This window comes from Schistocerca gregaria, chromosome 3 (genome assembly GCF_023897955.1).
Source record: "Schistocerca gregaria isolate iqSchGreg1 chromosome 3, iqSchGreg1.2, whole genome shotgun sequence".
NCBI classification, from domain to species: Eukaryota; Metazoa; Arthropoda; class Insecta; order Orthoptera; family Acrididae; genus Schistocerca; species Schistocerca gregaria.
In genome coordinates this window covers 599566911-599711089 of record NC_064922.1, presented here as the reverse complement: position 1 = coordinate 599711089, position 144179 = coordinate 599566911, and the positions used below count along the sequence as shown (strand labels likewise).

Genomic DNA, 144179 nt, shown 5'->3' with positions numbered 1-144179 from the left:
ACACAAGCTAACCACCCATCCATGATTAATCGCTGCAGCGCGCTGGATGATACATAAATTGCTGCCGTGTTAGTTTACTTCATAGCTAAATAAAGGCAGTTACTTTACTGCTTGGACTTAACTGACATATTTTATCCTTTTACAGGTACAGTCTGAACGAAACAGACACTGCCTTCCAACACTGGGACCAGTTTCGGTTCGTATGTCGTTAGCATAATTTTGCATTGCATTTCTTCAAAGCTGATACACGTTCGCCCTCAAATATATACTATCTGTTGGTGACGTAAGCATTATTCCATTGTGTACCTGCCTTTCCATCCTCTCATGCTTCTTTAACTTGTGTGTAAATACCTTTAAATGTCATTGTTTATCATATTTTATTCTCCATGTGTAAATTAAATAGATTTCATCAGCTAACATTTGCACAATTCAAGATGTTATTACTTTTAATCTAGTTTTCTGAACATTATTTCCACTTTCCCACTTTACCAGGAAACGGGATATCAAGGTCGCTTCTTTGGCAGTTCGTCCTGCACGTCAGTCTGTCGTAGTCGTATTGTGGCAGGATGCGCTCACGACAGATTTCTGTACGTAGACGGACGTTGGGGCTGAAGGTGTAGTGACAAACTTCCGCCCCAGCAGTTGTAGCGATTGGTTACACGGTTGTTCACTTGGGTGCGCTGCACTGCGTTTACATGTTGTGTAGCCGACGCGGTGGTCTCGCGGTTCTAGGCGCGCAGTCCGGAACCGTGCGACTGCTACGGTCGCAGGTTCGAATCCTGCCTCAGGCATGGATGTGTGTGATGTCCTTAGGTTAGTTAGGTTTAAGTAGTTCTAGGTTCTAGGGGACTGATGACCACAGCAGTTGAGTCCCATAGTGCTCAGAGCCATTTGAACCATTTTTCATGTTGTGTGTTACTCCTGGCGTCTCGCTTAGCGTCTGCTACAGGTCTGTGTTACGCGAAAAGTGCTAGTATTTATACTTTTTTAAGTAAGTGAAAGAGTACCAGCTACAGTTACAACTTAGCCCCGGAAGGATACTGTTAAACTTGAAGTCTCCAACAACGACAGATCAACAGATTTCTAAATTCGGCTGCTATGTACTCGAAATTAGCACACAGACTGTGTGCAATTTTATGTTGACAAGTTAGCTTACTATTTCTAACGTAGTGTTCGAGCGAACAATACGTGAATGTACTGGAAACACTGAGATAACATTATGAATAGGCTCTGTCTCGAAGTTGTGCATTAGTCACCTCCAGGGCAGAATGACAAATGCTCATGTTCCGGGCCTGAAATTCTATACATATACCGCCTGACAGAAAAAGTTAACCAACCAGTAGTGAAGGAGGAAACGAAACGAGACTTCACGGCTTGAGAGTGTATGTGATGTTATTTGAGTGATTAATAAAAATAGATTCAGATGTACAAAGAACTTAGCATTATGCATCCAATAATCAGTACATTATTATTGTTTATTTCCATTCTGATTTTTTAATCTGTTACCTATGTACAAGAACAAAATATTTTATCATGATTTCAAATGTATTAGTGTAACTAAGCATTGTGGTGTTCGGGAAAAAAACTACATAGAATATATACATCAAAATAACAATAATAATAATTAAATTGAGTATTCAAAAATAAATCTCTACATATTGCCATTTGGAAGCCTAGCGCAGAAATATATGATCTTCTAGAATCCAGGGCGGCACACGCTACTTGTCTACTAAACCTTGTAGCATTAGTAGATCACAAGTTTTGTAATTTATAATTCTGGTCTACACCATTATACAACAGCGCACCATACAGCGCTACACACTATACAATACTATCCAAGTGTATTTGATATCAGAACCAAGCTGAAATTGTAATTTGTTTAGTTCGTTGGCTGCTGGGGCACTGAGGAGCATCTCGCGCTTCATAGGAGCTCAGCTGCTGTGCCTCCCAAGATGTAGAGATTTGAAGGTGCTGTCAGGATCTCAGAAAATCCTTCCTTGTCCTCTCCGAGGCTCGTCTCCTCACTGCTTCCTGAATGTTGTTGTAGGCGGATGAATGTCATGGTGCGTCTCGTTGTCAACATGGCCTCTTCTTCGTTGTCTCTCAACCACGTAGGCTTGCAGTTGATGAGCTGATATTTTAGCTGTTGGCGAGTTCACTTTATGTCACAGTACCTGATTCCTTATCATGTTGTTAGCTGGGATATGGACAATGTCCCGACTCGCAGGGTATAGCTACCTCGGTCGGAAGGAAGTATGACATTTTTGTTCTTTCTTTTGTTTTAGGAGGGAACTTGTAGGTTCTCATCCCTGATTCTGCCCTGATATCTTGCCATTATCTATCAATGCATGCCTTTATTTCCTTATTTGGTACAACTCTTGCACCCAGTATCGCCTTTACTTTACCATATTCGCCATTTTTCAGCCAATATTGTGCACCTTTATTACTGCTAGGTCTAGAGGTAGCAAGCATAGTATCACCAGAAGTGGCTCAGTCGCTGTTGATCTATATGCGCCTGACTGGCAAGAGTACACTTTTATGTGCTCGCTGAAGAACCTGTGCTATCCTTACATTTCTTGCTCCATCAGCCGAGGCGCCCCACCTGTAGCCCTCAGTAGCGAGTGAGACTGCGTTGTGGTACGTTCTGAGTGTACTTACTAGCGACTGAAAACTTCTTTGGGCAGTTTTTGCCATTTTGCTTAGAATTTTAATGCCTCTCTAGTAGACGATTTCTGCATGTGCCTGGAATCTTTTCGGTATAACGTTGCACCCTCTCATGTCTGAATGTATCCACTGACTCTATTGGAAGGGTGTCATGAAGCCGCTGAATCCTCTCCTGAGGCTAGTTGACTCACAACTGTAGCTGGTCATCAATATCCTAATATTGGTACGAAGTTGGAGTTGACATCTGAGCTCGTCTTTATTGGGAGGAGGATGGATCTTAGTGTTTAACGTCCCGTCGACAACGAGGTCATTAGAGACGGAGCGCAACTCGGTTGAGGGAAAGATGGGGAAGGAAATCGGCCGTGCTCTTTCAAAGGGACAACCCCGCATTTGCCTGAAGCGATTTAGGGAAATCACGGAAAACCTAAATCAGGATGGCCGGAGACGGGATTGAACCGTCGTCCTCCCGAATGGTCTTTATTGGGGACGGATCTGGGAATCCTTCTGGCCACAGGAGTACCTCAACATAATACAGACAGTCATAGAGACATGTGCCATGTGTGCAAGACCATTGTACTGTTCCACTGACTCTTATGCATGAGAAGTAACACATGAGATCGGAGGACGTCCATGTTATACCGTCTGATGGACCTGAAACAGTACCAGCCATGGCTTAAGTCATGTGTGATGGCGCACCACCCCATGACGCCAACAGTAACTACGCTGCGGCTCTCCAAATTACTAGAAGAATGAGGCTCTCACCAGTAACCGATGTACTCGCTAACGGTTCATCCAGGGCAGTGCAGAACCACGATTTGGCGCTGAACACAGTGCAGCGCCATTCATCAGCTCTGCTTGCTGTTGGTCTCCAAGCCATGGTGTGGGATGAAATATTCTCGGATGACTGGCGCAGGGCGTTACAGTGTGAGTGGTGTACAATATGGCGATCCTCCCTTGTGGGTCAGACGCGTCGAGCGGAATCTTGATGACGAGTATGCCTTCTTTCACGTTGCAATGCAATCCAAGACAGGGGAACTGTCACATCTGAAAGCCAGAAAAATCTGTACCATTTACGTGCATAAAGAGTAAATAACTTACAGAATTGTTTGATAGCGCAGTGAATGTGTATTTCAGTTTCATTCACACCTAACACCGTTAGTTCCCGACATACCCGTCAGGTGGCCTGTGCAATTTGAGTTATTCCAACAGTCATCAAGGCATCCTATAACGGTGCAGAGTGTGCGCAGCGTTGCTTATGGTTTCATGAAACCAGATCATTTTGTACATTTCGGAGACATTTCAGGCCTAAATATCGCAAGCCACCACCACAAAAACTAACTGTAATTAAATGGTACAATCGTTTCACCGAAACTGGCTGCCCCATTATACAATACCTTCATTGGAATAATTCTTTCACGCATGCCACCTATCGGAAACGTTGGGAATTAACAGTGTTAGGCGGGAATAGATATACTAGTTTCAGTGCTATATCAAACATTTTTTTAAGTTATTCACCTTTTTCACGATTAAAGTTTACTTCTGTATAACTAATTCATAAACAGTATATTTCATGATTTGCATAAGTAGGGCGTTCATGTGAGGAATGAATAACTGATATTAGAAGCAATTTTAAACATTCCTGACAGCAGCAACCGTAAATAAATTTTCAGTGATTAAAGTGTACAGTCAACGGGTAGCGTAAGTTTATCGAAAAGAACCTTGATCACGTTACAATATCACTAAGGGTAACTTCTCCAGAAAGGAAGTCATATATATTAAATGATTTTAAAATTGTAAACGTACATGATCAGCTGAGAAGCTTAAGTCAGAAAGCAGAAAATAACGAATACAGTCCTTCATTTTTACTGTTTCAGTGGAGAACTTCATTCCATATTTACTGCTGGTTGACTTGAGGTTCTTATCTCTTCATGTATGTTTATAATTTTAATGTCGTGTAATTTATGTGACTTTCCTTCTGTAGAAGACACCCTTAGAGATATTGAAATTTGGTAAAAGTTTTACAATAAACCTACTGGTTGTGTATTTTACTTACTGAAAAAAGTGGTATTTGAAGTTTTCACGTTTTCTGTTTTATTATTTTCCGCAGGTTCATTGGTAACGGGTGTTCCGGAATAATGAAGCCTGTTTGAATGATACCTAAGAAAGAGAAGTCCGATTTGCACTCGTTCATCTTTTAGTTTTTAGTCAGCAATACGCTAATCGTTTTTAATTAGTTGTTATTTATAATACTAGTTCTAGGTTTGAGGCTGGTGATTAGTATATCATAAAGATAGCTAATTTGACATTCATTCGACAAATTCCTTCATATTTGTGAATCCACGATGAATTCCTTATCAACTGCTGCTCGCACTCGTTTCCTTTGCTTAGCGTGGCAGCTCTTGACACTTCCTCTGCGGACTAATAGGTACAATATATCCATTGGTTTATCGCGGCTATAAATCACTTGTCCTCGAGTTCTTGTTCCATGTCCATTCCTTGATAACTTATTCAAAACGAATTAGTCTCTGGGAGCAGGACGGACATCCCAAGGACAACAGGCTCCTCTCAGCGATCATCTGCAACCACGACCCCTGTTTCTCTTCAGAATTTATCAATACATTAGCATCCCCAATACACAGCTCTGTTCTCTCCCTCTCTAAACCTGTTGTGATTGTCCACACCGTGAATTACTCAGGAAAGAACTGAAGTTACTGTCGAAATAGTTCCAAAAGCTAAAGTGCTTCGTATCTGTCTCTGAAAAGGAATATTTCGTGACACTGGTACACTGTTCCTTCTAAATTTAGCATCAACCACCTATCAATTGTGAATAATGTATATTACCATACTTTATTTCTTATTTGTTGCATTGTTTTCGATGTGATGCTGAAAATTTTCTACGAAAATTAGTGTCAATTGCTGTGTTTATGATGGGAAACGTAATTCAGTTTACGTGACTGGAATGTGAGGGACATCATCATAAAACACTTTGTGTCCATTGTTTTTTTGTGTGTGACTTTGAGATAAATGTGAAATTGAAATGCATGAATAATGGCGAAAGTGTGTATTCATACATGCGAATATTGCAGACATGAATTTACGTACGCTGAGACGACAAAATTCACGGAATAGCGACATGCACTGGTACAGATTCCGGTAGTACCATGTACACAAAGTATAAAATGTCATTGCATTGGCGGAGCTGTCATTTATACTCAGATGACCGTGTGAAAAGGTGTTCGACGTGATTATGGCATCACGATGGAAATCAACATATTTTGAAGGCGGAATAACAGTTGGGACTAGAGACATGGGACATTACGTTCTGGGAATCCTTAGGGAACTGGATATTCTGAGATCTACAGTGTCAAGTGCTTGCTGAGATACGGAATTTCAGGCGTTACTTCTCACCACCGACAACACAGTGGCCGGCGCTTTTCACTTGACCGAGAGAAGCGGCGTTTGAATAGAGCCGTCAGTGCTAACAGACAAGCAACACTGCGTGAAATAACCGCAGAAACTAATGTAGGAGGTACGACGAACGCATCCGTTAGGACAGTGTGACAGTGTGGTGAAATCTTACGCAAATGGCCTGTGGCAGCAGACTGAAACCTCCCCTTAGAAAAATTAATGAATTACGTTATTTGATTTTCAAACAGCTAAGCAAAACTGAACGTACTCAGACATTTCTCTCTTTACTTATTCTGTTCATCACTAAACTGACACACAATATTTTTAGCGTAACGCAAGGTGACTTTCAATAATCCCTACAAAAGAATGGCACTGACTAACAATAACCTATACCTTCTGCAAGCTAAACAAAAGATTCTAACTACTGAAGGCACTAATTACTGATAGGCATAGTTAGCAGATGAAAGATTTTGATAGAGAACAAACAATGTATTTACCTTAATAATATTCGAAAGCCATCATATACATATCAGTTCATGACATCCAGTCTTACAAATTTACTCTTTCTGATGGACACACCTCCAGATCATCCGCTCTCAAAATTCTGCCATCTCTCTCCCCACATCCGCCACTGCCGGCGGCTCATCTACAACTGCGCAACGCTACGCGCTGTTCACATCTAGCCGGTCGCTGTGGTCTCGCGGTTCTAGGCGCGCAGTCCGGAACTGTGCGACCGCTACGGTCGCAGGTTCGAATCCTGCCTCGGGCATGGATGTGTGTGATGTCCTTAGGTTAGATCAGACAGATCTAAATAACGTTTGGTTTCAACAGAATGGAGCCACTACCCACACTTCAAGACCACCCATGGCTTTCCTAATCGAGCCTCACTTCTTAGCATGGGGATTTGGAGTGGCTTCCTCGGTCTCCAGATCTGTCTCTGTGCGGTTGTTGCTTGTTAGGCTACCTGAAATCCCGGGTTTACATTGAAAAACCAAGAACTCTTGAAGCTCTTTCAGAAGTCATTACTGGAGAAATTGGTCTTGTTATGTTTGAAAAGGTGTATGGAAATATTTCTACTCGCGTGCAACAAAGCGTGGACAAGAATGCTCGCCAGTTGGATGATGCTATTTTTCGAATTAGATGTATTCAGTTTTGTGCTTCATGTTTATTCAATGGCATTACATTTGTAATTTTTGAGTAGTATCAAAGCTGAAATTTATTGAAAAGATAAATGTGTTAGAATGTTTGGAATGTGTTTCTGTGGAAACACCCCACATGAAATCAACAGGCAGGATTAACAGAAACCTCCGGCTACAAGAATCGCTTTATGGTCAGGAGACCATGCCTCTATAGCCTTATGAAGAGTGAAAAGCTTAGAAGATGTTACAGTTTGTGAACAACATAGAAATTTGATTATAGAAAGAGAAAAACATCTGCGCAGATCACACATTGTACCCGAAGGAAGCTGCAGGCTCTAAGCTAGACCTTTAATAAATCGAGTTTTTGCTCTATCTCTAATCGTAACAACCGCGGCGCTGGGCTGACATTAAAACTATAAATTCTCAATTTTGTTTTCCTTTACCGTGTGTAACCAACCAGCGGTGACTAAAAGCAAGGAGAATCATCGACTACGAACAAGGGCAGAATGATGCAGCGGTGTTACTTAGACAAGGCTGTCACTTCTTACTGACATAAATGTCAGGACAGCGAGGACGGAGAAACCATACTCCAGTGTTCTAACGTTTTTAAACATTTTCTTTTAGCAATAATGAACGTAATAATGATACGATTACTTCGCTTTTCTGCCTCTGAAGTCTACTTAGCGATTTTGTTTGGAACCGATATCATCGTCAGTGAAAGTTCACATCCTGTGACTGTACGTAGAGGGAACTTCGCATACCTTCAACACTGTCGAATGACAGAGCAACTTCTCCTTTATTGTCATCCAACCATTCAGTGGCACACCGGTATGAGTGCTGAAATTGTTCACAGGATGCTCCTCGGAAACTGCAGACGCTAAGCTCTATCGAATGTGGCATGCGTGGATCTACGGGCTCAACCAGAACGCCACCTACAATCTTTCAGAGGTGGAAGTATGGGCCGAAACAAGAAGTAATATTTAGTAAACAAGTGGGCTAAAGTGCATACCTAAAGAGCTATTAGCGCTTCTTCATTTTCGCTTCTATGAAACACATTTCTTCTATTGCTCTTTGATTTCCATATTTTGCCCCGGCCGCTGTCGCCGAGCGGTTCTAGGGGCTACGCTCGCGGATTCGAACCCTGCGTCGGGCATGGATGTGTGTGATATCTTTATGTTAGTTAGGTGTAAGTAGTTTCACGTTCTAGGTGACTGATGACCTCAGATGTTAAGTCCCATACTGCTCAGAGCCATTTTGCTACGAGGTACTGTGAATCAAGACAAGAAAAACATGTCTAGCAAACATGAGCTCTATGAACACCTCAAGAGCTATGAGTAGTTGTTCAGTAGATAAGATACGATTCGCAGTAGCTAAGATGAACAAGTAATCTTAGCTCTTAAGCATTGCACAAATATATCCCATGTTTACTGCACGTTTTTTTCGTGTTTGGATCCGTACCACCACCTCTGAAAGTTTGTCGGTGGAGTTTTAGTTCACTCTGTATGTTCAGGACGGTTAAAACGGCCGCACGACCCGACTGCAAGTTGCTTACCTAACGGCTTCCATGGGCAGCAAAAACTTCATTTTCAGTATTTTATACAGTCATTGGCCGAATTTAAAACTTCAAAATGCTATTCACATGGTTCAAATGGCTTAACATCTGAGGTCATCCGTCCCCTACAGTTAGAACTACTTAAACCTAATCTAAGGACATTACACACATCCATGCCCGAGGCAGGATTCGAATCTGCGACCGTAGCAGCTGCGCAGTTCCGGGTTGAAGCTCCTAGAACCGCTCGACCACAGCGGCCGGCGAAAATACTATCAGAGTCCTCTCATGAATAGGTATAAACTTACGTGAAAGATTTAACACGACAGTATGAACTAATATAAAGTTAGAAACATAGTCCTGCTTTTAATAGATTTTAACTCAGAAATGGGACTATGCAACAGTACATAAATGATTGTCAAATCTATGAAAGGTAACACGTTTGAGGCATAAATTATTACTGGCTCTAATACGGGAGAAATTATTTTATTTCAGAGAATGGATTTAACAATTTCCGGCAGTGAATTACGCTTCATTCTTAAGCGTCGGCAATTTCCCGTTAAGGCTGCTTTTGCCATGACCGTCAACTAGTTACGAGGTCAAACAATGGACATAGTGTGAATATTGCTGCCAGAATTGTTTTCGATAATGGTCAACTTTATTTCCAGAATGAGATTTTCACTCTGCAGCGGAGTGTGCGCTGATATGAAACTTCCTGGCAGATTAAAACTGTGTACCCTACCGAGACTCGAACTCGGGACCTTTGCCTTTCGCGGACAAGTGCTCTACCATCTTTTTTTTATTTTTTCTTTGCCTTTCGCGGGCAAGTGCTCTACCGCCGCCACGCCCAAGCAACGCGTTCGAGTTCGTGCATCGAAGGATCAGGAAAAGGATGTAGTGGGTTTGTCGATGTTTTACTTATTTATTTCTTTAATTTTTATAGTCTGCTGGGAGGGGTTCCCCCTATTCTGTCCGTAGAGGATCAATATGCTCGAGGATTCTTCTACATTTTCAGCGTCTCATACCCGGAACGCCCCAGTGAGCAGTAGGATCCGCAAATAATGAACCTAAATAATTTGCGAAACGAGTTCTGTACTCCGGGTGGCGGCTGAAAGCTGCATGTGTTGTCATCAATAGGGAGCAAAAGTCGAGTGTGCCTTTGGGAGCATCGCAAAATATGTAGTAAACGGCCATGCCTTTTAGCCAGTTAACGGCGTTCGTTCTGGTTGATGGAAAGTACACGTCGTCGGGGCGCAATATGTCATCAGGGCAGACTGACTCCGGCAATCGCCGCAAGAGTAACGCCAGCATGCGCTGCGTCAGTAGCCAGCACTCGCTGGTCGCGGCACACGTCAGACGGTGTGCATCCGAGTCAGCGACTGAGCATGTCGGACACAAGGGGTCGTCCGTCAGATGTATGGAATGTAGCCTCTGACGAGTAGCGAACTTCCCATTCACAACCACATACCACAATGCACGCACCGTCGTAGGTAGAAAAGGCGTGTGTACCGTTCGCCACACAGTGTTCCAGGCAACTTCAGGATGTCTGTGGGAGACCGTATTTACAGGTTGCCGCTGTTGATAGAGGCGATAATAGCCTTTTGTGCTGGGCTTCCATGTCGTCGGAAGTTATGACCGTAAGTAGCTGAAGTCAGTCAAGAACTCTCTGATGTGGGTGAGTGCGGCGGACATTGCTATAGAATTGCACTCCTGAACACTTGAGTACGGGCACCTTGTCAAAGGGCACCTCCGTTGTGTGGGAAAGCCCCCCTCCGACATCCATGTATTTTGTCTTCTTCACGTTGATGACGCTCCCAGCGACCGCCCCGTACTGGCGTAGCCACTGTAGCGCCACATGCATTTCATCCATCTGAGCCACCGAAGCACGACTCACGCCCGGTCCTCACAGCTTTACTTCAGCCAGGATCTCGTCTCCTACCTTCATAACCTTACAGAAGCTCTCCTGCGAACCGTGCAGAACTAGCACTCCTGAAAGAAAGGATATTGCGGAGACATGGCTTAGCCACAGCCTGTGGGATGTTTCCAGAATGAGATTTTCACTCTGCAGCGGAGTGTGCGCTGATATGAAACTTCCTGGCAGATTAAAACTGTGAGACTCGAACTCGGGACCTTTGCCTTTCGCGGGCAAGTGCTCTGCCATCTTAGCTACCGAAAAAGTTTGGAAGGTAGGAGACGAGATACTGGCAGAAGTAAAGCTGTGAGGACCGGACGTGAGTCGTGCTTCGGTAGCTCAGATGGTAAAGCACCTGCCCGCCAAAGGCAAAGGTCCCGAGTTCGTGTCTCGGTCGGGCACACAGTTTTAATCTGCCAGGAAGTTTCGGTCAACTTTATGTTGCAATCACAAGGGTTCCAAGTTTATGTGACGTAGAAATCAGGGAAGAGGATTCAATGTATTCACTATGGATTTTTCATTAGTTTATGGGTGCATAATGGTAAACTAAGAGTACCACCGTGATTACTGTTTTGCTTCTTCAAGCATAAATGTTTTGCATGCTTAGCGTGAAATACTGTATTTATCACATTAACTCATATGTAGAGTAATGAGATTTTTGAAGTTGTTCTGCACACTGGAGCTCGAACGAATCTTAAAGATATTGGAAGTGGGATTTGGAGGGGGTGTTAATGGTTATTACAAAATAAGACCTCACAGCATACGATGAAAGTGTTATGCATTTTCCAATGTTAGACGAAGATTTTATTTACCCGATAATAAAATTAATCGAGAGCGTAGGAACTCAGATGGCTGCAGATGCCTTGACATTAATTTATTTCATAGTCTCAATTTTAATATTCTTCGTCTATATGCATACTTCAGCGATTTCACTTTCAAATGTCTCATTTTTCCTCCTTCGTATGCGAAGTACACTGTGTGAGCGTAGGAACTCAGATGGCTGCAGATGCCTTGACATTAATTTATTTCATAGTCTCAATTTTAATATTCTTCGTCTATATGCATACTTCAGCGATTTCACTTTCAAATGTCTCATTTTTCCTCCTTCGTATGCGAAGTACACTGTGTGATGTGCGTTTGCTACAACAATGATATTTTCATGTATACCAGCATAAAACTGTTACAAACTTTATGTTGCTGCTAGTATCTACAATTTGTGTCGTTATCTGGTAGACTTCAGAATTGAAAATGTCCTTTATTTTAAGTTACATTCTTTAAAACAATAAACAAGCAATATAAATCATTTTAAATTCTAAAGCCTGTCAGAAGAAGAAATATCAAACTAGGAACAACATAATTTGTGGCGGAAGGCAAGTCTCTCTTTTTTTTTAATATACTGAATATACACTGACACTTACGCTGGAGCGGCACGCGGAACAATACCCGTCTTTCGAGGCTGATGCACTAGCGTGCGTGCTCTTCGAGCGGACCGATCTACAAATTACTGTTGCCACTTGACAACTACAAACCACTCTCTCCCACGACCCTGCCATATAAGTACCCCACCAATAACACCCCTCGACGTTCTTCTAAGCGTTTGTTTGAAATGGATGACTCGTTATATTGTCAGTTATATGCGCCAATACGTATCTTTTGTAGATGTTTATGACGCCCTCTCTTGTTTAAATGCTTCCCGGATGGACAGAACAACGTCGTAAAATGTTCGACTCACCTTTGAATTTGAAATAGCTCGCTATAAATTAACCAGGCATCTGTGGGAAGAGAGGGGAGGGTCGCTCGAAGTGTCTGCACTGGCAGGTAATGTTTGTAAACTGCCTCTCCATTACAGTAACATGTGATGAATTCGGTGTGTTGTCGATCCTTCAGTATTGTAACATGTGTGACTAAAGAAGAGATTCCTTAACCCGTCGAGTGGACTGATGCATGGCCCATGGCCCGTATGCTATGTGCCTACACAAAATGAAAAGACAGTTGAACGGTAGTTGCGTAGTTGCCGCTGTGGCAGCGTGGGCATTCCAGAACACACTCTGTGGGACTGTCCCCTTTGTAAAGACGCCGAAGGTAATGTTCGTCAGGCATTAAGGATGTTGGACCTCAAAGTAGTACTGACCAGCCAGCAGTCCTTAAGCATCTTCGACGTTACTGCAGCCTCCAAGGAAGAATAGATGAGGCGTTCAGCCACAGGTCAGAATGTTTCCATCGCGGCTAGACAAAATACTCTACAGATGGAGGGAAAAAACTGAGTTCGGTTACCACTGAATGAAATGGTTTCTCACGAATGTACACTGAGTTGGTGCAAGTGATCACGGAACTGTGGATTCTGAGACGTAACAATGAGTAATGGAATCGCTTGTTGTAGTGGAAATTCTGCTGACACGCTGCCTTATGCCCAAGGAATGTAGCAGGTAAGCGCTGGTGACCGGGTTTTTATGAGGAAGGATTCAGTAACGGTGACAGCCGCCTACAGTTAAGTGCACCAAAATAAATAAATAAAAACAGAGCAGATTCAGCAGTGTTAGTTTTTGGGTAATTTGTTAAAATATTATAACCAAAGGAAAGTCCAGCATTATTAGTATGAATTTGGACTTTTTTTTAATTATTACATATAAATTTCAATCACAGAGTAATCTTCTTCAGTGCTGGACTAAGTCATGTGCACTCATATAATCATGCAGGAAATATAGCCTCTAACAAAAGGTATTTGTCGTGAATAACATTCCTGCTAGCAGGAAAAGTCCATGTTGGAATGAAGAGGTGTACACCAATACCGCCGGCCGTTGTAGCCGAGCGGTTCTAGGCCCTTCAGTCTGGATCCGCGCCACCTCTACGGTCGCAGGTTCGAATCCCGCCTTGGGCATGGAAGTGTGTGATGTCCTTAGGTTGGTTAGGTTTAAGTAGTTCTTAGTTCTAGGAGACTGATGACCTCAAATGTTAAGTCCCATAGTGTTCAGAGCCATTTGAACCATTTTTGAGCATCAATACCAAGCTTTCAGAACATAAACGGCATTGCAATTTAGGGCAGGTGGAGAAATCGACCGTGGCGAAGTACCACCGTGTGAGACCGATCGGTCACGTAGTAAATTTCGCCAACACATGGATTCCCACGTTGCAGAATAAATACGACGATCGTTTGTTCAGGGAAGCCATCGAAGTTCTCAAATCAGGACAGTAGTTTCATCAAAAAAAAAAAAAAAAAAAAAAACAGGCAAGTCTAATACATCGCATAGATTCCTCCATTGGAGAGAACGACCGTTCTAGGTAACAGGAGTATAACTGCAGAGTTAATGGTTAGAGAAAAGACCTGACAAGTTTATGTTGCAAGATCATATGACCGCCGTTCGCGGATTCGAATCCAGTCCTCCGGCAGGAATTGAGGATGAACGCGCCGTGTGCGCTTGGCAAAACGCTAGAAAAACCACAATCGAAGATCCAGAGAAGAGGAAGAGAAGGAGACCACGAAAACTTCAACAATTCTATAATTTCAGTTTATCTGAGTTTTTGAAATATTCTTCAATGGATAGCAACGCAGCTTTCTCTTTCCTGTATAGCATTAGAAATATATCGTAAATATTATGTATTTTTACTTTTCCTTCTCTTGTTTCTAGTCTTCAGTGTTTCATAAAACATAACTTGTAATGGGACAATGTTCTTAAGGCTAAATTAGCATGCTTTGATAAGATTTTTTTGATTACCCCAACGCATTCTAATTTTTGCACGATTGCAGCACGCAATATATATTTTTATCCTTAGAGTTGAGGGTTTCTTGGTATTAACGAATGAGAAAAAATGACGTAAGACAATTGCATCATATTTGTTTGTTGCAAAAATCAGCAGTCGTACTCGGAGCGTGACAATGAAATTAAAGTGAATGAGAGGAATCACACAACGTGATATTCACTTGAAGTTTTTGTCTATAGTACATACAGAAAATAGGATGTCGTGTTTTATTGCTTTCTTTTAGTATCGTAAGATGTGATTTCGGACACCGGTTTAGAGTCAAACTTAGTGGAGAAGTTCCTGTATGAAGCCTGTAGCTACGTGCCTTATCGCAAACAATATTACGACATTTATTATTTTGGAATTCACTGCATTTGCAGTCGGAACTACAGTATATTCATTCTGCGTTGACATTATATGCTCCACATTCATCTATTGGAATCTGCATGGATATAACCTAACGAAACCGTCTGTCAACGATTTTAGTGCATCATGCCTCCGCCTCCTCCATTCCATTTATCTTGGCATCTGTGACAATACCAAGCTTCTTTTCGGATACACTAATTTTGATGACATGTATCTGTTACCCCAAACTTTACAAAAATATTAGTAATATGAATATAGAAACAACATAAAATAAAATTCAGAGATCGTAATTGCGCTTACATAATTTAATTGTGTGTTTGTCTTGATGAAAAAGTTTTTATTGTCTTGCACATGGTTTATTCTGTAGGTGAAATTGCAAGTATGACATAGTTGCCAACATTTTATTTTTCACACATATTTCGGGCATCAGACTGATAAAAAACTCACCTTTTCGCTTAATATTTCTATTTACAACTGACGAGACATTTGATTTCAATCTGTTTCAAGTCATTTAGGAGTTGGCCTTGGCTCAAGTCAAGAAATTAAAATATTTTTCCCTTCGAGAAAAAAATTTAATAGTGTAAACATATACGGGGAAAAACGAAAATTCTCCTCGTCCAAAATTGCATTACATTTCTAAGTATGACGCACTATTAAATTTTTGGTATATTATTGTTGTTGAGTAAGATATTCAGTGATGTGAAATGTTGTGATGTGGCCTTCTGAAAACCGTATCCTCCGCTACGCTGACGTTGACGCAGGAGAGATTGTCCTGTCACATGCCCGTTCTCTGCGTTAATCCAGCGGTTATAATGCGTACCATCTCATTGGTAGGGATGAGCGTTCCAGAGTTGTTTATGCTTTCTCCATCACATTTTGCTTGATATGAAGTAGCTTGAACATCAGTTTCTACGTAACTGCATCTGTTACACATAGAGTGAAATCATTCTATCGTGTGCCCACGGGGTGCTCAATGCTGTAACATCAGTTCTCGGAAAATACTTCTATTTATGATGTGTAAAAGTACTACAGGTTTCAGTATTTACAGTAGCTGGGGAAAAATCTTTATCCTTGTCTAGAAGTAATAGCGCATTTAGGTATTCGATTTGTCAACGAGACGTCCAGAATTTCAATCATTGAGATGACAGTTTTTCTCTTTAGCAGTGTGTGCGCTGAGACAAAATTTGTGCAAAGTTAATTATGTGTATCCCTACTGAACCGAGACGATTAAATAAACCTACAATCATAACTTGCTTCACCTTCCACCTTCAAAAGTGTGGAGAAGACCTAATGGTTAGATGGTGTATATACCTGTGAAGCTTTCCCGAATGGCACAGTTCAGCAGTCACAGAAAGACATGGATTCAAGGTAGAGTTCCGGAGAAAATCGTAGTTTTGTCGCAAGTCGCCATCAAATGACTAACGACATGAAACTGAATCCCAACTGAGTAACAGTTAGAGTCTCTCGTCGATGCTGAAGGAGTAAATTTGATTATCACTTTGGAGCTACTATGATTTATCAGCTAGTCTAAATAGCGGAATATCGTGTTTAATACTGTATTTCACAGATACTGTGCGCAGTCTGTGGCTAGTTTGCATTGTTCAAAAATGGTTCAAATGGCTCTGAGCACTATGGGACTTAACTACTGTGGTCATCAGTCCCCTAGAACTTAGAACTACTTAAACCTAACTAACCTAAGGACATCACACACATCCATGCCCGAAGCAGGATTCGAACCTGCGACCGTAGCAGTCGCGCGGTTCGGGACTGCGCGCCTAGAACCGCGAGACCACCGCTGTCGGCTTTGCATTGTTGTCTGCCATTGTAGTGTCGGGCAGTGGCAGCTGGATGCTAACAGCGTGTAGCGTTGCGCAGTTGGAGGTGAGCCGCCAGCAGTGGTGGACGTGGGGAGAGAGATGGCGGAGTTTTGAAATTTGTAAGAATTGGTGTCACAAACTGATATATATATTATGACTATTAAGGTAAATACATTGTTTGTTCTGTATTAAAATCTTTCATTTGCTAACTATGCCTATCAGTAGTTAGTGCCTTCAGTAGTTTGAATCTTTTATTTAGCTGGCAGTAATGGCGCTCGCTGCATTGCAATAGCTTGAGTAACGAAGATTTTTGTGAGGTAAGTGATTTGTGAAACGTATAGGTTAATGTTAGTCAGGGCCATTCTTTCGTAGGGATTTTTGGAAGTCAGATTGCGTTGCGCTAAAAATATTGTGTTTCAGTTTAAGCACAGTCTTGTATAATTTTTCTAAGGGGACGTTTCATATGTCGACCCTTAGCCAAGGATACCTCACTGGAATCTTCTGATTTTTTCGTGTAGTTTGTGTAGTTAGTGTATCCTTTGTTTATTGCTAGCGCGTAATCATAGAGAGAATTTCCTTTGTAGTTGCAGTCTTTCATTGTTGTACAGTAAAACAGTTGTGGCATCCATGTAGATTTGCAACAAGTATTTCGCAGCTTCGCTTGCAATTAAATAGATATTATTTTCAGTGCTATGTTAATGTGTTCTCTTATTTTTTGCTCTTCAAATTGTGCTTTTATGTGTTATCGTGTGAAATATTGTGACAATAATGGCGTGTGAAAAACGTAACACTAGGCTCCAAAGTAAACTGAGAAATAATAGTGACGACGAGCGTCGCTTATCAGCACCACTGTGTAGTGAATTAACAGACATTCGAAGTAGTAATTTGGTAATTGTGCATAGGGAAATGGAGCGGGCGGTAAATAATGGTGTAGACAGTGAAACAAGTAGTGAACAGGGAACAATTATCGATCGATCAGTCAGCAACAGCTCGCCTCAGGAATCCGAAATGACAGAACACAATATTGCAAATACTGTAGACTTAGGTTATGGGTCCTCACAGTTTTATCAAATGAGTCAAGACACATTTTCTGCCTGTCAAAATGTAAATGTTGCCGGTGAAAATGCACTGCCAAAAAGCATAGAAAAACAGATTCAAGACACTAATACGTTATTATTGCAATTAATGCAACAAATGGAACAAAATCAGAAACAAATGGGGCAAAATCTTTAAAAGCTAGACACAATGGAACAAAATCTTCAAAAGTTGGACACAATGGAACAACACCAGAGACAAACACAGCAACAGTTAGACACAATGTAACAACACCAGAGACAAACACAGCAACAGTTAGACACAATGGAACAAAATCAGAGACAAACACAGCAAAAGTTTCAAAAACGTGAAGATTTAACTACTGAGTTACATAACATTGAATCGAAATGCCAAAAAATCTGTAATGAGGTAAAAACACAAATTTGTGAGCATTTTCAACCTATTTTTTCCCGGCATGAAAATGCATTTCAGAATCATGAAGCAGCCATAAAAGAACTGCAAACTATTGTTCGTGAAAATCACGACACCTTGCAAGCTAAAATGGACTCAGTTGCATCCACCGATTCGGTTACGCAACTTGCAAAAACTCAGGAAAAAGACACAATGGAACAACACCAGAGACAAACACAGCAACAGTTAGACACAATGGAACAAAATCAGAGACAAACACAGCAAAAGCTTCAAAAACGTGAAGATTTAACTACTGAGCTACATAACATTGAATCGAAATGCCAAAAAATCTGTAATGAGGTAAAAACACAAATTTGTGAGCATTTTCAACCTATTTTTTCCCGGCATGAAAATGCATTTCAGAATCATGAAGCAGCCATAAAAGAACTGCAAACTATTGTTCGTGAAAATCACGACACCTTGCAAGCTAAAATGGACTCAGTTGCATCCACCGATTCGGTTACGCAACTTGCAAAAACTCAGGAAAACTTAAAGGACACAGTAGATTCGATTTCAACACAAATGGACACTCTGAAACTTGGTTCAGAAAAACACACTGAGGAAATGTGTTCACCATCGGAGAAAGTAGCCGAACTTTCAGATAAGTTCATTAACTTTTTTGCAAAGGTAGATGATGATCTGAATGATACAGAAGAGTGCGAACAAATTAAGAAATTCAAACAAAATCAGAATCAAATTAATACACAACACCAAAGAGAAATCCGGGAATTGCAAGATCAGCTGACACAGGTAATGCAAGAATTACGTATTTCAGAGGACACTCGCGCTCCAACACGGGAAGAGGGACTTAGAAATACGGAAAAGCCACAAAATAATAACACAGGGCATTTCGGAAATCATGAAAGAAATTGGCAAGTTGCACCGAATTTTGAGATGGAACCGCCGACACGACGTAACAATGACCGATATGCTACTCGCCGACACGATGATTTTGACTATAAGCTGTTCATTACTGCACGTAAATTCAAAACATTTAAGAATTTTGGCAATGACATTCATCCACAAGCGTGGCTCCATCAATTCTCTCATTGTTTTCCTCCCAACTGGTCATTAGAGCACAGATTAGAATTTATGTGTGGCTACTTGGAGAATGAACCAGCTGTAAGAATGCGATCGGTCATTCACGATTGTCACAGTGAAGGAGAATTTTATCATGCCTTCCTCTCAGCATATTGGTCTCAAGCTACACAAGACCGAGTAAAAGATAGCATCATAATGATGAAACATTTCGAACAATCTAAATTTTCCAGTCTTGTCAAATATGTTGAAGGCATGTTACATAAGAATCAGTATCTTTCAAACCCATACAGCCCCTCAGAACTCATTCGCATTTGCTTAATCAAATTACCTGAACATTTACGGCAGATTATTTTAGCAGGACGATGCAAAGACGACACTGAAGCTTTTCAGCGACTGTTACAAGAACTGGAAATTGACACTGACAATCGCGGAACGCGAAAACAGGAGCACAACAATTACAGGTCACACCTGTCACAATTCCGCAATGACAGAAATAATACACCACAAGGCTATTCGTACAACGTAAATCGTGACCAAAACAGACACCACCCGTATGACATCCGTTGGCAGAGTACTAATTATTACAGGGAAAGATCACCTCTCCGCGGTAGTGACTATCACAGAGTCAATCAGAGAAACAGACAATATGGAAACCAAAATAATTATTATCAGGGGAGGCAGAATAACGTCAGACGCAATGGTCCAGCGCGCAGTTACGATTCAGGGAGAAATTCTCCACCACTTAACCGACAAGAAAGAAACTACAGGAACAACCGACATGACGACAGACGATATAATTATAACGACAGACCGGAATTTCATCAGAACTGGCGGGATTCAAAAAGAGCTGGGCCCTCTCGGCAAGGTGAATTTGTAGAAGTTAGGTCTCCTAATCCCAATAACGGCGCGCGCCAACAAAGAGACTGACAATGACTCGCACCGCAGGCAGCCGCGTGCGCCGGCTGGCTCACAGAAAAATAACATAAGCTAACCTTGAGCAAAATTCCAGTGTTCCTTACCGACGTAACCACATGATAATTGCTTTTCAGTTGACAGTCTGCGTACTAGGAAGAGTAAAGGTTTACACCACATTTTACATGTAAAACAGTTTATTGAAAGATAATCTGCTTTTGAACTTTGTCTTTGCCATATAACTTTTCACTTTACATTACTAGCATGCTTTGTCAGACTTAAGAAATTGTTAACATGCAACAATGTTTTTAGTTAAATATCCAGTCAAGAACCAAGAGAACTTATTTAAACAGAAATTACGAATGAATTGTTATTGTGAACAGACGACAGTGTTATTGTGTGTGTACATTCTTGCTTGTTAGTTGCACGATTACGTAACGACTATAAGGCTGACATACTTAGAACACGTACCGGTACTGATAATGAGATTTTAATGCAACATTTTGGTTTACTTGAAAATACATTCTTTATTTGAAGTACATTTGGTGAGATTAAAGATGACTTAGCATTTGGTTTCTCTGATAACTACACGATTATATCACGACGCTACTAATATGTGACGATTTACATTGTTGCTTTTGCGGTGTATCTGTTTTATATCTGCACAGTTTTTCTGTATTATTCTGGAAAGTAAAACATGTTTTAGTAGTAACTTTTGTGGTATAACTACAATGAGACAGCCTTTATCGTAGCACAACAACACGTTACATTATAGTACTTTCTTGATCACGGTAAGGTACGTAATAACTACGATATCTATACGCAAAGCATTTCACTTTTGTTTATCATGAGGTAAGTACATTGACTTCAGCAGAACTTCGCTTACAGAGGACGATAACTACGACACTTCCACATAATTATCTTACAACAAAACGCACATTTAGCATTACAGGGCAAGCATTTGAGTGATTCATTTGGTACTTAAACCATTTATTTATCAAGATTGTTGAATTAAAAAGAAAGTTTTTTGTGATACATTTCACTCCAGTGCTGTAATCTGTAACACCTGAGGGTATAATTACATTAATCCTCAGGGGGGTACACGCCTACTTTGTGTACCATGCGTGTGGCAAACACAAGGAGCCCTAGCTAATATGGTATTTGCTTATACAACTTTACACATCGGTACCATATTTCTCTAACACATAAATTACATAGCTATCTGATCATTTAACTGAGAGAAACAAACATTTATTATATTACATCAGTGACAGATGTTTACATAATTACACAGTTGGATAACTTCACACTTACGAAATTGTATTTTGTCTGTACTTTGTGAACTGTTCATACTTTTTCGGAACCATTGTGATACTGTGAGAGCTTTGAATGACATAATTGGGTATGAGATCATGATTTTTAAAGTACGTTTGAGGTAGATGACACTTTTGACATGAGCAGAGAATTTTTTTAGGTTTTGAAATTATTGGAAGAAGCTACGACGATTTTGAGATTTGGCTGAGGTTTTATAATGTTATGATGACGATGTGTATTACGCTGTTGCGGTATGTTTATGATCAATAAGCTGATGCTATATGAGTTATTTGATTATGCTACGCATCTTTGTGATGAAATATTGAAGAAGTGTCGACGAATAATGTAAGGAATAATGAGTAGTGGTTAGGGACTCTGGTTTATGAAAAAGGTGGTTGGAAACCAAGAATCGTACTTTAAGAGTTATGAAATGTATGTAAATGTGTGAATGTATTGCAATGCCAACGGAACTATTTTGGACACTGTTATATCAATAGGATTTTGTTTCTACAGATTTGTAACGCAACTTCTTGACCTGTGAAATATTTTATATGAGACTGTCACTGTAGCGGAAACTGCTGTCGTAAATATTTGGGTATGAAAGGTAAGTGACCGTGACGTAATGTGTCGTGGGCACCCAGCTGTGCGATAGTCGCCTGGGAAAAAAGCCATTAGTGTGTGCCTTTCAGAGGCAGAGGTAAAAAAAGCCATTAAAATACGATACTCTCAAACTTGAAAACATGATCACACTGTAGAGTTCTTAATTTATGATATTTACTGAAATGAAATGATGAGAAACGTTTCATGTCTATTGTCTTGCTAGTTGAAAGATTGTTTACTGCACTATGAAACGCCATATGGCTAGCGAATGACGTTTCACGCCTTGCTTCGCCTATTTGGTTTAATATCTAGTTTCTATCTGCACTGCAGCATTGGTTACAATAAAATTTAATGGATGTACTGATGTAGATATTTTATGCCTACAGATCCAGTAAATAATAACTTTATGATGTACTTAAAAAAACGAAGGAGCACAAAAAGACTTCCCTTCACAGGAACTGCAAACATAATTTTCTTTTCAAGTACTTGGTAATTTTTATGGTAGAATAAGTTGTGGTGCACCACATTAATTATATACACATTAAGATGTGACTCGACATCTCCCTTTTCTGCATTGTTGTCTTTACTGTAATATCTTTTCTGCTTGAGCTTTGTCATGTTTAGGTATAAGTTATAGTATTTGCTGCGGCTGTTTGCCATTCATAGTGCTACTGAATGTCACTTTGTATTACTAGGTTAAGCCAATTTTATTACTGATTTATTTTTCTTGTTTGCTGCGCATTGCCTTATATTAGTTGTAATATTGCTGCCTTTTTTTGCCAATTTCCATTTTTTTATCATTGCTGTTTGTGTAAATTGTTTTGTGCTGCTGCATTGCCTCGTCCCTTAGTTAAGCATCTGAGCTCAGTAGATTTAAGTTAGCTTAAGAGGGGGTAGCCTATATAAGAGAATGAGTTGCGATGGATTGGAAGAAATGCATTGAGAAGTTATACGAAAAAAGTACAGAAATCAGGTATGGATAGGACTTTTTGGAAATAATGAAGAACAAAGGGAGATCTCCGAGAAGTAGAGAAAGTTTTGTTTGCAAAATACTGCAGTAAAACAAACCCTGTCCTTTCCTTTCGTGTTATCCCACTATGTGTTTGTGTACCCTTGTGTAATTATTTTCTTCCTTTCTGTGTGTAATGTTTCATTGAATTTTTTCTCTTCTAATACTAAGCTACATTCACTATGATGAGGAATACTGTTATCCTCAAATATAATTTGCATTAATAACATGTTATTTACTTTGTAAAGATGTTTACCCATTATTTATTCTGTTTTGTTCTAATGCTCATGTGTGAAGTTGATGTTTCAAAAGTTATTCTGATCTTTTATGTATGTGCTTATGTCGTAATTTTTGTAACACTGATGTATTTGCTATTTCGATTCTTTTGTAAAGCCTGTACTACTACAAATGTTATCTGTATTGTTATGTTCTTTAATGATATATTTTGTACCTTTGTTATTGTATTCTTATGTTATAAACTTGTAATTGACACCAGTTCATCAAATTAAGTAACTCGTAAATTACATTTCACTGCACACGTTTCTGTTGGTCATAGTATATGCACAATATGTGAGAAGTAGGGACTGATAGTGTTTGCAAGTGTATTGATAATTCAGCAAGGGACTGGTTAACAGCATTGCTGGTTCTAAGGACAATTCCAAAAACTTTGTGAGTGGACAAGTGGTGGGTTATGGACCTGCTATGTTATCCGCAAGACTCTTCAATGGTGATTGTGCGCCTGCACAGTCAAACAGATGGCTGCTGGCCATCTCTACAAGGACTACAGTGGGTCTACGCCTTTGATGACCGACCAATACCATTATTTCTACAAGGACTGGAGTGAGTCTGCAACTCTGGTGGCCCACCAATACCGTAATCTCTACCAGGACTACAATGGGTCTACTCTGTGACGACCTACCTACCAATATTCTTCAAACCTTCGACTGACTCTGCTGTGGTTAGCTCTGTTGTGGCCCATTACCTGTCTGCATGTCAAGAGTCAGCAATGTCTTTCCGTTGGAAGGACAACACTACTTCTTTCAGACTGCATGGAAATCCACTACTTCCGTCTGCATTTTCTTTTACTACTCACACATTGAGAAAAACACTGCTATTTTACATTGATGAATGATCAGGACTGTCTTTATGGACTGTGAGAAAATTTTAGCTTTTGACCATCATTGTATCGATAAGTGTGTGCATTTCATTTCTTTGTTATTGTAATTATGAAAAAAAAATTTCAAATCTGTATTGGGCACTGCCCAAAACAATTTGTAAATTTTTTTGCGGGGAGCATGGGGGCTATGTAAATAATCTGTTTAGGTTTTCTTATTGGTAACGCCACATAGCGCTCTGTATGAAAAATCACTGGCTGTGCTGTGCGCAGTCTGTGGCTAGTTTGCATTGTTCAAAAATGGTTCAAATGGCTCTGAGCACTATGGGACTTAACTACTGTGGTCATCAGTCCCCTAGAACTTAGAACTACTTAAACCTAACTAACCTAAGGACATCACACACATCCATGCCCGAAGCAGGATTCGAACCTGCGACCGTAGCAGTCGCGTGGTTCCGGACTGCGCGCCCAGAACCGCGAGACCACCGCTGTCGGCTTTGCATTGTTGTCTGCCATTGTAGTGTCGGGCAGCGGCAGCTGCATGCTAACAGCGTGTAGCGTTGCGCAGTTGGAGGTGAGCCGCCAGCAGTGGTGGACGTGGGGAGAGAGATGGCGGAGTTTTGAAATTTGTAAGAATTGGTGTCACAAACTGATATATATATTATGACTATTAAGGTAAATACATTGTTTGTTCTGTATTAAAATCTTTCATAGCATAGTTTTGTATAATTTTTCTAAGGGGATGTTTCAATAGGTCAAGCTAATACAGTTAAATACATATACGAACAGTTAGGCCCAGAAAGTGCATAACATACAACTGAAAACCTTAATGTATTGGATGCCCCGTTATAGGAATTTCAGGGCAATTATCAGCCGGATAAAATTATATAACCAGCACACATATATTGAAGTACTGCAAAACAAACAAAAGAAAGCGTACGCTAAGTGACAGTGAGTTGACACTAATTCAAACAATTGTACTGCACAGGGGCATTGAATGTATTATTTATCGAGCTAACTTCCAACAATGAACATTAAAGCTGTTTAAACGAATTAGGTACAGTGCTAGTAGTGCAACGCAACTGGAGAGAAAAGTACAGCTATAGAGGGTCATGTGCACCGTGTGTTGGAAGGTTGTGACGGTCTTGAACAGATGGTGAGGATTAATGAAGACAACCTTGGGCAGAATCATAAACCTGAGAGCGGGCTGTTTTGGGTTCCTTATATTTAGAAACCAAAGGGGCCTCGCTGTAATTCACAGAGAAAGCCAAAGGGCACTATCAATGGAGGTGTTAAGAGGTGACAGCGTATGAAACTGATGAAACATCGATACAAGGGGTAAGGAAATTATTATACTCCCTACCTACGCACATAATCTTCAGCTGCTCAAAGAACGGAAACTATCAAAATACATTCTACGACACTCGAAGGCAATGCGTGACACATAGATTCCAAACTAATTAACTCACTTGTTTTCAACGGAAACAGGCCACCTACATGTTACATAAGAACATTGTCGTAAGACTCGAGTTCATTTGCAGATCACTGAGTTCCGCTTCTCTCGCCGCTCAGTGAATGAATGTCTCTACCATGCATGAAAACAACGTCAGAAACAGAATTACTTCATGCAGAATAATATAATAGCTGTGTTTATCGTACGCGTAAGAGCATCTAGTTGATGCAGAAAATGGCTTCGCCTAGAGCTAGATCCAGCTAGCACAGAAGTTTGTCCAAAAGCGCCGCAAAACAAAACCGGTCCTTTGAAACAGGCACGGATTTTTCACTGCTCCAAAGAACATCACTCTCATCCTGCAGTGTGTCAACCGAAACATAGTCTCATCGATTGACCCATGCACGCAACCCTGGAAATTTCGCACATAAAAACTTCCGAGAAGTACTAAAACGAGGGGAAATAACAACTACGTTTCAATGTTTAAAGCCTTTCTGGTGAAGAGCTCGAGCGAAATCCTTAAACGATTTAGATTTGTCTCTTATCCTGGACGGGATCCTTAATTTGTTTGCTGATGTTTGTAGTATTTAAAGTCACATGTCCCCTGCCATCGTGACGCAATCGTTTGAGTAACTGTGAATACAGCAAACCATCAAGAAACATCATGTACAGCTGAGATAGCTAGAGGTCTCCGTTGTTTCTAACTGCTCAGATGCTGGACTTACCAACAAGAAATGTCATCTTCTGAAGTTATGACCCACAAGGTAAACTTACCATCCGAAGCATATGGGTGAATACATTTGACTTAGGACCTGTGGTGGAGAAAAGTGATGTAGTGGCTGGTCTGATTAAAACCCCTAACAACATGGGTGACCATAGTGGTCGTCTCAGGAGTCTATAGAAAGCATTTACTTCTACTTTCATTTTCACCGAATCACAGTAATTTTCCTATTCATCCAAGATGACAGATAAGGTTGTTCGATAATTGTTCTTTACTCTGTGCTAAGTATGGTCGTTGAGGCAAATCACATTGTGGGTATTATACCTACACAAAAATAATATCTTTGCTGACGTTAAAAGACCTCCTAAAAATCGGGTTCACTACCTCAGAGCTATTTCTCATGTGCCTACAATTAACATCAATCTGTAGTGTTAGCGGATATTTAGTACATATTTTGTGCAAAGAAGAACCATATGGGATACAGTGGTGGTGATCGTTTCACTCGAACGCGACAGTAGGAGGAATAATGAAAGACTGTACAAGCAGACTGTCACACACAGACGTGGAGTATCTAGTAAAATTTTCTAATAAAATTTCACGAGCTGCTGTTGCATCAGAAATATAGGAAATTTCAGTAGTGGGTCTATTAAAAGACAAGGAAATGAAAGGGCTGTTTAAACAGAGACATCTTGTAGGACTGGGAAAAAACTTTACTTGTAATAAAGGTACACCACACCTCAGAATTCGCCATACTTTTTACAACACAGGGGTAAGCTGTAGATACACAGTTACGAATTGTACAGATACCGTTTGCATTATTACACAAATCAACGACGTTCCTTCAGTTGCAGTTTACGAATTCCAAGAAAAGACGAAACTTGAGGCATTGTCCTTCTAAAATTAGAAAAAAATATCTCTCTTCTAGGCCACTAAAGGGAAATTGAGTGAACAAATAACCTTCATACGACCTAGATCTTTTTCCAGAACATTTTACATCGCTCTCGCGTGACTATGTTACAATATAAATTGCAGTAAAAGTCAGAGACATTACTTAAGGTACGCGATCTAAATGTTAATTTAATGATTTCATCAATTAAGTGTTTTCCAATAAAACGTATAAAACTATGAAAATACAATGGAGTTGGCCTAAATTCCTGAATTTCTCTCTCTTCTCTCAAACAAGCACATTTTCTGAAACCATTGCCACGGGATAATGAAGTTCATTTGATGTTTCGTACTCTACAAGTTTTCGGATATTATATCTTTGTCAACAGCTGTCGTTCTTCATATATCATCATTAGTGTCGCCGTCAAGTAACAGAATTTTAAGACTCCGAAATTCCCTCTATAATATACTTTCAAATCCTGTACTCATTTTTCACAGATTTCAATTTTGAAGAGCGCAAGGCAGACGAAAAATGTTCATTATTTTCGCGAATAATGAATTTACGTGTGAGCAATATGCAGAGAAAGAATGGAACGTCAATCGTAGTGCAATTAAATTATCGTGATGACTTCGTACCACTATTTTGTTTGATTTATTAATCACTTAAAACGTCACAGCATTGTAACGTTAACGGCATTTTCATAAATTGGTTTACTGTCGAATCGTGTAATTAAGCACTGGCACATATTAGTTTAGTTTCTCTCTCTCACTGCCGAGCTGTCACGCTGCTTTTAGCAGCCGCTGTGAAATCCAGTCGTACACAAATATTACATACAAAAATCAAATACCACAGAAACTTTCAGTAACAATAAATCTAAACTCAAACTAATTCTGTAAAACAGTCCGTTTATTATATGACAGTTATTTTTTACGTACTTCGATAATCTGAAGAAGAAAATGTGACTATCAGAAAGCAATTTTGTGTGAAAACTGCAAAGAGCATTAAATACTTTTCCACAGAAAAAAACCATGCTGATTAAATCGTTACTCTATAGCAAAGCTATATCAGATTATTATCCCCTTTTGGAAATAAAACTATTGCCTGTTTATTAGATCACTTCTCGCTGCAGCTCCTTATTTAAGGTAAAATGTCGTCCGCCACCATCTTCATCTCCGAAAGAGAAGTAGAAAACATTAACTGCTGCAGCGAGATTACCCAAAATCATCTAATATTGGACGATGTAATATGGGTGTAAAATAAATGCCCGAGAACACTTTAAGATTACCAAAATCCGTGAAAACCTAATATGGCACATTATGAGCTCTGACAACATCATTCGTGTTGTTATCTGGAGTTTCAGAGATAAGGAACTAAGGCAAGAGGTTTGGAGAACGTTGGAAGGATTATGCTGCCAACAAAATAAACACCCGACCCTACTGCAGTTGTGGATATATTTACTCAAAAAATAAGACACAATAGTTGTCAGAAAGCATGTTTGGGAATACTACAAGTAAAGCTGAAGAGAAATGAAGATACAGAACGTCTGACGTCTTTCGCAGTTTATAGAATACTGAAATAAGTAAGAGACAAAATTCTTTTAGTAAAAATAATGCAAACTGAAGGCATCACAGAAGGTTCATTTGTGCAAACAGCAATACCATCACAATTATCTTCACTGTACTATCTTACTGAAGGAAAAAGCAACCTGGCAAATGCTCGTGAGTTTGCGAGCATCTACATATGAGACATAAATGACAGTATCTTATGATTCCACTGAATTTGAAGCTACCTTTTTGTACAACGCCAAGAGACCATAGCTTTTAGTATTTAACATAACTTTCAATTCGATTCCTCGTCGCGTTCGTGAGAAAAAGATGTCTTAACAAACGGGCATCAATATGATACTGTAAGGACTCCGTTTTTATTGACTGAGGTACAGAAACCTAAAAAGGGAAGTAGCGGAAGGAATGAAATAATTTAAAACGGTAAATAATAGACAAATAAAAATCAAACACAAATTATCACATAAATATATAATGATATTAGATTATTTTTTACACAGCCACAAATACACTAACTGCAACTTCCCCAGCCATTAATCAACAACTTGAAAAAAGAAAATTCAGAAGGAAACGGAAGAAGAAGACATTTACAACATACTAAAATCCATCCTACCAACAAATCACCATGTCCGGATAACATTGCAGTTGAATTCTACAAATGTTATTGGCAAATGATGAAAGAGGAGCTTATCAACATCTCCAATGAAGTGCTGCCCATACGAGACATAGCAGCGGAATTCAAAGAACACTCATTTATTTTTGTTCCTGAAACAAATGTAATCGATGATCTGAATAACAGGAAATTAATTTCACATTCGATAAGCTTTTCCTGGTAAATACTCAACCACCACATACCAAGTGGGTGGAGGAGGCGGATGAGTGTTACTTCATGTCAACCTTTTCAAAATATTGTAATATAGTCAGTTTCCTTATATTTTAAGATTTTGAGAAATCATTTATTATTTTTAATGAATTCTTCTGCCAGAATCGAGAAAAGGTTTTAAAATTGTCAGTTAAACTTCATGCAAAAGTTGAGTCTTAGTTGTCACTTTCCCATTGAACTTCATATCGAATACATTCACCTTCAGGACCTTACCTACAAACCATAATTTCTCTGAAAACTATATTGTGAGTATAGGCAACAACAATTAACTAAGTTTAGATTTGAAACATTTTTGTGGTGGTCATAGCACGGCTTATTATACAAATTATTGAAAATGCGTCTCAATTGCTGAGAGTGTGATAACCGATATTTTCAAGTTATGGGCTCTACTTACACACCAGTACCTTTTCAAAAAGTATGTTGTTAATACAAGTCAACATAATTAACAAATCTGGCTTTTTATATTATTTTAAAGTGGACATAAAGAACCCCCTCCCCATCCCCCCCCTCCCCCCCCTCCCCCCCCTCCCCCCACCACCACACACACACTGGGTAATTCGTGTTAGGAAAAGTTGGTATTGCCAGGGTTAATGCTCTCAAACAGCGCCTAGCACCGTAAGCGCTAATTTACGATGTTATTCAGTTATAGGCCACGACTGATAGTAGATTATGTCCGATGATGTGCTTCACATATTCCACTCGGCTGTTTACGTCTCCTTGCTTCCGTATAGTAATCTCGCTTTGCTTGCAGTAGTTGTATTACTCCTTTTCCAACGTAAGTTTCACAGTTTTGATCTTTGGATTTTGACTTTATTGTTCTTGTTACTGGTGAATAATTTTGGTTTACAAAGTCTAATCAATAAGAATCCGGTTTTCATAAAATTAAAACGCAATGTCTTTTCATTCTTGTTGCAGTAAATTAGGCAAAAATTAAGAATCAATGATTTAACATGTGATAATAGTGTTGAAACAGGATTTGTGGTTTACCAATCAGTCATAGACAACATCCAGGGTTTCAGTTCAATATCAAAAACAGACTTTACAATAATGTTCAAATCAGGAAACAAAAGGTACAGTCATCAATGCTCATGCATCGGCAAACGATCCCAACAGAAAGAAACCACAAGAAGTCGAAGGCTTCTAGGAAGACATGGAAGATATAAGAAATAAAATACCAGAAGGACATCTTAAAATCTGTCTTAGGAGACTTCAATGCACAACTAGGCAGGGAGAAAAAGTACTAGAAAATCACAGCACGCATCCCACACACAGCACGCAGACGCACCAACAAGATGTTAGCTTAAAAATTGGGTCAACGCAAGTTCAAAAGCCGAAACGAGAACCTACAACATCGAAAACGCCCAAACACTTATGGGGTGAATCTCAAATTGATCACGCTGTTATCACAAGCAAAAATAAAAGCGAAACTCTGAATGTAATTCTTTGAGTCCGATGATCAATTGCTACAAGTAAAAATTATGACAGTCTCAAGATACAAAAAGACAACACAGAAAAAAATATGAGGTCGGTTCCAGAATACTTGAAGATAAACAAAATTAAAATTGTTGAAAAAGTTAACCAACAAAGTTCAACAGAATATTGGGAAGACTTCGTGAAACCAGAACAGAATGCAATTAATTGGGATAAACCTCCTAGAAAATGAAAACATAGATGGTGGAACTCAACTTGTGATCAGGCCATTGTAAGTAGAATCCAGGCCTGAAAGAAATTTAGCAGCAGCATAACAAAAGAGACATGGTAGAATTTCCATAAAGTCCAGAAACAGTCATCGAAAGACATTAGAAGAGTGAAAAAGAGATACGACAAAAATAGACTAAACGAAACTGAGGAATACTTCAAAAGAAGTAATACGAGAAACTTCTACAGGATTTTCAGAGGAAACATAAAAGGTTAGCAGCCTCCAAATATATGCTTCAAAAGAACCGACGGATAACAGGAAACAAATACTAAAGAGAGGTGCAAAATTCTTAAAAATTATTTTGATAAACTCCTCAATTGCGAAAAGCTTAAAGAAAAATTACTCTTCGCGAAAACAGCATCAAACGCAGATTCAAAGTTGCCTTCAATAACAGAGGTAGAAGAGATTACAAAACAACTAAAACACAACAGAACCCCTGGAGAAGACGGCATTATCCATGCGATCTGGAAACTCAAATTCCAGACCATCACAAAGAAAATGCATGAATGTCTTACAAAATATGGAATGCAGAGAAAAAATTACAGGAATGGAAATGTGCGTTGATCCACCGTGTCCGCAAAAAGAGCGACAAGCCAGACCCTAATAACTACAGTGGTATCCCATCATTACCGGTCACCTGTAAAAGTTTCACTAGGGAATTACTCAACAGACTGGAACCACAAGCTGGTACGGAGATAGGTGAATACCAGGTAGAGATCAGAAAAGGAAAGTTCTGTATTGAACAAATTTGTAACCTGCGAACGCTCCTGAAGGTAGTTGTAGTCACATTCGTGGCCTACGACTCCACAGACAGGCACATTCTCTCTGACACACCAGGAGAATAGGGAAAAGACATAAAAAACTAGGACATTCATACAACAGACATCTACAGGACACCACACTCAAAATAAAATTTATGGGACAAATCTCTGACCCATTCGAGGTACATATAGGGATCAGACAAGGAACTTTTATTCAACATAGACTAGGACAAAATTATCAAGCAAAGGTAAGAAAAAGTAAAAGGAATTCCGTTAGTAAGAACGTGTGCAGATAAGACGATCATAAAACGTCAGGCATTTGCAGATGACTTGACAAAACTCATCAACAATGGACAACAAACGTAAGAAGCGCTGGAATACTTAAATGAAGCCTCTGCAAAAACAGGTATACAGATACTGTTTGAGAATACGCAGTACATGGAAAAAGAGAACAACAACAACCAAACCATGCACACAAAATACAGAAAGGTCAACAGAATGGAAAAATTCGAATATCTTGGGGAATATACACAAAGAGGACGATGAATTAAGGCCTCCAACATACAAAGAACAGAAAAACTTCAGAAATCATACAAACTGATATGGACGCATTACAATCAAAGTAATACTTCCAGACATGCTAACCTCAGGTATTACAGTACATTTCTACTACCAGAAGCACTCTATGCGTCAGAAACCACCACAATCGGAACATCAGGCATAACAGAGACAGAAAAGGTAGAAGATAAAATCCCCGGAAAAGTTTTCCGTGCAGTAAACAGAGAAAGACCAACGAAAGAATTATATGAACACACAGACAGACTGACAGGCATGATCAGAAAACGCAGAGCAACATTCTATGAACACATACATAGAATGAACAACAGAAGACTCAGAAAGACGATTCCTGATGTAATAAACAGTTCACTTAAAAAAAGAATTGGTTTCAAGAAATAGATGAAGACCTGAAACAAGCAGGTATCAGTATTAAAAGGATAAATGAAACAGATAAAGTCAGAAACAAAATTATAAACACGAAATATGAAGTAAAAGAAAGGAAGAAAACAGGCAAGGTATGGACGAAGCAAAGGAAAAAAGAACATAACCAAAGAATGAAGGGTTTTGGGAAGAGAAAAAGAAGAGGGAAGCGCGAAAAATGAATAACATTCAAGTTAATCACTATCCTGGAGACAGAGACGTGTAATAATAATAATGAAGTTAAGTAAATAAATAAACTGCAGCTACGAAAGGTTCACCTCCATCTTTTTGTAGTGAGCCCCTTTAATACTCGTCTGTGTGCAAAGAGACGAATAATAAAAGTTGAATACTTAGTATAATTCATAAATACCCAAATGGTGCAGTATTGCAACAATCACAGTTAAAAAAATATCATGAGAATCTTTCGAAGATAGTCCATTGTAGTTACTATTTTCGCGGTCACTCTTTATCTGCTGTTGACAAAAGGAAGCGAAACATATTTTCGGGAATCGAAGACGCAAAAGGAAAGTTATATGGTTCCTAATGAGCAAACCACACTATGTTAATTTCTTTTAAAAGAACTGTGATAACCGAAATAAATAAGAATATAATTAGTATCAAGTGTCATAAAAAAGGTAATTGGAGTATTTTCTTTGAAAAGCGTACTAAATGACTTTTGAGTAAACTTTACTGTTCCGCACATGAAAGTATGCATGACCATGCATTTCGAAATTTCTGTGTTAATGTCAGCTGGATTCTGCAGGCATTGAACTTTTTTTTTCCTTTTTCTGACGACACCGGCAATAAACAGTACATAATAAACAAATATACAGTTCATCGCACAGAACTTCTTTTATGATCTGTTCCTCATACATTTAGGAAAAGTCTTTATAAATAATAGACATTGAACTGAGATCCGATTGTAAGCCAGACATGCCTGAATTCCCCATGGACAGCCATCTTGCAAGCAATGCTTCCGTAACATGGTGTGGTCAGTGCTTCTTTTTTTTCTGCTCTGTGTTTGTAGAGAGTAGAAGAATCCACCGGCTGATCAGGGACAGTAGAAACACAACCGTCAGTTTAATCGGAAAGCAGAAACCGGACCCCACAAATCTGGTCACGCACCAACACTGGAGAAACTTTCGGGACTCATACCATCGGCTGAGAAGCGGCTTTGCCCGGACCGAGAGTAAGCGGTGGCGAGCTGAGGAGACTAGATTCTGTCGGCCCGTCGACCATGAGATCAGTAGAGACGGAACACAAAACCGGATTAGGGCAGGGTGAGGATGGGAACCGGCTATGTCGTCTTCAAATTGTGGCCTAACGCCCATATAACCAACATGAACGAAGATGCTCAGCGCTTTTTGCATTAAGGGATTTAGGGAAATGACAATAAACCTAAATCCTGTCGGTTGGAAGAGGATTTGAACCGCCGTCATCCTGGATGCATGTCCGCACGTAGCTGTGTCATATTAGTTGGTGTAATAGACATATGCAGCGACACGAGGTGTAAGAAATTCGTTACGATATGGCGAGTGAATGCCTGGTAGCCCGCAACCTCATGGTTCTTATTTTTTTAAATCTTTTTTTTTTTAATTTCCGACCGGTTTGATGCTCCCGCCTCGACTTGCTCTTCTGTGCCAGCCTCTTCATCTCGGAGTAGCACTTACACACAGCGTCCTCGATTCTTAGTTGCAGACAGGGTGAGGCAGCTAACAGTACGACAGGCCACCCTAATACATCCAGGATGAGTAAGTACATCGAGCTGCTGTTTCCGCCAACTTACAGCGGACAGTACGGCGAACTTCTTGACGCCCGAAAGTAATTTTTATCATCTTTCATCGCTGAGTTACTACACCGATTTCGTTTTTTCTAATGGAAGTATATAGTTTTTCCTGTGGCATTTGAAACAGGCTTCTAAGTGAACTTCAACGGCAAAACATGTATGGGACTTCATTAAGTGAATTCGCAATTTCGAATAGGTCAACCGTCAGTTGTGGAATGGAATGACGACGATGACAGTGTGTGCCGGACCACCGAACCCCGGATTCCCGCTTATCGCGAGAGGTCGCTTTAACATTTGGCTACTCGTGTACGGCTCACGGCCACACCCGAACTTCCATACGCCGTCACTCATGCGTCTACGATCTGTACTAGTACGTCAGTTACGTGCATTCCCTTGCTTGAAAGTCGCCTACTCGGTATCGGCAGATAAGCACGACATTGCAATGCCTTGTGTTGCTCTGATTACGATGCAAAGTTCCGTTAGACATGTATGCATTGCATCGCAATCAGAATAACACAGGCACTGCAATATCGGTTATGTGGGACTCGTTCGGATTATATCAATATAACATCGCCGTAAACCACTGTCCCGTTGTCAGGAGAAGAGGTTCTACAAACGTTTGTCCTGTTGTTCCACACTCAATGAAACAGGTAACTCCGGCAGCGTTCTTGTGTTTGCCTGCGCGCTTGAAGCCCATCAGTCCGTGTTCTGCTGTTGAAGCAATCACGTAACTCGCCCGTAAGGCTACTGAGACAGTCATAATGAATACGAAACGTTAATATAATTTATGGCGAATTTTGCGAAACTGTTGGAGCAGCGGCGCGATTGCATGCTGAAGAATATGCAGATGGTACGAGGCACTTGCGATCTGTCTAGAATGTGGAAGTGTGGATAATAAAACAACAAAGAAAAAAGAAATTGATGAAAGAAATCAAGCTAACATTTTAGCGGCAGTAAAACACAATGCAAATGCCACTAAGAGGCATTTCGGAAGGGTGACAGGGAGCGACTGAACGAGTGTTCGGCGAACATTCAATTCCATCGCATGTTATGCACTTTACATTTCGCTGCGTTTGAAGGTTCGTAGCAATGAATTGCAAAATTTGTTGCAGGTCTCCGAATGTTATCTACGAAAAGTGTAAAGTGATGCGGCATATTAGTGTAAAATTTTATTTAAAGTAGAAGCATCGTTTGCAAAGAATGGGCAGGTCAATCTTCAGAATACGCACTAATCATCAGTTGAAAATCCACGCTGGCTCAGAGAATGCTGTTGATCTATCAACGTTTGGTGCGTACTTTTCAAGAGTCGCATCATTGGTCCTTGTTTTAGTGATGGGAATCTATATATAGTCAAGTATCTCAAGTTTCCATGACATCCTGCTACCGCAGTTATCGGAAGACAGCCCACCGGACATACGATCGCAAAACAATCAATGTGCTTCCAGCACGAAGGATGTACCACTCCGAGGACACTCTTAAGAGAACATTTGGAAAGCATTGGAGCGGCCGTTCAGGAAACGGAAAATGGTGCGCATGCTTACTAAACTTAACATCAGCACAATTCTGTCTACGGCGTAAATTAAAACGAGGTGTCTATTAGAAAACACCGACGACTGCCGAAAGCATGACGAAATGCCTTATATCAAGAGCCTGTGCTGCTGTTAACTCCAGACGAATTTCAAGGTGCGGTATTGTTTCTCCAGCATCACATTATAGTACGTAGCAAATGCTCAAAGCCAACATTTTGAGCACTTGTCATGACAACCGTGATAGTAAACACACGAGACCATCGCTGAGTTTCGTGCTGCTAGAAACAGCATGTGGGTAGTTGTTAGCATCTCAGTCAGACAATGAATTGCAATTATTTACTTCCAGTATGATGGACGTAGAGCAATTATGGGCAAGGTTTAGACAGATTGTAAAAAGTGCTCTGGACATGTATATGCCTAGTAAGTAGATTGAGGACTAAAAAGACCCATCGCCGTTTTGCAACGACATTCTGAAAATGTTGAGGTAGCAAAGGCTGTCGCACCCGGGGAAAGCGAGGAGGGACAAAGCTTAATAGAGATTCGCGCATCTGTGGAAAGATAATGCGCGAAGCATACAAAACCACCACCGTCATACCTTAGCAAAAGATCTGACCGAAACCCGAGAAAATTCTGGTCCTATGTGAAACCGTTACTCAGGTTCCACCTACTCACTCATTGCCAATCTGGGATGACATCTGAATATAGCAAAACGAAAGCCTAAGTTTTAAAATCAACGTTAAGAAATCATTCACGCAGGAGACTCATACAAACATAACGTAGTTTGACCATCGCAGAGAATAGTATGGATGTCATAGTAATATGCATCCCTGGCGTAAAGAAACAACTGAAACAGTTGAAAACAAATAGGTCGCTATGTTCTGGAGGAATCCCAGTTCGCTTTTACAAAGTGCTGTACTTTGTGGCCTGGTTCCCACTTAGCTTCCATTTATCGCGAATCTGTCGCTCAGTGCAAAGCCCCAAGCGACTGGAATAAAAGCGCAAGCAGCTCCTGATTATAAGAGTGAAAGAATGGAAGCTCAATATTACAGACTAATATCATTAACACCGCTTTTGCTGCAGAATTCTGTAACGTATTCTGAGTTAGAATATAAAAAAATCCTAGACACGGAAAAACTTATGTCCACAAATGAGGATAATTTTTGGAAGCATCGCTTGTGCGAAACTCAACTTTCGCTTTTCTTACAAGATAATAGTGCGAACTATAGAAGAAGGGTCACAGGCAGATTCTGTATACCAAAATTTCCGAAAAGTATTTGACACAGTACCCCACTGCAAACTTTTAATGAAGGTACAAGCATACGGAATGGTTGACAGATATGATAGTGGCTCGCAGACTTCTTAGGTAATAAAGAACTCGACGGCGAGTGTTCATTAGAGACAATGGCGTCATCAGCAGTGCCCCAGAGAAGTGTGAAGAATTGCTTTTATTTTCCTGCATATGTAAATTATCTGAAGAACAGGATGAGCACCAATCTGCGGCTGTTTGCTGCTGAAGCTGTGGTCTATGGGAAGGTGCTAAAAATAAATGACTGTAGGAGGACATCACAAGACTAAGTAAAAACTTATAGTTGGTGTGACGAGTGGCAGCTAGCTCGAAATGTATAAATGTGCAAGTTAATGCGGATGAGTAGGAAAAACCGACAATTAACGTCCGCACTCAGCGTTAGTAGTTTCCTGCTAGGCATAGTCGTGTCGTTTAAATATCAGGTCGTAACATTGCAAAGCTAAACGAAATGGAAAGAGGTTTGTGGTAGGAAAGGTGGTTGACTTCGGTTTATTGGGAGAATTTATAGGAAAGTCTGACTCATCTATAGACGAGATCGCATGTAGGACGCTAGTGCGACCTATTTTTGAGTATTGCTCGAGTGTTTAGTCCGACGAGGTCGAATTAAAGGAAGACATCGAAGCAATTTATAGACGGACTGCTAGATTTGTTACCCGCAGGTTCAGTCATCACGCAAGTATTACAGACATGCTTCGGGAACTCAAATGGGAATCCCTGCAGGGAAGGCGACGTTTCTTTTTTTTTTTTGCCAGCAACGTTACTGAGAAAATTTAGAGAACCCGTATCTTAAGCTGACGGGAAACGATCCTGTTACCTCGGAAGTTTGGTCCCTTACGAATCCACACACATGGAGGTATATAAACTGTCATTTTCCCTATCTTTCTCTGCGAGTGAAGCAGGATAAAAACAACTAGTAGTGGTACATGGTGCCCTCCGTCAGGCACCGTACAGTTGCTTCGCAGAGTATGTATGTAAATATGTAGATGTGCATTTGTTATAATAGGGTAGACGATGTAGAAACTCTTCTAACGGGTGGGCAGTGGTTTGTGGCGCTGCTATTTTGATGTTATTTGATAAAGTGCCACACATGTTATGTCGCTGATGTTCTCTTACAAGCTTCTTTCAACTGTCACAGAAAAAAATGGATTGCTCTATTAGAAAAAAAACAGTCGATGTCGTAATTCGGTGACTAGTAACGATAAAATATACTTGCGAAAGTCAGGAATTTACCCATATTGTCCGGTATAATTTGGCGAAAACCCCATCTCGATATACAAGGTTACTATAGGTGACTTAAGCTGTTTCATAAATTCACTGTAGCTACATTAAACGACGTATTGTTACAAAACTCAACACTCACGTAGAAAAACTCAAAAAGTTTCGTTTTGTTAGAGCCGCACTTCATATTTCTGTCAGGATAGCGCGGCAGTGAGCAGTTAGGTTAGATGACGTCAGGGGCTGAGTAAGAGTAGGTTTTGCTTGAAATGCATTCACACCAGTCTTGTGTAACAGTGCTACGACACTTCAAAACGAAGTTCAACAAGGATCCACCAACTGCCAACTGTATTTGGCGTAGTACGCGCAGTTTAAAGCTTCAGGATGCCTCTGCAAGTGGAAATCAACGGGTCGGCCTGCAGTGAGTGAAGGAACGGTTGACCGAGTGAGGGCGAGTTTCGCACGTAGCCCAAGGAAGACGACTAACAAAGCTAGCTACATATCACAGCCGACCGTTTGGAAGGTCTTAAAGGAGACGACTGAAGTTGAAGCGTGACCGCTTGCCTTTGTTGCAAGCTCTGACTCCCGATGACGTAGTCACATGCTTCGAATTTTCAGCACAGCTGTAACAACCTGTTCAAGAGGATATTTTTTTCTTCTTTTTTTCGAACATCTTCACCAATGAAACAACACTTATTGTGAATGTCACAGTGAACAAGCACAATGCGCGAATCTGGGAGACAGAGGATCCCCACGCCATCGTGTAGCACAGTTGAGATTTGTTAAAAATTTGTGTGATCTGTACAGTCTCATTGTTTAATTTTATCATCCCTTTCTCTTCCGTGAAAGGACCTTTACCGGACTTGTATATCTGGACATGATGGACAATTAGCTCATGCCACAACTGGAGACTGACAGCGTGGACTTCCTCTGCTAACAGCATGACTCCCCACACCACTTCCAGTATGATGTTCGTGAATTCTGAAATAGGAAATTAGGAAACCAGTGGACTGGTCATGGTGGGACTGAGTTCTAGCAGTTCATGTCATGGCCTCCACTCTCTCCCGACCCAACCCCATGCACTTTTTTGTGTGAGATTATATGAAAGAGTATTTACACTTCCTCTATTGACAAACCTACCAGCGCTGTCTGCTCGCATCAACAGAGTTTTTGAAGAGATTGATAATGACATGGTGCACCAAAGGTGGAAAAACTCTATTATTGTCTTGATAGCTGCAGAATTAAGAGTGGGCATATATGGAGCACTCGTAAAATGTAAAAAAAAAAAAAAATTGTGTTTCTATGTGTGTCACAACTTTTCAAACAAAAAAGTGTTTCAGTAACTTGTAATAAACTTTTATTATTCGTTCTGGACATATTTAGGGTCGTCTGTCTTAGTTGTGTACCCTGTATATTCCAATCTCTGTCTTCCCCTATAGTTTTTGCCTTCTATGGCCCCCTCTACTACCATGCAGCCTATTCCCATGTGTATTTATATTTTTCCTGTTCATTTTCTCATTGAGTCTGCGAAATACCTTATTTCTTACTTTAATCAAATGAAACTGTATGGCCCCAAAGACCTTTTTAGGTACCAAACATATGTAATGTACGTATGCAGACTGAAGCGACTGATGGAAATATGTACCTAGGTCTGTATTCGAACCCGGGTCTCCCGTTCCTTAAGCAATTCTGCTAACCACTACGCCACCCAGGCACAGTGGCTTGGCGCAACTGAACAGACTACCGTATCACGTCTCCCTCTTCAGTCGTAATTCCCATTCATGCCTCAGCCCACTTGATATCATTACTTTATCGTTTAATTTAATTTTGAGCATCCTTCCGTAACACCTCAAACCTTTCGAACCTGTTCGTGCCAGCTTGTTCTAATATCAATGATTCATTCCTATAAAATTCCATGTACTAGACATACATTCCCCGAAACAACTAATCGAGGTGAAGCAGTTGTTAACATACTGGATTTGCGTTCCGTAGGATGATAGTTCAAATTCATACCCAACCATCCAGATTTACATTTTGTGTTGTTTCCCTAAAATGTCCCAGACAAAAGCTAGACGGTCCCTTTCAAACGACATGGTGCAATTCTTTTGTAACTTAAGTTTGTGTTCCGTCTCTAATTACCTCGATGCCAGTGGGACATTAAACCCTTATCTTCCTTCCTTCCCTTCCATAATTAAGGCCAATATTTGATGTTGAAGATTTTCTATTAGGAGGGATTTTCTTCTTCCGATATGGCTTACTTTACTGGGCGATGTTTAATGTAGAAGACTTCGTTTTAAGTGTTTTTATTTTTTTATGTTCAAATGAGTGTGAAATTTAATGGGACTTAACTGCTAAGGTCATCAGTCCCTAAGCTTACACACTACTTAACCGACATTATCCTAACGACAAACACACACACCCATGCCCGAGGGAGGACTCGAACCTCCACCGGGACCAGCCGCACAGTCCATGACTGTAGCGCCTAGACCGCTCGGCTAATCCGGCGCGGCAATAAAAATTATACCAGCTGATGTCCCAACATCATCCAGTTTAAATATGGATGTACGAAGGTCGTTTTAAGAAGGAGTTTCTTCGTTCGACATGGGTTACTTTGCTGACCGATGTCTAATATAGAAGACTTCGTTTAAAGAGGGATTTTCTTTGTCCGACATAGGTTAGTTTGTTTTCAAGAATTGGAATTCCTTCATTTTGTATGCTACGCAGTCCCCAGATTCGACGTCATGTTTATCACTAATCCTATTTCTGTTACTTTTCTTTTATATTTCTCAGTCCATACTCTGTACTCTTGAGACTCTTTATTTCATTCGGGAATATCGTAATCCTTCATCATATTCACTGATCATAAAAAGAAGTTATCAATTAATCTTATTCGACTGCGTAGTTGAGTAGTAACATGCTTGCCTCCCATGCAGCAGGTCCGGGTTCGATTCCCGGCTGGATTGGTGTTGGAACGCAAGTCGCCTGAAATAAGACTTGCACTCGGCGGTCGAACTTCCCCGGAGGAGGCCTCCCGGCCAACAGTGCAAAACGATCATTCATTCATCACAGATGCATCCTGAATCTTTCCACTTCAGAACCCTTCTTTAAATTCCGTAATTGGTTCTTCCCTATAAATGTCGTACAGGAGGCATTCGACATATATATACAGCATCGCTCAACTACAATACAATTTTCACGAAATAAAACAGGTCCAGAAATTACATTCGATCTTTTGCTAGTAGGTAGTGTTTACTCGAACATATAGTTTGGCTATTATGAAAAAATTATATTGCTATGCCGTAAGTAAGAAAAGTCCAGCCACCCAGTGAATACATAAAAATAATCTTGCTGAAATGATATATAATTCAATGCCGTTGTTCAATAAGTCAGGGACGCAAGTACTTTACGAAATAGCGACTCATTATCTACGAAACACGTTCACTGTCAGAGTAGGAGACAGTAAACTGCAGTGCCATGGAATGAAATGAGTTTCCTCCGCTGAAAACGAGGAAGCGAAATGAATACGCACTTTTAAAACTTCAGGAGGCACACTCGTGTTTCATCAACGGCCATGTCTCCTTCCCGTCAACTACAATGTAGCGAGCGCGTGTATGAAAAGCTCCACACACTCGGCAGAATGAAGCTTTTAATGAGACGTGAGGATCGCACATGCAGAGACAGGCACAAAATAAGTACGGTAGACTCTTCACTTTTCTCTGGAGCAAAAAGGTTCTTGCATAAAAAAGCCGTTCTCTCTGGTACGACGCTTTATGGATGTACAAAGCTCAACGTAAAAGCATCATTCGCTCTTCTACAATTTCGCAACGAAGCGGCGTATCTTAAGTCTGCCCATGTAGCCAAAGAGTCGACGTTTCTTTTGTTGCGTTCGACTATGATTATAGAAGTAAAAGCCCACTGTCCAGTTGAAAGAGAAGTGTACAAATCGACGTTAAAGTGCCTCTCTGTTGCACTACGCTCAGTTACTGTGCTACTGACAATAAATTACATTCGCTTTCGAAGAAACAAAACGAAAAGTAAAAATATATTCCACGTGTTGTGAACGACACCAGGTCGCATATGTGAAACCCAAATGTTTTCACGACCGGAAACCTCTTTCTAATGAAGGATAATATCTTATAAACAAAGAAAGAAAACATTAAATTTAGTAAAGAGGCTTCATATACAGGTCTATGAGTATATTTATGTGTGTAGCAATTTTGTGTCAGTCTATATACTTTTCGTTGAACGACGTTCCTTTATTAAAAATTATACTAATAACTGTACTAGGTCTGTATGTCATCTGGGTACATTTCTAATTCATACAATCAATGTGTTTCTTTATTTTCGTCCCACACGCAATGGATGAACACCAACATCTAGTATACTAATAAAGTGTACAACCGTCCAACTATACTCTTCCACTTTGCTACAAAAAATACGTAAGCAGAAACAGTATCAATGTAAACGGTGCATAAAACTTGTTAGAAACTGACAACGCGTCAGGCCACACAAGCGAATCTATGTGCAAAATGCAGAAACTAAAAAAGCACACAAGAATACTTATAGTTAACTTACGAGGACGTGCAGAAAAGTAACACTTCCGAATTTCTTATGCGAAAACTATCAAATCTTTTTAAATAAAACATATTATTATTAATATTCTACGTCTCCATTCTTCATGTCTTCATATTTACAGCCCTCTGCCGGTAGAGAACTCTGAATTGTAGCGTGTAACATGGCAGTGTGTAACATAACTACGTCGTTACGTGAGATACATCGGTCTGCAATCGAGTTTGGAGAATCGTCCACACATGGAGCACCTGTTCCTTGAACATGACAATGCCATATCACACACGAGCTCTGCGACATCTGCAACAATTCGATGCCTTGGGATTTACTGCCGTCGTTCATCCTCCATGCAATCCCTACTTAGCCCCAGCCGATTTTCATTGGTTTTCAAAACTTAAACGACACCTTCTAGGATTTCAATTTGATAGTGATTAAGTGGTGCAAGCAGCTCAGCCAACAAAGTCCAAATGACGGTATGAACAAACTAGTCTCTCGCTAGGACAGGTTTATTTGTTGCCAAGGCAAGTATGTTGAGCAATAAATTTATGGACATGAAGACTAAGGATGAATAATATTGACATAAAAAGTTTTAGGAATTTTCATATAAAAAATTCGGAAGCATTACTTTTCAGCATGCCCTCGCATATATATTGACGATGATTTATTAAAAAACTGGGAATCATCATTAGATTGAAAAACCCAGCAATTTATTAAAATTCTAGGTGTCAGACAATTAACAATATTATGCCAAAACTATTTAAGCAAGATGCAAAAAGAGGAAAGAAAAGACCTCTTCACTTTTCTGTGAAAGTTAATTTATTTGGAAACAGTATTACCACCGGGGTCTTTGTTAAAAGTCGTGAACGATAATCCCAGCGCCCTGCGAAAGGGACATTGAGAATAATGCTACAGAAGTAATTGTGAACGTATTTTACCAGCAATTTTTTCTGAAACTAATTTAATACAGCTTTATGCATATTTCGTGGCATACTTATCTAAAGTTTATAGGAGGAATAAGAAAGAAGCTTGGGGTTTATCGCCTCGTTGACTGCGATGTCATTGGGTGAAGTTGAAGCTTGTAATAAGGGGGGTGGAGGCGAGAGAAATAAAATACGCTATGTCCTCGTTTCGGAGAGGCCACTGTGGCATTTGCCTTAAACAGTTTAGCGAAGAAACGGAATTCCGAAACCTAGATGACCGAATAGGGATTTGCATGCGTTATCTTAACCACTGTGCCACCTAGCTCGGCATCAGAAGCTTTCAGCTGTGATAAGTTGAGAGATGAGTGTGTGGAAACAATGCATCTGAAAATTGTCAAAAGTTTCACAGAAATCATGCTCTTTTAACTTTACTTCATTGAATTATCGCAATGACGCCTTGAGCAACAGCGTATTTGTACGTCACTTTTGTGGCAATAAGGTGGTATATCGCTTGTGACGCGATAATTGGTAGTTCCGAAGTAGTAGTTGTAGCAGGCGAATTATGCAACCGTTGTAAGTGTGAAGTTGAATGCAGAGAAAGAAAGCGGGGCTAGATGCTGGTATTTACAATAGGGGTAATACATGGCCAGCAGGTGACTGAATAAGGGTTCAATATTTCTGAGATAACGATTCACTTCATCTGAAAAACGTCACAGAATGCAACTAACATTATCCGCTAAGCAATTGGATAACAGTAAGCGAGAGTCGAAGAGAAACAGAGTTATTGCAGATAAAGTATGCTATGTGATGTGCTTTATTTATGTTAATTGGTATGTCAACAATAGACCGGGATGCGGAAGCTCCGTCACTAATTTTAGGTTCTCCCTAGTGGCTGTTTTCTGAGGAAATCTGCTTGTAAACATTGATAAGTGCAAGAGACATGGCTGCCATTACTAGCAAAGCTTGCAGTATTCGTCCCAAATAAATGCCATTAAGGGTCGATTTTTACGAATCTGAAGATGATGTCGAAAACTACGACTCAGATTAAGATCCTGAACATGTTGCTAGCCTCAAATTTTGTTCAAAAGTTGTTACCAATCATATAAATTTCTTTAAGCAAGAAAACAATGTTAAATTGTGAGCTTTACCATAATTTTAAGTGAATTTACGTGGCAGGGTGATGGTAAAGATGTCAAGGCAATCGCTAACTTCCTTTATGTGCTGTAGTAAGGTGATAGCATAAATTAATTTTATATTGGGCTGAATCACAATTAATTTTTGAAATTATTATACTTTATTACTGCAGAAACTCTTAATGCAGTTCTTAGCAGCAAAAATAGAAACATATCGGGCCTTTTAAATACAAAGACGGAAAACATCACAGCACCAAAAAGGAGTTGTGCAACGTAAATGAGATTTGGTAGGCGTGTTTTTATATATGAAACATGATGTCTGTTCAAATTTCGCATCAGTCGCATATACGAGTGGCGCTAGTAGCACCGCTATGAGGATGCTAATTAGGTTTGTTTTAAATACACATTATAACGGGTTGAAATCGTTAAAGACCTATGAAGTTTGAAGAGGTGAGAATTCCTTTAGAGCGGCAAAGTCATCATTATCAACATCCAACTGAATTTGAACGAAGTCGTGTAGTATGGTTACCAGAAGCTGGCTGTTCCTTCTGCTATATTGGAGAAAGACTTGGCAGGAATAGACCCGCGCGGCTACCCCCCCCCCCCCCCCTACCCCCCTACCCCTCCCCTCGGGCATGGGTGAGAGTGTTTTAGATTAAACAGTGTATAAGCTTTGGGACCGATGACCTTAGTAGTTTGGCCCCTTAAGACCTTACCACGAATTTCCAAATTGGCAGGAATATAGCCACTCTACACGACTGCTGTCAGCGAGAATGTACAGTCACAAGAAGACTGGGCTCTGGACAGTGAAGTGGCACTACCGAGAGGGAGGATCATTGTGTTCGGCGTGTGGGCCTGGTGCTTCGTACGCCATCTGCAGCAGCAATCTGGGCAGCTATTGGCACGACAGTCATATAAGAACTGTTACAAATCGCTTACTCCAAGCACAGAGGCGAGCCAGACACTCTGTAGTGTACATTCCACTGAACACAAACTGCCATTTGTGACTTCAGTAGGGTCAAGCCATTGCTCGGTGGAGGGCAGGGTGAAGATATGTTTTGTTTTCTGATGAAAGCTGTTTCTGCTTCGATGCCAGTGATGACTGTGTATTGATTAGAAAGAGGCCAGTTGAGATCCTGCATCCAACCTGCCTGCCAGGTAGACACACTGGGCCTTCACCTGGAATTACGATCTGAAGTGCGATTTTGTATGAGGGGAGGAGCCCTTTCGTGACGGTCCTACGCACCCTTTCCATAAATCTGTACGTCGATCTGGTGATTCGACCTATAGTGCTGTCATTCATGAACAGCATTCCAGGGGATGTTTTAAGACAGGATAATGCTCGTCTACGTACAGCTGTTGTGACCCAACATGCTCTAAAATGTGTCGACATGTTGCCTTGACGTATTCGATCACTAGATCTGTCTCCAGTCAAGCAAATATGGGACATCATCGTTCGACAACCGTTCCTGTAATGACCGACAAACTACAACAGGCAACGAAATCCATCCCACACACTGACATCCGGCACCTATACAACACAATCCACGCAAGTCAGCATCCCTGCATTCAATATTCTGGCAGTTATACCAGTTACTAATGTACCAACATTTCAAATTTCCAGTAGCCTGTCTCGCACTTATATTAACCAGTGATGTTGCCACGTTAGTCACTTATATATATATTAGCTAAATAAATACAGAGTCCGCCAGAACAATGTATACGGACTTTAAGGAACGAAAAGTACTGCTTACGTGTTTATTTTACATTTAATAATTGGTCACACATGTTGTACAACCTTCAGTTTAGCACATGCTTGCTTTAAATGTTCAAAATGTTCACCATTGGTGACTTAACACTTAACAGAACGACGAGCGGTCGTTGCGACTACGTCAGTCAATGTTACAGCGGAGATCGCTTCACATGTCGCTGGAATCTCCGGGCGAAGTTCCTCCAGCGTGCGTTACTTACGTCGATAGTAAAAGTAAAAGTCCCTAGGTGTTAGATCTGGCGACCTTGGAGAGAACTCGATGGTCCCTCTTCGTCCTATCCAGTGCCTTGGAAAATTGTCAACCAGGAAAGCTCGTACGGCTATGTGGTAGTGTGGTAGCGCCCCATCCTGTTGGTAGAAGACCTCTTCAACAGCTCCATAAAGCACACGTATACCTGTCAAAATTGATGTGCGTAACGTTTCCAGGTACACTTCTCCAGTGGCAGTAGCATCAAAGAAAAAGGGTCCTACTTAGCCCCTAGATGATAGTCCACATCACACATGAACCCCTGGTAGATCGACCGCTTTATGCACATAAATATGAGGATTTTCCGGTGCGCATTACACACTGTTATGCCGATTCAAGGTTTCATTATGTTTAAATTGTGCGCCGTCACTCCACACTAATTTCGTCACAAATTGTTCGTCAGCGGTTACCATTTGCTGATACTATTCGCAAAATTACTTTCGGTGATCTGTATCGTCATTATTAATCGCTTGCAGTAATCGTGGGACGTAAACTTTTCACTTTGTAGCTTCCAGAAATCTTCGTACACTTGTGCTACTAACCCCCACTTCACGTGCACATCGTGTAGCAGACTTCTATGCAGAATTAACAAACTTTTCCAACACCAGAGCCGACGAAGCAGGACTTGTAGCTGTACGTTGTCTTCCTGATCTTCCTTTGTGAATATCACAAATCGTTCTATGCAATTCGAACTTATCAATGATGCGTTTGATTGTTAGGCGGATTGGCGGCTCTGTTTTAAACTCCCACCTCCACTGACGTTGCACTTCAACGGCATTTTTAAACTTGAAAAACCACTTCACAATACATTTTTGTTGCTCGAACAGCATGCTCCAGCCATCTTGTATTCTCACTATCGAAATGAAAGCACTAACATCTGTTGAGTCAAAGACCATACTACAACACACTCGTAACTCAAATCAAAGGACAATATCAATATCTCGATAGAATCTGACAAGGAATGTATACATTTTTCTGGCGGACTCCGTACATCCCTGAAATTTCATCACTCTACATTAATTACTTTTTGATATTGCGATTTTGTACCATCAGTGTGTGTATGTTTGAAAGCCTTCGCAGTATTGTTTCGTGTGAACTTTAACGAGTCCGACTCAGTTGTTTTGAACAGTATTGCTGCTGGCTAGATGACTCTTGTGTACACTGTTATATATATATATATATATATATATATATATGATGATGCTGGCGTTAATTTTGTGTTTGGCATTTGATAATACCACTATGGCTCCAGTGTATTAGGACACGTTTTTATAAAACAGATCTGAAGATGGTAATTATAGACCGAAACCGGCAGTCTGATTACACTAAATTTGTGACCATAGACGTAAAGCTAATGAGGTCGTTTTTGAAATGTACAGTAAGACCGCAATTATATATTTCTGTGATAACTTGGGCCTATTGTTTTCTTTCCAGCACAATAAAGAAAAATTCTTACGACAGAAGAACATGTGATCGTTATTTGTGAAGTATTGCTTGGTTTATCTTATCTGGAGATGCAACAGGAGTTCACTCTGGTATTTCACAAGCAAGTGAAAATAAGAACAAACATACAACAACTTTTCAGTAAGTTCCAAGGAAATGGAAACGTGACAGTGAATCAACTCTCTGGGAGACCTCGTGTACCGCAAGAGGCTGTTCAGCGAATCAGGGAAGTAATCGAAATATGTCCAAATGCTTCAACATCTCATTAAGCAACGAGCTAGACGTGCCTAAATGAACGATTTCGAAAATTGTACAATTACTCTAAAGAAAAAAGCGATGCAATTGCTCGACAAATTAGTACACAAAGATTATGCAGCTGACCGAACTGCGTTTTACGATTTGATGGACGGTGCACACAACAGACACCTCATCGATCATATTTTGTTACCTGACGAGGCTACAGTCCACATATGCGGAAATATTAACAAACGTAACTGCCGCCTCAATGGTAACGAAGCACATCACCCTGCTGCTGTGTGGCAAAGAGACACATCACAAGAGAATGTGTGGCTTTATTTCACAATTTATGGTCCATTTTTTCAGAGGAGACGACTGAGGGAAACGTTAACATTCACATGATGGAGCGATACCTCGAACCACAGCTTTAGCAAGAAGGCATTGCTGACACTATTGTGCTCTAACGTGATGGAATAACCCTCGTTTTATGAGGGACGATCGAAAAGTTTCCATCTGAGGGCGTTGCTGCAACGTGTATGCAACGTAGCGTGACTCCAATGTGGGTATACAGGCATCGACTCATAGGCAAGGGATTGGTGTGGTATTCAGGTCTTTCTGGTGTGTACGCAGTATGCGGAAACACGAAATGTGGCACCATTTCCACCAAACGCGTCTAAACAGGACCTACGAGCCGTTATTCGTTTCTTGGGTGCCGAACGACAAACGCCGGTAGACATCCGCCGGAGAATGAAGAATCTGTATGGGACAGTATGGCAGACGAAAACCACCGTTGTGGATTGGTAAGCGAGGGTTACTGCTGCTTCATAATAACTCACGATCCCATTCGCAAATGTCCTAACGCAGAAGGTACGGTAACTCAGCTAGGAGGCAGTCGAGCACACATCGTATAGTCTTGATCTCTCCCCATCCGATCATGACGCGTTAGGCCCCTTGAAAAAAACATTGAAGGGTCGATGATTATCGGCAGATGATGCTGATCAGAAGGCAGTTACCGACGTCTTCATGCAGCAGAACATGGTGTTTTACCAGGCGGGCAGTTTCAACCCGGTGCGTCGGTGCCTCAATGCTCACGGCGATTTGACCTTATTTTCATACCGATTGTGCACTGTACGGCCTTGGAAAAGCTGGTAAGCGAGTACCTCAGAAGAAGATTCGAGACAGATGGGTAGGCAAAGGTTCAACTAGACTGCGGCCATCGCGGTCACTTATTTGACACGCCTGTATATCTTCGCTTGGGTGTACAAAACAAAGAAAAGGGAGCTCCAGGATTTGAGCTCGAATCTGTGATGCAGCATCTGCTATTTCACAGGTAATGCTCCATAATGTATTCAGGTCTGCTGTTCAATGATGGGAGCAATGGTTGAAACTGGACGAAGACCATGTTCAAGTGCGTTGAAGAAGGGTGCATTGATCATAAACATTCGTGCATGTGATATAAATGCACATTATTTTTTCTAAACTTACACTTTATGACTATACGTGTTTTAATCGTTACATAAATTACTGGGTACTTTTTTTTCCTGTAAACTTGTGAAATATGTTTTACTCTGTAAAACACTATAACCTTATAAGCGAATTATTATAGAGTTACAGGCATTGGTATCAGTTAGTTCAAGGCATATTTCCCTAACAGTTACAACACATGTTAAAACGAAAGACCACTGAATTATCAGTCGTAATCAGATTAGACAATAACCTTCATGGAAGCCGGCCGTTGTAGCCGAGCGGTTCTAGGCGCTTCAGTATGTAACCGCGTGACCGCTACGGTTGCAGATTCGAATCTTGCCTCGGGAATGGATGTGTGTGATGTCCTTGGTTAGGTTTAAGTAGTTCAAAGCTCTAGGGGACTGATGACCTCAGATGTTAAGTCCCATAGTTCTCAGAGCCATTTGGGCCATTTTGGACCTTCATGCGATGCCTCCATCGCAAGATCGTTCCTATTCAAGTCTCTGGTCTTCATAAAGTACAGAGGCTAGGATTCCCATTTATGGTTTACAGACTAATGTACAACATATTTAAAACTTTTTAAATTTCTAATAGTTTAATTCAGTTATAATTGTAGTGGGGTTCTACATTGCATCCCCTTTTGCCTGTATATAAGAATACGTTAACATTGCTTCTTGGTTATGACTCAACACTGATATTATGCATTGGTTTCATGTATATTGAATATATGTGAACAACTTTACAAGCCATAGATAATTGTAAGTAGTCAATGTTATATTTTTCACTAGCAATTTTGCTTACTACGCTGGGTGTGTGACTACACTTGATATTGTTATACTCGTCTTACGGATCAGGAACTTCTGGGCATTTTCTATCAACTAAGTACATCTACATCTACATCTACATGACTACTCTGCAATTCACATTTAAGTGCTTGGCAGAGGGTTCATCGAACCACAATCATACTATCTCTCTACTATTCCACTCCCGAACAGCGAGCGGGAAAAACGAACACCTAAACCTTTCTGTTCGAGCTCTGATTTCTCTTATTTTATTTTGATGATCATTCCTACCTATGTAGGTTGGGCTCAACAAAATATTTTCGCATTCGGAAGAGAAAGTTGGTGACTGAAATTTCGTAAAAAGCTCTCGCCGCGACGAAAAACGTCTATGCTCTAATGACTTCCATCCCAACTCGTGTATCATATCTGCCACACTCTCTCCTCTATAACGCGATAATACAAAACGAGCTGCCCTTCTTTGCACCCTCTCGATGTCCTCCGTCAATCCCACCTGGTAAGGATCCCACACCGCGCAGCAATATTCTAACAGAGGACGAACGAGTGTAGTGTAAGCTGTCTCTTTAGTGGACTTGTTGCATCTTCTAAGTGTCCTGCCAATGAAACGCAACCTTTGGCTCGCCTTCCCGACAATATTATCTATGTGGTCCTTCCAACTGAAGTTGTTCGTAATTTTAACACCCAGGTACTTAGTTGAATTGACAGCCTTGAGAATTGTACTATTTATCGAGTAATCGAATTCCAACGGATTTCTTTTGGAATTCATGTGGATCATCTCACACTTTTCGTTATTTAGCGTCAACTGCCACCTGACACACCATACAGCAATCTTTTCTAAATCGCTTTGCAGCTGATACTGGTCTTCGGATGACCTTACTAGACGGTAAATTACAGCATCATCTGCGAACAACCTAAGAGAACTGCTCAGATTGTCACCCAGGTCATTTATATACACTCCTGGAAATGGAAAAAAGAACACATTGACACCGGTGTGTCAGACCCACCATACTTGCTCCGGACACTGCGAGAGGGCTGTACAAGCAATGATCACACGCACGGCACAGCGGACTCACCAGGAAGCGCGGTGTTGGCCGTCGAATGGCGCTAGCTGCGCAGCATTTGTGCACCGCCGCCGTCAGTGTCAGCCAGTTTGCCGTGGCATACGGAGCTCCATCGCAGTCTTTAACACTGGTAGCATGCCGCGACAGCGTGGACGTGAACCGTATGTGCAGTTGACGGACTTTGAGCGAGGGCGTATAGTGGGCATGCGGGAGGCCGGGTGGACGTACCGCTGAATTGCTCAACACGTGGGGCGTGAGGTCTCCACAGTACATCGATGTTGTCGCCAGTGGTCAGCGGAAGGTGCACGTGCCCGTCGACCTGGGACCGGACCGCAGCGACGCACGGATGCACGCCAAGACCGTAGGATCGTACGCAGTGCCGTAGGGGACCGCACCGACACTTCCCAGCAAATTAGGGACACTGTTGCTTCTGGGGTATCTGCGAGGACCATTCGCAACCGTCTCCATGAAGCTGGGCTACGGTCCCGCACACCGTTAGGCCGTCTTCCGCTCACGCTCCAACATCGTGCAGCCCGCCTCCAGTGATGTCGCGACAGGCGTGAATGGAGGGACGAATGGAGACGTGTCGTCTTCAGCGATGAGAGTCGCTTCTGCCTTGGTGCCAATGATGGTCGTATGCGTGTTTGGCGCCGTGCAGGTGAGCGCCACAATCAGGACTGCATGCGACCGAGGCACACAGGGCCAACACCCGGCATCATGGTGTGGGGAGCGATCTCCTACACTGGCCGTACACCTCTGGTGATCGTCGAGGGGACACTGAATAGTGCACGGTACATCCAAACCGTCATCGAACCCATCGTTCTACCATTCCTAGACCGGCAAGGGAACTTGCTGTTCCAACAGGACAATGCACGTCCGCATGTATCCCGTGCCACCCAACGTGCTCTAGAAGGTGTAAGTCAACTACCCTGGCCAGCAAGATCTCCGGATCTATCCCCCATTGAGAATGTTTGGGACTGGATGAAGCGTCGTCTCACGCGGTCTACATGTCCAGCGCGAACGCTGGTCCAACTGAGGCGCCAGGTGGAAATGGCATGGCGAGCCGTTCCACAGGACTACATCCAGCATCTCTACGATCCTCTCCATGGGAGAATAGCAGCCTGCATTGCTGCGAAAGGTGGATATACACTGTACTAGTGCCGACATTGTGCATGCTCTGTTGCCTGTGTCTATGTGCCTGTGGTTATGTCAGTGTGATCATGTGATGTATCTAACCCCAGGAATGTGTCAATAAAGTTTCCCCTTCCTGGGACAATGAATTCACGGTGTTCTTATTTCAATTTCCAGGAGTGTAGATCAGGAACAGTAAAGGTCCCAGGACGCTTCCCTGGGGAACACCTGATATCACTTCAGTTTTACTCGATGATTTGCCGTCTATTACTACGAACTGCGACCTTCCTGACAGGAAATCACGAATCCAGTCGCACAACTGAGACGATACCCCATAGCTCCGCAGCTTGATTAGAAGTCGCTTGTGAGGAACGGTGTCAAAAGCTTTCCGGAAATCTAGAAATACGGAATCAACTTGAGATCCCCTGTCGATAGCGGCCATTACTTCGTGCGAATAAAGAGCTAGCTGCGTTGCACAAGAGCGATGTTTTCTGAAGCCATGCAGAATGCATCGAGACGACTGGGACAAGATCGACAGCATCACTCACAGGAGGATGCAGAACGAACTCGAACGTTACTCTGAGCGACAGAAGAAAAAGTTTGAAAGATGTCGGAAGCAGACCGACAAGGCGATTCCCGACATGTCGCACACAGTGGTCAACCTCACTCAACGACAATTGACAGAAGAGGAAGTGTCTGTTCTTCAAAAAGGAGGGAATTTCGCTATCATCCCGAGAACTATACCTATGGAGGATATCATTGCCAACACCGAAGCAGCCATTCGGACCCTTCCTTGCGCAAGGGCAGAGGAGATACGCACTGAAAAAGCCAGGATACTGCGCCGAGCAAAACCACCAATTTGCAACCTGAAGATAGAAGAGGTACAAGCCATTAAGAATCTCAACGCCGACAAGAGTATACTGGTACTGCCTGCCGATAAGGGGAATGCGACCGTCGTAATGAAGACCGAAGATTATGAGCAAAAGATCCGAGACCTATTAGATCCGACGACGTACCCAAAAGTAAGCGCAAAACCGACACAGCGTACCACACGGAATACGAATCGATTAATTAAAGTGTCTTCCCTGCCGGCGGACATACAGAGAAACCTGCGCAACACAGAAGCCCTACCACCTCGGCTGTACGGATTACACAAGATCCATAAGAACAACGTTCTACTGAGACCGATCGTTAGCGCTCCTGGATCACCGACATATAAACTGGCAAAACACTTGGCCTCTCTGCTCCAGCCACACGTGGGCAGGACCGACACATACATTAAGGACTCAGGACATTTCAATGAGAAGCTGAAGAAACTGAAACTTGCACCAAACGACATCCTGATCAGCTTCAATGTTGTTTCGTTATTTACGAAAGTGCCACTCAGTGACGCTCTGGAGCACATCGGTTCCATTTTCCCGCAAGACATCAGAAAGCTCTTCCATGCATGTCTCACCACGAGCTATTTCACGTGGAATGGCGATTTCTACGAACTGCTGAAAGGCGTCGCCATGGGTAGTCCTCTCAGTCCAGTGGTGGCCAACTTCTTCATGGAACAATTCGAAGCACAGGCACTGGACTCGGCGACTTGCAAACCTAAGGTGTGGTACAGGTACGTCAATGATACTTTCGTGGTGTGGAGCCATGGTGAAGAACAGCTCGGGAACTTTGTAAGACACTTGAACAGCCTCCATACCAACATAACATTTACCATGGAAGTAGAAAAGGACAAGAAACTGCCATTTCTAGAGGTGCTGGTCACAAGGGACGGCGAAAACCTGGGACACAGCGTGTATCGAAAACCGACACACACGGACCGATACCTGCACAAACTGTCAAACCACCACCCGAGCCAGAAAAGGGGCATGATTAGTACGCTCGTAACGAGAGCAGGGCGAATATGTGCGCCGCAACACCTCAAACAAGAAATGCAACACCTGGAAACTGTCCTGAGGAGCAATGGGTACTCAACAATTTATATTTGAAGTGTAACAGAGCCAAACACTCGGCGAAGTAAGGAACCAGAAAAAGAAATGTCGGGTACGGCCTTTCTGCCATACATTCCCAGAGTGACGGACAGAATCGGCCGTATATTGCGCAAACATGGCGTAAAGACGATTTTCAAACCGACAGGGAAGATCAAAGGGTGTCTTAGATCGGCGAAGGAGAAAAGAGACCCAATTGCAATGTCGGGAATATACTGTATACCATGCACATGCGAAAAGTTTATGTCGGAATGACTGGACGATCCATTAACTTCAGGATGAAAGAGCATAAGCGACATTGCAGGTTGGGGGAGGTGGAGAAATCGGCCGTGGCAGAGCACGCACTGAATGAGACCGACCACGTAATAAAATTCGCCGACACGGAAGTTCTGGCTTTAGAGAAGCACTATCACACGCGCTTGTTCAGAGAAGCTGTAGAAATACAAAAACACACGAATAGTTTGAACAAGAAAGAGGAAAGCCTTAAGGTAAAAGGATCCTGGCTTCCCGTACTGCAGCGAACGACAGTCGCAGGTAGCAAGAGGAGAACCGCACCGGAAATGACCGCGGAGAAGCCCTCGGACGTTGGCGCGCCAGGTACATATAGTCTGCGGCCGCGAGCTCGGCTCCAGTTCACCACCGGCAAAGGAGGGTGAAGCTTTGACAATGCCAGCCACTCGTGCTGGCGAAACGTCAGAAATATCATTAGATGAACGTCAGCCGAAGAACCCGAGACAGAAGCCAATAGGCAGTTTGTCAACAAGTGGCCACGAAAGCCTTAACAATTTTGTAATTACTATACTACCTACTACTTCAGAGTATCTTTATTTATTACTAAGCTTTGTATTAGATAATACATCCCTTTGCTTATATGACCGATCGTCTCACAAAACAGTTTCTATGAATGAGAACCGTTTGCGCACAGACTTAAGCACAGTTACTTTGATCCTCAAAAAATTCCCATTTTATGTAATTTCTCGAGCCACCACAAACTGTATTTTGGCACAAAATGAACAGCCTTTCGGGGTGACTGATTGCTACTTCTACTCGACTTACGACTTGGAGCTAATGTTCGTTCTCCCTGGCACCTCGTTAAAATATATGTAGGTTGGAACTTAAATAGTGGCAACACTGCTGTGGAGACACTACGTAATGGAATCTACTATTGCCGCTGGTAGCACACGTTTGTTGACATATCTACCTTACCTCTAAGCAAATGGACTCGCCCGTCATACGTCACCGGCATTCTCACAATCGAAGGAGACAGTCACTCGTGAGCGAGCGGTCTAACGTAACGGTGTCACTATGTCTTCGATACAGGAACAACGGAGATGGATTAACACTGAATGTGCCAGAGGTCGCACAGCATGACAGTGTCATCAGGGTCCTCAAGAGGTGTGCGAGAAATCGGCCTTGCCGTACAGAACAGTAGCACGACAATGCGCGGGCGCATACAGCGCAAGCTGTGGCTGCTCTGATCGGTCGATGGAACTGGGAAGTACTCTACCATCCACCATGCTCCCCGAACTTAAGTCCTTGTGACTTTGATTTGATTCCGAAGATGAAGGAACCACGTCGTGGCATTCGCTTCAGAACTGTTCAAGAGATTCGACAGGTAGTAGACCGCTCCATTCGCGCCATCAACGGAACAGGCTCTGCTAACGGTACACTATGCCTTCCACACCGCTGGCAATGGATTCTACACAACGCTGGTGACTACTTTGAAGGACAATAAAAGGTGCAAACATGTAACTCTTTAGTATCGGTTGTGAATAAATAGTTGCCACTATTTAAGTTCCAACTCTCGTACTTCTTACAGACAACTGATATGTAGTAACTTGCTTGAAGTGATTTCGTGAGTGTCTGTGACGATTATTGGAACACTATATTAATTTGTATGTAATTGTATCGTCGATGAAAATGAAGGTTAACGTTTTACTCGTCCTGCACTGTTGAGGACCACTTTGTTATCTTCTGCCAACTGGAAGTTAGATCGCTTGTAAAATATTTATTATGTATTCTTTTCGATATGTTCAATATCCGAAATTATATCTTCAGTTTCGATTTGTAGGACAGAATAGTTCTCTAATATATTCTGTAACATAAATAGCTTCTTGCCTGTAAGATGCAGTTGACTGAAGAAGTCTACCAGATAGATTACAATAAGTGCCTATAATTTTTGAACTGTGTACTTGAAACTTAGAGAAAGTGGAACTGTTTCAGGATAAAAATCACCTTAGGTGAGACGTAAATTAGGTTTCTTCTAACATTGTAAAATTCATGACTTCCTTCACGCAGAAGGCGTTGCCCCGCTGGTGAATACAACATCACACTGACTTGAGAACGAAGCCCAGAATGCGATGCCAGTGAACGGAGAACAGGGCCACGATATGTAAACAAGAGTTTCGAGGCCTCATTTTCGGAATGTGACTTCTGAAGATGTTTTTCAACAGGATGACGCAACCTGATGCATAGCGAGATAAATATCGACATAATTACCTAGTTGGCTGATTTCTCGGAACGCCTGTTATAAATCTTCGAGATTTTATGATCTACATTGACGTCTACGTCTTTACCTGTACCACGTGTAGAGATAACGAGTGTGGCACTTTCGTTACACCATGTATTAAGATTTAATCTTCCACGTAATTCGCCGATGAAGCACGGAAAGAATTATGATTTGCATACATCTCTGCCAATGATTAGGCGACTTTTATTCCTACAGTTGCCATGATAGCTACTCGAAGAGACTAAAGATGTTAGCAAAGTCTCTGGTGATAAATGGTTTTTGGAACTTTCTAACTGATATGAACAAATATTAATCACGTTTTTTCAATAGCCCCTGATGATTTCTCCTTGTTCACCTCTCCAACAAGGTGAAACATTCAAAGATCGACCGCGCTTGGTATCCACAGGTATACACGCCACATATTTGAGATGTGTTATGAATAGTTCTTACAAATGCTTCCCAGCAGTAACTTTTCCAACTACAGTTTACTGGGTCCTCCGAATGTACGAAAATCCTGTAGTTTCCTTTATCTGCAATTTGCTTTTGTGTGATCACATGGCTTCTTTTAAGGGAGTATTTGTGAAGTATGAAGCATGCGTACATTCCAATGAAATATAGTTGGTAGCTTTCAGGGCGAATCTGAGTCACTCTTAAGAAACGCCGGTATTATTTAAAGGCGCCATAGAAATAATCAACATAACGATACTGTGACAATAGACAGTGACGGACATTCGAGTGCTAAATGATATTTTATGGTTGATCATATACTGGGTTCCTTACAATAAGATAATAGAAATTAAGTGTTTTCTGTAAATTCTTACGTTATTACTGAATTCAAAAAATTCGTTTATTTTGGGACAATTTTCTTCTTTGGGTACTGTCATTGCATTCCACTATGTTTAATATTTCGTGCATTCCTTGTCCCACGTAACACTTATTTTTCTTATAGATTCCTGTCGTGAGATTAAAATTTTAAGTACTCCAGAATTATGTATTAAATAACTATCTTTTAACTCCCTTAAATATCCCCACCTTCTCAAGATCAATTTGACACAGTCTACTTGCATCGGTTGTTAACCGATCCTGTGTAATTTTGTCTGCTTTCCGTTACTCGTAATTTACCAACATAGTCTGTAAATGTTTCATCTGTTCCATAGCAGTATCTTCCAGTTTAGACGCAGTCCACTGAACATAACAGTGAGTTCATGTACCACGTGTCACAATTAAATTCGAGGCTTCTCTATTTCCTGAAATTTGGGTATCGCCTCTGGTTGAACACGATTTACTTTTTTCAAGTGTGACTATATTAACAGAAAACTGAAAGTAGTAAAATCGACACAATGAATTATGTTTTACTTCTGATATTTTGTCACGGTATCATTAATTTCTTTATATTTGGTATAGATCTCGCATATCACTTTGTTTACCGCCAAACATGACTTGCATTTTGTGCTATATACTGACATCAAATTCGTAGTCTGTAGTGTGCAACATATTCCAGGGAAGCTATCAACGTAGAAAATTCTAGTTAAATATTTTCCTAAAATGTTGAAATTGGAAAATGAACTGCCACCTTTGGAAAAAATATTACAGTGCATCTATAGATGTTACTTTTTTAATGAAGTAGATAGGTATTTTGAATACATTTTACAATACAGGAACATGCAAAGTAAACCTATGTCCCGTTTTGATCATAAATAATAAGAAAGAGGCATATCCCCATTAATTTTGTTTCCTTTCGTTCTTGATTGGTTCCATGTTTCACTCCTACCCTCCTCCTCCTCCCCCCTCTCTCTCTTCTCTCTCTCTCTCTCTCTCTCTCTCTCTCTCTCTCTCTCTCTCTCACTCTCTCTCTCTCTCACACACACACACACACACACACACTCTCGCACGCACACACATACACACACACACTCTTACAAAACAGAGGACTGACTAAATGTGTTTATTCTGGCATCATTTCAATTGGAAATACTGCGAGGATCGTTCAGGAGCGGCAGAAGAAGAGGTCCGTTGTTGACAGCGTAGTTTACCTAGCAGTGTAGATGGCTGATGTTGAGGGACATCACGCGGTAATTGACCGACTGCTGGTCGACGATGCCCTGGCCGAACTTGTTGTAGCGGTCGGTGACGACAAGCAACTTGTCGTCGGAGTGGAGGACCTTGACGCTGCTGAAGAACTGGAGGCGCTCGGTGTTCTGGGCGAGCTGCCGGAAGAACACCTGCATGTAGGGCTTCCTGGTGTCCCAGCAGTAGAGCGCCTCCTGCTCCGCGATGCCGAAGAACATCCGCCTCCCGGAGGCGTCGACGGCCAACGCACCCGCTGGGCCCGCCCTCTGCCCTGGCACCAGCGTCTGTCCAACACGCAGACGAAGGCAAATATTGCATCTTGTACGTGAATAGGCAAGTAAATAAGTAAAGCCACTTTACTTTTGCTCCATAAGTTTACAGCACTGACACAACCGTGACGTGCCTCACTGTTGATCTTGTGAATTAGCCGTGTTGGTTCAGTAAATAGCTCTGCCCGCAGTGATTTCAGTACATTTTACTACGACCATCTGTATGCACCATGGAAGATATGTGGGGAGTGATTCGTTTGCTTAACTCTAAAGGGACTAACACTACAGAGAGTATTCGTAGAATGCAGCTGTCCCAGTTAATGAAAATTTACCAATGGATAAATCGTTTTTAAAAGTGGACGCATATCTGCTAATGAAGAAATGCCGAACAAGTTATCCACGTCGAAACAAGTGAGCAGATGATTTGTGATGACCACCTTGCTAGAAATGATGACAGTGGTTATTAATTGAAGACTAGCCACTGTTCAGCATCTGCATTAGCCCATGAATCTCTAACCGAACGCAAAAGTTTGTGGCTCTTTATGTACGTCAACTGCCATACGATTACGAAAAGAAAAAAAATACTGGCGTAATTGGCTGCAGAGTGCTAATTCATTCCACAAACACGATAAGTTTCAAAATGTCGAACTTACATTTCAAGTACTTTTTGGAGGAAGGTAAACACTTTCTCATTCGCATAGTAACCGTCGAGGACACACAGGTCCGTTACTGCGAGACACAAATTGTCAGAGCATGGTGTGAAAACATCGCCTGCAGCAAAGATGTTAAAAAGACCAAACTTTTGCAGGAAACTTGATGACGAAAGCGGTTTTAGATATGAAACGTCCGCTGCATAGAGGTCAACAGCGAATAGTGACAGTTTGTGTTAGCTACTGTGATATGTGAAACCCAAAATAAAAAAGAATATGAGAGTGAAGCTTCCAAGAGGTGAGATTTCACTGCGGAGTAATGACCGCCTTCATAAAGCTAAAAGAAAATGATTCCCCGTATTCAACATCTGGGTTTTGAGCTGATGGAGCACCCGCCGTAAAGTCTTCATCTACTTTCCAGCTATTTGCTACTTTCTAGTGATAAAGGAGCACCTATATCAATCAGATTTTCATCTAATGACCAAGTTGTAAACTGCATAAATCCATGTGCACGGTCCTTCCAGGATGGACTTAGGAACCCTGTCAAAATATGGACGACCTGCACACAGTTTTAGGAAGATTCTGTGGAGAAATCATTTTACTTGCATAGATTCTATTAAAAGGTTTCCTTTTAAAAAATGCCTCTACTTTTTCAATTACCCTAGTATATCAATCTAACGGACTGAAAATGTTTTGTGATGTGGACAGTGTGTCCGTACGGTTACTTAATGTGACAGGGTGACCACTAATGAAGTCATTCAGTGAGATGAAGATAGTAGTGAGATACACCTCCTTTTGCCCAGTGCAGTTCAGAAACTCGACTTGGGGTGGACTCAACAAGTTGTTGTAAGTCGCCTGCAGAAAAGCTGAATTTCGATGTCTCTAAAGCCGTCCATAAATGCTAAAGTGTTGCTGGTGCAGGATTCTGTTCACGAACTGATCTCTTCATTATGTCCCATAAATGTTCGATGAGATTCATGTCGGACGAGCTGTTTAGCCAAATCATTCGCTCGAACTGTCCACAATCTTGCTACACGGCGCATTGTTAGCTATAAAAATTGCGTCTTTGTTTGGCAAGATGAAATCCATCAATTGCCACAAATGGTCTTTAAGTATCTGAACATAACCATTTCCAGTCAATGATCGGTTGAACTGGACAAGTGGACCAGTCCATTCCATGCGACGACAGCCTACAGCCCTACACCATTATGCAGCCACCAACAGCTTGTACAGTGCCTTGTTGAAAACTTGGATCCATGGCTTCGTGGACTCTGCGCCATACCCTGACCTTATCATCAGCTCTTACCAATTGAAATCGGAACTCGTCTGTCCAGGCCACGGTTTCCAGTAGTCTAGGGTCCAACCAACATGTTCACGAGCCGAGGAAAGGCGCTGCAGACGATGTCGTGCTCCTAGCAAAGGCACTTGCGCCGGTCGACTGCTGCCATAGCACATTTACGCCAGACATCGCCTTACTGTGCTAACGGATGCGTTCGTCGTGCGTCCCAAGTTGATTTCTGTGGTTATTTCCCTCAGTGTTACTCGTCTGTTAGCGCTGACAGCACTACGCCAACACCGCTGCTCTCGGTTGTTACATTAAGGCCGATGGCAACTGCGTAGCCCCTGGTGAGAGCTAATTCCTGATACCTGACAATCTCGGCACACTCCCGACACGGTGAATCACGGAATATTGCATTCCCTGACGATTTCTGACATGGAATGTCCCATGCGTCTAGCTCCAACTACCGTTCTGCGTTCAAAATCTTAAATCTCGTCGTGCGGACGTAACCACTTCGGCAAACTATTCACAAGAATTACCCGAGCGCATATGTCAGCCCTGCCAATGCATTGCCCTTTGATACATTGTGTGCTCTGTTCTACCGCCTTATGTATATGTGCACATCGCTATCCGATGACTTTTGTCACCTCAGTGTGCTAGGCCTGAGGTTTATCAAAGAAATTCATTTTACGTGGAATGACTACTATTTCTTTGCTCAATCCCCAACCTGGAGGACTAGGGACTTTTCTACCAGGCTAAACTTCCCTTAAGAGAGTTGCCTTTGCTATAACTAGATATCTCTGCTACACCAATTTCACACTACCAGTTAAAGCAGTGCTCCTTCATGGTTCACGCGTCAGTTCCGAAGGCCATGATCTTCCCCTTCTTTGCCCTTGAAGTCTCCACGGCGTCGCTAGCGAAAGGCACTCAGGAGCTACTACCAGCCGGATTGCGTGAACAAAGGCTTTGTTTTATTTTAACAAGCTGTTCCTCCTCCTCCTTTCCTTAGCGGGATCGGGGTAGACTATGACAAGGAAGGCGTAAGGCGGCAATTCAATATGTCTTTGTTGAATGATGGAATATCCCAAAACAAGGGGACTGATGAAGCTGCACTTTTAGAATGGAGAACATAAGAACTGCAAAGTTTGCCCTTAGATATCATCTTGTGCGAAGAAGAGATTGTTCGACTCATGAAGTTTGCAGGAAAACTGCGGCCGGTGCAGACTAATAGGCTAATCCCGGAAAAAGGAAGTAAGTAAGTAATTGAGATACAACACAAGTAATAACTTGGTTGCTATTACGGTGCGATTACAGATACCGCTAATGCAACATAGTGGTGTATATGCGTACTGAAAATCTAACGAATTAGACAAAGCGAATGTGAGTCAACCATCTTAACTGGCTGCGATACACAGATGGTATTCGTCAGGTGTGTCGCACGCAAATATTCATGAGTACTTCTGAGTGCCTGGAATTTGAGTTAGTTGTTCCGTGTACTGTTATATATTAATAGTGGAGGCTCAGCAGAACGAGTGATTTCACGTTTATGATTTGTGTGCAGTTAGGTTTCGAAACTTGTAGAGTACACAGAGGCAAGGAGGAGTCTTACTGCATGTGGTTTTAGCTTCATAACAACATATCAACACAGAGGGTAAAGATACCTCAACGGTGAGGTCCAGTATCTGTTCATCGGTGGCGTTCCTCAGCACGCGGGTGGGAACCTTGTTGAGGGTGTTGCTGGCGAAGGCCCAGGAGTAGAAGTTGCCGTCGGCGACTCCCAGGGCGAACAAGCCGTCCATGAGGTAGGAGCGCACGCCGCCGATGGTGGTGACGCCGAGCCCCGGCCTGGGGTAGTAGTACTCGCTGTAGACGCGGTGCGTCCGCCCGCTGGCCAGGTCCGTCACCGCGAGGGCGAACCCTGTCACGTCGGCCGAGTAGGCTACTCGCCTTCCGTCCTTCAGCACCTCCACCTGTCGAGCACAGTACCGAAAAGGCTGAATACTCGTCAAGACCGGTGTTTCTCATAAGAAATTATAGTTGGTATAACAAAACATGAGAATTTTTCATTACATATACATATACACAATTTGTTCGAGGAGCGTGTGCAGCGTGCATTTCTACTACTTGACACAAGTGCATCTGCCTCACCCTCTCATGTTTTGTAAGCAATATTTGTGGACCTGCCTCTAGGTCTGCTTGTCAGAGAAAGAGCTGCCATCTACTATATCAAATCAACGTACCACAAAAAGCAAGGGTGTCCATGGCGTGCCAAACTTCAAGTTTGCAGCGTGTGCGAGTCAAGAGCCGGTATGTCTCGGCTCTGCTTCATCCTTCTCGGAAATAAACGGAACAGCAAACATTTTATTGAGTACCGCGGTATCGCATTTTACGGTATTCCCAAGTCTCCTCAGTTCGGCAGAACCGTGCTGTCACCGCTGTATACCGTTCGCTGTTTTTTTATGCTGTGAAGGTCATTAGCACATCCAGTGGCTGATTGTACAAAAAGAAGCGGTCAAGTGATCTATTGTCACAGTTCTTTAAAACTGATCGGTAGCGACAGAAGAAAGGGACGATAATTCTCAGTACCTACGCACATCAAAAAAGTCTTGCATCACCCCAGTTCTATGAACTCCTGAAGATAGACGTTGACTGTGGATACTGTATCACAGACACAGTCCCTTTGACTGTTCAGAGATGTCACTAAACCCACCCAAAGATGTAAACAAACATGCATGAGCAGCACCTATTAGACGGAGGGGTTCCGACAGCCCATCAGTTCCCGACATTCCACCATGGCTCGTGTTGTCTGTAGTTCAACCATACCTAGACGGTCAATACTGCTGTTCGATCGCATCCGCATTGTTACTTTATGGCAGGAAGGCCTCTCACCAAGTGAAGTATCCAGGCATCACGGAGTGAATCAAAGCGATATTGTTTGAACATGGAGGAGATGCAAAGAGACACGAACTGTCGATGACATGCCTCGCTCAGGCCGGCCAAGGGCAGCGGATGACCGCTACCTACGGATTATGTGCTTTTGGTGCAGCCACAGGATGTCCTAATAAGACTCAAACGGTGTGCAATAGGTTCACTCCCGACGTCCATGGCGAAGTCCACCTTTGCAACCACGACACCATGAAGTGCGGTGCATATGGACCCAACAACAAGCCGAATGGACCGCTCAGGACTGGCATCACGTTCTCTTCACCGATAAGCGTCGCATATGCCTTCAACCAGACAATCGTTGGAGACGTGTTTGGAGGCAACCCGGTCAGGCTGAACGCCTTAGAAACACTGTCCAGCGGGTGCAGAAAGGTGGATTTTCCCTGCTGTTTTGGGATGGTATTATGTCGGGCCGAAGTACGCCGCTGGTGGACATGGAAGGCGCCGTAACCCTTGTACGATAGTGCAACCATATCGGCAGCTTACTGGCGAGGCAGTCGTCTTCATAGACGACAATTGGCGCCCCGATCGTGCACATCTTGTGAATGACTCCCTTCAGGATAACGACATCGCTCGACTAGAGTGGGCAGCTTGTTCTCCTGACATTAACCCTACAGAACATACCTGGGATAGGTTGAAAAGGGCTGTTTATGGACGACGTGAGGCCCCAACCATACTGAGGGATCTTCGCCGAATTGCCTTTGAGAAGTGGGACAATCTGGACCAACAGTGCCTTGATAAACTTGATGATAGTATGCCACGACGAATAGAGGAATGCATCAATGCAAGAGGACGTGCTACTGGGTATTAGAGGTACCGTTGTGTACAGTAATCTTGACCACCACCTCTGAAGGTCTCACTGTATTGTGGTACAACATGCAATGTGTAGTTTTCATGAGCAGTAAAAAGGACGAAAATGATTATATTGATCTCTATTCCAATTTTCTGCACAGGTTTCGGAACTTTTTTTGATGAGTGTATAATACAGTCGCATATTCGACAAGTAAAGCAAATGTGTTGTGAAACGACATTACAACACTACACGAAAAAATTTAGAGATATAGTTGACAACGAAAGATCAAAGAACTAGAACGATCGACAGATGGCAGAAGAGGTCCATATTTACTGCTGCAAAAGTCATAACAAGCTCTCTCACTGAGAAGCGAGTCCCAAATTATTCAGGGTTGGCAAAGAATTTCAGCTAGCGAACTGTGCCATGGAACGAGTACCATAGTGCTCAGACACTTCACATTTCCCCCCATCGCTACGCAACGCTGTATGAGTGCGAGGAGGGTGAAAAGGGGGAAACGGCGAACGCGTTGCATTTAAATGGCAATGCAGTCGTACTGCATACGACTTGGGTTCATGTTTCACATTTCTCCACAACATAGATCACAAGCAAAACAAATTTTGAGTATTGTTTGATTATTCCTGGCACGCTAAAGATATAATTTTTATCCGGTACAAACGGTCAGCATACAGACACACGCAGACAGCTGCACAGATTTTCGTATTCAGCTTGTTACGTAATCATGATTTATTTAGCTTCACAATCGAAAACATCTTTCACACGTATGTTGGTCGAAATATTGTTGCACTTTTGCAACCTCAATAAGGAGACGTGGAAATCCTACCTGAGGAAACAAATGTTATGGGCATTTCAAAAAACAAAGGGATTTGTCTTTAAAGCGGGAACTACGTTGTGGCTAAATCAGTAACGTCTGGATATGCGCAGAGGTACATTCAACTGAAACTGCAAACGGTCTCTGAAACATCTTCGAAACAGACGTGAGATTGACACTGTCTTCAAAAGTTTAGGAAACCATTTTTGTAAGTTTTTCAAGGCCACAATGAATACCTCAAACCTCACGGTTACGTTAACGCCAGTGAGCTTATGGAACTGCTGGAGTGCCCAACACAATGAGTCCTTCATACAAAGCGATTTTATGTTTAAACGCGTCCCAAACAAACCAGAAAGAAGATGTTTCTGAACTTGCAATGTCTTGCAATGACCCTAGCGGTCTCGCGGTCCCAGACTGTAGCGCCTAGAACCGCTCTGCCACTCTGGCCGGCTGTCTGCTTTTCAAAATACGAATGTTGCCGTTGCAAAAGCACTGACGGAAAACATTAAGGAACGTGTTTCAGTGACTGAAGCATTGTTATTGCAATTAATTCAAAAATTTGATCAAACAAGCCAAAAGCTTCAAAACTTAGACACAGTGGAAATAAATCAGAAACTTCAAAAGCTAGACACAACGGAACAAAATCAGAAACAAACACAGCAAAACTTCAAAAGTTAGTCACAATTGACGAAATTAAAGAAGGACGTGAGGATTTAACCGCTGAAATACACAAAATCGAATAGAAATATCAAAACTTGTCTCAAGACTTAAAAATACAAATTTGTGAGCATTTTCAGCCTATTTTTTGCGATATGAAGCAGCAATAAAAGAACTGCAGATCATTGTACACGAAAATCACAACACCTTGCAGGCTAAATTTGATTCTGTTGTATCTACCGATACGTTTGCGCAACTTGTAAAAATTCAGGAAAACTTAAATGACAAAGTAGATACGATTACGACACAAACAGATACTCTAAAACTTGGCTTAAGAAAACATACGGAGGAAATCAGCACATTATCGGAAAAGTAGCCGAACTTTCGGATCAGTTAACAAATGTATCTACTTAGGTAGATAATGATTTGAATGATGCAAGAGCGGTAGCGTTTACTGACACAGAGGAGTACGAGGAAATTAGAAAAAATAGACAGTCGGAAACAAATTAATACGCAACACAAAAGGGAAGTACAAGATAAGTTGGTACAGGTGATACAATAATTACATATTTCAGAAGATACTCTCGCTTCGACAAGGGAGGAGGGATTTAGAAATACGAAAAAGTCACGTGGTAACAATACGTGGAATTTCGGAGATCTTGAGTCGGCCGGGTGCTCCGAGCCTTGAGATGGAACCGCCGACACGATGTAACAATGCCCGATTTGCGACTCGCAGGCGCGATGACTTTTACTATAAGCTGCCCATCACATAGCGTAAATTTAAAAACATTCAAAAATGCTGGGAATGATACACGTCGAAAAGCTTGGCTTCATTTGTTTTCTCAATGTTTCGTCCTAATTCGTCATTAAAGCATAGATTAGAATTCATGTGTGGCCATTTAGAAAATGAACCAGCTGTAAGAAAGCGATGATCGGTTATTCGCGACTGTCACAGTGAAGGAGATTTTTTCACGCCTTTCTTTCTGCATATTTGTTTCAGTTCACACAAGATTGAATAAACTACAGTATTATAATGATGAAGCATTTAGAACTGTCTTAGTTTTCCAGCTCTGTAAAACAGTTTGAAGATATGTTACACAAGAATCAGTATCTGTCAAACCCGTACAGCCCCTCGGAATTTATTCGCATTTTCTTAATTAAATTGCCTGAACACGAAAGACATATTATTTTGGGTAGTAGTTGTAAAGATGATACCGAAGCTTTTCAGAAACTTTTGCAAGAACTGGAAACCCACACGGACAATCGCATGATGCGAAAACAGGAAGACAACAACAATTATAGGTCACATCCATCACAATTTAGTGACTACAGAAACAATAACCGTAACGACAAGTCTACCGTTATAATGCAAATCGTGACCAAAACAGACACCACCCCATATGTCAACCATTGGCAGAATAACAATAATTACACAGATAGAAAACATTTTACGTGGTAATGACCATGACAGAGACAACCGTAGAAACAGACAATGTGGGAACCAGAATAATTATTATCAAGGAAAACCAAATAACAAGAGTCCACCCCCTGATTACGATTCCGGGAGTAATTCTCCACCACTTAATCGACAAGAAAGAAACAACAGAAATTAAGGACAAGACAACAGACGCTAAAGTCATGACAACAGACCTGAATTTAATCAGAACTGGCGTGATTCAAATAGTGCAGGGCCCTCACGACAAGTTGAAATTGTAGAATTTAGACCTCCAAATCCCAGTAACGACGAGCGACAACAAAAGAGATCTTAAACAAAAACTCGCACCGCAGGTAGCGACATAACGCACTTAGGAGGCTGACGACGCAGCTGCTATGACTGTCAGTTGTGTGAAAATGGAAGACATTAGGGACATTTTACTCCAGCAACATGACATGAAACAAAACAATACTGCATATCCTGTAACTCACATCACAACAAATGACATAAGATTTATGCGCATTACTTGACTCTGGCAATCCTATTTCGGTAATTAGTGAAACACTTTTCAGTAAATGCAACAAATCGAACGATTGCCCTCACTTCCTTTACGTAAAATTAAATTACAAGGTGCGGTTTTCGGAAAAAAGTGTAGATGTACGCCAACAAACTAAATTACAATTATTTTCTCAAAGCCACAGATTTATGATGATTTTTCTTATTGTTCCATTATTATCGACGGGGATTATATTAAATGCAAACTTTTTGAATGAGTATAAAGCAATTTTGAACTTTCACGATGCAGAAATAAGTTCAGAGAAAGAAGGTAAGTCAATAACTTTGAAATTTGAAGATTGGCTTTCAAACCATGACGAGGAAATCAATCGGCTTTACCTTTTGTCAGATCACAGTTATAAACTTTCGACGAAATTTGACACTAATGATCACTTTGTAAGTATTGACAAGGATGGCATAGATGACGTATGGGATACTAACGTTTTAAGTCATGAAAAATTTCAAACATTTGAGAACTGTAATGACACTGATAGGCAGAACCATTTTGACATCTTACAATCACATTCCAAAGTATTTACTCACAAAACAGGAACAATTAAAGGATTTTAGTACACATTCCGTCTTCGTGAGCATACAAAATTTTGCGGCAGACCATATGTTATCCTGGCACATTATACGGACCGTTTCAGAACGGAAATACAATCTATGATTGTCTTTCTACGTTCTTCTGGAAAGTAAAACACATTTCGGTAATGGTTTTTGTGGAATGGTTACAATGAGACAGTTATTTTCGTAACACAACACTATGTTACAGTTCAGTACTTTCAAGGTCATAGCGATGAACGAAATAACTACGACATTCATATGCAAAGCACTTTACTTATGTGTATGTATGATTTCTGGAGAACGTTCTCTATGAACGACGATAACTACGACACTTGGCACATTTTTACAGTTAAGTGATGACAGAAACTTTTTTACAGCAGGAAGTACAGTTTAGCGCTACATGAGACGTATTTGAAACATTATTGGAAATATTTTTGAACTACAATGATACAGAGAAGGTTTTCGGTGATACATTTCATTCCGCAGTTTTAATCTATAAGATCTGAGGTATCATTACACTATCCTTCAAGGGGGTATGCCAACATATTGTACCATGCATATGGCAAGCTCGAGAAGCCCTAGCTTATATGGTATTTTCTTATACAGTTTTACATATCGGTACTATATTTCTCTAACGCAGAATTACACAGCTATCTGGTCACTGAACAGAGAAAAACGAGCATTTTTAACTATGTCACTGACAGATGTCTACATAATTAAGCAGTTGGATCACTTTGCATTTATGAAATTGTACTTTGCTGCATTTTGTGAACTGTACAGTTATATTTTCGGAACCATTGTGATACTGAGAGAGCTTTGAGTAACGTATATTGTAAGGGATCACGATTTTTGAAGTACTTTTGATGTAGGTAACACAATTTAAACAAGCAGAGAGGATTTTAAGAGGTTTTGAGATTATTGAAGGAAGCTACAACGATTTTGAGATTTTATTGATGTGTTATGATGATATTATTACGACGACGATGTGTATTATGATGTTGTGATATGGCTATGATCAATAAGGCGATGCTATATGAACAAAACGATTATGCTACGTGTTTATTATAATGAAATATTGAAGAAGTATCAACGAATATGTATATATGTAATGAGGCAATGAATAATGAGTAGGGGTTTGAGACTCTGGTTTGTGGAAAAGAATGTTGGAATCCAAGAATTGTAGTTTAAGAGTTACGAAAATTGAGTATATATGTAAATGTGAGTACCAGAATGCTGACGGAATTTTAGGACACTTTTATTGATGAGATTTCGTTTCTACACACTTCTCCTGTAATTTTCAACCTGTGAATTTTTTTTATTTGTATGCAACTGTCATTGTAGCTGCAACTACTGTCATAAATATTTCGGTAAAGAGTATATGTGACCTTGACGAAATACTCTGCTGTGCTGCACTGTGCGCTACTCGCCTTGAAATATACACATTGTTTTGTTTCCTTTGAACTTTGGCCGGCCGCGGTGGTCTCGCGGTTCTAGGGTCTCAGTCCGGAGCCGCGGGACTGCTACGGTCGCAGGTTCGAATCCTGCCTCGGGCATGGATGTGTGTGATATCCTTAGGTTAGTAGGGTTTAAGTAGTTCTAAGTTCTAGGGGACTGATGACCTAAGATGTTAAGTCCCATAGGGCTCAGAGCCAGTTGAACCGTTTGAACCTTTGAACTTTACTGGTGCTGCTTGAGCCTCTTTTAAGCTCGCCGCACTCCTGCAAGCTTTCGCATAGCTGTAGGAAAGAAGGCCGTTGACCTCGCTATTGACATTTCTTTGCAGAACACACCACAAATGTAACTTACACTACTACTTGTAAACATATGATTACTCTTCGGTGTTTGAGCTATTTACTTAAATGCTTATGAATTGATGAGAAATATTCTTAAGTTTACACACCCGATTATGGCAAGTAGCTCTCTACGAGAGTTGAGAGAACTTCTACTGACTTATGAAATACCACATGGCTGCTGAATGACCTTTTTATACTTTGCTTTGTACAAGTGTGCTTATATTATTTGATATCTGGTTTCTAGCTCCACTGCTAATGTGAACACTTTTTGTCAACAGATCCATTAAATAATAATTTTATGACCCACATTCTTGAGAAAGAGCACTAGGAAGGAAATAACAATGAGTAGGAGAAGGGACTAGTAACAGAAACTGCATACATAATTTTCTTTACAAAAACTTTTTTTTTGAATAAGTTGTTGTGGTGTACCACTTTCGTGTTAAGATGTGACATAGAACCATTGCATTTCACATGAGAGATAGTATAGATTTTGTTCCTTGTGCTGACACTTTGCTTAGTTGTGATGATCACAGATGCACATTTGCTATTGTAAGCTTACACATGTATTTCCCTTATCTGCATTGGTGTCGTTACTGTAGTATTTTTTCTGCTTGTGCTTTGTCAAGTTTATGTGTAAGTCATTGCATTTGCTGCTGATATTTGTCAGGCAACATTCTACTGAATTTTACTTTGTATTACTACGCTAAGCCAGTTTTACCACTGTATTATTTTTGTTTGCTGCATATTGCCTTATATTATTTGTCATGTTGCATTAGCTTTGCTAATTTAGATATGCTGCTTCTTGCTTTGTCAATTTACATTTTTGTCATTGTTGTTTGTGTTAATTTTTTGTTCTGTTACATTGCCTCGTTCTCTAGTTATGTATCTTAGTTCAGTAGATTGAAGTTGGCCTAAGAGGGGGTATGCTCCATAAGAAAATGATTTTGGGTGAGGTGGGAAGAAATGCATTGAGAAGTTATAGAGAAAAGGTCTGGCAAAAGAGTATTGTATAATGAGGAACAATTACTTTGAAAGAGTAAATGAACAGATATAAGTAGGATATAGTGACAACAGGTTTAGGTAGGATTTTCTTCGAAACGAATGATGAGGTAAGAAAAATAAGGAAGTATGATCACTGGTTGAAAGTATAAATACATGTAGCATGCTTAGACAGGATTTTTGTGGAAAGAAATGTTGAAGTAAGAGAGGTCTGCGAGAGTTCAAAGAAGTTTTGGTTGGAAAGGAAGTAGTTTTGGCTGTAAGTAAAGGAGGTATAAGCATGAAGTATATTATTAAAAAGAAAAAAATTAAAAAGAGGTATAAAATGCGCACCAGAAGTACTGCAATGTAAAATGTTACACTTACAGTTTGCCACATTTGCACTTGAGGACAGATCCTATTCTTTCCTTATGTGTTATTTCTGTATGTTTATGTGAACCTAGCGTCTGGGTGTTCCTCCTATCCCTTTGTGTTTTTCTGATAAGATAAATTTGTTAGAATTTTATTCCTTATAATATTACGCTGCATTCACTATGATGAGGAATACTGTTGACCTCAAACATAATCACTGTTTTTGTACCATGTTCTTTACTTTAGGAAGATGTTTAGACATTATTTATTCTGTTACGTTTTCTTTTAATATTCATGTGTCAAGTTAATGTTTCTACTGACATTCTCATATTTCGTTTACTTACTTATGTCATAATTCCCGTAATACTCATGTATATGCTTATTTCTATTCCTTTTGTAAAGCCTGTATTACTACAAATGTTATTTGTATTATCATGTTCTTTACTGTGGTTATGTTTTCTTTACGTTTGTAATTGTATTCTTAAGCTGTAAGACTGTAATTGTATATACACAAGTTCTCCAAGTGAGGTAAATAGTAAGAATTCTTTTTACTGCACACATTTGTCTGTTGCTCATACTATATGTATCAAATCTCAGAGATTATATGGCTGTGTTAGTGCTATCACACGTGTTGATAACTCAACGAGGGACTGGTTAAAAGCATTGCTGGTTGTAAAGACACTGCAAAAAAAAAAAAAAAAATAATGAGTGCACAAGTGGTGGCTCAGGGTCTTGTAATATTCATCCGTAATATGCATCAGTACTGACTGCACAATGGTGGCTCATGGACTAGCTACATTATCGTCAAGACTCTTCAATTGTGAATGTGCACCCACACAGTTGCAATGGAAGGACTACAGTGGGTCTCCTCGGTGGTGATCCACCAGTGCTACTAATATTCTTCAAGACCTCGAGTGATACTGCTGTGGGTCTGCTCGGTGGTGGCCTATTACCAATCTTATGATACCATTTCAAAAGTTCAAGTCACGAGTAAGGCTAACTTTCTGTACTGCACAACTTACTTGTGCACTTTCATATACTGCTCAGCCTATGTGCGTAAATCTGGAGTAGACTTCTCTTTGACCTATTTATTAAACTGCCTTAGGAACTGTGAGGAGAATTTTTACTTTATTGACCAATAGCATATTACTTAACCTTTGTGTGCATCTGCTCTATTTGATATTTTAATATAAATTTAACAACTTAGTGTTGACCACTACCCAAAACTCTTCTTAAAATTTTTTGAGGGGCGCAGGGGGGCTATATAAGTAGCCTGTTTGTATGCTGGCAGTGCTATAGACCGTGTTAATATCGCTGATAGCGCTGTGCAACCTTTGCAAGAGATTCTGTGGTTGGACGTACTAGCAGTTAGCGAGTGGATAGGGAAGTGTGTGGACATGATATTCTTAGTGAAGACTGTGTGTTGGCAGGACATGCATTGTAAAGTGAGGTAACATGATGTGTTTATAAGAAGATACATAAGGAAATGTATGAGGATTGATGTATGGTTGGCAATGTTTGAGCTGTGGAATTATTGACAACATTATAATTTTTTGGAACTGGATGTCCCATGAATCAGGTAAATTTTTCTAAATATATTGTTTGCTCTTCAACAAAGTCTTTCTTAATACTTATGTTTTTGGATAGGGTCCGCCTTTAGCAAAACACAATTTAGTTTTTTACCCAAACATGTTTCACTGCAGTTGCAGCATCTTCAGTGGGCTTTTATTTTTCATCTGTTCTTTGCTGTTTGTATACACGTAGCTATTAGTTTTTAAATCGTAATTAGATATTGGTGAAAACACATAAATTACGAATTCATACCTTTTTAACACATCTGGTATAAACTAATATTATTAATTTGGAATAAGTGGAGACTGTCTCTCAGGAAGGCGTCAAGTGAATTTTTAACTGCTTTTTTGAGTAGGTATGTTTTTAGCTTATATTTCGAGGATTTTGGGATTACAATATTCAATCTCGCTACGACAACTCTGTGTTCACTAATCGCTATATCGGTTTTGATGCTCATTATTAACTCAGGATTAGTTGTTGCTACAGGTCAAATGTGTTTTCACAACTGCTTACTATTCGCTTGGGCTCATGAACTAACTGCTCGAAATAATTTTCAGAGAATGCGTTTAGCACAATTTCGGACGATATTTTATGATTACCTCCGGAATTAAACATGTATTTTTTCCAACTTATCGATGGTAAACTAAAGTCACCATCGACTATTATCGTATGAGTCGGGTATGTGTTTGAAATTAAACTCAAGTTTTCTTTGAACCTCTCAGCAACTGTATCATCTGAACTGCGAGGTCGGTAGAAGGATCCAATTATTATTTTACTCCGGTTGCCAACAATGACCTCTGTCCATACTTACTCACAGGAAGTATCCACTTCAATTTCGCGACAAGTTAAGCTACTTGCGACAGCAACAAACACGTCACCGCCAACCGTGTTTATCCCATCTTTTCGGAACACGATTAGGTTCTTTGCAAAAATTTCGGCTTTGCTTATATCCGGCTTTGGCGAGCTTTCAGTGCCTATAACGATTGGACCATCAGTGCTTTCTATTAGCACTTGGAGCTCTGGTACTTTCCCAGTTTACAACTGTTTTACCAGTGGTTCCTGTATCTACGTTCTTCCTGTGTTCAGCCTGCACCCTTTGTGACTGAAGCCCTTGAGTTTTTCCGAGACCCTCTAACCTAATAAACCGCCCAGTCCACGCCACACAGCCCGTGCTACCCGTGTAGCCGCCTCCTGCATATAGTGGACACCTGACCTATTCAGAGGAACCCGAAACCTAACCACCCTTTGACTCAGGTCGAGGAATCTGCAGCCTATACGGTCACAGAACCATCTGAGTCTCTGATTCAGACCCGTCACTCGGCTCTGTACCAGAGGTCCTGTCGACTATGCAGCAAATGGTCAGCTCTGCTTTCATCTTGCAAGCAGGACTGGCAGTCTTTACCAGTTCTGTTAGCCGCTCGAAACCAGAGCGAATCTCTTTTGACCCAAAGTGACACACATCATTGGTACCGACTTGAGCAACCACCCGCAGTTGGCTGCACCATGTGCTCTTAATGGCATCCGGGAGGACCCTTTCCACATCTGGAATGACTCCACCCTGTATGCACACGGAGTGCACCTTTGTTCTCTTACCCTCCTTGTCTGACAAGTCCCTAAGGGGCCCATAACGCGCCTAATGTTGGAGCTCTCAACTACCAACAATCCCACCCTCTGTGATTGCCTGGGTCTTGCAGGCTGAGTGGTTTCCTCTGTAACAGGACAGGTGACAGCATCTGGCTGAGCCACACTGTCAGCCACAGACAGCACCTGGAACCTGTTTGTCAGACAAACCGGGGAGGCCTTACATACGGCCGCCTGGGAAGTCTTTCGCCGCCTGCTTCGCCCCGGGGCGACCTCCCACTCTACCACAGGTGAAGAGTCGGTCTCAGTGCGAGCAGTAACTGGGTTTGCCACCAATAAGGACCGATCGGAGGACTCTGACGTGCTGGACGTCCGTTGGATCCCCACAGCTGGCCCACAACAGTGGCGCCCATCCACAGCAGCCTCAAGCTGTGTAACCGAAGCCATCACAGCCTGAAGCTGAGAGCGAAGTGTCACCAACTCGGCTCGCATCCGCACACAACAATCGCAGTCCCTGTCCATACTAAAAAGTCTGTTGAAAACCAAACTATTCAGATAAACGGACTATCGGCACATGCTGCGCAACTCTACTGTAGACCCTGACTAAAACGCACGAACTGTGTCTAATAATTCGCAGATATTCACAAACCTAGCTACCGAAGCACTAACGTGAAACTAAATAATTTGCCCCTGATTAGGAACTTGTATTATGTCGCAAGATCGGTTTACCTTCTGACGCAAACGAAATGCGAGAACTGTGGATATTAGATGTTAAATTTGCATGCAAAAACACAAGACACTAAACTATTAAAGTATACATATGATGCAACAAAATACGCTCCTGGTTAGGAACTCGTAAATGACACAAAAGCGTTTACTTATCTGCTGCTGCGTTATTTCGCGTATTAGGTCACGCATGTCTAATGCAAAGATACAGTTCTGTAACTCATAATCGATTGCGGACCTTGAAGGCGAACACTGATCTCTATCCTAAGTGGATGTAGATATTTGATCTCAGAGCATACAACTTCGACATGTCTGCAGATTCTGCATAGTCGCCATGTGGCAATTAGGCAAAAGAAATTCCACCGGTCCCTACGTGATAAGAAATTATTTAGTTATTTTTAGTAGTCTTCATCAGATGAATAGTCTTCTATCAAAAGACGATCAGCAAAAGTTGAATCTTTCTTCCTTAATCTCCATCTTCTTCCATGTTCAGATAACTTAAGTGCCACAGTTCTCCCGGACTGAGCAATATATACATACTTTTCACACTGCTTGCATGTGATTTTATACACATCCTCTGTGCCAAATATTTAGTTTTGTCTTTACTATTAAATAAAAGTTGAGTATGATGTTGGTATTATAAACTGCAGGTCTGCAGTTGCGATGATTTAACTTTTTTCTAAGGTTATCTGGAATGTTGCCAATATATGGAATTCTGCAACAGGCTTTATAGCTACTGACTGACTGCTGTAGACCAGTGTACAGAGGAGTTGTAGTTTTACGCCTTTTTTTGGTAGTATATTATCAGTCAGAGAAGAGCTATAGCAATTGGTGGAACCGACTTGATGGTCTGTAGTTCTGTTTGAAAGGCTTATTCAGGTTATTGAGCAGATATGGGCGGTGCACCATCGAGTGGAAAGATACATGTTTGTGGCTGTATGGATGCTGGGAGTTTGCAGAGATTACCGAAATCGTAGCTATGTTTTTCCTGTAAACGCATTGATACCACTTCAAGCGCCGCTTAGCTCTGATTTCAGAAATGTGTCGCTTATGAGCAGCTGCTCGACCACTGTACCGCTTCCTTTATAACTTGTTACGCAGAGTCATTGTGCTAGCTGGACTGTTGGTAGTACTGTAGAAGTCGAGTGGTTCATCACTGTGAATACATGCAGTTTGTTTTCAAGCACCTTCCTCCGTAATATTCGACGGTTCCAATCCACCAGTTCATGAGGTTCTTTTAGTCTTGTTCCAGCTGTAGTTGTCCCTTTGGGTTTCTGCAGCACAATCGCAGTTGTCGATTTGGGCAGCTGTAGAAGGGTTCACAGGTCACCAATGGATTTTTATGTGACATCCAATGGTTAGTCCACGCTCGAAAAGTTAGTGAGCTCTCCTGGACGGTCCTGTCTGCTCTTACTGCTTCTCTCTAACGACAACACAGTATGCTTTCATACTGGCGGGTCCATCTCGCGACATCTAGTGGTGAGTTCCGCGTAACAGATGGGTGCCCTGACACTTTTCATCATGCAATATAAGTAATAAATTAGAAGATGTGTCTGAATTTTATTTGTCTCGTATTCGTGAAATTCTAGAGAAATATCATCAAGGAACAACAAAATGTTCAAATATGTGTGAAATATTATGGGACTTACTGCTGAGGTCATCAGTCCCTAAGCTTACACACTACTTAGCTCAAATTATCCTAAGGTCAAACACACACACCCATGCCCGAGGGAGGACACGAACCTCCGCCGGGACCAGCCACACAAAGAAAAAAGAAAAGCGGGTGACCGCTCACCGGTAAACGAGAACGCCTTGCGACTGCGACCAAGGAACTTTTTAAGCATAGTTGAATGTTCTCGAAAAATAAGCCGGACTCTGGTAAAGTTGGTCGCCTGCAGCAAGAAAAGAAGCGGAAGAAATCGTCGTTTTGTTGCAAACAATACTGTGATGAACTATGTGCTCTTCCATTACTTGAAACCTAGCATATTGACTAACGAAATGTAACATTGACGAAACGTAACGTTTTACATCACTGTAAAGTTTTGTTAAAGCCAGTTAACAAACAAGCAGATACAGCAACGGTGATAATTTAGCGCGACAGTGATTTTCATTGCACTTGAACATGACTCGCAACATCAAATGCGCATGACATTGGCCGATGCGGGAACAGATTCCCACCCACCCTTGGTTTTTCAACTCGGCGCTTATAAGAAAAGAAACTGCTACTATTGACAGACTTAGATCACATGGATGCTAATAACAAGAGACATTTATTAAAATTAATAAACCATCTGATTTGTGATTCCTGGCTTACTCAAGAGGGCAATATGCATACAGTGACAATATGTGATAAATCCAATCATCCAAGAACAGTAACACTTGCAATGCTCCAAAACTTAAGTTCTCTTAGAGTACCACGTAGTTCCGTTGATAGATCTGTTGCTAAATGCAGTTGCCATTTTATCCACCTTTATAAAAGGAAACTTGCGATGTTTTCTTTATGTTTCATTATTTTTATATACAATTATATATTATGCTAAAACTTCGTTTCTATTGCAATGGTGCAGTTAGAATAACGAACTTTGTAGACTTCTTATTATGTTTTCCAATGGATCCTGACAAATGTCTGTATCATTATTTGACATTACTGTACGTCGGGAAGTGGCCTTTGCCTGAAACCATTAAAAGAAGATAATATAAAAGAAATTTGAAAATCGTCGACACAGCATAGCATAGCCGTAACTGGCGAAATACGCGTCACTCCACGAACAGTAAGCGCACTACTGGCATGAATTCTACAGAAAAAGTATCTTTATCGCTGTGAACATAAGACTTTCTTGTGCAAGATGAACCAAAAGATACAACACAAAGGATATACTACACTGCAATGACTGTCTTGTTAAGAAGTACAATGCATGTCCAAAGGACCGGGCACTGCGGCGACTGCAGCCATCATGAAATATACGGACAACCATCAGCTGTTTTATGGAATGACAACAATGAAAACTGTACCGGATATGGACTCGAGACCGCATTTCCCACTTTTCGCGAGCGGTCGCCTTAAGCGTTTGGCTATCCGTGGACGACTCACGGCCAGACCCAAATTTCCAACGTCATCGTTCATGCGTTACAGCCTGCATGCATGGATGTCCGAAGGAACATTGTTGTACATCTTAACAGGCACTGCAATATCGTATTTAACCGCCGATACCAGTTAACAGCTTTCAATTAAAATGCCCCCCCCCCCCCCCGCCTTTCCCTTACGAGGATTACTTAATGTGTACGATGTGACACTTGAACGATATTTGGTAATTTGGGTCTAACTATGAGTGTAAATTTTCAATTCCATCATTCCATTATGCAGCTGATAGTTGTCCGTCTTGGACAATATATTTCGTGTAAAATATATGCTACGGACGCACAAGGTTACCACTACGATACCACCAGTTCAGTAATTAATCGTCGCCTTACCTCGATGGCGATGTACAGGGAATTGCAGGCCTCCTTGTCGATCTTTGTCGTATTGAGGATTGTTGCAGACGGAACGTCGAGTGTCACAATTTTTGGAGGACACAGTTTCTGGAACGTTGACGCTATGTCCACCACCCCTGAGTCTATCAGGTACACGGTATTGTGGTCAGATGGAACTCTCTGGAAAAGTCATTTCATTACATACAAGCGGAAGAAAAATGAAATAAAACTGTGTGTGTGTGTGTGTGTGTGTGTGTGTGTGTGTGTGTGTGTGTGTGTGTGTGTGTGCGTGTGTTTTCAGCTCACAAAACTATTTTTACACTCTGTCATTTTCTGGAACCTCTTCTTCGGCCTGAAAAGTTTTGTTCATTTTTATCCCACCATCTGTCTGACGATATTGTAAGGTCTAAAGACAATGTATGTGTTGCTCTTACTACAATGCAAAGTATGTTTTGTAAGCCGTCATTTCAAAATTAAATAACTTAAAATTAATTCTCCCTTGTCGAAACAATGTGGGTACCAAATACTATCAGATTAAATGTTATTCATTAGCTGAATTTCACACTGTTCAGTCATAAATATCGCAAACGTAATAAATGGCTAGGAAAGGCACAACTTCTGATATTTGAATTCTTTGGAAGGATTTTAAAATTAAATGTGTAGTTACCGTAGGATGTGACCGAAAATGGGCAGTGCAATAATATTTCCTTGATGACGTGTGACGGTTACCTCTTCAGTAAAACCCATCATGAATGAAATTGTCTCTATTTGGGAGCCTCACATTTTGAACTGTATTAGGTTGATGTATAAGTTCGTTGCGTTTTCCATAATATTAATAAACACAACAGACACACATAACAGATACTTTAGTCAACAGTAATATATTCACCTTCACTGTTTACAACAGTCTGCCAACACTGGCGTAATTTTTCAATTCCACAATCGAAAAAATCACCTGCGTTTGAGGTAAGAAAATCGTCAAGCCAATTTCGGAGCGCATTTTCATCCAGAAAGGAAATTCTTTGAAGGTTGTTTCGATAGAGGGTGGAATAAGAGAAAATGTAAGGCCGCAGAATCAGGTGAATAATGTAAGCGTTTTTTGTCAGTCTAGCAGAATGCGAACAGGCGTAATCGCGGAGTAGCATCTTTCTGATCATTGTTCTCGAACTGCGTCTGTGAGACGTCTCAGTTGTGGACAACGAATGTCAATTGTGATGGTTACACCTCGAGGAAGCCACTAGTAATGTACCACACAGTCACTGTTCCAACAGATGGGTAACATTGTCTCTTGTGGAGCGCGCAGGTCTATTAGGCAGTTTTGGGTTTGTTTGGGTTGAACTATTCCTTTCTTTTCCTTATGTCAGCATAAAGATATCATTTCTCGTCAACAGTAACTACACAGGAAAGGAATGGTCGGTGTTGTTCACCAGCCAATTAATGACGAGCAAACAGAAGTGCACAAATGGCCACACACTTACTTTTGTGGTTTCGGCTTACAGGAAGTGGTAACCATACACCCGATTTTTGAACCTCCCCCAACGCATACGAATGTCGTACGATGGTGGAATGATCACAGATTATCACATTTGCCAGTTCTAGAGTACAATGAAGTGGATCATTGTCGATTAAAGCTTTTAAACGTTCTTCATCAAATCACGAAGCACTTCCTGAACGTGGCGAGTCTCTATTCTCAGAATCATCCTTCTTGAAACGGGGAAACCATTTTCCTGCCGTGCTCTGGCCATTATCACCATAGACAGAGCAAATGTTTCTGACTGCCTCCTCTGCTGTCTCTCCTCCATTGAACTCAAGTTTGTCGGAAATGTTCCAGTTTATCCACTTGGCACTCTATTTTGTAGCGTCCACAGCTCCGCTCAGTATCTCCAAATGACAAAATGACAATGTGAAAACAAAAATTGCAACAGTCAATTACACATCCAAAAGTCACTCAAGAGATGAACCTACGGCAACAGGAATACCAACATGCAAAAGAAAATCACAACGAACTTACGCACCAAACTAAGAATTTTTCAGTGTCCGACGTCAGTCATCGCCAATCTTTTAAATTTGTGAATACGAATTAGGGCGAGCCAAGACAACAAATTCCAGACTCTTCCAGGAGGAGTCCTGGATTTATGAACTCATATGAAATCGAGATTATCAGCGTGTTGTCGTGAAAGAATCTGAAAATAATTGATTGCTTTTACTGACAATGAGGCAATTTTGTGGTTGTATCAGACGAAATAGCTGCTTGGCGCGAGCTGTTGCCGCACAGAAGACGTGCTCAGCTGTGTGTGGCGTCATGTTCCAGTAATTGCTTCCTCGAAAAGTTGCTTCGTAGTCGACGTTTATTACCACCACCTTAACGTTTTGCACCTGCAGTTCCATTGAAGCAAACAGTAAGGCCGCGTCAGGTATTGCCGCAACACGATAATGTTCGTACACGTGCCGACAACATCAGAAAAGCAGGTACCTTCCTCCCGCCAGTCTCCCCTCCGTCTCTACCCACTATGCCACCTCCCTCCCCTCCCCCCACCCACCACACACACAATAGCTAACGTACCTCACGCATAGAGTAAGAATATCTTTGGAGTTAGCGTTCAGATCTGCACAACACAGTTTCTGGCGCCAACATACATTTCCTCTAAAGACACATGAAAGGTGCTACGTAGGTGCTCTGTAGATATTGTATGTCGTTACATCTTAGTACAGACAGATATAGACACTGATGTACTCAGCACATTCATTTCATAGGCATCTTAGAAATCAGCATTCGATTTCTGAAATGCACTTGGTTTAAAGTTTTGTAGAGGTAAATGCGAGGGCATTTCGCTTCTCTGCGACAAGTGTCACAGCCCAAATGTCACAATTTATTTTACTATACGAAAGGAAGCACAAGTTTTTAGTTTCATACTGCACTTCATAAAATTTATGAGTTTCTTTCACAATACACCACGCGTCTGATAGCGACATCAAATGTTTATAGATTAATGTTATAAAATAATTATTTATTTACTAAAATTCGGTGAGATGGATCAATTAGCAGTGGAGTCGTAGTGGGCAGGCGTCAAAAGGCCTATGCGAACGGAGCGTAGAAAACGAGGGGAAATTAGTTGGGTCGCGGTGTCACGTTGTGCTGTTTGTTATCAGCGGCGATTACGCTGCTAGATTCGACCACAGAGTATTCTGCCATTGAATTAAATTTACGTAAATAATCGTGAACTCTTATTGCGTTTTCTGTGCTGCAACAATAAGTTTCTCAGGGAAATTACATTGAGGTATTCTGGAATCGTTGAATACAAATTGATTCATACCACAACAGTTAAAGCCAGGACTAAATGAATAAGTTAACATGCATATGCAGATATTGTGATTCTTGGTACCTTAATATATACAGATTTCAGTGCGTTGGTTGTTTTTCTCTGTCTCTAACAGTCTTTCCGCAAGCACTTCGTATAATTTATTGCCTGATGTTTCCTGCACAGTCGTGGCTATACCACTAAGTGGACTATGCCTGTCAGTATAGACCAATGTTTTGCGTCCACGTGCCCACACTATTGACTTGCTCTTCCACATGTACATGAAGGTACTAACCATCCTAAAACACAACACTCATAATAGCTATAATTATTAGCCTGCAAATGAAGCAAGTACTGATGTAATGCTGTTCAGTACACTGTCCTCAGTTACCAATAAAGATATCTGCTGTTATATTCCTAACACCCTGTACGTCGACATCTTGTCACTGAATGTAATTTGCAGCTTATCACTTTGCATGATAGAACATTATTGACAATGACAATGGCCACAGAAGCATACATTTATATGTAGAATATTGTCTACTTTAGCACTGAAAGCACTGTAAGAACTGAGTCGAAACAAGGCCCCGGGAGTAGACAACATTCCATTAGAACTACTGACAGACTTGGGAGAGCCATTCCTGACAAAACTCTACCATCTGGCGAGCAAGATGTATGAGACAGGTGAAATACCCTCAGACTTCAAGAGGAATATAATAATTCCAATCTCAAAGAAAAGAGGTGTTGACAGATGTGAAAATTACCGTACTATCAGTTTAATAAGTCACAGCTGCAAAATACTCACGCTAATTCTTTCCAAATGAATGGAAAAACTGGTAGAAGCCGATCTCAAGGGAAGATCAGTTTGGAATCCGCACAAATATTGGAACACGTGAGTCAGTACTGACCCTACAACTAGGAAAGGCAAACCTGCTTTTCTAGCATTTGTAGACTCAGAGAAAGCTTTTCACTCGAATACTCTCTTCCAAATTATGAGGTGTCAGGGGTAAATTACAGGGAGCGAAAGGCTATTTACAATTTGTACACAAACCAGATGGCAGTTATAAGAATCTAGAGAAGCAGTGGTTGGGAAGGGAGTGAGACAGGCTTGTAGCCTCTCCCCGATGTTATTCAGTCTGTGTATTGAGCAAGCAGTAAAGGAAAAAAAAGAAAAATTCGGAGTAGGTATTAAAATCCATGGAAAAGAAAAAAACTTTGAGATTCGCCAATGACATTGTAATTCTGCCAGAGACAGCAAAGGACTTGCAAGGGCAGTTGAACGGAATGGACTGTGTCTTGAAAGGAGGATATAAGATGAACATCAACGAAAGCAAAACTAGGATAATGGAATGTAGTCGAATTAAATCGAATGGTGCTGCGGGAATTAGATTAGGAAGTGAGACACTTAATGCAGTAAAGGAGTTTTCCTATTTGGGGAGCAAAGTAACTGACGATGGTCGAAGTAGAAAGGATATATAATGTTGACTGGCAATGCCAAGGAAAGAGTATCTGAAGAATAGAATTTTGTTAACATCGAGTGTAGATGTAAGTGTCAGGAAGTCGCTTCTGAAAGAATTTGTAATGAGTGTAGCCATGTATGGAAGTGAAACGTGGACGACAGATAATTTAGACAAGAAGAGAATAGAATCTTTGGAAATGTGGTGCTTCAGAAGTATGCTGAAGAATAGATGGGTAGATCACATAACAAATGAGGAGGTGTTGAATAGAATTGGGGAGAAGAGGAGTTTGTGCCACAACTTAACTACAAGAAGGGTTTGGTTGGTAGGACATGTTCTGAGGCATCAAGGGATCACAAATTTAGTATTTGAGGGCAGTGTGGAGGGTAAAAATCATAGTGGTAGACCAAGAAATGAATACACTAAGCAGATTCAAAAGGATGTAGGTTGCAGTAGGTACTGGGTGATGAAGAAACTTGCACAGGATAGAGTAGCGTAAAGAGCTGCATCAAACCAGTCTCAGGTCTGAAGACCAGAACAACATCATCTATTTTAGCAACTTTTAAACATTAATACTTCAAGTTCTCGGTGTGCGGTGAGAGCTAAGATAATGAGTAGGATAAATTTTTGTTGTAGACCACATATTACCCCACAGCTATTGGACAAAAGCGTTCAATAATGGGCAGTAGCTTTTGTAACACTTACGCCCAGAAGACACATTGGGTCGAAACACGTGAGGAATTTTGAACCACAAATTGAACCCAGTGACTACAGCACAACTCTAGGAAGAAGAAGGGCACGGAAGGGCCGGAAAAGAGCGCGACTCACCGTCGACCTGAAGACGGAGACCATCTGCGTGGCGCAGTCGGTGAGCGCCTGCGCGCTGGTCGCGTGCGCCTCCCAGCTGGGGAACGGCGTCAGGGGCGGGTCCAGCGGCCGCGAGCCGCTCACCACGCTGAACGAGGCCGGCGCGCCCGTCCTGAACAGCGGCGTCGTCACGTAGACGCCCTCGCCGACAACTGCCAACAGCGAAAACAGACCAGGCTGGCACTCCCGCTCGTGTGTATCACTTAACAGCCGGAGAACACGGCAGCTCAGGTGAACCGACCTCATCATTTCTGCTCTGTGTAACAGGTGCGGAGGTACTTACCATTACGACACCCAATGAAAACTGGACAGTGACAGAGTGCATGGAAATTATTGAGTTAAATTCGGGAGTTCCGTGTATGATAAGCATGCCACCGTGCAGCGTGCGTAGAACTGTTGTAACAGAATTCAGTGGGCTGTATGCCAAATGTATTGAGAACTGGCGGATCGTATAATTCAGTAAAGGGTAGGGGGGGGTGTAATGATCTGCGAACGATGCTACACAATTCATGGCTTCAAAGATTAGTAGAGGGAAATCAGTAGATAAAGCTCCGATAGAGCAACCAGTCCGGAACTATATCGCTTGGGTGTAAAGTAAAACTGAAGATCGGATCACTTTCTATAGTCGCGCTTCACGGCACCCACACAGCAGAGAATGCGTTCTGAGGAAAAGTAAACGGTCTTGGTTTCGATGTTGAAATTACTGTTTATTTTATTCATCAATAACACGTGTTTCACCTAATTCAAGGCATATTCGGATTGGCTGTTAAATGGTTATAAGCAAGTTATGGATATCGATGACAAAACATTCGCAAAAATAAATTGCCCTCGTCACGTGGAAGAAAAATAATCGAAGCAAACATATCCTCTCGTCATGCATTAAAAGTATAACGTCATATTAAGTCAAAGTACTGTGTATGTGGTCGTAGGACATAGAACGACGCTTCCAGCATGTTTACCATTTGACAGATTTACACGCCTGATCCTGTCTTGCATTCATTGGACCACATTACGCGTCCCATCAAAGTTATCGGATGTTATGCTTTAATTACATGGCGGGAACGTACGTCTTCCTCGATTATTTTTCATGCACATGACGAGGGCAATTTTTTTGCGGGTGTTTCATCATCGATATCCAGAACTTGCTTATCACCATTTATCCGCTAATCTGAAGATACTTTGTATTACACGAAACGCACATGATGAATGAATAAATAAACAGTGATTTTATCCTCGCAACTAAGGCTTTTCTCCTTTATATCATACTTACTGGTTTCCCACACCATGGAGTGGAAAACCTTTTACAGTGTGTCCTTTACAGGAGACTATGGCAACGGCATTGTTTCGAGTTCTCGTAACCCGGTTCTTCTCCGATGACAAAGGACGTCCTCTTCAAAGTGGAGAGTGCGGCGCGTCAGTGGAGCACCAGCCAACCTCTCAGCTGCAAACGCAGTAATTTCCGACAGCTGTTGCGGATGATAATGGTATGTGATATTACAGCTATGACTGGGACTGACGACGCCGCTCTCTTCGTAGTTTGTATCTGTACCGTGAAGCGATACGACCTTGAAACTTACTCCGAACATGAGTTTCTCGGGTAAACTTTGTCTACTAACGCCCCTCTGCAACGTCTACAAGCCTGTAATAGGAACTGTGAAACACCACGTATATGAGAAGTTTTTTTCGAGTCATATAAATGGTTTCATGTAGCCTGTCACGATATCCTCTTTGCTGTCAATCTCTTTATCTCAGAGTAGCTCAAAATGGTTCTGAACACAATGGGACTTAACATCTGAGTTCCCTCGAACTTAGAACTACATAAGCTTAACTAACCTTAGGACATCACACACATCCATGGCCGAGGCAGGATTCGAGCCTGCGACCGTAGCGATCGAGCGGTTCCAGACCGAAGCGACTAGAGCCGTTCGGCCACAGTGGCTGGCTCGGAGTAGCACTTGCCCCTATATCCTCAATTATTTGCTGGATATGTTCCAATATCTGTATTCCCATACAGTTTCTACCATCTACAATTCCCTCTAGTACCACAAAAGTTATTCTATGATGCCTTAAAGCATCTCGTGTCATCCTGTCCATCTTCTTGTCATTGTTTTCCGTATGTCCCTTTCTTCCTCGCTTCTGCTGGGAACATATTCATTCCTTATCACTCTACCCGATTTTCATAATCCTTCTATAACATGGCACCTCAAACACTTCGATCGTTATCACACAATTCTATGCTCCAAACATAGATTCTCAGAAATTTCTGCCTCAGATTGAGACCTAACAAACGTCTCTTGTAAAGTAAATTTCTTGTTTTTGACGTCTGTTGTCACAAACTTTTAGGTCTTCGGACTCCCGGTTTCGGTCAGCAATGAGCGTCTTCAGATGTGTTTTGTAAAAAGCAGAGTATTAGGACATGTTTTTCTGTAAAACAGATCTGAAGACGAAACTGGTAGGCTGAGGACCTACAAGTTTGTTACCACAGACGTGAAATATAAGAAGTTTACTCCACATTCTCACTGTTCCATTTGCGACCATGTCGCCGTCTGCGGTACGCCTCTTGGCCATCAGTAGCCTCTCTGCTCTTGCGAGTCTGCTTTTTATGTCCTCCTTGCTTCGTCCCTCTAGACTGATATTTTATTCTATTGTTGTACAGTTTTTTTTATTTGCGTCATAGATTCTTCAATGCGTAGACTGAATAGTAGGGACCAAAGACATTGTTTTCTCTGGTTCTTGTGCATACCGTATAGCTTACACATATCTTTCACAGAATTTCGAACATCTTGCACCGTTTTACACTGTCGATCGCTTTCTTCAGGCCAACGAATGCTGTAAGGGTGTCTTTATTTTTCTGAAGTCTTGCTACCATCATCAACCGCAACGGCAGAACTGCAGGTCTGGTGCCCTTACCTCACCGAAAGCCAAGCTCATCGGCAGCCAGCAGATACGCTATTTCGTTGTTCGTTCTTATGTATATTATTCCTGTCAGCTACTTGGATTCTTGAGCCTTTAAGCTGACTGTGCGATAGTTCTCGCATTACCTGCCACTGCTGTTTTCGGGATTGTTTAGATGATATTTTTCCGAAAGCCTCATGGTATATCCCCAGACTTCTAGATTCTACACACCAACTTGAAGTGTCTCCTGGTATCCACTTTCTGCTATAATTTCATATTTTCCGAAAGTTTGTAATCCACCCCTTCTGTTTCCTTTGATCATATGTCTTCCAAAGCTCTGTTAAACACTATTATTGGTCCTACCATGTCGATTCACGTTTCATCCTCAGCCACGTCATGAGAAAAGGCCTCCCTCTCGTAGAGGCCTTTGATGTAGTGCTTCCACTTTCCCGACCTCTCCTCTGCGCTTAACAATGAAATTGCGGTTGCACTCTTAATGTTGACGCACTTGTTATTAATATCGCAGAAGGTTGTTTTCAATTTCCTGAATCTGTTCTTCCGATGACATTTCTTTTCTCGCTTTCTTCACTTATTCCTGAATAGTTTCGCTATACTTTCACTAAACTTCTTATTTATTTCATTCCTATGAGATTTGTATTGCTATATTCCCGAATTTCCAAGAGCTCTTTGCGCTTCATTCTTTCGTAGATCAATAAAATATTTCTTGTGTTATCCATGGTTTTCTCGCAGTTACATTCTTTGTACCTGTGTACACTTATTTGAGCTTTGATTTTTGCACTTCACCCTATACTTCATCATTAATAAATTTGACCTGACAGTATGTATTATAATTCAATATCTGATTTCGGAATCTATGTCTGACGATGATGTAATACAGCCACAAACATCCTGATCCATAGGCCTTTTCGAAATATACCTCCTCCTTTTCTGAAAGGAGTAATGCATTGATCTCCATTGCATTCTGCTTCCTCATGCCTTTTAATATAGTTATTATGCCTTCTCCTAACAGTTCCCTTTATTAAGGACAAGAGGGTGCCGTGAAAATCTGTCCGCTCCTCAGTTATCTTATATAAGGCTCTTGATAGAACGAGGGTGACACATTGTACTGGGAATATTCGGTGGCCATCGCCGATGATTTTTATTCATACCGTAAGGAGTGGCTGGGTTCGAAGCCGGGACCCAGGATAATTTGGTAATTAGACATTAGACGCTACCCATAGACCATGGATTTTGAAGTAAATTTGTGACTTGGGTCCTATATCGCACTTCAGTTATACTTGGTGGAAAATTGATAAACTGTGTGTAGAAATTTAAACGAATCCTTTTTTCACAGATAAAATAAAATTTTATGATGAAGAATAAGAGGAAACTCATTTTCTTATTTTTTAAAAGAGCGATTACAGTGGCAGTCTGTAAATTGCATTAATTAATGTTATAGCAAACCATGTGTTTGGGGGATACATTGTCTGTGAAGCAGCTGTTCTTAGTGAAAGGTCATGGCTAGTGATTCCAAGGTGAAGCTTGTTGTAAAAACACTTGTGTAAGGTTCATGGTTAGATGATGGAAACAATTATGTGAGAGGGAGAAATTCTTGAAGTACATGGTTTTTTGTAAAGATGTATAAAACAAATGCACAGGAAAAATGGAAAATGTAATAAAGGGAGAGATGAAACAAAAAAACTTTGATATTCGTAATGAGAACCTATTCCTTGGATTTTTCTTGGGATCGTGAACTTGAATTTTGAGGTGTACCACGAGATTACTGCTAACATAGGTTCGAATCCTGCCTCGGGCATGGATGTGTGGATGCTCGTTATTTACAAATGTTTAAATAATTTTATTACAATGTGACTTGACTTGTGTTTTGCAACTGTAAGTCAGTAAAGACTTTCTCCCTTTTCCCTATTCCCCCACACTCTCCATTTCCCGTACCGGTGCATATTCGCCCACGCCTCCTTTCTGTGCTAAAATTAAAGAAATTTCTGTTTTATCTTGAGTATGGCCGGCCGCGGTGGTCGTGCGGTTCTAGTCGCTCCAGTCCGGAGCCGCGCTGCTGCTACGGTCGCATGTTCGAATCCTGTCTCGGGCATGGGTGTGTGTGATGTCCTTAGGTTAGATAGGTTTAAGTAGCTTTATGTTGTAGGGGACCGATGACCACAGCAGTTGAGTCCCATAGTGCTGAGAGCCATTTGAACCGTCTTGAGTACGTAGTTGCCCTAACTGACAGACTTACCGTGGATCTCTCCATTTTATTTTAGTAATAGGTTTGCCAATGCTGTATATCGTTGGCTGTACCCTGTGTGAGCTAAGATTTATTCATGTCCATTCCACCATGTCGCCTAGCTTTCCCGTGACCCGTTGCTCGTATCAGATGTTGTTTGCCCACTTCTAAATGTGATTAAAAGGGTTTACTGCTACTTTATGTTTTGTGACACTGATTTTGTTAATAATTGCCCGTCGACTTTTAATGTAAGTTTTAAATTTTTGAACATGGTTACGTGGTCAGCGACCGTTTACAAAGTAACATTAAAGAAATAATAGCCCTAGATTGCAAAAAGAAGTATTTTGACCTAGGTTTCGGCACTAATATGAGTGTCTTCACAGAAGTAAAACTCTCAAACTGGCCTATGACGTAAGTACAAAATTATAGGGATATTTTTTTAAGTGTAAGTACTGACTAGGAGTACAAAAAAGGAACAATACTTACATGACACGTATATAATAAACATCAATCGATAAAGCTTTAGTCAAAGAATTTTTGAATTAGAATTACTTTTGATGAAGACACTCATAGTAGTTCCGAAACCTAGATCAAAAGACGTCTTTTTTGCGACCCAGGGCTGTTATTACTCTAATTGTAATGTAAGTTCCAAAACTACTAGAACTATTCCACGCGGCGGCATTTTATCTTGGCCGGTTTTTACTATGGCAACACACGGTCATTTGAAAATCACCTTACGATTGTTAGCACTTAACAATACTCTGTGTACAGTTATTTTCCTTGGTATGTAAACTTGTTTATCGATTAATTTAGTTATGTTTGATTTTAAAAAGTCATCTGTCTGTTGTGCTTTCATGATATATGTGAAGTTTTTGGGACAAGTTCTGTTGACGGGCCATGCTGTAAACGCGAAAGTAAAAAGTCTTCAACATCAAGCGGCTTCTCATTGTTGGCAGCCAAAAAGCGGTTATTAGGGTATTCTCAGTACATGGAGCACTGACTGAAGAACCATTTGTAGATTTCAGAACTGCGTATGAGAGTTTGACTGAAATACACTCTTTGGAATTCTGAAGGTAGCAGAAATAAAAATACATGGAACGAAAGATTATGCGCAACAAGTGCATAAGTCAGAGTGCAATTATAAGTTGAAGGACGTGAAAGGGTAGCAATATTTAACAATGGATTGACGTGTGATTGCAACCTACGCCCTACCCCCCCCCCCCACCCCCACCCCCACCCCCAATTTATTCAGTCTGTACGTGGAGTAAGCTGTGAAGAAACTCAAGGAGGAATTTAGACAGATGATTAAGATTCAAGGATACTAAATAAAAACTTTGATTTTTGCAATGACTCTAATTCTCTCACAGACTGGAAATAACGTACAAGAGCAGTTCAACGTAACAGATAGAGACCTGAAAGTTTATAAGATCAACACCAACAAAAGTGAACCACATAAACTGAGTTTGGTGGAATTAAATAGAATGATGCGTAGGTTAACTGCTTCATATTAGGTAAGCTGTGGGTGTAGGGGGGGGGGGGGGAGAAAGGAAAGGGAAGGAACTGAAGATACCAGCTGCATTTGGACTTTGTGCGGAATCGATGGTGACGAGTGAAAATGTGTGCAAGACGGGGACTCTGACCCAGAATCTCCTGCTTGTCAGGCTGCTGCGTTAGCCACTGCGCCACCTAGGCACTGTGTTCATCGCAAATGCATGGAGTCCCTCGTCACGCTCTCCGACTGACCCACTTTCCCACCCCTAGTGCCTTCTATACCCAGTCCCCGTCCATGTCCGCCATATTCCCTAATTTTAGACTCCCGTTAGAGGTCGAGCGATATTGTGCACTCTCAATGAAATTTGTGGATTCATTAATCAATCACATCAATCTGTGGTGTCTGTTCTTGATATGAGTAGTGGTTTTAGGTAACGAAAGGCTGAAAGCGGTTTACGTATTTTGTTGCTTGAGTAACATATTAAGCAAACATGGATGAAATAGAACATAAATTGCGGACAGGCAATAACGAGAAAAGCATGTCTGAAAAAGATAACTTTGCAAATATTGGAAATAAATTTCAGAGCATCATAAGACGAACGTCAACAAAATCGAAACAAAGGTAATGGAATAAAGCAGAATTAAATAGCGCAATGGTGAGGGGATCTGATTATGAAATGATACACTAAAAGTGGTAGATATTTTGCTATTTGGGCTGTTAAGTAGCTGATGATGGCCGTAGCAGACGACATGTGAGATGGTGACTGACAACAGCAAGAGAAACATATGAAGTGTTAGAAAGTCTTTTCTTTTGGCATTGGCTGGAATGTAGCGTGGGAACGAAGTGTATGGTTGGCGATAAAAAGCTCGACAAGAAAAGAATAATAGCTTTTGAAATGTGTTGCAACAGCAGAACGCTCAAAGTTAAATGTGTAGGTCGAGTAACTAATGAATAAGTACTGAATCAAACTGAAAACAAGTTAAATAGAGAGTACAAGTGGATTAAGAAAGGGTCGGCTAAAAGCACACACATCCTGAGCCGTCATTGAATCGTCAGTTTGATAATGGCGGCATGTGTGGTGGGTAAAAACTGTAGAGCGAGACCAAGGCTTGACTACAATGAGCAGGCTGAGATGGAATTAGGTTTTCTTGGTTAAGCAGAAGTGGAGACTATATGCCACAGACTAGTGTGGAGGAGTGCATGAAACCACTCTTCAGATTGAACACTATAACAACAAAGAACACGAACGAGAATCAGATGTGTTGTTGCAGATGCGTTATTTGTAACAAATAATATGACAATTCTATGAAATATGCCCTTATTAATAGAGCGCATTGCGTGTTCTTTATCATGGAACGTAGCTGGAATTTCAAGACGGTACTTACTCTCGGCGTCTATGAGAAGGATGGAGGGCGGGTCGTAGCGTCCTGAGTTTCGGTACTCCTGCTCCTTCGTCCGGTTGCCTCCGAAATCGAACGTGAGGGTGCGCCACCGCGCCACATCTGAGAGCCCGCCCACACCTGGCCACATGGGCGAAAAGAAGTCCCAGTCATCGGAGCGGCCTTCTTTCTGCTGCTGCTGCTGCTGCTGCTGTTGTTGTTGCTGCTGCTTACCACATGCAGACGTCGCCACTGCCAGCACCAGGAGTGCAAGAGGCATGGCGCTGGCCAGCGGCCTGGCTCCTCTTTGTAACGCTACTGCCATCACGTGTCTCTCTCTGGAAATAAAATAGTTTTAAGACTCGCCATTAAAAGATGCGATGGTGGCAGTGTGGCAGAAATATTATTTGGATAAGACTTGGGTTCATTCACAGGATACCGAGAAAATGCAGCCAGTCTGCAGAGGACATTGCTTGAAAAAATTCTTGCAGCTCACCCAAGAGTATTGTTCAAATATGTGGGACCAACATCACATACATTAGGGGATATTTAATGTATACTAGGAACAGTTGCACGTATCGTCACCTCTATATGTTCCACGGGGGAGCGTCAAGTAGGTGCAGCAAAACCTTTCCATTTTTGAAGAATCGGATTCTACAGAGGAATTCGGGGGGGTATGCAACTGGCTAAGCATCGCTTCTGTAGGGACTACAAGAGCAGGACTAGGCTACTTACAGCGCGCACAGAAGCACTGAAGCTGTCATTCTTCCCACGCTCCAAATGTAGATGAAACGGGAAGAAGCGATAATGAGACGTAGATTGGCTTTAACCCTCTACCATCCACTTGGTTGGAAGAGTACATATATAGATGTAGAAGAAGTAGATGTTGATGTAGAAGTGGATATAGATGTACAAGAGGCGATCAAAAAGTTTCCTTCGAAGGCTGTAGAGCCTAGATTCGGAATGCGAGTTACGCAAAATCGCCTTGAGCATTGAGACAACCATCCCACCGACGCACCATGTTAAATATACCCATTCACCAAAACTCCGTGTCCTGCTGCTTGAAGAAATATGTAACTGCCTACTGCACGTCCTCGTCCGACAGGGATCGTCGACCGTTCAGGGCCTTTTCTAAGGGAGCGGAAGTGTGACAATCGCATGAGGGAGAGATCAGAACTATAGAACGGGTGCTCGAGTTTCTTCCACTTGTCCGTAATGGATAAGGCTGGCTTCCCAGATGGTGACTTTTTTCAGACGTCCTGCCCCACACACATTCCTCATTCTCCAATGGTTGCCTACCGACGTTGGTTCTTCGGCGGTCAAGAAAAGAGAAACAGTGCGTTGATACTGTTAGAACGCATATGGTAATAACGTCGCCATACTTCACGTTTTTGCATTTACCGCCGCCATGTTGGAAAGGTACTAATGCGTCACTACTCTCTTGCCTACATGTCCGCGCTTGTATTGAGCTACGTTCATATCCACTGCAACAGTGCCCTCGAACGGAAACTTTTTGATTGCCTCTCGTACGTAACAAGTCATCATCCAACTATTCCAATCAGAATACCTCACTCAAGTTTCACTGACAACTTCTCTTATCACTGTCGTGTTCAGAGCAGAGTGTTTGCTGGGATGAATGTACTGTATATAACAGATAAAATCTGTGTGCTGGCATGGACTTTGGAAATGAATTCCTCCCTTTCGCGGACAGTGCACTACCAGTTACGCCAGCAAAGAGTGCATCACGAATCAACTTCAAGCTTCATCCCGTCCCTAGTTACTACACTTTCCTTCGTCGGATACTCAGACATAGTTTCAGCCCGCTGACATGAAAATTGCCATCTTTACAGAAATTACTAGTACACATAACGTAACAGTCGTCATTAGGATAACGGACCAACGACAATAGCCGATTATCTTTCAGTGGCATCTTAGCCAAAGGATCCATTTGTGTGTAACTGAATCATTTCCAGAACGTTGAAACACCTGCTAAATTTTGCACCCCATTTAGTGTGCTACAGCAAGATTTCCTCAACTATTTCACGAACAAGGCTCAGCTCATCATTCTCGTATAGACAGCAACAATGACATTATGTAAATGGTTTCTAGTCTTAGGCAGTCCATTGTTTGTCTTTTCGTCAACAGTAACGGGACAGCATTCTTCACAGGACTGAAGAGTGTGCAGCTCCGCTACAAATTTCCACCACACTGTACCTTAGTGGCCGGGTTGAGAAGTGTCAGTGTTAACGTACTACAAGAATACAGAGACCGAAACAGCGCTTTGCTACTTTTGTGGACTACCAGAACGCTAGTTTGGCCAGTCTGCCGCCAGTGCACAATGAAACACCACAGGGCACAGCCACTGATCGTCTAAAACGAAAGCGAATAATAATGGGAGATTGAGTCCCTTCGACAACGAGATCTTTAGAGAGGATGAACAGACTTGGATTACAACAACTGGATATTGGGTGAAAATGAGGGATGTGTGAACTACATTTCAGCGACAAATTTTCAATCTTACGTTACGCCTTCACCGAAATTTGTTATTGAACGGAATACAAGGAAGAAAATTAAGACTCTGACAACCCGCGGACGTGGAGGTCTTTGTACCTCGAAATTACTTTATGATTGACAGACTGCTGTGGCGGGAGGCAGCATAGCTGCTTGCCATCGTGCAGCCAGACGGCTTAACGGAAGCTGAACACACAAAACACACAGACATACGTTTGGTCAGAAGCACGTAAATAAATATTAGTAGTGCTACAATTTGACTTGTTTGATCACGAGAAATTTACATTGCTGCTAGCCAAAATAAAGTAAGGGGCAAAAAGCTAGCGCCAAACGCAGGAATATTTGGAGAATGTGTAGCCAGATGACACTTCCTGATGTAATCGGAAATTAGACAAATTTGTTGTAAATAAAACTCGCTCTTCAGTATCTTTTGAAACGATACAATCAGTAACTTTCGTTTATATTTCCAACAAATCTTTTGAATTAGCATGAGAATGTTCATATATTTCTAATTCTTCTAAAAGGTCATTATGTTCACTTGTGAACTATATGCAAAATTTCCATGTTAAGAAAGGACTGAGGAGGAAGGTGTGTTTCTGTATGTTGTGATGTTCGCAAAAGTTGGCTTGTATGAATTCTCACCGTCTTTGTTGAGCAAGTCCTCACAAAACCGGGTCTCAAATGCCATGTCTGTCTGTCTGTCCTGTATTATGTAAAAACACAGAAAAAATATTACATTGTATTTTACACAGGGTGATTCACGAAGATATGCAAATATTTTAATATGTTTTTCTACAAGTAAAACTAAAGGAAAAGGGTCACTTAAACATAGTTCCGCAAATGTTTATTTATTGAGTTACGTCTAATAACAGATTTTGCTTGCAATTAAGCAACTTAACTAATTTTAAGCCAGCACAAAATTGTATGAGATTAAGTAAACCACGATTTCAATTTATTTTTTTGTTATTGGTCTGGTGAATCTGATAAAACGTGCCCCAGACGTGTATCTACAGTAGTTTTCCAGAACATCCAAATAAGCAAAGATTATTATGCAAGTAAATTTGTTTACTTTCCATTGAGGATGTAAAAACGTTTATGCCATTCTTGGCAACCATTAGTGAGTTGTTTCCGTCGTTTTCGTAACCTTGAAACGAGTTAATTTTTTGTATTGTTCAGTGAAAGAACTTTATAACAACAGTGTAAGAGAAACTACATAGTAACGGTTGTAGATGTTTGTTTATGGCAAATGTGATGGTAGTGCTATGGCTGCGGTTAACGAATGTCGCATACGTTATCCTAATCAGAGGATTCCGAATGCACAAACGATTAGCTCAGTGTTTCGAATGTTACGGGAGACAGACTCTCTGCCTAGCGTTCATAATTAGTACGAGAGCTCGATACTCGAAGATGATGGTGAGTATATTACGGATGCTGTTCTACGTTACCGGATTACCAGTGCACTACGTATCTCTCAACGATTAGACATCTTACAATCTAAGGTATGGCGTACACTGAAGTACAATAATCTGTGTCCTTACCGTAAAAAAGATCATTTTCAACCTGGAGATCCTGCCCTTCACTTGAAGTTGTGCAATTGGTTAAATAGTAATCAGCAGTTACACAAATACGTTTTATTTACTTATTAGGCACAGTTTACTCGAGATGGTATAAACAATTTACATAACGAGCACGTATGGTCTGAAATAAAGTCACATGCAACAGTGCAACGCAATTTCCCAACAGCGATTTGGTATAAAGTGTGGTGTGGTATAATCAACACACACCTTATTGGACCATTCATTTTCCCAGGACTGGCGAACGTACTCACGATTCCTTCAAGAAGAAATGTCCCACTTGGTCGGAGATGTTCTACTTACTATGCGATTGCAAATGTATTTTCAAGTTGACGCCACGCCTCCACGAACCAACGCCGTTACTACACATTTAAATGAACAATTTCCCCAGAAAAGGATTGGTCGTGGTGCTACACGTCCGTGGCCACCCAGATCGCCCGATTTAACAACACTGGATGTTTGTGTATGGGGATGGATGAAAGACATAGTTTTATGAGGACAGAGTCAATAAACGTGAGGCAATGCCTGCTCGCATTATGAATGCAAAAAAGGAAATTAAGAATAACCCTGTGAAACTGAAACGAGCAGCAAAATCTTTTCATACACTTGCAGGTAAATGCATTGAACTCGGTGGAGACATTTTTGAACATTTATTGTGAATGTGTTGTGAATCTGTTTGTAGACTGTGCAACTTCCTTAACACTGGGCTTTTTTTCCGGTTTAACATGAATTCACGTGAGCTATAGTATTAATAAAAGCAAATTATCTGACACATTCATATAGTTTCAGTTAACGCTATAACCATCGTTATTCCAAAATTAAATTCTCTAAAACTTCTGTTGAGAACTTTGTGCAGTTGTTTGGAATTTATAAAAACAAACTAGGCCAAGTAGGTAATAAATTAAAAGTTTTACGAAATTGCGCCTTTGCTTCTCTGGATGTTCTGTAAAACTACTGTAGATACACGTCTGGGAAATGTTTTATTAGATTCAGTAGGTCAATAACAACAAAATAAATGGAAATCGTGCATTACGTTAACCTCGTACAGTTTTGCGATGGCTTCATATTGGCAAAGTTGCTAAACTTCAGGCAAAATATTTTACTAGCCATAATTTAGGAAATAAACATTTGCAGACCTATGTTTATATGAACTTTTTCCTTTAGTTCTACTTGTAGAATAACATATTAAAATATTTGCATATCTTCATGGATCACCCTGTATAGCCCAGATTCGAGAAATTTGTCATTTGGAGGTATTATGTGCACGATGTGTTTGATAAAAGTAATGAAACTGCCTTTTTATCTACCAAAGTTTATTTTTTTTCAGACAACAATATTGCCCTATTGAAAGTAGTTCTCTTTGGCAGATATACACCGGAGTCGGTGTTCTCAATCTTGGTAGAAGGACTTCAGGTGGTAAGGCCTTTAACAAGTCTGTCACATTCTTTTGAATTATATCCAGAGTCCAAAAATGGCGTCCTTTTAAGACTTTTTCAATTTCAGGATAAGAAGAATGAACAAGGATACATATCAGATGAATATGGAGCTGTGGAACACAAGAAATCCTTTCGAGACCAAGAATAAGGCGATGGAAGTTGCTGTGTGACATGAGGCGTTGTCTTGATGCATCATACATTTGTCACCAATGTCCGGTCTCACTCGATTCAGGTTTATCCTGAGCTGTTCAAGCCCACCTCTGTAAAACACTTGGTTAACAGGTTTGTCCTGGGGGAACAAATTCTTTACGCACTATACCCCTATTGTCAGAAAGGCAAATCAGCGTTGTTTTGATCTTTCATTTGCTCATTAGACTTTTTTCAGTCCAAGAGATGTGTTCGTGTGCTACTCTTCTCTTTCCCACTTAGGCGCAGTATCATACTAAAAAATCCAGGATTCAGGATTCATCGCAGGTGATCATAAGACTGAACCATTCGTGGTCATTGGCAATCGCTTTAAGATCAACGCACACGTTTCTTCGATTGTCTTTTTGCTCAGTTGTGACGTTTTTCGGCACCATTTTCGTACAAACATTTCGCATTTCCCAAACTTTGAAAAAAAATTTGATGTACGGTGAAAGTGTTCAAGTTTAATAATTCATCCATCATATTTATTGTTAAAGGTCGGTCTGATCTTTCAAGAACACGCTTTCGTCGGTTTTTTTAAGCTGATGGTCTCCCTGAGCGAGGTTCATCTTCGACGTTCCTCTGTCTTCGAAAAATAATTTGTGTCAGTGAAAAGCTGGTGCACTTGAAAAGGTGTTTTCCGCTTAGGCCTGTTTCAGGTTTTCAAAAATCACACTGGCGAATTCCACAAGTTTAACATAAACTTTGGTGTCATAAATTTGCTTTAAATTCCGCTTTCCATTTTCGTCACACACAACAAAAACATCTTTGATTGCGCTATCAGATACCACGTGATGGCTGTGCGGGGGTGGAACTCAGACTGAACGTCTGTAAGGGATAAACACACCGGTCTACACACGCAGAACAACTCAACGTTGCCAGAATGTTCACTGTACTGCCTGTCTCATTACTTTTCTCACGCCCCTCGTTAAAGAGCAGCTCGCTGGCATTATTGGTGGCAAAGGTCATAGTAACGTCATATTCCTCAAATAAATTAATTATACGATATGACATGTCATCTAAAATGGGGTTGTAGTATATTCTTTAATTGTAAGGCCATTTTTATAAAGTGTATACAAAGTTTTGTTCTTGTTTTTTTTTATTATAATGTTTTTGTACAAGGTATGCTTGATATCCGTTTTTCACCTCTTGAGGGGCATGAAAGTGAAGCAGTGTTTGGGAAGGGACTGAGACAGGCTTGTAGTCTCTCCCCTATGTTATTCAATATGTATATTGAGCAAGCAGTGAAGGAAACAAAAGAAAAATTTGGAGTAGGTATTAAAATTCATGGAAAAGAAATAAAAACCTTGAGATTCGCCGCCGTTGGATAATCAGCTGCAGCAGCAAGTCGTATACTCCTAGCTCACTCATTTGTTACATAATTTAATTCTTAATTTCTTTACGTGTTTTTAGTACTTGCATTGTTTAATTCATAAATTTCGGGCGTATTATTGTATTTGAGAGTTGTAGCATCGCGTTTTAGTACCTGAATAGTGTAAAATGGTGTAGTCTCCTACCGCCGCCGAGCAGTGTGTCAGCAGTGCGCAAGTAGCAGCATTACTGCGTTTACTAGGCAATCTTGTATTTTAATAAGCGTTTAAATTTTGTGTCGATTTGTTTGCGCTCTCTGTAGATTAGTTCAGACGTTCTTCGCACAACAGTTTTTAGCATGGATAGGGACTGCAACTGCTGTGTTCGGATGGAGGCTGAGTTGGCATCCCTTCGCTCCCAGCTTCAGGAAGTGTTGGCTTCGGTCACACAGCTTGAAGCTGTAGCCAATGGGCATCACGGTGGGGGTCCGGATGGGGGTTTTTCGGGGACGGCCAGCTCGTCCCATGCATCCCCCGATCGGACTACGACTGTGGTTGCCCGGGATACTGCCCGCATTGAGGCTGTCCCTCACCTGTGGTAGAGTGGGAGGTCATCTCAAGGTGTGGCAGGGGGCTGAACGGAAGGCCTCTCCAGTTTGTCTGACGAACCGGTTTCAGGCTCTGTCTCAGGCTGATACTGATCTTTGGCCTGACATGGCTGCTTGTCCTCTTCCACAGGTTGCTCCTCAGTCTGCAAGATCCGGGCGGTCGCAGAGGGTGGGCTTACTGGTAATTGGGAGCTCCAACGTCAGGCGCGTAATGGGGCCTCTTAGGGATATGGCAGCAAGAGAGGGAAAGAAAACCAATGTGCACTCCGTGTGCATACCGGGTGGAGTCATTCCAGATGTGGAAAGGGTCCTTCCGGATGCCATGAAGCGTACAGGGTGCACTCATCTGCAGGTGGTCGCTCATGTCGGCACAAATGATGTGTGTTGTCATAGATCGGAGGAAATCGTCTCTGGCTTCCGGTGGCTATCTGATTTGGTGAAGACTGCCAGTCTCGCTAGCGGGATGAAAGCAGAGCTCACCAACTGCAGCATCGTCGACACGACTGACTGCGGACCTTTGGTAGAGAGCCGAGTGGAGGGTCTGAATCAGAGGCTCAGACGGTTCTGCGACCGTGTGGGCTGCCGATTCCTCCACTTGCGCCATAGGGTGGTGGGGTTTCGGGGTCCGCTGGATAAGTCAGGAGTCCACTACACGCAACATGCGGCTACACGGGTAGCAGGGGTTGTGTGGCGTGGGCTGGGCGGTTTTTTATGTTAGATGGCCTTGGGCAAGTACAGAAAGGGCAACAGGCTCAACGGGTGCGGGGCAAAGTCAGGACATGCGGGGACCAAGCAGCAATCGGTATTGTAATTGTAAACTATCGAAGCTGCGTTGGAAAAGTACCGGAACATCAAGCGCTGATAGAAAGCATCGAAGCTGAAATCATTATAGGTACGGAAAGCTGGCTGAAGGTAGAGATAAATTCTGCCGAAATTTTTACAAAGGTACAGACGGTGTTTAGAAAGGATAGATTGCATGCAACCGGTGGTGGAGTGTTCGTCGCTGTTAGTAGTAGTTTATCCTGTAGTGAACTAGAAGTGGATAATTCCTGTGAATTATTATGGGTGGAAGCTACACTCAACAACCGAGCTAGGTTAATAATTGGCTCCTTTTACCGACCTCCCGACTCAGCAGAATTAGTGGCAGAACAACTGAGAGAAAATTTGGAATACATTTCACATACATTTTCTCAGCATTTTATAGTCTTAGATGGAGATTTCAATTTACCAGATATAGACTGGGACACTCAGATGTTTAGAACGGGTGTTAGGGACAGAGCATCGAGTGACATTATATTGAGTGTACTATCCGAAAATTACCTTGAGCAATTAAACAGAGAACCGACTCGTGGAGATAACATCTTGGGCCTACTGATAACAAACAGACCCTACCTTTTCGACTCTGTGTGTGCAGAACAAGGAATCAGTGATAATAAGGCCGTTGCAGCAGACCCTGAATATGGAAGTTAATAGGAATATAAAAAAAGGGAGGAAGGTTTATCTGTTTAGCAAGAGTAATAGAAGGCAGATTTCAGACTACCTAACTGAGCAAAACGTAAATTTCTGTTCCGACACTGACAACGTTGAGTGTTTATGGAAAAACTTCAAGGCAATCATAAAATGCGTTTTAGACAGGTACGTGCCGAGTAAAACTGTGAGGGAAGGGAAAAACCCACCGTCGTACAACAACAAAGTTAGGAAACAACTGCGAAAGCAAAGAGAGTTTCACTCCAAGTTTAAACGCAGCCAAAACCTCTCAGACAAACAGAAGCTAAACGATATCAAAGTTAGCGTTAAGAGGGCTATGCGTGAAGGGTTCAGTGAATTCGAAAGTAAAATTCTATGTACCGACTTAACAGAAAATCCTAGGAAGTTCTGGTCTTACGTTAAATCAGTAAGTGGCTCGAAACAGCATATCCAGACACTCCGGGAAGATGATGGCATTGAAACAGAGGATGACACGCGTAAATCTGAAACACAAAACACCTTTTTCCAAAGCTGTTTCACAGAGGAACTACAGTTCCTTCTCTAAATCCTCGCACAAACGAAAAAATGGCTGACATCGAAATAAGTGTCCAAGGAACAGAAAAGCAACTGGAATCACTCAACAGAGGAAAGTCCACGGGACCTCACGGGATACCAATTCGATTCTACTCAGAGTACGCGAAAGAACTTGCCCCCCTACTAACAGCCGTGTACCGCAAGTCTCTAGAGGAACGGAAGGTTCCAAATGATTGGAAAAGAGTACAGGTAGCCCAAGTCTTCAAGAAGGGTCGCCGAGCAGATGCGCAAAACTATAGACCTATATCTCTGACGTCGATCTGTTGTGGAATTTTAGAACATGTTCTTTGCTCGAGTGTCATGTCGTTTTTGGAAACCCAGAATCTACTCTGTAGAATTCAACATGCATTCCGGAAACAGCGATCGTGTGAGACCCAACTCGCTTTATTTGTTCATGAGACCCAGATAATATTAGGTACAGGCTCCCAGGTAGATGCTATTTTTCTTGACTTCCGGAAGGCGTTCGATACAGTTCCGCACTGTCGCCTGATAAACAAAGTAAGAGCCTACGGAATATCAGACCAGCTGTGTGGCTGGATTGAAGAGTTTTTAGCAAACAGAACACAGCATGTTGTTATCAATGGAGAGACGTCTACAGATGTTAAAGTAACCTCTGGCGTGCCACAGGGGAGTGCTATGGGACCATTGCTTTTCACAATATATATAAATGACATAATAGATAGTGTCGGAAGTTCCATGCAGCTTTTTGCGGATGATACTGTAGTATACAGAGAACTTGCAACATTAGAAAATTGTAGCGAAATGCAGGAAGATCTGCAGCAGATAGGCACTTGGTGCAGGCAGTGGCAACTGACCGTTAACATAGACAAATGTAGTGTATTGCGAATACATAGAAAGAAGGATCCTTTATTGTATGATTATATGATAGCGGAGCAAACACTGGTAGCAGTTACTTCTGTAAAATGTCTGGGAGTATGCGTGCGGAACGATTTGAAGTGGAATGATCATATAAAATTAATTGTTGGTAAGGCGGGTACCAGGTTGAGATTCATTGGGAGAGTCCTTAGAAAATGTAGTCCATCAACAAAGGACGTGGCTTACAAAACACTCGTTCGGCCTATATTTGAGTATTGCTTATCAGTGTGGGATTCGTATCGGATCGGGTTGACGGAGGAGATAGAGAAGATCCAAAGACGAGCGGCGCGTTTCGTCACAGGGTTATTTGGTAACCGTGATAGCGTTACGGAGGTGGTTAGTAAACTCAAGTGGCAGACTCTGCAAGAGACACGCTCTGTATCGCGGTGTAGCTTGCTGTCCAGGTTTCGAGATGGTGCGTTTCTGGATGAGGTATCGAATATATTGCTTCCCCCTACTTATACCTCCCGTGGAGATCACGATTGTAACATTAGAGAGATCAGAGCGCGCACAGAGGCTTTCAGACAGTCTTTCTTCCCGCGAACCATATGCGACTGGAACAGGAAAGGGAGGTAATGACAGTGGCACGTAAACTGCCCTCCGCCACACACCGTTGGGTGGCTTGCGGAGTATAAATGTAGATGTAGATGTAGACATTGTGATTCTGTCAGAGACAACAAAGGTCTTGGAAGTGCAGTTAAACGGAATGAATAACGAGGGTATAAGATGAACATCAACAAAAGCAAAACGAGGAGATTAGGAAATGAGACATTTAAAGTAGTAAAGGAGTTTTGCTATTTGGGGAGCAAAATAACTGATGATGGTCGAAGTAGAGAGAATATAACATGTAGACCGGCAATGAGGAGGAAAGCGTTTCTGAAGAAGAGGAATTTGTTAACATCGAGTTTAGATTTAAATGTCAGGAAGTCATTTCTGAAAGTATTTGTATGGAGTGTAGCCATGTATGGAAGTGAAACATGGACGATAAATAGTTTGGACAAGAAGAGAATAGACGCTTTCAAAATGAAGTGCTACAGAAGAATTCTGAAGATTAGATGGGTAGATCACATAACTAATGAGAAGGTATTGAATAGAATTGGGGAGAAGAGGAGCTTGTGGCACAACTGACTAGAAGAAGGGATCGGTTGGTAGGACATGTTCTGAGGCATCAAGGGATCACCAATTTATCATTGGAGGGCAGCGTGGAGGGTAAAAGTCGTAGAGGGAGACCAAGAGCTAAACACACCAAGTAGATTCAGAAGGATGTAGGTAGCAGTAGGTACTGGGAGAATAAGAAGCTTGCACAGGATAGAGTAGCATGGAGAGCTGCATCAAACCAGTCTTAGGACTGAAGACCACAACAGCAACAACATACTTTAAGTTACTAAGTTCTGCAGAATTGCTGATGGGGTTAAAGGCAGCTCAGTAATGTGGTCGATCATGGTGTGGAAGAATGGCATACTATTAACGGCAGATCAGTAATATGGTCGATCGTCGCGTCAAAGAATGCCAGTTTGTGCTTCAAGGGGTGACAAGGATAGTCATGACTAATGTTACCTGTTGTGGTGGGTTTCCTCTAAATATCAAAGTTGATTGTACCATCTACTACAAATAGTGTCACATCCATAAGACTCAGTTCATTATGTTGATTTTGTATTTCATATGTAAATTAATTTTAGGTTGGAAGCACTTCAGTGAGTCAGTATGCAATTTTACATCCTTCACATCTTCTTTTAGAACAGTGATGGTACCATCGACATATCGTATGTAAAATGTATTTTTATTGGCTAGAATGGGATAGGAACTAAAAAAACGTATTTCAAAATCATTAATGGAAATGTAAGGTACAAAACCCTGCAAGGCAGTTCACTATAGCTAGGACTTCATCTTGTTTATATTGGTGACCATTGAAACTGAAGTAGTTACACTTTACAATTACTCTCAGAAATCTTATCAATTCTTTAATTTCATTTCAATTCAGTTTCTTGTACTTAGTGAAATTGTTTGCAATAATTTGGACAGTTTTGTACGTAGTAATGTTAGTGTAGAGATTTGTAATATCAAAAGATGTTTGTATGTGGCCATTCTCACAGAGAATGACAATGCATATATATAGTTTTCTGTAGCTGAAGATATGTTTAGTAGCTGGCATAATCAACTCCGATAGTTCAGGAAACCGATTACAATACATAACATCATTCATGCCTCACCTTCTCAGATCTTTAAGCACAAAATGACGTTCTTACAAGCTATGATCGACCTTTATTACTGAGGTGCCCCTAACCTCTCCTGCTACTGCACTAAATAACTGAAAGTTTATGGAGTTCAAAGAAGGATATCAAGCATTAAAAAAAAAGTTCAAATATGTGTGAAATCTTATGGGACTTAACTGCTAAGGTCATCAGTCCCTAAGCTTACACACTACTTAACCTAAATTATCCTAAGGACAAACACACACACACCCATGCCCGAGGGGGGACTCAAACCTCATGCAGGATCAGCTGAACAGCCCATGACTGCAGCGCCCTAGACGGCGCGGCTAATCCCAGGCGGCTATCAAGCATCCTTTGAACGAAAACTTTATAATAGGAAAACCATTAAGAATATAAACTGCACTACACTCAATAAAAATGGCGTTACTCCTAAGAAATGCACTACAATCCCATTTACAGGCGACATTTCAAACTGCATATCTAATGTATTTATAAGATACGAAATCTGTGCTTCGCCAGAAATGATGTCACCGAGTTACTCTTTATGAATAATGAGAAACTCCCGGCTGACAAATGTCTCAAATCTGGAGTGTATAAAATTCATTGTAATATGTCCCTAATTTTTTATTGAGGACAGACAGGGAGGCTTTTTGGTTCCACATTCCTGAGCACTTGCTCAACAGAGACGGCGATCATTCATCTAAGCCACATAATTCAAAAGATTTGTCGAATGATCAACTTACAGTAAGACACACAGTTTTGATTGGTTATAATTTCTTATAAAATGGCAAAATTAACCATTTCCTTTTATATGTTAGAACTGTTTGCCATGTTTTCTCCTGTGCATTATATATAACAGCTTTGTATACCTTTCTATACTTTTAAGGCGCTTTTATATATATTCATTGCTACTAGCACAACAGCTCAATGAACATATAATTCAGTTACTAAAAGACTGCCAGTCTTTGTTTACAAAAATCACACACAACATCTAAATTTCTTGACATATCCTGGCATTATGCATCTTTAAGGAGATACTGATATCTGCTAAATCAATACTAACTTAGTTTCTATAAAAAAACTTTTGTACTTCACATAAATGTATAGCCAAGCTCTAAATATTTGTAATATCGCGAATTTTGTAGACTTCTGAAGATGAAAGATTATTCTGCTGAGTCTGGCAAAGCGCTATAAAAATATGCTTGCAACTGATAACTGAATTTTATCCTGAAAAATACTTACTTATATATTAGAGATATTACCGATGTGTCCTAACGTTTGTTGGAGTAACACTTTGAAGTAAATAGGTCAACAGCTTTTATAAATTTTTGATAGTTAAGTCTCCCTTTTATATATTACAATTTATTTATATATTACATATATTAAAATATGTATATAAAACAGTTGTATATATGAAAGAAATATTACATTTATATTTTGCAGACTTAAGATTTTGACAAAACAAACATTAAATTCGAGGATAAAGTTCACATTTTTACATTATTGTACAGTGCCACATACATATGTGGCACTCCAGCAGGTATAGAAACATGAACACAGTCCAATCCAATGTCTTTTTAAAATGTCAAAGCAGCTGTGAAGAACATTTAAATACTCAAGTCTGTGAAAACATAAATATTTATATTTTTATTATGTAGACATAAATATTCACTTGTACCTGCATATAAAATCTCCAAAAGTTCTTCAATGATTGTCTTGAAATTTTGACATGACATTATATTCGAAAATGCACACACACACACACATATATATATATATATATATATATATATATATATATATATATATACATATATATATATATATATATAGAGAGAGAGAGAGAGAGAGAGAGAGAGAGAGAGAGAGAGAGAGAGAGAGAAACATGGCCACAATTTGAAAACAATCATTGAAGAACTTTTGGAGGTTTTAGATTCTGGCACAAACGAATATCCACATAAACAAAACTATATATATATATATATATATATATATATATATATATATATATTCACCATTTTTCACCATCTGCTTTGAAATTTTGACACAGAGTTTAATTTTTATACACATTATGAAGAAGTTTATGTACTGCAGTAAGTATATGTAACATTATGACACCAAACCATGCCCGACGTGTAACGCAATGTATTTTACCCTCATCCTTGTCATGAGGGAGATACTCATTAGATTATACTGCACATCCTGGAAACAATAACTGCGATTAAAATTCATGATTATTCAAAAGAACAAATAGAAACAAAAAAATGGAGATTTAGTTTTATCACTATGAAGAATGATTTGCAGTGAATTTATTTAACTAAAATTTATCAAAGTATTCTAGTGTTGTTAGAGACTATGGGATTTGCTCTGTTGGTGAGATTAATGGTACAAAGCAAAATAAACTGTTTTGGTATCCACGTGGAGTTCTTCACAAAACTATGCTTTCTGGATAGAGAAGTTTCCACGCATGCTAATGAAGTGCTGTTATCAGCTGCGTCAGCTTGCACAGCAGCGGAGAGAGTTGTTAATGTAGGGGAGAGTACACGCCACAAGGGCGCAGACAGGTGTTTTCAGAGCAAACACTGATCTTCCAGGGAAACGTCGTACAACCGCGTTTGTTCAGCGTGAGCCGTGTTTTCCTAAGCAAAATAAAGAGTCCCCAACAAGTTGTTAACTTGAATTATTACTATATTGTCTGCAGCAGAATCGGTGTGCGGCTTGACCGTAGCTACCTAAATTAATTCTCGTTATTCCTCTTACAAGTGTTATGTGGACCGTTCCATCCTGCATAAAAACACAGTGAAACCCTTTATTCTGCTGTGCTTTGCTCGACGAACTAAAAAAAAGAAAAATCCGGGTGAAACGATTCAGATGGAATATTTTCACATCTATCCGAATTCCGGCTTCAGGTTTTGGCACTGAACCAAAATAACATTGCACTTCATTTATGCTCTGCATACGCGCTCTTAAAATATTTCATATTATTACCTTCTGAACAGTGTGTTTTTCTCTCTGTAAGTGAATCACCCAGTGGAAATTTTCTAAAATCTCGCGTACGGCACGAAATTATAGTGACAAGAAAATGCGGGTGTTATTTCACAGTCAACGCCTTCATGAGCCGAATGTACGTAGGCTGCTATACACTTCATGATACGAGTGTACGTAGAGTGCTATACTTCTCATTTGAGTATAAAATGTATTGAAGGGGGTAATTCAATTGAATCGTTGAGTTGGAAAAGGGGTTATGTCCCAGAAAGTAAATTTTTCAGTAGACACAAAAAATTTGTGTTACTGAACAATGGGTTTAATCATCGTGTCGTGAAGATGCTATGTAGGTAAAACAATATACACCATTACCACATACTTTAGCCATCGAGTGTGGTCAGTAATCCAGTATGAAAGAACTGTAGGTGACCCTTTTTAGAGCTTGATGATGTTGAAGAGGCAACTAGCGTTATGTTTGGAGCGGAAGGATTGTGATATGCAACTTTATATTATTCATATTCATATTAGCAGTAACAGAGTGTGTTACGAGCATAAAGGTTTATTCACAATGTTATACAATGTTTTCTGTTCGTCAAGTATACACTACAGATCATTTCTACATCGTCTAGTTTCTTACTTTTTATTGGAACACTGTTTGGTTGTTTCTTTAGAAAACCAGTCTTACATCATCCTTTGAACAGTGGAAACTGGAAGGCAGTGAGTCTAGGAACGAATGGCTCGGCTTCAATAATTCTAGGAGAATTGCTACAGAAAATGAAGAGGCCGTACACAGACATCTGAAACTTCATTTTTGTTTAGCTACCATAAAAGCACTCTTAGGTAGCATCGCTTTTGTAGCAGTCAGGCCACCAGGTCTTGAAGTTCAGAGTATCTTCTGTCTCCGTGTTCATGAAGCTAAACGACGGTCGCATTAAAGTTGTTTTTTATTTGGACTTCTGTGGAGTCATCTCTGGACATGGCTGCTTCTCTAACTCAACATCCATCTAACGAGTATGCATGCTGATGTGATATGAGACCTTGATACGCCAAACACTGCGAACAATTACAAAGCTCAGTTATATCCGGTAATGTAACCTGAAAAAATTGTACATGGCCCCTTTTCACCGATTCCATTATGTCATCCATGATAAACGCTTTATGTAATGTTCACATTTTAAGCATGAAATGTACGATTACTGTGTACCTCCCCTCCTTGTCAGTCCAACGTAAGATTTGCAAGGTTAAGCGTTTCACAATATTCTCAGATTCCACCATTAAAATCACTCTTTGGATGTTTGTGTTGAGGTTTACACAAAATACATGAGATATGTTTCTTCGTGTGTATCCCATCTGAAAGTCTGTTTTAGTATTCTGCGAGTCAGTCCGTCCTATAATATTTCACATTCCGTTGGCTTTTATCAGATTAATTTCCATATTAGGCCAACCACATATGCATCCCACAAATTTCGGCAGTACTGCGACTAATGTGACCATCATGGGCTAGCGGGTAGGGTAGCCTCGTTGTCCCAGATTCGAACCCCAATGTGGGTGCGGATTTTTTCTACTTCCCTGCCTTCCACGACTGTCCAGGTCCACTCAGCGTGCTATCAAATCAATACTGGGGATCCTTCCGAGGGATAAAAGACGGCCGGGCAATTGGTTCGCCACCCTCCCCTTCCTAGTGCTGGAGCGAAGAAAGGCTGCACTCCACCTACAATCAGACCAGTAGACCTTTTACGTGCGCTGGCCCCACAGACTTTACCTTTTTACCGTTACCTTTACTACAGTTAATATCTGATAATCCATTAAGATGCACTGCAAATAAAATCCGGAACATCATACTTTTCCGAGGCAGCTCTGATCCATTCGCTACTTACAGAGCAAAATGCCGGACAACCTGTTAACAACATCTTGTTCCACTCGAAGAACTGGCTACATATTCTGAGCAAATGTAAATGTTTTTAAACAGATCTTTATGGCGAGCAACTTTTTAAGAAAAGGTATTTTGTGGAAAAATGAGATGCTTAAATTCTTAGAAACTCAAACTGAAGAAAGTGGAAGAAACATTCAGCCGTCAGTTCTTGATAAGAAGGCAAGATACGGAAGCTAAGATCTGCTATTAAGTCATAGCTTCCATATTTTCGGCAAGGCTCATTTAATTGTTGTTGTATTTTCCGGTAGCGAAAGGAGTTCAAAAAAATGTTTCAAATGGCACTATGGGACTTAAACATCTGAGGTCATCAGTCCCCTACAACTTAGAACTACTTAAACCTAACTAACCTAAGGACATCACATACATCCATGCCGAGGCAAAATTTTAACCTGCGACCGTAGCGGTGGCGCGGTTCCAGACTGAAGCGCCTAGAACCGCTCGGCCACAACGGCCGGCCGAAAGGAGTTAATAAAACCTAATAACAGTGAACATTGTAGTGAGTAACGTTTCTCAAGCGTTACCGCGTTACATGTTGCAGGTGACAGAATGTTTCTGTTCTATACTATGATAATCCAGTTTCAAAGATTAACCTCTGGCATTTTCAACTGAGCTCCTGCTCCTGCATTGACCGTTGTCACCCACTAACGCCTAGTAATTGTTATGTTAGTTTAATTTCAGCCCAACGTAGTCAGTTTCCTAACGTCTGTCTTTAAAGGGGTCGGCGCCCGTATTATTTCTCTTTTAAATCATAGCGTAAGTTTCTACCTTGCAAGAACAATAGTTTTTCATCATTAGTAATGTTTCTGCTCAAAAATATAATTAAAGCAGTTCACATACAGAACTGAAATAATATGCTCAGTTCACTTGCTAGCTTCATCATTGCATTGTAACAGCAAAATTTCAATTCTACTTTCTGGCTGTTTAATGGGTTTAATATGCAAGTTCCTTTCATTAATTTTGACACTCGTTTATTGCAACGATAGGAACAGGTTCCTCCTGTAAGTACTAATGAAGCGTCATTAACAAAGGAAAATTATTAAAGTTTGCAGAAACACTGTGTTATTCTACAGACTGCCTTTACGAAGCGGAAAGTTTGATACACTTCTAAATGCCTGAAATGACACAATCTTACTTTGACATGGACCAACTGTTGGCGCGGCGCAGTTGCTTGCTGCAACAGTTATCAGGCAAACGCTCTTCTCCCAGGTATGAGCTAATTTTATCCCATTTGGCCACACAGTAATCTTCTTTTACACTACTGGCCATTAAAAGTGCTCTCTACTCCTGAGTCAACATAAGGGGACTTTTGCAAGACAACAACCATGTGCACGAACAGTTCGACGACGTTTGCAGCAGCATAGACTATCAGCTCGGAGTCCATGGCTGCGGTTACCCTTGACGAACCTGGATGCACGAAAGGCAAAACGTCATTTTTTCGGATGAATCCAGGTTCTGTTTACAGCGTCATGATGGTCGCATCCGTGTTTGGCGACATCGCGGTGAACGTACATTGGAAGCGTGTATTCGCCATCACCATACTGGCGCATCGCCCGGCGTCATGGTATGGGTACACGTCTCTGTCACCTCTTGTTCGCATTGACGGCACTTTGAATAGTGGACGTTACATTTCAGATGTGTTACGACCCGTGGCTCTACCCTTCATTCGATCTCTGCGAAAACCTACATTTCAGCAGGATAATGCACCACCGCATGCTGCAGGTCCTGTACGGGCCTTTCTGGATACAGAAAATGTTCGACTGCTGCCTTGGCCAGTACATTCTACAGATCTCTCACCGATTGTAAATGTCTGGTCAATGATGGCCGAGCAACTAGCTCGTCACAATACGCCAGATACTACTCTTGATGAACTGTGGTGTCGTGTTGAAGCTGCATGGTCAGCTGTACCTGTACACGCCATCCAAGCTCTATTTGACTCAATGCCCAGGCGTATCAAGGCCGTTATTACGGCTAGAGGTGGTTGTTCTGGGTACTGATTTCTCAGGATCTATGCACCCAAATTGCGTGAAAATGTAATCACATGTCAGTTCTAGTATAATATATTTGTCCAATGAATACCCATTTACATCTGTATTTCGTCTTGGTGTAGTAATTTTACTGGCCAGTAGTGTAATAATCCTATTAAGACTTCTCCTAGAACTCGCATCGTTCTATGTCTCATAGGACTGCCTGCTTATTATATCCGCAATATACGTTTCGTCACCACACCGTTTATGCATTTACTTTCCTTCACTCATATAGCTACTTCTCGTCCGACCTCACTTACCTCTAACTTACGATACCTCACCCACACACTCGCTTGCCATACATGCTGGTACTATTCAGACATTCTTTGGTTATTATACAATACAAAGATCTGACATTACTAGAGTGACCGCTACAATCTTTACAAAATTGTTTTCAGTGGTTTGCAAGAATATTATTTCATATATTTCAATTAATAATTTACAATAAAATAACAATATACGTACATTTATTTGAAGAATGTAGTAGAAAAAATTCAAAAACAAATAATTTGCTACGTATGAATTAGTCTGTTTGGTGTTACAACAGAACACAATTCTGACAGATGATAAGGATGTGTTTGTTTCGAGGATATTTGCATGGGATGAAGTGGGACTACTAATACTTCCACCATCGTCTCTCATTGAGGATCTGTGGTGGAACTTAGTGTTTGATCATAGATATTTATTTGTCTGTCAACTGTACTCTGCAAACCAACAGTGATATGAGCAAGACAGTGCACCACCCCGTTTCTCCCGTATATTGTGTTACGATGGTATCACGAAATGAAAGTGCACTTACGGTGCTCCAGGATTATCTGATGTCAGTCGTACTGTGTAGGTCTGCGACACCATTCAGAGATGTGAGCTCCCATTGAGCTTCTTGAGCGGTTATGGTCGTGACCATACCGCCAACACTTTAGATGAATTGTTGACTCTATGCCACGAGGCAAGGCTACTATTACGTCGCCAAGAAATGGCGCTACATACTACTAAGAAAGTGTATCTTATGCACTTCCTTATGCATGTACCCTTAAAGCTTAGAGATGTCCGCTGTGGCAGAGCGATTCTAGGCGCTTCAGTCCGCAACCGCGCTGCTGCTCTGGTCGCAGGTTCGAATCCTGCCTCTGGCATATATGTGTGTGATGTCCTTAGGTTAGTTAGGTTTAAGTAGTTCTAAAATGTTCAAATGTGTGTTTAATCTTATGGGACTTAACTGCTAAGGTCATCAATCCCTAATCTTACACACTACGTGACCTAAATTATCCTAAGGACAAACACACGCACCTATGCCCGAGGGAGGACTCGAACTTCCGCCGGGACCAGCCTTACAGTCCACGACTGCAGCGCCCCAGACCGCTCGGCTAATCCCGCGCGACAAGTAGTTCTAAGTCTAGTGCTTAGAGCGATTTGGCCATCTTAAAGCTTAGAGTTCGGCAGTTAAGAGAATCGCCACTTCCTTACTTTTCCTGTAAGACTACGGCTGCCATTTTCTGTTTCCCGAGCGACCTTTATCCATGGGAAAATGAATTTGATACAGATGTTGTCACATGTTCCATCACCTTTCTGCTAATGTGATCGAAAGAATTCTGTACTGCTTTTAAAATAAGTTTTTTGAGTATACGTAAAAATGCCGTATGGTATCTGAATAAATCAATCTCGGTCAGAAAGTAAGATCATCGGACAAAAGATAAGTCACACTTACAGAACGCATTACAAATACCATTTAATACCGAGTAAATACGACCCTGGACATGATAACCGCCTGGTTTCGGTTAGGAAGTGAGTCCACAAGGTTATGGAGTTACGTCGCTTCCAGTTTAACCCACTCATGATTTGATCGTGCAGTTTCGCCAAATTGCGGGGATGCTGTCGTCGGCAACAGCGGGTGAAACGCTGTTGCAAAATATCCTACAGATTTTTTATGGGGTTCAAGACAGATGATCCTGCAGACAAATGCAGATGTAATAGGGTGGCCAAGTGGTCAGGAAACCACTCACATTTTCCTCCAACCAATAATTGTTATTGTCATCTTTATTTGCTGTGTGAGCAAAGAGCTTTGTTAGGTGAACGATTCCAAAGTTCATTGTATGCAGTTCCTGTCGCAATGTTCTATCGCTGACAGCTTGTGATAGACCTCCATTCACTGCCTGTAGCAATTTCTGTGTGGTAGGGAAGAGATTCTAATTCAGAAGGCTGCAAATGTGTCTCTGGTCCCTCCAGTCAGTACCTTTCTCCGACAACAATTCTCTCGTTGCGCTTCGTGGCCACTGTGTTACACCACTGCAGGCTGAAACGTAGAAAGGTCCGCCGCGACATACCAACAAGTCCAGAAACTTAACACCGTACGGCTGCGAGCTCGCCCAAACACGACTGCCCGTTTTTGCCAGCCTGACACGTCATCACATTTAACCATGTCTAAGTACACTGTCCGCCTCAAACATAAAGTCTCACTTATCGCTGCTGCCTTACGCTCCCGTAGAGGCAGTGCACGTGCGGCTGAACACGAGACTCCATGGCTGCACCATCTGTAAACTGATGAATGTCAGATCGTCGATAAATATGGGTGAAATGTAAGAAACGCTCAGAAGGAAAGAACAATACACATGGCTTTAAAAAAATAACAGTCGCATGTTCTTACTGATGGTAAATTGGTCAGTACTAGAAGAAAGTTCCTGTATATGTCCGAAAACCAGTACCTCTTGACATACGGACCGTTTTTTTGTGACGAGTAATGTTTAGCACTCGGTGGTGCTGGCAGTCTTTCTGTTGCAGCATAGTAAATTAACATAATATACTTGTGTAAGCAGTGCAAATCTTCGAGTACTCATGAAGGTGAGGCGTCAGGAGCGCTTCAGTATCAGTATATGGACTGAAATCGTCTGTGGCAGACTTCTAGGGCCATACACTTTACCAAACAGACTGCAAGATGCTTTGTATTACCGATTTTCTGTACTATGAATTAAGGGCGTTATTGGAGAACGTTACCTTTGCGCAAAGATAACGATTATGGTTTATGCACGACGGGGCATCACCCCATTTCCACAGTGCCTCACAGGAACGTTACAGGAGCAATCGGTTGGTTGATAAGGTCCCGTAGCATCGGCTGGATTTCTGGCTAAGGGAGCATTTAAATGTATTGGTGTACGATGCCCAACACATCGACAATGTGCAGATGTTGTGCAGCCTCTGTACACTGCACGTGACGCAATTCGAATGGAGGCAGGTGTACTTGAAAGAGTGCGTGATTCAATGCAAGTAAGGTGTGAAAGATGAGTAAGGATGTTTGGTAATCGCTTGCAGTACTGCCTAAGGTGTCTACTTCTACGTAGAACAGGGAGGTGACAACACTGATAGGTCCATATCGTAACAGGTATTTATTTCCAGAGATATTAGAATGGAAGCTATTCTCGTAGTTTTGACCAGGATTACCTGTTCAGGAATGTGTGTCTCTTCTTTTTAAACATTTCCTTTGAGCTAGTCAACAGTCCCTTATTTAATGGGACGAGTGTGCCATTAACGGCCCTGACACCTAATCATTGACAACCACAGAAATTGCTGCTCGCGAATGATATGTTACTGGTCTCTCCAAAAACTTACGTCGCCAAGGAACTGTACTGCCAAATCAAACGGTTTAGACGTGTCACCTGTGGGAAGGATGGCAAATATTTGTAATTATCGGGCAAATAAATTGCAGTCTGACGTCTGTTAGTCAGCACTCGTAGTTACTCAACATATTATTCAGGGTTATTGGTGGCCGAGACAGATGCCGTCACCTCACGTTTCGCCAGTGATTGCAGCCGTTACAGTCTTCAGTCAGCCGTCTTGGGTTGCACAACAGAAAACGCAGTTACGAATTTGGACTTCCATTTTATTAATTTGCTAAATCATATAACTTAAATCGAGCTACTTGTCGCGAAAATCGTCGGAAGCGATCAATCAAGAACAGCAGAGTTTGAATATCGTTCGTTGTCAGCATACTGATGGCGTACTTTGGGAGATGTTGGAATTCCTCACGTTGTCGAACTCGGACCGTATAACATCCTGCCGACTAATTTAATGCTGGTGTGGTCGGCCTGATGATTTCTCATTATTGACAAACGTTATTTACATAAGTTAACGAAATTTGTTTCATAACTTTGCGCATCTTATTCAAAGCATAAATTGATAGCAAAAGCAACGAAATGTTTTTTTATGAAGTGCAATGCTTAACACTCTGTATAGCGCAACCAGGAAATGCTGCCCACTGCTTAATGTTGTCAGATCTTTGGAAAGACAAACAGATGTGTTGCTTTATTTTCACCAGTAAACTGCGTGATGGATTCAGTAAACGTAAGTGAAACCCAGCGAAATGTGTGGCATTGGGCACGAGATTACTATCTAGAAGGAACAGCGTTCAAAACCACATCCAGCTATCAAATGTGTGTGAAATCTTATGGGACTTAATTGCTAAGGTCATCAGTCCCTCAGTTTACTCACTACTTAACCTAAATTATCCTAAGGATAAACACACATTCATCCATGCCCGAGGGAGGACTCGAACCTCCGCCAGGACCAGCCGCACAGTGCATGACTGCAGCGCCTCAGACCGTTCGGCTAATCCCGCGGGGCATCCAGCTATCCAGATTTCAGTGTTTCTTTATGTTCCGAAATCGGTTACTGCTAATATTAGAGCGATGGCTTTGAACTTAATCTCCTTCCTTTTTTCTTAATGGATGTTATGACATTCGCCGAAGGCTCAAAATTACTCGTTGTATGATTGCAAATTTATGGTACACTGACATTTGGGTAGGATCTCAAAGCTGACTTTAACGTGGCGGCATGCGAAATCACGGAGTCAAGAAAAATAATCTGAACTTACGTGAGTGTCAGTTTTTGCATGACGTGCCTCACGTGTAGAAAGCACTTACTGTTACGCGGTTTATGTGTGAATGAGATCGAGTTTCATTAACCAATTTACGACTGTTGTGGACGGTCAACATGAGCTCACCGGACAAAAAAAATAGTTAACATATTGCCCAGTGGTTAGCACACTGGACTCGCATTCGGAAGGACGACGGTTCAATCCCGCGTCCGGCCATCCCGATTTAGGTTTTCCGTGATTTCCCTAAATCACTACAGGCAAATGCCAGGATGGTTCTTTGAAAGGGCACGGCCGACTTCCTCCCCCATCCTTCCCATATCTGATGAGATCGATGACCTCGCTGTTTGGTCTCTTTCCCAAATCAACCCAACCCAACCCAGATGAAGAGTTAAGCGTTGACAGATCGCGCAGCGATCGAATCATGTGCTCAACTGCGCTTGCTCTGACTCCAAGGATGCTTAGTGGCGATCAGTGAGGCATTTATGTTTCAAGCGAACATTGCACGTTAACATTCGTAGAAGGTAAGGATTTGACAGAGGTGCAAAAATGGGTCAATCGTGTTTGGCCGTGTCCATGGCTATAAGGTGTGTGAAGTTGACATCTTGGATATTCGGGAATCCAGCCGGATGTTCGCGTCGTTCTCGCACGATATTTCAACAGCGTACCTCGCTGTCTTCTTCAGGTGCTACCTGAGACTAGTCCTTGGGTCGATCGAGTCCAGTATTTATGCCTGGGAGGAGCTGGGCGTTCCCTAATCGGTCCGCGCCCAGTCGAGTGTTCCATCTGTGGTCCGCGCCCGCCAGACTCGGCTTCAACGGACCCCTCCAGTCGCGGATGTTCCGACTGCCGTCGGCGCCGGTTTTGGCCGTCCTCAACGGTTGTGGTTGTCATTTGAGGTGTGTCAGGCCCGATCTGAGATGTTAGGTACTCTATCTCATGACTGTTACTACGGTTTCCACTTCTGTTGCGTGCTGGGCGCTCCCTAATCGGTCCGCGCCGCGTCGTGTGTTCCATCTGAGGTCCGCGCCCGCCAGACGCGGCTACATTGTCCCTCTCTGGTGGCCGGTGTTCCCTCCGCCGTCCGCGCCCGGCCTGGCCGTCTTCTGAAGTCGAGTTCATGACCTGGGGTGTGTCAGATCTGGTCTCTAATGTCCAACACCTTGTCTCACAGCTGTTCCCTCGGTCTCCACTTATATTTCCTTCTGAATCCTGGAGTGTCCTGCGTTGAGTTTTCACAAGCTCAAGCGCAGGATTCCAGGCAGTGCTGATTTGGTATCCCGAGTCACGGTTGATTAGATTGTCTGTGACCTTAATCTCAATTGCTTCTTTAATGACACTGTCCCAATATCTTGAGGTCTGTGTCACAATCTTGGTGTCATTGTAATCCATTGAATGACCAAGTTCCAGACAATGCTCTGCTATGGCTGATTTAGTTGCCTGTCTGAGTCTGGTATGTCTCTGGTGTTCTTTACACCTGATGTCCACAGTTCTGGTGGTCTGGCCAATGTATGACATCCCACACTGGCATGGTATGTTGTAAATACCTGGCTTGCGTAGCCCCAGGTCATCTTTTACAGTCCCCAGCATAGCCCCAATTTTTGTGGGTGGGCAAAATATGCTCCTGATGTCATATTTCTGGAGAATCCTGCTGATCTTGGTAGAGATAGGTCCGGCATATGGCAAGTATGCCATCTTCTTTGCCTCTTCTGGTTCTTCTTCTGGATCCTTTGGCCGGTTGGCAGGTTGAAGTGCCTTCTGGATATCTCTAGAGGAGTACCCATTCCTGCTGAACACTGATTGTAAGTGTTCTATTTCTGTGGCCAGACTATCAGGATCTGACAGAGTTTGTGCTCTGTGGACCAGTGTTTTGAGCACTCCATTCTTCTGTGCCGGATGGTGGCAACTGCTGGCTTGAAGGTATAAGTCAGTGTGCGTAGGTTTGCGGTACACACTGTGTCCAAATGTGCCATCTCCCTTTCTCTTCACCAGAACATCCAAGAATGGAAGTATTCCATCCTTCTCCATTTCCATTGTGAACTTAATGTTCGGATGGCAAGAGTTCAGATGTAGCAGGAACTCATCTAACTTCCTTCTACCATGGGGCCAGATGACAAAGGTATCATCCACATACCTAAAAAAGCACTTGGGTTGATATCTGGCTGAAGAGAGTGCTTCCTCTTCAAACCTTTCCATAAATAGGTTGGCCACCACTGGTGATAGAGGGCTACCCATCGCCACCCCTTCTGTTTGTTCATAAAATTGACCCCCATATAGGAAGTACGTCGATGTCAGTACATGCCTGAACAGGTCAAGGAGAGCCCCATCGAACTTCTCTCCAATAAGCTCAAGTGACTCCTTCAGTGGTACACGTGTAAAGAGAGACACCACATCGAAACTAACCATGATGTCTGTGTCTGTGATGTGTTGCTGGCCCAGTCGATGTAGGAAATCCTCTGAGTTCCGGATGTGATGTGCACATTTACCCACATGTGGTGTCAACATCTTCTTCAGGTATTTCGCAGTAGGGTAAGTTGCTGCACCAATATTGCTGACAATAGGTCGCAGTGGAACCCCATCCTTGTGAATCTTGGGGAGTCCATAAAGTCTAGGGGGTGTTGGCGCTTTGGGACGCAGCTTCTTGATGACTTGTTCAGGCAGGCCTGTCTCCTTCAACAGAGCCCTGGTCTTTTTGTCCACTTTCTCTGTAGGGTCGCCGGCTATTGACCTGTATGCAGGATCCTCCAGAAGTTGTTGCACCTTTCTGTCATATTCTGTTTTTTGTAGGATGACTGTGGAGTTCCCCTTGTCTGCAGGCAACACCACAATGCTGTCATCCTCCCGGAGTCGCCTCAGTGCCACCCTTTCATCACCTGAGATGTTGGATTTGGGTGGCTTGGTCTTGGTGAGCGCCCTGCAGGTTTCTCTTCGGATCTCTTCGGCCACACTAGAAGGAAGCGTGATGGCCACTTGCTCAACTGCACTGACAAAGGCTGTGACAGGAACGTTTCTAGGGGTCACTGCGAAATTGAGGCCCTTGCTAAGTACTTTTAAGGTGGTCTCATCGAGCTTCTTGTCAGTTAGATTGACCACTGTGCGTGTGTCCACAGTCTGTTGCACCTTGTTGTTGAGGCGCTCAAACTTGGCTAGCTGGCGTGCCATTGACTTCTTGCTGGTGCATTCTGCTAGAGACCAGGAGGCACCATCAACCTGGTCCCAGTCTTGAGTGGTTAAGGAAGCTGCTATAGTTAGGTGAAGATACAGCAGTTCCCTGGATGTCAAATCCAATCGGTGGCGCAGGTCGCGCACTCTCTCTCTAACCAGAGCGAGACTAGCTCGATGTTTGATCCTGTTTGCCGCTCTCGAGTTAATGTGATGCTTGATCCTGGCGAAAACTGGAACTACTTCACCCTCTCGGCATCTCAGCAGGAAACTGAGAGAACACAGCATCCTCCCTTTCCTTTGTCGAAGCTTGTCCAGCTTCTTGATGTTACGGTACATCTCCTCCCCGTAGAGTCTTCTGATGTAATTCTTCATGCTTTCCCGGCGATCTGTTGACATCTTGGATATTCGGGAATCCAGCCGGATGTTCGCGTCGTTCTCGCACGATCATGACACAAGTGTGAAGTTATGTGTGAAGTTATTAGATTTGTTGGTGTGTTGTAGTGGACTGGTTAACGTGGCTACAAGCAGTTGAGTAACACACGTAGCAACTAAACACGTCACAGCTGTGATCCGAAAGAGAAGAAGACATGTTTCACGACTTATGAATCAAAATCGATTCCAAGCCAGACAGTAATTGTTGCAGGCAGTGAATAAAGGTCCATCACAACATGTTAGTGAGAGAACACGACAACGGCAGCTACATGCGACGAACATAGTTATTGAGTCGGTACGCGTTGCAAGAAGCCATTCCTCGTAGGGACACATAAAGACGACAACAACAAAGTTCAGTGGGCTGGAAGAACATGGTTTACTGAACACTCCCCCTCTCTACTACATCTTAACTGGCCTGAAAAATCACGACTTGAACTCCATTCAAAATTAGTGGAATGTGTTGGAACAGCGGGTAAAGCGCCGAAATCTGCATCCCCGTAGTTTCATGGAATTCCGTGCTCAGATCTACAATGAGTGGCTTAAGTAGATGCGGCGTACCTGCACAACCTTGTGGACTCACTTCGTAACCGAATCCAGGCCGTTATCGAATCCACCAGCGGACTTACACGGTATGACATGCTGCTTGTCATGATTACTCTGGGGGTGATTAATTTTATGTCCAGTGATGCAAGAAGGTTGCGCACTGTAAACGTGTTTTGTCTTTCCATCTAGTTGAAGGCTTTGGTTGCGATGACTGCTGCTATCTAGAACAGGTAAATTGTGAAATATTTTGGTCGAACCATGACTATGAAGGAGAATAAATTTTCTGCCTGATGTTCCAGAAAAAAGCTAGGTTAGTATTTACACTACGTGATCAAAAGTATCCGGACACCTGGCTGAAAATGACTTACAATTTCGTGGCGCCCTTCATCGGTAATGCTGTAATTCAATATGGTGTTGGCCCACATTTAGCCTTGATGACAGCTCCCACTCTCGCAAGCATACGTTCAATCAAGTGCTGGAAGGTTTCTTGGGAAATGGCAATCCAATCTTCACGGAGTGCTGATCTGAGGAGAGGTATCGATGTCGGTCGGAGAAGCCTGGCACATAGTCGGCATTCCAAAACATTCCAAAGGTGTTCTATAAGGTTCAGGAGATAGGACACTGTGCAAGCCAGTCCATCACAGCTATGTTATTGTCGTGCAGCCACTCCTCCACAGGCCATGCAAAATGAACAGGTGCTAGAACGTGTTGAAAGATGCAATCACCAACATTACGACCAACTGTCGGCGGTCTCTGTCAAGTCAGCAGACGAGGTCGGCCTGTACGCTTTTGTGCTGTACGTGTCCCTTCACGTTTCCCCTTCACTATTATATGGGAAACAGTAGACCTAGGGATGTTTAGGAGTGTGAAATTTCGAGTACACACGTATGACACAAGTGACACCAAATCACCAGACCACGTTCGAAGTCCGCGAGTTCCGCTGAGGGCCCCATTCTGCTCTCTCACGATGTCTAATGACTACTGAGGTCGCTGATAAGGAGTACCTGCCAGCAGGGGCAGCACAATGCACGTAATATGAAAAATTTATGTTTTTAGAGGTGTCCAGATACTTTTGATCACATATTTATTTACTGTACAGATCAGCTCCAGTTTGATACAGTCTTTACGAGTGTGGCAGCACTGTTCTGCCAGATGTATAATTTGGAATGCTCTTTCAGTCGTTGATTACAAAAATCAATATAAAAAATCACAAGAGATGACGCTGTTTCGTGCACTGGTGCATTGCAGTTACGACGTAAAGAAGCGTAATTTAATATCCCCATTTATTTCGTTGGTGCACTGAATTCAGTTCTAGTGGGGTTTTTTCTCTGTGTTATTTGCGAGTAGGATTTCATAGCTGCAAGGCTTCTGATAGTTTGACCTTGGACCTACCACTTGCTCCAGTACCAACCTTTTCTGGGATTTCCTATTCCTTTATCTGTGGGCGCACGGTTTCTGTCCTCACTGCTCAGCCCCAGCTATTCTTAGAGGGTACACCGTTCCATCCCTTCACTGCGTTCTTTCCCTAGCCAAGCTGGAAGCTAGCAAGCCTTTAAAATTCACATCACTATGTTGTTCCACTAAAAGAACATGAAAATGTAAGGTTCATTGTTTGTCATTGGACAAGTATGAGAACCTTGATGTTCTTTTTCTTGGTTGAAGAATCATTTTTGTGTGTGCCAGTCTTCACTCCTCTCTAACAACAACAATAATAATAACAATAGGTATAGCAGACTTGACAAAAACGTAGTTGGTAGTTAGAGCTGATATTGAAGTTTGTTAATGTTGCTTCGTGGAATAAAATGAGTTCTTAATGTTCATAATCTTAATGCGATATATTATTTTCTTCAGCAACTGATAAATTACTCTGCATTGTTTTTGTGCAACTTTTAATGTTAAAAACGCTGAAGTGTCCTTAAAGATATAATACGTTTATCGCCTCGATACGTCAACGTTAAGAATATAGTTTTTTAACGTATTACAAGCAAGATACATTTAAAAACGGAGGAAAATATGGGGAAAAATTTCCTGTGGTAGGAGGAAGTACCGTGAGCAATATTCTGTACTACAAATCATATCCAGTGCGATGTTTGCGTGGGGGGTGAGGGAGAGGTGTCCTATTCATTCTTTTTCTAGGCTTCATGGTTTCCGCGTTGCAGGGGGTGGAAAATTCGCAAATTATTGAAAATAGTGTTTTCAAGGTAATAAATTAGCGTTTGTTGTTAAATGAAGTGCATTAGGAACAAATATTAAAAATGTGTGCCACATATAAGTGCAGTAGAACCGTATTAAGGGGTGAAGCGTGTTCTGGGGGGGAGTGAGAGGTTGCAGAGCAGAGTCGGGGTGGAGGGTACACGCGCAAATGAAGTCATTTCACCGGACTGTAGTACACTTTCGTAGATCTGCACGCCAGAGCAGGCGATTCTCCAATCTCTCTATCCCACTACGTCACAAGAAGCAACACACAGTGTTACGCCGTTACTTCCACGTGCACCTTATGAGTCATTGGCTGCATTGCACAAAAGTTGGAGACTACACGATTTTTTCTTCTATTCGACCTTTATTTTGTCTTCATTGAGTGTGCTAATAATTTCATTTTTGCCTTTTGCTACTATTTTACCCAATACTGTTCCTTAAAGCGACAAATTATTGCGGTCTGTCGTAGCAGATAGGGCACTAACCTCACCCTTCCACTAGGAATGCAGCTCTATCGGCTTATTTTTTTAGAATATTTTATCTACCGTAGAAATGAATATTCGCTGCCAGGAATCATGCGTTCGGCGATAGCAGAACGTGTGCACTCGAAGTTGTGGCATTGTTCTGTTCTTTCGCATTATTTGCCTGGAAGTTGAGTCACGACCACAAAACGTGAGGAGCGCAATAGCGGCCCATTGTATACAGTTTGTAGGAAAATGCACTCGTCGTTTCACGGTTATGCCGAGTTTCGTAAACTGATATCTAAATTACGTAAATAATGTGCCTCCAGACAAGACCTCATACATCGTTTCAAGTAGCGCCTGAAAAAATTATAAATAGCAATGAAGCATAAACTTTGGCGCTGTCTGTAATAGTAATCGGTGTATGGCTAGATGAGAATAATTTATGTTTAGCAGATAATAAGGTGAAATACATCTATTGGCCTTTGAAACAAATTTTGTTTGACATCTGCTTTTCAATAAGTAGTAGCAGAGGGGTAACGTACGCCCCTGAAGGCTTCCTAACAGCTCCTGACTCTGTGTATTTCCTATCAGCGTCCACACATGTACTCTGCGAGTAAGGATAAAACTGACTGTTGTCAGTTGATCATTTTACACTTACAACTTTGCGTGGAATTGGATTGTCTGACCAATACGTGACATAAATTCTCATCATTTATGTCCGTAATGTTTTCAATAAAACTGTTTTCGCAAGGCGTCTGTCTCGCAAATGTTCCAGGAGAGCTGAAGAACCGTAGGACACATCATACACTTACTCATGGCTGCTCTGTAGTCGTAATATATTTCCCCAGAAGATTTCCAAGAAATACATTTCTTTTATTCACTGTGAATACGACTGCTTAGGTCATGGCAGTAGCTAAATCGTAGTAAGAAATGAAAATATATTAAGCTATATAGACGACTTCATTCTCAAAAAAATTATTTAAATTACTTACAAAGTTCAAATTTGGTTTACTGTATTATTTGCTCCATTTATCTTGAGATCTGAGATTCATTTTTCCAGATCGAGAGAAATCAGAAGATTTTAGGGTTGGCAGTGTTTTGTGCCCAGTCTTTGTCAAATTGGATACGAAAATATTTTGTATTCTGCTGGTCATTATTGAATTCTACGTTTCTTTCATGAAGATGAGCTACAAATATTTCTGAAAATTTCAAAGCAACGTACATCCAGTTGCAATTTCGATTATATTGCATGTTCAAGCATATTTTAGCCCTAAGTGCCGCTTCCACAGGGCACTGCTAGAGGAAGTCGGGGCTTTCAAGGAAACTGGACAATGACCCACGCTCCTTTTCTTTCTTTCTTTTTTTTAGTAACAACATGATACACAAGTTTAGTAAACCATACGATACATCAATATAGAACTTACAATTTATTCGATCAGTGTCTTGTTATTTATATTAAATACTCATGTACATCAAAATGAAACACATTTGTGATATTTTACCTGTACGCTAATAGTGGTAATACAACAACATTTCGATTACGGTTCCACATGTCTTTCGTTCTTTCGGAGATTTCCTTTATTACAAAACACTTGTAACTGTCATTATAGATTACTGAAGCATTTATAAAGATATCACAAAATATGTAAGGTAAGTGATATTCTTTTGTTTCTGTTAGAATGTTGATGCCGAGACTACTGGAATAACTTCATTGTAAGCTATTTGGTAAATAGCCTATTGGCGGCATGAGGTTTTGGATTTCATATCGTATCTATGTGTTAATGAATTACTGTGACGTTGTTAAAGAGTATGAATGAAATCAAATAACCTGTGAAATTTAATTTAGTAACAGGTATGGAATTACATGGAATCCAGATATCCTTTTTGGAGCCAGGAATCTACAAAGAGACAACTTTACCAATAGCTGTTGTTGACAATCAACATGCGACGTGCAGAAGAAATGTTTATTACAACTTTAATTTCAGTACACAGATTACGAATCGTTTCCTCTAATTTCTTCTCAAGGTATGAGAAAACTGAACGCAAACTCGATCACACTGGAATCTAGTAAGGTTTTGTTGCTGTTATTAACCCAGTTATTCCAGAGTAGAATTTATACAAGTGGTCGTGAAGGCTTCATCTCTCCTCACCGCATCTCTCGTCACACTAGTCAAGGTGTAGGTCGGGGCTTGTCTCCTGCACTCGCGACGTCACAGTCTACAAGTTACAGTGAGCACTTTTAATACCGTAGTACCTGCCTATAGTACCTCTTGGCCACTCTTTACGAGGAAATATTTTACATGCTATTTTGCAGTTCAGTTTCTGTTTCTAGTGTTCTTATTTTTAGTTGTAGATGATGTTCTATGGGCAGTTTCTTCCCATGCTATATGTATATATTAGTACATATATCTATAAATTTTCAAAAGCTTTCATTTAAACTCTGCCCTTACATCACGATGTTTCCCAGATTAAAGGACATTTTGAAACTGGTCCTGGGAAGCATAATCGAAGGATTCAATTGCTAACGGCTACACTTCATCAGCTATACACCAAGCGGAACTGAACTGACCACTAGCTGTTACATTAAAAAGTGGTTTGGCTTTATGTACATGGTGAACCCGAACCTCTGTTGGTAGAAATTTGGTGTACATTGGTTTGCGCGGCCGGCTTCAGGCTCATTATAACCCTTTTGAGTGTACCGCCGGCTGCCGCGTCAGTCTTTGTCGTGAGGAAGGCTGCTGTAGCACAACCAAACCGTCGGCTTGTTGTAAGATATTAGAAGACAGTACATCCAGAAGGGAGTTTACAAAAATTTCGTAGGTTGTTCAGTGATATTTTCTGCGTATTTTGGTACAAGGCACCCGTGGTCTACGATACCTCGATGCAGAGTAATTATGTTTTCCTTAGAAATTCACTCGCTGGCTGCGAATTCCTTGACATCAGTTGTATTAGGCATAGATCTATTACCCAATACTGACATTAAAAATTGTGCGAACCATTATTAAATTGATGTTAAAAATAAAAATACAACGAACCAAAACATATATTTAAAAAAATAAAAATTAAAGTCCAGCATCTGAAGCATTTATACGGGGATATATTTTAACATTGTGACGGAATCAATGTTTTGTTATTGCCTTCAGCACTGATACTGGACAGAAAAGCACAAACAATCGCGGAGACAAATCTCAAATGGTTCAAATGCCTCTGAGCACTATGGGACTTAACTTCTGAGGTTATCAGTCCATTAGAACTTAGAACTACTTAAACCTAACTAACCTAAGGACATCACACACATCCATGCCCGAGGCAGGATTCGAACCAGCGCCCGTAGAAGTAGCGTGGTTCCAGACTGTAGCGCCTAGAACCGCTCGGCCACCGCGGCCGGCAAAAATCTCGTGTTACCACGCACATCAATAAGCGCTACGTTAGAAACATTTTTCGAAGCAGTTTCTATCCTTCCATGTTTTGCCGAAGAACAATCAAGGGAAGAATAAATTATTATAATGAAGCCAAATGTCCTGAAGAAAAAATAATCGTTTGCTTAGGTGAACACACTACATGAAAAGTTACTTGTGTATCGGAATTATCATCACGTGCGACGCTGATCATTGGCCACATACCAGGTGATCCTGCCTAACACCTTTGATTTGCGACTTAAGCTGACAAAACAGTTTCCAGTAAATCATACACTGCGAAAGGGTGAATGTACAGCTGTGTAGTTAATAATCACAGCTGTTACTTTTGTTGAGATACAGCAACACTAACGATACATTTGAATGTCAAATGTGCTGCATTTAACGAAATTTAAAAGCGTTTGCCGCCAGTACAATTCTTGACAACACTTGCGATGTAACTTTACGCAAAAACCGACTGGACATGATCAGAGAAATTTTACTTGATGCTAAGGTCTGATGATGACCCGATCGAATCAGAACATAATACAGTCTTAAAGTGACAAAGAAAATTCTTATAGCATCATTAACGGCAGATTTTCTCCATACAAGGTAATATGTCAGTTGACAATGTTCCATTAATAAGAATCTAACTATATCTGTATTTTGAGACAGATAGAACTTTTGTGTCTAATTAATATAACGGGATACTTGTATCTTCACACACTAACTTTTGTTAAAATCATTTGTTCGATATTTCTGAGAATGCAGAATATTTCATGAATATCTACATTAAATAGTATTCCGTATATACGAATAACTCACCTATTAGTTGATGGAACAGATACGTCAAACACACATGCATTCAGTACTCCCCCGTGTGCTTGCAAGAGCTGAACCTATCTTCACTGACACCTCAACAGCACACGGAAGCTAGAAGCATCTTTGGCTCTGAACTTATACTCTCTGCCGTACTCGTGACACTGACTAACGCGAAGGCACGGCGCGCCCGCTAGCGGCGATAAGGAAAACAAGTTTCTGTAATCATCAGAGAAAGGAAAATACCAACAGAGCGCACGATAGCGGGGAATAGCCGTAACTGCCGTTAATGTCAAATGGAGCGTCGCATCAGCTGTGATACCACAGGGGTCATGGGTCCCAGACGAGTCGACCTGATACCACTGAGGTCGAGCCCACGATGAAGACACTGGGAAACACTGCTTTGTGGTTACGCTCCTCTGAATTTGTAGGAGTTACGTTGCGAGTCTGTGGTTTCGTGAGGGACAGACCATTGACTAATTCCCAGTTCGAACTTTGACCTCAGTACCCAGCAAAGTGGGTAGGTGGGTAGCAGACTGGACTCGCATTCAGGAGGACAGTGGTTCAAATTCGCGTCCAGCCATCCAGATGTAGGTTTTCCATGATATCCCTAAATCATGCCAACCAATTGCCCTGATGTCTCCTTTGAAAGGGCACGGCCAACTTCCTTCCGCATCCTTCAAACAATTCGGGCATATGATCCATCTCTAATGACCGCGATATCGGTGGGACGTTAGATCTTAAACGTTCTTGCCCCCTTCGAACTCACAAGAACCTTAGCCGTGTGTCAGTTCTCGTCCATAGGAGGACTCAGATGCTGCGTTGTTAAAGCACTGTACTCGCACTGTAGACGATTAGCTGAAATCTGTTACCGCCCATTCGTTAGTCGCTTTATAATCACCAAACGGTAACACCAAGGTACTTGTTCTCCAAATATTATGGCCGGTGCCCTGCCTAATCAGTTTCTCACCCAAGCTTTGGTTTCGTTTTTGAATATGTTAGTATCTACAGGGTACAAAACTCGGCCTTCGCACTCTTTTTTCCTTCGGTGTACACTGCTACAAATTTTTCCATTTTCCAATATCTTCGTTTTTTATCTTCTTAGTCCATTTATTTTTAAGCATTCTATTGTAAGACCATATCTCCTTTGCCAGAAAAGGTGTACTTTGAAAACGACTGCAGACAATGTAAGACGCCAACTACATTGCATCATGGTAACATAGATTCCGAAATCAGGCATTGGATTCTAAGTAGTATCCAGGAGTAGATATAGAGTCAGACGCGTGGAACGTTCCTCGTATTATTGCGTCTCTGTGGCCCCTCTACGTTTGTTACAGTACGATGTGAGTCAGTGATAAGCGTTATCAACGTGTTATAGCTCACTATACAGAAACCGAACCCGGTAGTTTTTGTCGATTCCAGGAATTTCTGGTACATAGTTTGTAAGTTGCTGTTTCGGTCTGATTTAGACCTTCAAGTCCTGCTCTCTGTACCATCGAACTGCTGTCTTATGTAATCATGTCTTGGTCAACTTGTAACGTCCCCATACACCGATCGATTAAACCACTGAACCTTGTGGTTACGTAACTGCGTATCTACAGATTTCGGGAGCAGTCTATTGGTCACGAATACTGCCAAATGAAAATGGGGAAATATCGACAACACTTTTAAGAATGACAAACTGCGACATCGCAGGAAACTTACTCAGTCACTCACTCACTTTCAATACATTTGATATGGAATTACTAACACTTTGAGTGCGAATCTCGCCAATCGACGAGTCAACTAAAATTTCAGTAGACTACCGAGCCCACCATGTGAGTGGAGTATGATTTCTTCCGCTTTTAAATAGGAAATCACGTATATTGAGGGGACCAATAGGTCTTCTAGTTGGCTAGTCTTGGCCACTTATACGGCCGGCTCTCTAAGAAATGTCAAGGTTCACGTGTCCGGCAGGCAAAGCGTTAATGAATTAATGGATTAACGTTGGTGCTGATCTTTCTTAAAATGCACTTGGATAATTTTTAAATAATAATTTCATTCGTCCAATTGGACGACCTTCAGTATTGTACATTTCGATTAGGTAGTTTTGTATCACTCCTACTGATGGAAATATTCCGTGTGGTTACTGGAAATAGCATGTATGAATCGCTCAGCTCAGTCATTTTCACAGACCAATGTTTATACGATAAAACATACTTAAATTATTGTAACAGAAATGGCCTTCAATATAAAGTCTCAGCACGCTTTAATTTTTAGATGTATTTATCGGATAAGAAACGTAATGCTTGCAAACTATTGACACTGCTTTAAAACATCAAACAAAGGACACTCAAATACTAAACATTAAACAATGAACGCACAACAATAAAGACACAAACGCAAATTACTGTCAATTATTAACCTATTTAGTGCCAGAACTTAAAGGAAATAACACAATTGCTTTGAAATAGAATGATATTAGGCTAAAGGCCTTTTACTAATGAATTACAAATCAATTATCAGTTATTTAAAGGTGTAATATCTGATAAAATTCTATTACATTCTGTTACTTATTTATGGTACCGGTTCATGTCAACAGGGATCAAGCAATCAGGATCCAATTCCAGGCAATAATAAAGCACTATTTATAGGGAAATTACTGTTTTCAAAAGAGTTAGTGGGATTTACGATGACAATCGAAAGTCGTAATCTTGTGGTGAGGTTGGTCGACGGCAACAATGGTCGAGAACTGCCCCGCATTTTTAGTTTACAACACCTCGTTAATTCTGTGCATGTCATAAACTGTTGCCCAAATTACCTTCTCTGCTGACTGCAGTCCATGACTGTCACGTTTTAGAAAAACAACATGCTATTAAATCATGCCTCGCAAATGCTTGCGAGCGCCGTTAACAGGCCCACGTCGTGGCTGAAATCCGTGCCTACAGCGCGTGCAACGACCGAATTCTCGCTACGACCAGCGGGCGCAAGAGTGCAAGTCATTGATGCGCACACGTACAGTTCCAGACATTTGTGTATTGTGTGTGTATCGTGTATTGAACTGGGGACCTAGAGACGACGGAGAGGCTTCGTCCCGCCTTAGTCCTCAGTGGTTCACACCCTTACAACAGGCCCCAGTAATAATGGTGCACGAGAACGTGGAAAAAGTGATAGCGCAGGAATCGCCGACATGGTGTAACTGAGGGGGAACGAGCTCGCATTCGCCGATGCAGATGGAAGACCGCCTTTAAAACCACCCACAGGCTGGCTGGCACACCGGGCCTCGAAGCTAATCCGCCGGGCGGATACGTGCCGGCGCGTTGCACCGTCTGGCTAGCCGGGCGCCCATTCCTAACATTTACTATTCCCGTTGCTCTTTCACATCTCAATGACTAAGATGTTTTCAAGAAACTGAATTATTCAGTCAGTGCAAATTCATTTCGCTGATGACCAGTACCATCTTTAATCCATTGAATCATTAACACCTTGCCTGCCAGACACGCAGACCTTAACGTTTCTTAGAATGCCGACCATATAAATGGCCAAGACTAGGCAACACTGAAGACCTATCGAGCCTGTGATTTCGTGTTTAAAAGCGGAAGAAATCCTATCCCAGTCACATGATGGGATCGGTAGTCTACTCAAACCTTGGTGTCCCGTCGATTGACGAGATTCGCAGTCCAGGTGCTAATAATTCCATGTCAGCTATATTGCAAGCGAGCGAGTTGTCACTGTCATAAGCACTGAAACATTTCTATTAAGTGCGATTCATTGAATATACGCAGAAAAAGCTACATTTGACTATGTTGCTTTGCATCAGAGAATAAAAAGTAACTGACATTGTTGTGGCGTTGTATGCCCCTGCGATTCTTTCTCTAGTGGCACCACTTTGTGTCTTCTTTTAAGTAGCGATACATGTCCAACTCTTCGTTGGTGTTTTTCGATGTAGGGTGTTTATGTTTTCGACAACGGCAGGCATCATAGACTACGACGGCGTACGATTGAGCGTTTTCTGCAATGGTACTATAATACTGCTTCCCACATCACAATGATCCCTGCATTGTTTTCAAAAAGAAGTGATATTTAAAACACAAGCCTGCTCAGTCCCAGGCCTGATCCCAAATAATCTTTTCGGATGAAGCGTCAGTTGCCTGTGGGATCATTTCTCCATGAAAACCACCAAAAACTGTTTTTAGTACAATGGGATTCTTCTTAGCAAATTCCATGCATCAGATTTCACCAAAAATACGTAATGCATGAACGCCGTACTAACAGCAATAAGCCAAGCAAGATCTATCATGTTTAGCGCCTTTGGAAAAAACAGAATAAGTGACTTTGCCAAAAACAAAATATGTGACAGGCGCCTTATGTCCACATGGTCTATCTCAAGTGTATTTCACCCATTATTTCCACCTTTCTCTCACGTTTTGACTTGTACACAATAACAAGTCTATAATTTCCTCTCCACGCGTCTTCCACACACAAGTATACGTGTGTAAAGAGATACCGGATTCAAATCTGAATGAGAATATCTGAAAACATCACAGTCACAACCACTTAGTGCGGAGAGCTTGACAGTTCTGCACTGTACAAGTACGTCATTCGTCAACCAGCCGCTCAGTTTGGCGTTAAGTTGGCAGGCGTTCCAAGATAATGCTGACTTCCTGCTTATTACGTAACACATGCTCATTTGGCGCCTCACCACCTCTGCTGGCGTTTCGTTATGCGGCGGCTCTCGGCTCTATCTGTCCCCGGCACGACACACATAAAATTATGAAATGTTTCCTTAAAAAATTAAATGTTCTTCGTTTGTCTGAGAAACTGTGAATCTAGTAGATTACTCGCTGAAAGATTTCGCCAAGGCCGACTTTCAACAGCATACGGTATCTTCCACTGACTTCGTATGAATACTGCAGGACGAGTTTTGTCTATATACTAGAACACGTATCTACTGAGTTTAGTAAGTCACTGTTCAGGTACATTTCGTTGTGTTTACAGAACTTCTCTGTAAGTCGCCAGCTGGTGGCCAGAGCAATACCGCTATGTTTGTATTTGTACGTAGTAATTTCACATTTGACATGCCGATTTTGTACTGATCTTCATGACAGCGAGAAAACGACGTGCAACACCGATGGATAATACATTGCAATATCTCAAAGCACAATGTATGTTATAAATCCATACGTTGTGTTACAAGACAATTTATCATCATAGTAAAAGATTTAAAAGAAATGGGTCTGAGAACTATGGGACTTAACATCTGACGTCATCAGTCCCCTAGAACTTAGAACTACTTAAACCTAACTAACCTGAGGACATCACACACATCCATGCCCGAGGCAGGATACGAACCAGCGACCGTAGCGGTCGCGCTGTTCTAGACTGAAGCACCTAGAACCGCTTGGTCACACCGGCCGGCAAAAGATTTTTCCTATCAATTTCTGTTCGTCTTGTTGCAGATCCTATGATTACAGCGTAACTCTGTAGAAACCGGTCATCCAATAATTTGCTTTCTTAGCGGTTTTGGATTGTGAAGTTGTATTAAGTTATCGTTACGATACACGAGTAACCTATGTAAATGTTTATATAATATAAATTACATGTTCAGTGGAAACTGATGAAAGACACGTCCGTACTGCTGAAAGACGGCGCTGTTTCTGGCAAGATAACTACTAAACTACCTACTACAAGGAGCTTTATATGAAACTTCGTTTTGTAAAGAAAACTGCAAAAAAACCATTCAAAAAAGCATTGAAATGATCAACAATAATACAATAATAGGAATCCCGTCGGAAGAAAAGTGGGAAACTGTATTAATGAACAAAAACTCACACATTTACTTCTTTAAAACAGTGAGTGTCTGTACTCAGGGTTAGGGAAGACGAGGTCACGTATTGTCGATGTAAAAAGCCGTCCTACTGCTCAGTATACAGAGAGCAGCCACCATACTACAGCTCGTGTATAGAAATCATAGTCAAAGACATTACCGTACGGCACCCGCTAATCTAACGTGTAAGATGACATCAGCCTCTTTGAACGCCCAAGGTCAAACCAGCTGACTAACCACAAACCTGTTTCGTCTGTATGCCACTCTGACCATATAACAGCGAGAAACTACAGGATCTCATTCTTTAACGCTGTTATGTGGAACTTTTTGTGCTGTCTTCGAAACAGAACTACACACGTCTTTGGGCCGTCGCTGAAGTGCACTTTTTAACGCTTTACTATTGTGCAAAGTCTACTGTGATATAGCACGTCGCCACTGGATAAATTTGAACATTCTTTCGCCATCACGTACCTGAACTGGATATTGCATCAAAATAATTTCCGGATGCTCTACTACTCGCCTAAAATTGCACTCTCGGTCGGGACAACTGTGAAAGGCCTGTACAGCCTCGAGGAAAAAGAAAAACTTGCGAGTATTTACGATTTCAGGATAAAATCCGTCGTCATTTGCATAGGTATTTTTATTTCGCTTTATCAGTTTCAACAGCAATTTAATCATCATCGTCAGAAGCATAAAGAACTCTGGGCATTATAGATCACTAGACATTTGTCATAAATTTATGTTGAGTGTAATAAGTGTATTACAAAACAAATTTCTCAAATCCGTGATCTATAAAATTATCTTGACCGATCTCTTGTACGTAACAGAGAGGGAGGGCATTTAAAAACCGCTGTCGTTAGTTCGAGCAGTCATATAAGTTAGCTCTTGCAGAACATCTCAAAATCGAGAAACTCACTGTTCCTTCTCCATCCCTGCTTAATATGTAAATTCTGCATCTATTTGATAACGGCTACAAAATAAACCTTTTAGGAGAATTTGTAACATACAAATATTCATACTCGGTTCAAAGGATTCCTCGAACGTTTAGCTCGCGTTGGAAAACAGCCACTATTTTGATTGCACAGCATCTCTTATAAAACGTAAAAATTGGCTTTTACATTTTTTGCGTATAACTTCGTTCATATTACTTAGTTCTAATTTTTATATCTTTTATACATGTTTCTCGCTGCTAGCGCAACAACTTGACTATATACATAAATGTGACTTATTCTGTGTAAATTGTCAGCCTTCCAATCTTTTTTTATAATAATGACATACACTGTGTACGTTTTTGGACATATCATGACATCATGCTTCTGTGAAGTACTTATTGATTTCTGTTAAACCAATATTAAGTACACTTTTGTAATACAATTTTCATACTTTACCTAAAAGTATTACCAGGATCTAATGCTTTATAATATCCCTAATTTGGTAAGCTTTCGAAGTTGCCAGATCAATCTGTAGACACCGGTAAAACTCAATAAAAATATTTGTGCATCTAAGGACTGAATTTTATTCTGAAATACATACTATAGTTGCTGCGAGAATAACAGCAATGGATAAAATCATAAAATTTATGACGTATTCGTTTTGTAATTAAAAACGTCTTTTTCTCGCAGCAATGTATTTCATTTGTTTCAGACGCTTTTCTTCTTTTACATTAAAGCATCGACAGTGGAATCTAGAATGATACAGTTTTGTTTTGTTTAGCGGTATTTGTAAAGCTATTGAAGATCGAATGCGGACACAAAAGGTCTTATTTGATAAGTTCGTGAATTCCTCAACATTCCCATTCTTCTTCACAGGCCTTTCTTAATCGAAGTGCTCCGGCGGATTCTGCAGTAAACTGTGTGCGTTCACCGGCACTGAGCTGATAGAGTAAGCTGAAGCTGGTCACATCGTAAGTTCACTGTTCAGAGCTGAAACACTCACGAACATTGCGAATAAATTCCTCGTGATATATACTTTCTTAGTAGTGTGTAAAGTTTGACCGTCGTTTTTGTTGATGTTCTTGTACATCCTCACGTTATACGTTTGAAACAGGATAAAAAATTACATTTCATTCGGTTTGTTAGTAGTCCCATGAAACAACTGCTCAGGGCTATACTGCTACAACAGCGACGAGACGAACCAGGTTTTTTACGTAGTAATTTTGTAGTAACGCAGGTTTCTCGCAATTGCACTGTGCATTGTGCACTTAGAAGAAAAATCACAGTACCACCTCTGTGTTATAATCATTATGTTATGACAATATCTTCCCGTCCTCAGGCAACCAGTTTGGGTGTAATCAAAGATGTAGACAAAGTAATATTGTAGCTAAAAATTTGGAGCGTAGTGGTAGTGTTAATCTTTAATAGTTGACTTTGTTGAAGGATTTATTACCTTGGTGGTGTAATTCGTGGCGTTATACAACATTATATTAGAGCAAGAGAAAATGTTGCCTGCTGCGTTTCTTATAACTACCAACTCCTTTAGATGATTTACTATGTCGCACATCGTACTTTTACGTAAGTATGTAAACGTAGCAACAATCCCTTTCGACTTGCATGAGTATGCTTAATATACACCAGCTGTGTCTTTGTTTATATTAATGCTAATTGTATGTTACATTAATGTTATTATGTTAATGCTTCCCTATTGACGTAGTATAAGTGACGTCAGATAAATTGTGGTAAATTACGAGCATAGGTGACCTTACATAGTGATGGCAACGAAGCAATTTGCATGTGTGGATTCGAGAAGTACAAAATTGGTTTTACTATGTTAGACGACGCTTCAGGCAGGAAGTTGTTGTTGACTGCAGATACAAATTGAAGAATGATGAAATTCTGTAAATATTTGTGTATTCTTGCTAGTAACTAATTCTGTTGACATTTATACACTCCTGGAAATGGAAAAAAGAACACATTGACACCGGTGTGTCAGATCCACCATACATGCTCCGGACACTGCGAAAGGGCTGTACAAGCAATGATCACACGCACGGCACAGCGGTCTCACCAGGAACAGCGGTGTTGGCCGTCGAATGGCGCTAGCTGCGCAGCATTTGTGCACCGCCGCCGTCAGTGTCAGCCAGTTTGCCGTGGCATACGGAGCTCCATCGCAGTCTTTAACACTGGTAGCATGCCGCGACAGCGTGGACGTGAACCGTATGTGCAGTTGACGGACTTTGAGCGAGGGCGTATAGTGGGCATGCGGGAGGCCGGGTGGACGTACCGCCGAATTGCTCAACACGTGGGGCGTGAGGTCTCCACAGTACATCGATGTTGTCGCCAGTGGTCGGCGGAAGGTGCACGTGCCCGTCGACCTGGGACCGGACCGCAGCGACGCACGGATGCACGCCAAGACCGTAGGATCCTACGCAGTGCCGTAGGGGACCGCACCGACACTTCCCAGCAAATTAGAGGCACTGTTGCTCCTGGGGTATTGGCGAGGACCATTCGCAACCGTCTCCATGAAGCTGGGCTACGGTCCCGCACACCGTTAGGCCGTCTTCCGCTCACGCCCCAACATCGTGCAGCCCGCCTCCAGTGGTGTCGCGACAGGCGTGAATGGAGGGACGAATGGAGACGTGTCGTCTTCAGCCATGAGAGTCGCTTCTGCCTTGGTGCCAATGATGGTCGTATGCGTGTTTGGCGCCGTGCAGGTCAGCGTCACAATCAGGACTGCATACGACCGAGGCACACAGGGCCAACACCCGGCATCATGGTGTGGGGAGCGATCTCCTACGCTGGCCGTATACCTCTGGTGATCGTCGAGGGGACACTGAATAGTGCACGGTACATCCAAACCGTCATCGAACCCATCGTTCTACCATTCCTAGACCGGCAATGGAACTTGCTGTTCCAACAGGACAATGCACGTCCGCATGTATCCCGTGCCACCCAACGTGTTCTAGAAGGTGTAAGTCAACTACCCTGGCCAGCAAGATCTCCGGATCTGTCCCCCATTGAGCATGTTTGGGACTGGATGAAGCGTCGTCTCACGCGGTCTGCACGTCCAGCACGAACGCTGGTCCAACTAAGGCGCCAGGTGGAAATGGCATGGCAAGCCGTTCCACAGGACTACATCCAGCATCTCTACGATCGTCTCCATGGGAGAATAGCAGCCTGCATTGCTACGAAAGGTCGATATACACTGTACTAGTGCCGACATTGTGCATGCTCTGTTGCCTGTGTCTATGTGCCTGTGGTTCTGTCAGTGTGATCATGTGATGTATCTGAACCCAGGAATGTGTCAATAAAGTTTCCCCTTCCTGGGACAATGAATTCACGGTGTTCTTATTTCAATTTCAAGGAGTGTATTACGGCTGGATGCATCGAACTCCTTCGTCTCCAGCACTGCGAAGAACAATAATCCCCAAATTGTGTATAACATTCTCTCGAATATTTCAACTTTCCGTAACCAACTTTTTCGCTCACAGGAGATGTAGTAGTGAGACTACGGTCATAGTAAATTACACGATGCTATTATTTGCTGTTATTATCCTGAATTTTTGGAATTTTAATTTCATGTAAGGAAACATGCACTTGCGACTTAAGAGGAGTTGGAACGCCCTATCCCGACAATGTTAAATTTAGTGACTGGCTTCCCTGTATTTCAGGAACTACTGTAGCCATTGACATGAAACTTTTACAGGATATTAAACTGTATGTTCCGAGTCTACTGAATTACAATAATTGCATTTCAGCCACTGCTTTCGGAAATACAACTTTTTAATTAGACGGTTAAAATTTTGTGTACTTTCTTCGTACGTTATTCTAAATAATTTTAAGTATACATAACATGATGTTCTTCTTTCATTTCAGTAGACTCAGGGTATGTGTGTTGTTTCTCACTGCAAATTTGAATACTCCACTCGAAGTGGTTTCTCAGAATTAGGGAAAAATGCAAAATTTTGTGTACTTTCTTTGTACGTTATTCTAAATAATTTTAAGTATACATAACATGATGTTCTTCTTTTAGTTCACTAGACTCAGGATATGTGTGTTGTTAGTCCCTGCAAATTTGAATACTCTACTCGAACTGGTTTCTCAGAATTAGGGAAAAATGCAACAGAAAAGGTAAATTTTCAGTAACGGCTTCCAAAGTTTCAAAAGACTGTAACCCACTTAATATGCTTAATTTTTTATTTTTACTCACTCAGAAACACACTGCACCATACTGGGTATCATCCTCTTGATCTTTTTCCAAGTTTTTTCTTCCATTTTTTCGTTCTGGGCTCCTTAGTGGTCAACTGTGCTGCATAATATGCTTTATCAATGCGAACTTTGTCCGTCTGCTCAAGTTCTCTGATGCAGATTGCTCCAGCATTAATTCCCATATGCTGTAGCACATTCACGCTACCAATGTTGTCATCATTAAAAGCAATAACAGCATCACTGATCCCCCAATTCAGTGTCTTCATTCCAACAAAAACATTTTTGGTAAGCGAGTCCATATAAGATTATTGAACGACTCATTGAGATTTTGAGTCTAACCACGCTGACACTTCTTCAGTAGTTTAGGATTTGCCAGGTCTCTGTAAACAGGTTTCATGATAACCATGACTGTTGCTGGGATGGAATGTTTATGGCTGTATGAACTGTTTGAGTCCTGGGCATTGCATCATTAAACAGGTCATGAGGACATCGGCGGTGCACAGAATTTTCATCAGTTGATAGCCTGTGAAAGAAGGTAGACTACTTCATTTTCAACAAATCCTCAGTATTATTTCTAATTTTCATCCCATAATGCTGCGGTAGTTAATCAATCTTTTTGTTTGTCAGCCTGCCTCTTATGGTTTTACCATCAGAAAGTTTCATGTCTCTCAAACTTCGTTTCAAGTTCCTCAACCTGGTGCCCATCCTCTTGTGGACGTGACCAACACATTCCAGTTTTGTGATAATCTTCTAACCATAAGGCTGAGCGGCTACTACGCTGTTATATGCTTTCGAGTCTCCATCACCTAAGAACTTAGTGTAAGACTCTTCCCTTTCGTTCACAGATCGACTAAAAATTTCAATAACTGCAGAGGCCTCCATACAACCAGTCGTTCCTTCATAACTTCTGTCACAGATAGGCCCGTTTTCATTCCCTGATTTACACTTATAACAACGTTTGGTTAAAATCTGGAAATCTATTACCTTTCCAGTAACCACATTGGTCACTGTTGCAACAGAATTTTTAGAACTGTAGCTGCGCCTCTGCCAAGTGCCATCAAAAGCTACTGGTATGTCAATCATACAATAATTTATTTCAAATGCTTCATTTGCAGCATCCTTCATTGACTCACATGCAACAGATTCCACAACAGCTCCAATAAATCCTGCACACTTGTCGATTTTACAAGGTGGGCGTGGCTTATTCATCACGGCACACATTGTTTCTGTGGCAGTGCGTCCTTTGCCATTAGCTCTCAAACCTTAAAACCACCCAACATTTACTCAAAAATAATTGTCTTTACACTTAACAGAGTTCCAAAATGAATGAGTATATTTGCAGCTGGCACAATTAATGAAAAGTTTCCTGTCTAGTCCATTTCATACCTCACTAACTCCATGTAAACTAACTGGCCCTCCGCGTATTTCACAACACATACATTCACCTAACACCCTTGTTAGGACGTGTAAATCTATCAGAATAGAACCTAACCTACCATTCACATCACTTTCGTTTTGAGAAAACTGTGTAACACAACGTTTCATTTTAATCTTTGAAGCACTAATGGGTGTTTCTCTGGATGCTGACGAGTTTGCCTTTAATTCATTGTCAGTAACTTCACATACCACATGTTGAACACAATGTTTTCCTTTATTCGACAGTGCTACCAAAACAAACACGTAATTTAACTTTATAGCACAGCAGTCCACAGCCTTGTATATAAAAAATTAGAAATTTTGAAGTTTTCAAATGATGTAGATTATATTTAAGAAAACAAAATAAAATACTTCCTATGTGAGTTTATAAGTGATATATATATTTCATTTTATTCGGAAAATTGTCAATTTTACAATGAGATAGAAATCCAAAAAGGAAAAATAATTTTTCTGTTCCACCACCCCTTACCAAGTCTATTCATTTAACGAAAGGTAGTCCCTTTGGAGGAGCAAAACGTAATTTGACGCCATACACCACCGTTCAAGTTCAATATTGCGCTTTACGTGATTGACATCTCTTACAATATTATCTGTTAACACATATAAATATTTTATTTACTTTGTGACAGTTTTTTCCTCCGAGAAAAAGTGCTTCAAATACAAAAGTGATGGAGGGACAGAAAACTGCATTTTATTTGTTACATATAGGGCCTCACGTATGGTTATCCATAAAGAGATGAGCTTGGTGCGTGAACTGCGTTATTCTCTTCCACCATTTTGGCGTAAACATCCCCCCCCCTCCCTCGCCGTAACTTGTCACACTGCACACTCGTCAAATTATGAGACGGACACACCCATAACCAGGCTATTGCCAGATTAAGTTTGCAAAGTGACTTAAGTGGAAATCCCTTTAGAAAATGAACCGTTGAAGATACTCCAAATAAGAAAGGCAATAAAAGAGAGAGTGGATAAATAAAACGACACCTATCGGTTAATGACGGCTGAAAGTGAAAGCGTTCCTAAGCTCACTGGGCGATAATTAGTAAACTGAAGAAAGGCGTCTAGAAACTCCTACGAACCAAAATAAATAGTTTTTTACGATCGTAGCCTAGCTAACGTGAAACAATTTTGTTGTAAGAATTGTACGTGGCGCACGAAGACAGTCACATACAAGTACCTCGTTCGATGAGTTCTTAAGTGGTGTTCATCGTCAATGACCCTTAACAAGTAGGATTACCGTAAGAGACAGAAGAGATTCACATAAGAGGTTTGCTTCGCGACTGTAAGAATATTCTAGAGACCCTTAAGAAACTGCGGACATTATGCATCTAGGGAGCCTTACTTGCCAAAGCCTACATTCAAATACGAATAAAAAAATACTATTCGCTCTAAAATACATATTGCGTGATTCGGAGACACACAGAGGCATACTAACAATTCTTCCATTCGTGAGTTGCACAAGCAGGAGATAAAATGATTCTGGTAGACAATGGGAACGTCTATACGATACGTAAAATGAAGGACTTTAGGAACAGTCAAATAAAACGGCACAACGCGAATGAAATATGCAAAGTGAATATAAGGTTTTGTTGATGGGTTCTCTGTCACATTTCTTCACAGTAACTATTTGTTCGAATTTGCAACTGCCTTTGCTGTATTACTGTCAACAATGAATATAAAACCGAATTAATTTTGTGTTTTCTCCATATGAGCTTGCCAATAGCATCTGTCTACAACAGTTTCACAGTACTGTGGAATCAAATTAATATTTTCAATCTTACAAAGATGAAATATGAAGAATGTTGTAGCAATTGAAGTCACTTACTTCTCCGGAAGACCTACATATGTGTTATTTGTTAGTTAATTTCTTGCACATTCATCCGAATGATGTGGA

General features: G+C 41.4%; 1 protein-coding gene across 2 annotated transcripts; it reads right to left on the bottom strand.

The window, feature by feature from the left end:
• Positions 1-59737: 59737 nt before the first annotated feature.
• Positions 59738-130180, bottom strand: LOC126353958 (protein yellow-like). Of its 2 annotated transcripts, XM_050003262.1 has the most exons (7): positions 129905-130080; positions 94544-94647; positions 94316-94450; positions 86263-86453; positions 80679-80858; positions 64068-64376; positions 59738-60492 (listed from the first exon to the last, which is right to left on the bottom strand). In XM_050003262.1, exons 2-7 carry the CDS (start codon positions 94632-94634, stop codon positions 60172-60174), a joined length of 1227 nt encoding a protein of 408 aa, XP_049859219.1. In that variant the 5' UTR covers positions 94635-94647; positions 129905-130080; the 3' UTR covers positions 59738-60171. The 2 variants fall into 2 exon arrangements, with proteins under 2 accessions (XP_049859219.1, XP_049859218.1); XM_050003261.1 differs by having other exon boundaries at positions 94316-94647; positions 129905-130180.
• Between the last annotated feature and the right edge of the window lie 13999 nt (positions 130181-144179).

Bases quoted from the DNA above. Each gene is read 5' to 3' on its own strand.
- LOC126353958 (XM_050003261.1), bottom strand. From the start codon at position 94,634: ATGGCAGTAGCGTTACAAAGAGGAGCCAGGCCGCTGGCCAGCGCCATG. The intron at 80,859-86,262 runs GTGAGTCGCGCT...TGACTTTTCCAG, and splicing joins TCTCCGTCTTCAGGTCGACG to AGAGTTCCATCTGACCACAA. The intron at 64,377-80,678 runs GTAAGGCGACGA...TGTGCTCGACAG, and splicing joins CCCTGTACATCGCCATCGAG to GTGGAGGTGCTGAAGGACGG.